The 144,179-nt window shown below is 41.1% G+C and overlaps 4 protein-coding genes across 5 annotated transcripts; 2 read left to right on the top strand and 2 right to left on the bottom strand.

The window, feature by feature from the left end:
- The first annotated feature begins 66,594 nt into the window (after positions 1-66,594).
- LOC134287465 (uncharacterized) lies at positions 66,595-69,217 on the top strand. The gene has a single exon (XM_062849316.1). It carries the CDS (start codon positions 68,076-68,078, stop codon positions 68,904-68,906), a length of 831 nt encoding a protein of 276 aa, XP_062705300.1. The 5' UTR covers positions 66,595-68,075; the 3' UTR covers positions 68,907-69,217.
- A 5,358-nt stretch (positions 69,218-74,575) lies between these two features.
- On the top strand, positions 74,576-77,378 carry LOC109623120 (uncharacterized). Its single transcript, XM_020077600.3, has 2 exons — positions 74,576-74,773; positions 74,890-77,378. The coding sequence occupies exon 2, from the start codon at positions 74,896-74,898 to the stop codon at positions 76,954-76,956; it is 2,061 nt and encodes a 686-aa protein (XP_019933159.3). The 5' UTR covers positions 74,576-74,773; positions 74,890-74,895; the 3' UTR covers positions 76,957-77,378.
- A 1,920-nt stretch (positions 77,379-79,298) lies between these two features.
- On the bottom strand, positions 79,299-81,871 carry LOC134286959 (uncharacterized). The gene is made up of 2 exons (XM_062848670.1): positions 79,972-81,871; positions 79,299-79,642 (listed from the first exon to the last, which is right to left on the bottom strand). Exons 1-2 carry the CDS (start codon positions 81,869-81,871, stop codon positions 79,299-79,301), a joined length of 2,244 nt encoding a protein of 747 aa, XP_062704654.1.
- Positions 81,872-87,325: 5,454 nt separating this feature from the next.
- LOC115261050 (purine nucleoside phosphorylase) lies at positions 87,326-142,709 on the bottom strand. Of its 2 annotated transcripts, none has more exons than XM_062854152.1 (3): positions 142,497-142,709; positions 88,313-88,586; positions 87,326-88,164 (listed from the first exon to the last, which is right to left on the bottom strand). In XM_062854152.1, the coding sequence occupies exons 1-3, from the start codon at positions 142,535-142,537 to the stop codon at positions 87,583-87,585; spliced, it is 897 nt and encodes a 298-aa protein (XP_062710136.1). In that variant the 5' UTR covers positions 142,538-142,709; the 3' UTR covers positions 87,326-87,582. The 2 variants fall into 2 exon arrangements, with proteins under 2 accessions (XP_062710136.1, XP_062710135.1); XM_062854151.1 differs by lacking the exon at positions 142,497-142,709 and adding an exon at positions 106,001-106,745.
- Between the last annotated feature and the right edge of the window lie 1,470 nt (positions 142,710-144,179).

Here is a 144,179-nt window from a genome sequence, read left to right as displayed (position 1 = left end):
GCTGTTGCCTGCTGCAGTTTTCTTGTACGACACACACGACGTGAAGAGCGAAAGACGACAAACGCAGACAAGCTGGCTGTCCGATCGGTGATGTTTTGCGACTGAACAGGATTTATAGCAACTTTGACAGCAGACGTCGGTTTTGCAGAATTTGAGATCCTCGGGCGGTGAAGACTGGCGGATTTTTTTATGGAAACGGAAAAATCTATTTCAGGCCAAACATGTCTAAAGGTCCTATCTGCAGAAGAGAGGCTCTCTTTGGTTTCCCTCTCTTTCGTTAATATCTCAGCTGTTTATTTGTATAGGATACTGCAAGATGACGTCACGAAGCCGTGCACTGACAGTTCAGCGAGCTTGTTTACATGGACTTAGTCTCTGGCGGAGATCCGGTAAAACTGTTTTTCGATACAATTTCAGTGAAACGGTAATTAGAGGATTGATTTTGTACTAGTAGAGTTGAATATAATAGATATTTCCGTATCATAATGGTTTCGGGACGGAAAACGAAAATTTAATTTTCGCCGCTCGTTAAAAATTCTAACACCTTGTAAATAAGCTCGCTGAACTGTTAGACAAAGTGAGGTTAGATCAGGTGCTTGCAGTACCCTATTATGATTGTCTCCTTGCATTGAACGATGGTCAAAACAATCGTCTTTTGATTTGTACAGTGCCGATTCGTTCGTTGGCGGCTCGCTAGATGGGTTGTCTCGATGGTTGAATGTTCACTGGTTGGGGCAAAACCCAACTAAAAAGCACTGTCAATGTCAAAATCGATGTCAAAACGAGTTTGACGTCTGACCGCCGTCGCATCGCAGCTCCCATATACAGAACGTTTGTGCAATAATGTGAGTGTTTCGTGACGTATTTCCTGTCACTTGCGTGTGTCTTGAGCATTCTGATCAGTTGTCAGTTGACCCAACGAACGAACACGGTTCGCTAATCGGGGCGCAATCGTGACCCAACCAGCGAATCCAGGCTGTACTGCCAAAATAGTTGAAAAGTTTACTATTACAGTAGACGTTCGCTCGGCGCTAACGGTTTAACTGCAATGCTTTTTAACTGCAAGTCCGCTAAGTGCAACAATTTTGCAGTTATCGCACCGCTATCTGTCAAAAACGAAACGTCAACAGAGTTGCGATGTTTTTCGGATGCACTACAGCTTCATTGCGATGTTTTTGAGTGCATTCTGGCTGCGTCCAACAGCATTTGACAACTGTTTGACGGCTGTCAGTCGTTGCAGTTAGCGAATTTCATTCGGTAACTGAAACGTAAACATGTTGCACTTATCGAACGTCTACTGTACATTGCAATAATGGAAAGAGAAAGTGAACCAGGCTTGACAAAAACTCCCTCGCGAGAAAATGAGGAAGTGATTTTGGCGATTTTCTGAGGAGTGAAAATAAAACTCAGAAATCACAACGCAAATCCTCAACAGCACCGAGCGCGAGCTTGCCGCGCAGCGAGGAGTTCGTCCAACACTCATAATTGCTTGTTGTGTTTCTCACGTCCACTCACACTCAAAAAGCTCTCGCGAGTTCCACTCCCATACAAAGAAAGACTCTCGAGGCGAAAATTGCACTCAAAAACCCGAAATAATCATCGGCTCTTTTTTCGTTCCCCTCTTCCTCGCTCCGTTTTTATTGCCTCTCTGTTTGGGGTTCGTTCGCTCCCTCGCGACGAGGCAAAAGCAAAACACCGCTCTAGACCTGGCTCTAGAGCATGTTGCAAAACTCTTTTGATTTCGAGGAGGATTATCAAGCCTGAAGTGAACAAAGAGAGCCTCTCAAATGCAGATAGGACCTATTGAAATGTTTGGCCTGATTTGTAATGAGCCATTTTACGAGACGTTTCGGATCAGCTGATCGCTCATTTCATGAATGAAAATTTGACAGGAGGTTGCGCCCAAGCCCGTGAGTGTTAATATCAATATCAACACTGTTGTCGTTTTGTAAAATAGACTATTGATTGATATATATATCATACCGCATTTAGTTCTGTTGGGAGTGCGACATCTGTCTCCCCATCTATGGGCGGCAATAAGAGAGACACTTGACAATAAGGCAATCCATGAGACAGATGCGATCAGCTGATTTTCTTTGTTTACCATGTATTTTTGACAATCGTCGATCGGGGTGACAGTTGAACACAAAGGAGTTTGTTAAGCACCGAGAACACTCGACGAAAATTTGGTAAGCTGCACGTACACTTTGTTTACAATTTGAGATGTCACTCCCATCGCGATATGTCGTCATGGATTGCTGGATTGCCTTATAGGTTTGCATAATACAGTTCACTGTAAAAGTCCGTGCAATAAACATCGCTGTATCGTACATTCGTTGTTTCCCACTGTATACGCGAATACCGAAAGTTCCCCGGATCGGTTCCCTTGTTCCGTCGTCGGTATAGATTCCGCTGCACGACCAGTCCGTCGTGGTCCACCTCGCTCTACAGGTTTTGTGCCCAGAAAAGTGGTTGAAACGCGAAAAGTGATTTTGTGATCGCAATTATCGTTCCCCATTGTCGTCGTCCGTGTGTCCCCGGAAGAATTCTTGGGAGAATCCCTGGAGGAATTCTTGGGGGAATCCCCGGAGGAATTCCTGGAGGGATCCTCGGAGGAATTCCTTGAGTAATCATCGGAGGAATTCCTGGAGGAATCCCCGGAAGAATTTCGTGAGGAATTCCTGGTAGAGTCCCCGAAGAAATTCCTGAATGAATCCCCGGAGGAACTCTTGGAGGAATCCCCAGAGAAATTCAAGGAGGAATCCCAAAAAGAGTAAGAAATCCCAGTAGAAATTTTAGGTAAAATCCCGGAAGAGATTCCTGGGGAAATCCTAGTACAGTAGACATTCGCTCGGTGCAAACGCTTTAACTGCAATGCTTTATAAGTGCAAGTCCGCTAAGTGCAACAATTTTGCAATTATCGCACCGCTATCCGTCAAAATGGAATGTAAACGCGATGGGATGTTTTTCGCATGTACTTTTGCTGCAATGCGATGTTTTACGTATGCACATTGACTGCATTCTGCAGCAACTGACAGTTCTTTGACGTCTGTCCGTTGTTGCAGTTATCGAATTCCATTCGGTAAGTGAAACGTAAACATGTTGCAGTTATCGAACGTCTACTGTACGTATTGCTCGAGGATACTCAGTAAAAATTCATGCTAGAATCTCAGAGAGAATGCCTGAGGAATCCCAGAAGAAATTTTTCCAAAATATTTTGTTTATACCGCAACAGTATTTGGCAACGACCGGTACGCAATCCGGTAACTAAATATAGTAGCGACCGGTGTGGAAATGAGTAACTAAACTAAAATGACAACTCTGTGGGCAATCATTTTACTCACCCAGATAGTAGCCCCCGGTAAAGTTGCTCTAAGAGCTTAAAATAAGATCAGGTGCGCTGGTTTTGTTTACGAAGAGTTTTGTGCGCTCGAAATCGTGAGTAGGTGCCAATGCCGGCCATTGTGGTGGCCATTTTGGGATTCTAACAAGTCTGTCGTTAAAGAAGCCAATAGAGGCTTGTAGCAAAAACCTAACCTCATCGAATTGGGTTTTTAAATTTAGAAAAATTCAATGTTTTTATATTTTTAAACGAAAGAGCACCTTTTTCTAAGCCTTCATGATTTTTTTCAGATTTTTAGAACTTTGTTTTGATACCTAAAATCAATTTCAAAAAGATTTATTCAAATCACTTTTTGACAGCTGGGCAACTGCTTGACAGCTCCGCCCAATACAAAATCCGACGAGGGGTGATTCGACAAATCGCTCCCATACAAACTTCAAATTGATTTTTAAATAGGTTCCCGGGCTCCAAAATTCATGAAAATTTGGATTTCGGCTCAGTTTGGCGTACAGATTCAGAATATGGAATTATCTCAACATCGCTTAAAAAGCCAATTCTCATACGATTTGTAAACATTGCCCTCAATTTTTTTAGGGCAAGGACGGCTTTATTGACCTACGCCGAAGGAAAGAATGAGAAGGAGACAATGCTGACGTCACTGTGCAAGCGCTCATTGGCAGTCAACCGTGCAGTCAACTTATGCACTCAGCCTTTATAAGTTTGAAAACGTAAATAAAAGTGCTTGATTTCATCAAATCAAGTTGATGTCTTCGGCGCTCTATATCTTAGATGTAAGCTGAACATGTATGTAACTCTGAAGACATTGCCTATTGCACGGTGACGTCACCAAGAAATCGCTCTCTTTCTCTCCTACGGGAAATTAGAAAACAACAGGACCAACACCTGTCAAATTTGACAGGTACTGGTCCTGTTGTTTTTAAACTCTCTGAAGGAGCAAAAGAGATAGAATTTCGCCGTGAAGTGGTCTATTGAGTTGATTTGATGCAATCACGTATTGTTGTCGCGGTTGAAACCCGAAGTTTTCCCACTCCCGACAATCGAATTTTCTCAAAATCCATATACGTGAAACCTAACGTCGGACATAGTGCGCCGGACAGTGGACCTGGCGTTCTATCCAGCGCACTGTGCCCGACGTACGTCCGACACACGGTTTAGGAGAAAAATCGATTTACGCGTGTCAAAAATTCCGATTTTTAACTGCACGAGCAATATTGTCGCGCTTATCTTTTATTAGAGTCCTGCGGCGGTCGTACGGCAAGAGTGGCTCAGAGGAATGAGTGTTCTTGCTGTCAAACCCCATATAATGGAATTATATACTTTTAAATCTGGTGACGCTGTTATGATTAGTGACTGTCGCGCTAATATCAGAAGCCAGAGGCAGATAATCGCCATATTCTGATTTTTCTTGAGAGGCATAATACTTTTATTTATTTGAGTTTTCGCACTCGTGAAAATTTGTGCGATAGTCGAGGGGCGGATCACTAGCGCATTTTCGATTCAGCTTTACGGATTGACATTACGCATTGGTGCATTTTGTTGCGCATTGGAGCATTAGGGCTTAAAAATACGTGAGTATTTCGTGCATTTTTCAACGCATTGAATTTATTGGCGCTTTTTTAATGCATTTTTCAACGCATCAGGACAGAACAAGAATTTTCTAACGCATTTTCGATTCAGTTGTTTTGGTAGTGATCCGCCTCTCGGCGATAGTCCAGTGGTGAACAAAATGCGCACATTTCTCCAAAACTTGTTGTGCACTCTGAAATAATAGTAATCCTGAACTGTTTAAAATTTAATCCTTTTTGTCATTCGCGGCGTTTAAACACATATCAGTTTAAAAAGTATACTGACGACATTTAATAATTTAAACTAAGCCAGATTTAGATGAGACTATTTTTTGAAGCGTTTTAATTAGCCCGAGATTAGCCATGTTGGGAAATTCACTCCAGTCAAGACTCCAGCTGCTGCAACTTGCTCATCAATATACATTTTCCGTTAAAAAACTTTTTCTAAGGATGATCCACGGGTTCAGAGGTAAGTGTTGAAATCAATAATATTGTTACCGGACGACAACAGGTTGAAATTCAATGTTTTCTAGGACACATTGTTCAGCAGGGCAACACCAGACGGATTCCTCCACTGAATGCACAACGATGGGAATGTGTTGCTGCTTCCGAGGCTGCTTCCCCATCATCGACCGCCGGAAACTTCAAAAAAAGGAACTAGTTCTAGCATCAGTTTGTATGTGCAGCTTCGGGTACAAACGGGAGCGGCAAGGTAACGGCATCAGTGGACACGAAGGAAACTACGATGGATGATTCTCTCCGTGATGGTGGATTCCGCAACGGTGGCGGCAGTGCTGGTGGACCCCCACGTAGGGCAGCGAGAAGCAATTGAGCCACGTCCAAAACGGAAACGGTCCATTTCGACGCCAAGTAAGTGAAGCTCGGACGCGGCGGAAACAAATTCCGCGAATCTTAGGACCACTGACTGCCGGCTGTTGGTGTTAATGGATAAGCAGCGCAACGGGGACGGTCAGAACAATAAGAGATCACTGGACATCAACCGGGCGCGAGAAACCGGCGAAAGATTACCAAGATTGCCGAAAATATTAAATAGGGAATCGCGCTACTTGGGCGGTGGCTTCTATATTCGTCTGTTTTCCACTATAACTCAGTCAATCTTGAACCAATTGACACAATTCTTGGAATGCGGTGAGATAGGTATAGTATCTACCCGTGTACAAAATTTCAAGTCAATCGGTTCAAAATTGACCGAGTTACAGTGGAAAACAGACGAAAATAACAGACGAAGAAAACCACCGCCCAAGTAGCGCGATACCCTATTTGTTCCTAAATCTATTTGAATAAAATTTTGCCAATTTAACTTATTCTTATTTTTTTTTCTTCATTTTTTCTAATGAAAACAAAAAACAGCAATCTAAGCAAATTCTCAATAAATCCAGGTTAAACTAGCATAAATTTTTACAACTTATACTTAAATATGTTTTTATCAAAGTTATACTAGGCCAGTATAGCCTGCAGATAAACTAAGCTTGGGGTCAACCAGGCGAAATTAATTTAGAGTGGGATTTATACTATTTAGTTTAGGTTTTTTTCTGAGTGTGTTCCCGTCTCTCGTTTCACCTTAATGAAAAAATTACGAGACAGGCCCTTTTGAAATGTTTCGCAAAATTTTATAGCATTTGTCGATAAAAGTCAAATTTGACTTTTACTGTGCGCGCTGTTTTCAAACTTTCTGTGGGAGTGAGCAGGACAGACTTCTGTGAATCTAACAACCAGTTTTCATCAACCAGTTTTATTTTTCCGTGTTTTTACTGGTTGGTGGGAATCTAACAACCAGTTTTTGTACCGTACTTGAACAAAGGGGTGACTTTGTACCGATAAAAGATTAATCCTGTAAAACATGTGTCCGATCCATCGCAACAACTGAAAATGTTGCGCAACGTGAAAAAGTTGCATTGCTATGAAAAATGTTGCATGGTATGGTTACATAGCAAAAAAAATGTTGCATGCTGCAAAACGTTACCTCCATAAGAATACCTATGTAGGCGTCATGCGATGTGGTGTCATGCGATATTAAAAATGTTGCACGATATAAAACACGTTGCATGACATTGAGAATGTTGCATCTCATGAAAAATGTTGCATGCCTCCAAAATGTCACCTTCATGAGAGTACTAGTATTGGTTGTATGTCACTTATAACAATAATGTTGCATGATACAAAAGGTGTATGCCATTAAAGTTGTTGCATGACATGAAAAATGTAGCATCACAAGAAAAATGTAGCATGTCCGCAAAAGATCACCTCTGATAGAATACTAATGTGGGTAGGATGTCAAACAATAGAAAGAATGTAGCTGACATGTTGCAGATATGAAAATTGTTGCATCGCATGGAAAACGTTGCATGCCTGTAAAATGTCACCTTCATGAGAATACTAGTATTGGTTGTATGTCACTTATAACAATAATGTTTCATGATACAAAAAGTACATGCCATGAAAGTTGTTGCATGACTTGAAAAATGTAGCATCACAAGAAAAATGTAGCATGTCCGCAAAAGATCACCTCTGATAGAATACTAATGTGGGTAGGATGTCAAACAATAGAAAGAATGTAGCTGACATGTTGCAGATATGAAAATTGTTGCATCGCATGGAAAATGCTGCATGCCTGTAAAATGTCACCTTCATGAGAATACTAGTATTGGTTGTATGTCACTTATAACAATAATGTTGCATGATACAAAAAGTGCATGCCATGAAAGTTGTTGCATGACTTGAAAAATGTAGCATCACAAGAAAAATGTAGCATGTCCGCAAAAGATCACCTCTGATAGAATACTAATGTGGGTAGGATGTCAAACAATAGAAAGAATGTAGCTGACATGTTGCAGATATGAAAATTGTAGCATCGCATGGAAAATGTTGCATGCCTGTAAAATCCCAAGTAACCACGGTGCTGAAGCCTTATTGCATGCAGATATACGGTGTATTTAGTGCAATCATTACTTTACATGCAAACTTAAGGTTGATTTAAAGTGGGAGTGGGCAATTATAGAATCAAATTAAGATTGAACTGGTATAATCTTGGAGCAGTCGCATAATTGCCCATTTCCACTTTAAATCAACTTTAAGTTTGCATGTAAAGTAATGTTTGCTCTAAATGCACCGTATATCAGCATACAATAAGGCTTCCAGCATCGTGGTTACTTGGGATGTCACCTTCATGAGAGTACTAGTATTGGTTGTATGTCACTTATAACAATAATGTTGCATGATACAAAAAGTGCATGCCATGAAAGTTGTTGCATGACATGAAAAATGTAGCATCACATGAAAAATGTAGCATATCCGCAAAAGATCACCTCTGATAGAATACTAATGTGATTTGGGGCCAGTTCACTGATTTCATGTAGGGAAAATGTTTGACTTTTAACAACCACTTTCCTTGTATATGGGTAACCCACCCTAAATCGTCATTTGGCAAAAACTGCCCGATAGAAAGTGAACGTCTCCCTCCTAAACCTTAAGTTAAGACCCCAAGTCATCTACTAAGGGCAAAGACTTGAGGCCAGTTCACTGAATTTGTGTGGTACAACTGTTTGACTTTTAACAACCACTTTTCCTTGTATATGGGTAACCCACCCTAAATCGTCATTTGGCAAAAACTGCCCGATAGAAAGTGAACGTCTCCCTCCTAAACCTTAAGTTTAGACTACAAGTCATCTTCTAAGGGCAAAGACTTGAGGCCAGTTCACTGATTTCATGTAGGAAAAATGTTTGACTTTTAACAACCACTTTCCTTGTATATGGGTAACCCACCCTATATCGTCATTTGGCAAAAACTGCCCGATAGAAAGTGAATGTCTCCCTCCTAAACCTTAAGTTTAGACCCCAAGGCATCTACTAAGGGCAAAGACTTGAGGCCAGTTCACTGAATTTGTGTGGTTGAACTGTTTGACTTTTAACAACCACTTTTCCTTGTATATAGGTAACCCACCCTAAATCGTCATTTGGCAAAAACTGCCCGATAGAAAGTGAACGTCTCCCACCTAAACCTTAAGTTTAGACCCCAAGTCATCTTCTAAGGGCAAAGACTTGAGGCCAGTTCACTGATTCTGTGTGGTAGAACCAGAGGCGCCTCCTCCACATGTTCGACCTGTTCTTGGAACGGGTACGCGCTGAGAATAAAATTCATAAAACAATGTACAAATTAAATTAAATATAAAATCCCACATCGCGCAAACCCTATTTCCCAACTGCCGCACTAGGCACTAACGTCGTTCTCTGGTTATGGAGAACGGTACAGCTCAAGCTTCTCGGTCGGTCAGGTTCGTCATGCCATGCTACCGCAGTTAGAAAATAAACAACACGAGCATGAGGGAGCCGATTTGTGTGCTCTCTTTTGATTTCCCGAAGCCCCATGCTACCGGTTCCACGATTCATGCGAACGTCGAAAGCAGTTGCCAGACTAACAGTTTCTTCACCTTTTTGCCTCTGATTGGCAGCGTTCATTCGAATTCATTTCACTTTACTCTGTCTCCCATACGTTCTCCACTCGGTTAGAACCTACAGCAGCCTTGCGACGTTTTCGTTGCATCTCCCACTTCTCAGTGGGGAGAAGTTCTCACATTCATACACGTACACGTCAAGCTCAATTGACTGAAACTTCAAATAGGGTAATTCGCTAATTGTTGAACACTACCCAAATGTTGAACAGTTTCTGAATATTTGGTTATAAATCTTACTTAAGTAATTTTCATCCGACGTAAACGTATGATGTAGATGCATATACATGTGTGTCACGATATTGCTCTAATTAAGTTACAAAATTATACATATTTTACGTCAAAAAAATTGATAGAAAATTTTGTACCGCTGATGACACAAAAACTGCACATTTCTTAAGATTAATTTTAAGAAATTGCTGTTACGAAATAAGCTTTGCGGGCAAATCGACCACAAATATCAAAGGAACACCATAGTTACAAGAACTGGAAGGATGTCATTAACAGTTTAACATTGTTTAAAATCGCATTTTCATTGTAATTCAATTTGAAAAAAATATTTTTCTTATCACACTATCATTATGCATCCATGATCCAATTGTTAAACATTGGCATAACCTGCGATGTTAGCATGACTGCTAGATTTTTATTTCACTTTACCTAACCGTGCATTTCATGGGGTTTCAAGGGCGATCCAGGTATGTTCTAGGGGTGTTCCAGTAGGCTTAAGAAAGATTCCAGTGGTTTTAAATGGGTTTCAAGGGCGTTCCAGAGGTGTTCAAGAGGAATTCAGAGTGTTAAGGAGGTCCCAGGAGCATTTCAAGGCGTTCCAGGAGGCTCAGAAGCAACCCACGGGTTTTCAAGGGATTTAAGGTTCGTTCCATGAGTGTCCTTGGGGGTTGAGTGGATCCCATGGGTTTCCAGGAGAGTTTCAGGGGCTTTTAAAGGCGTACTTTTCTTCTGTCGTTTCCGCATCTTATCAAATCTTTTCATCCATTTTTGCATCTGGTCATGTTTAAAACGATTCCAGTCCACTAGAGCTCTCTTCAAATGTGCGATTCCTTGTCATTCAAATGAATTGTCACTAGCTCGGACTAGCTGGGCACAAAACACGAAAAATCGGGAACAAATCCGCCAGAGGGAAAAAATATCGGATGTCGGGTCAAAGTCGGGTCAAATTTTGTCAAATGTTGGACCACTGTTGGACCCACATCGGGTAACTGTCGCGTCTATGTTGGGTTTGGTGGCCAAAATAAAAACAGGTGAATGATAGGTTGATGTCGGGTTATACGTCATCAATTACGAGCAAAGCTTCAACCGTTCAACAATTGGCGAGAACCGTCCAACATTAGGATGAGCTAGCTTAAGGAAGCGTTCAACATTTGGGTTACAGACTTCCCATACAAATGTTCTATTTTCTCTTAGAAAATGAAACTTAAGGGAATACAAATTCAATGGGCAGTATAAGGGATAAGTAGATCTAGACGTTCACTGGATATTTTTCAACTAAAGTGGAATAATGCACGGAAAAACAAACGAAAACCAAAATGCCGGTACTAACCGTTCAACAATTGGCGAATTACCCTAATTCTGTTAAAAAGAAAAGTGTGTCGAACAATTTATACTTTTCCTGATGGGAAATAAAGGATTATTATATAATTTCTGCTACAGAAACATTCAATTTCAAACTTTGATTTTACACCATTCAAATCAATTACAACTTAATTAATTAGCTAATACAAACTTAGCTTGGCTTCAAATTTGTGTGAACGGTTATTAGCATGTCGTTTACAGCAGATGGAAATGAGCGCCAAAACCACACATGTAAACAAGAAGATTTTCTTCGCGTTCTACAATGATCAGTTAACATGTGTGTGTAGCTGAAGCAAAAAAAAAAAAAAAGAATGAATGGTTGCAGTGCGGTTTGGGAAGATTAAAAAATGACGTCCATCGTTTTTCGGGATTTCTAGACCCCCCCTCCCCCCTCTGTCACGCAGTTTCCCTATACCCAATACACGTACTGTCACACTTTCTAGACCCCCCCCCCTCCCCCAAATCTTGGACGTAATTTTTGAACGTTCCCTTTCTCGGTTTGTGATTCGTTCTACGCAAGTGGGGAACAAGTAACACGTTGTCAACTGGTTTCGTTTTTACAATTTTGAAACGGTTATATTCTCGGATTTGAGGCGTTTTCAGACAACTGAAAGGGTAAATATGATCTATTAAATTATTACCCTGTCATTATATAATCAATATTTTAGATGGAGACACCAAACTGTGAAAGCTGTATCATTGAAGACTTGCTGGAGAAGCCGTTTTCTTGTCGGCCGATGGAGCAAAAACGCAGCTTGGCTGCACGCGCCGTTCCGAGGCCCAAGATGGAAAATCTGAAGTCTTACTATTCAAAAGGAACTAAGAAAATCACGCGAAACTTTTGTGTTGATTCATATGAGTCGCACAAATGGCTGTGTGGGTCGGAAAAGTTAAATAAACTATTTTGCTGGCCGTGTTTGCTTTTCCGCGGCCCTAAGGATAAAGGTGTATGGTCGAAAGCAGGGTTCGTCGATCTGAATCACCTGTCGGTGGCAGTGAAAGCCCATGCGTCTTCCCGGGACCATATAGATAATTCTATGGCACTTAAAACTTTCGGTCGCCTTAGGATCGATGAAGCTTTGGATCACGGTCGAGAAGTTGCGCGGCGAAACCATAATCTCTTGGTGGACAAAAACCGCAAAAATATGCGCACATTGGTCGACGTAGTTTGTTTTTTTGGGATCGCATGGTCTAAGCTTCCGAGGACACGATGAACGCGAAGGATCATTCAACCGAGGAAATTATAAAGACTTCTGTTCCTTTATTGCATCAACCGATCCTTGTTTTGAAGAATTTCTCGCAAGCAACGTGTTTTCTGGAACATCGGGTACTATCCAAAACGAGCTGATCGACTGCGTTGGAGAAATGGTTTTGCGCGAAATTCGCCAAGAGGTACAGACAGCAGATTTCGTCTCTGTTCTTTTGGACGAAACAACCGACTCGGCGAGAATCTCCCAACTATCATGTGCGCTGCGTTATGTGAAGAAGAATGGTAAATTCGTGGACAAAATAATTCCGTAGCATAACATACATCACAAATTAATGTCTTGATTACAGGTCAACCGGTTGAGCGCATGGTTCGGCTGGTGGATGTAAGCGGCGATAAAACTGCGGTAGCCCTTGCGAAACAAGTGGATATCTTGGCCGAAAAGTTTAATCTAACGGCTGAGAAAATCGTCGCTCAAACGTACGATGGCGCTGCAGTTATGTCGGGATCAGCGGGAGGAACACAAGCCCTTGTGAAACAGAAATTTCCGCGAGCTGATTTCATTCACTGCAGAGCACACGTGCTTAATCTTGTTCTCTTGCGGGCTTGCGTGAATGATAGAACAACTGGAAGCTTTTTCAAAACGATGTCATCGATTGCTTCTTTTTTCTCGCAGTCGTCAAAACGAGCCACGAGCTCAAAAAAATCATGGAGGCTAAAATTCCGAATGTTTGCCGAACAAAATGGGCATACACGTCTCGCATGGCTAATATTGTGCAAGAAAATTACACAGAAATCTTGACCTGTTTAGGTGAAATTTTCTTGGGGGATTCAGACTGGGACAGCGACACCTGCGCATTGGCTAGAGGCTTGCATTCTGCAATGCTGGAGTTTAACTTCGTGTTCCAATTGGAAATTTTCGGTGCCATTTTCGCGCACACAGATGTTCTCTATGGGGTGTTGCAAAAAAAGGAATTGGACATGATTGAGTGCAACAAGAACGTACAGTCGTGTCATGAAAATATTCAAAAATTGAAGAACGAGTGTCGCAAAAAGGAGATATTGAACAAAACAATGACCATCACTGGAGGTAGCAAAACTAAAAATTGCGATGAGTTGTATGAGAAAATCATTACCAACATCCTTACTGAACTCGACCGCCGCTTCCAGTCCCTCGATGCTTTCCGGTACGTGGGACTGTTGAATGCTTCTAAATTTGAATTGTATGAGAAAAATTTCCCAGCGGATTTGGCCCAGTCCTTAAAAGCTAATTTCGGAGAAAATTTTGATATGGCCAAGTTGATGAACGAATTGAAAGTTTTGTACACCAAAAAGGAATTTGAGTCAAAAAAAGTTTATGAAATCCTCAATATTATTTTGGAGGAAGATCTGGAAGAAGTTTTTTCGGAAACTTGCAAGCTGGCAAGGCTGGTGTTAACTTTGCCGAGCACTACAGCTTCGGTAGAACGATCTTTTTCGGTACTGAGGCGGCTAAAAACGTATTTGCGGTCAACGATGGGTGAAGAGAGGTTGTTTAATTTGATGTTAATGGCAGTTGAAAGCGAATTGTTGCATACCGTGAAGCAAAAACCTACGTTTTATGATGACGTCATTGATCTATTCGCGAATCGAGTTCAAAGGCGCATAGCATTATTATATAAGTAACTAATGTAAGTTTGCAACGGAAATAAAGAAATTAAAAAAAACTCATTTTGTTTATATATTTATTGAAACTGTAGTCTGTAGAACAGGTTGGTCAACTGACCACGAGACGCCTCTGGGTAGAACTGTTTGACATTTAACAACCACTTTTCCTAGTATATGGGTAACCCACCCTAAATCGTCATTTGGCAAAAACTGCCCGATAGAAAGTGAACGTGTCCCTCCTAAACCTTAAGTTTAGACCCCAAGTCATCTACTAAGGGCAAAGACTTGAGGCCAGTTCACTGATTTCATGTAGGAAAAATGTTTGACTTTTAACAACCACTTTCCTTGTATATGGGTAACCCACCCTAAATCGTCATTTGGCAAAAACTGCCCGATAGAAAGTGAACGTCTCCCTCCTAAACCTTAAGTTTAGACTCCAAGGCATCTACTAAGGGCAAAGACTTGAGGCCAGTTCACTGATTCTGTGTGGTAGAACTGTTTGACATTTAACAACCACTTTTCCTAGTATATGGGTAACCCACCCTAAATCGTCATTTGGCAAAAACTGCCCGATAGAAAGTGAACGTCTCCCTCCTAAACCTTAAGTTTAGACCCCAAGTCATCTACTAAGGGCAAAGACTTGAGGCCAGTTCACTGAATTTGTGTGGTACAACTGTTTGACTTTTAACAACCACTTTTCCTTGTATATGGGTAACCCACCCTAAATCGTCATTTGGCAAAAACTGCCCGATAGAAAGTGAACGTCTCCCTCCTAAACCTTAAGTTTAGACCCCAAGGCATCTACTGAGGGCAAAGACTTGAGGCCAGTTCACTGATTCTGTGTGGTAGAACTGTTTGACATTTAACAACCACTTTTCCTAGTATATGGGTAACCCAGTTTTTGCCAAATGACGATTTAGGGTGGGTTACCCATATACAAGGAAAAGTGGTTGTTAAATGTCAAACAGTTCTACCACACAGAATCAGTGAACTGGCCTCAAGTCTTTGCCCTTAGTAGATGCCTTGGGGTCTAAACTTAAGGTTTAGGAGGGAGACGTTCACTTTCTATCGGGCAGTTTTTGCCAATGGTTGTTAAATGTCAAACAGTTCTACCACACAGAATCAGTGAACTGGCCTCAAGTCTTTGCCCTTAGTAGATGCCTTGGGGTCTAAACTTAAGGTTTAGGAGGGAGACGTTCACTTTCTATCGTGCAGTTTTTGCCAAATGACGATTTAGGGTGGGTTACCCATATACTAGGAAAAGTGGTTGTTAAATGTCAAACAGTTCTACCAAGGCTTTGCCCTTAGCTTAGAAGATGACTTGGGGTCTAAACTTAAGGTTTAGGAGGGAGACGTTCACTTTCTATCGGGCAGTTTTTGCCAAATGACGATTTAGGATGGGTTACCCATATACAAGGAAATGTGGTTGTTAAAAGTCAAACAGTTGTACCACACAAATTCAGTGAACTGGCCTCAAGTCTTTGCCCTTAGTAGATGACTTGGGGTCTAAACTTAAGGTTTAGGAGGGACACGTTCACTTTCTATCGGGCAGTTTTTGCCAAATGACGATTTAGGGTGGGTTACCCATATACAAGGAAAATGACAACCACTTTCCTTGTATATGGGTAACCCACCCTAAATCGTCATTTGGCAAAAACTGCCCGATAGAAAGTGAACATCTCCCTCCTAAACCTTAAGTTAAGACCCCAAGTCATCTACTAAGGGCAAAGACCTGAGGCCAGTTCACTGCATTTGTGTGGTACAACTGTTGACTTTTAACAACCACTTTTCCTTGTATATGGGTAACCCACCCTGAATCGTCATTTGGCAAAAACTGTCCGATAGAAAGTGAACGTGTCCCTCCTAAACCTTAAGTTTAGACCCCAAGTCATCTACTAAGGGCAAAGACTTGAGGCCAGTTCACTGATTTCATGTAGGAAAAATGTTTGACTTTTAACAACCACTTTCCTTGTATATGGGTAACCCACCCTAAATCGTCATTTGGCAAAAACTGCCCGATAGAAAGTGAACGTCTCCCTCCTAAACCTTAAGTTTAGACCCCAAGGCATCTACTAAGGGCAAAGACTTGAGGCCAGTTCACTGATTCTGTGTGGTAGAACTGTTTGACATTTAACAACCACTTTTCCTAGTTTATGGGTAACCCACCCTAAATCGTCATTTGGCAAAAACTGCCCGATAGAAAGTGAACGTCTCCCTCCTAAACCTTAAGTTTAGACCCCAAGTCATCTACTAAGGGCAAAGACTTGAGGCCAGTTCACTGAATCTGTGTGGTACAACTGTTTGACTTTTAACAACCACTTTTCCTTGTATATGGGTAACCCACCCTAAATCGTCATTTGGCAAAAACTGCCCGATAGAAAGTGAACGTCTCCCTCCTAAACCTTAAGTTTAGACCCCGAGTCATCTTCTAAGGGCAAAGACTTGAGGCCAGTTCACTGATTTCATGTAGGAAAAATGTTTGACTTTTAACAACCACTTTCCTTGTATATGGGTAACCCACCCTAAATCGTCATTTGGCAAAAACTGCCCGATAGAAAGTGAACGTCTCCCTACTAAACCTTAAGTTTAGACCTCAAGGCATATTCTAAGGGCAAAGACTCTAGGCCAGTTCACTGATTCTGTGTGGTAGAACTGTTTGACATTTAACAAACACTTTTCCTAGTATATGGGTAACCCACCCTAAATCGTCATTTGGCAAAAACTGCCCGATAGAAAGTGAACGTCTCCCTCCTAAACCTTAAGTTCAGACCCCAAGGCATCTACTAAGGGCAAAGACTTGAGGCCAGTTCACTGAATTTGTGTGGTACAACTGTTTGACTTTTAACAACCACTTTCCTTGTATATGGGTAACCCACTCTAAATCGTCATTTGGCAAAAACTGCTCGATAGAAAGTGAACGTCTCCCTCCTAAACCTTAAGTTTAGACCCCAAGGCATCTACTAAGGGCAAAGACTTGAGGCCAGTTCACTGATTCTGTGTGGTAGAACTGTTTGGCATTTAACAACCACTTTTCCTAGTATATGGGTAACCCACCCTAAATCGTCATTTGGCAAAAACTGCCCGATAGAAAGTGAACGTCTCCCTCCTAAACCTTAAGTTTAGACCCCAAGTCATCTACTAAGGGCAAAGACTTGAGGCCAGTTCACTGAATTTGTGTGGTACAACTGTTTGACTTTTAACAACCACTTTCCTTGTATATGGGTAACCCACCCTAAATCGTCATTTGGCAAAAACTGCCCGATAGAAAGTGAACGTCTCTCTCCTAAACCTTAAGTTAAGACCCCAAGTCAACTACTAAGGGCAAAGACTTGAGGCCAGTTCACTGCATTTGTGTGGTACAACTGTATGACTTTTAACAACCACTTTTCCTTGTATATGGGTAACCCACCCTAAATCGTCATTTGGCAAAAACTGCCCGATAGAAAGTGAATGTCTCCCTCCTAAACCTTAAGTTTAGACCCCAAGTCATCTACTAAGGGCAAAGACTTGAGGCCAGTTCACTGAATTTGTGTGGTAGAACTGTTTGACTTTTAACAACCACTTTTCCTTGTATATGGGTAACCCACCCTAAATCGTCATTTGGCAAAAACTGCCCGATAGAAAGTGAATTTCTCCCTCCTAAACCTTAAGTTTAGACCCCAAGGCATCTACTAAGGGCAAAGACTTGAGGCCAGTTCACTGATTCTGTGTGGTAGAACTGTTTGACATTTAACAACCACTTTTCCTAGTATATGGGTAACCCACCCTAAATCGTCATTTGGCAAAGACTGCCCGATAGAAAGTGAACGTCTCCCTCCTAAACCTTAAGTTTAGACCCCAAGTCATCTACTAAGGGCAAAGACTTGAGGCCAGTTCACTGATTTCATGTAGGAAAAATGTTTGACTTTTAACAACCACTTTCCTTGTATATGGGCAACCCACCCTAAATCGTCATTTGGCAAAAACTGCCCGATAGAAAGTGAACGTCTCCCTCCTAAACCTTAAGTTTAGACCCCAAGGCATCTACTAAGGGCAAATACTTGAGACCAGTTCACTGAATTTGTGTGGTAGAACTGTTTGACATTTAACAACCACTTTTCCTAGTATATGGGTAACCCATCCTAAATCGTCATTTGGCAAAAACTGCCCGATAGAAAGTGAATGTCTCCCTCCTAAACCTTAAGTTTAGACCCCAAGTCATCTACTAAGGGCAAAGACTTTAGGCCAGTTCACTGAATTTGTGTGGTACAACTGTTTGACTTTTAACAACCACTTTTCCTTGTATATGGGTAACCCACCCTAAATCGTCATTTGGCAAAAACTGCCCGATAGAAAGTGAACGTCTTCCTCCTAAACCTTAAGTTTAGACCCCAAGTCATCTTCCAAGGGCAAAGACTTGAGGCCAGTTCACTGATTTCATGTAGGAAAAATGTTTGACTTTTAACAACCACTTTCCTTGTATATGGGCAACCCACCCTAAATCGTCATTTGGCAAAAACTGCCCGATAGAAAGTGAACGTCTTCCTCCTAAACCTTAAGTTTAGACCCCAAGGCATCTACTAAGAGCAAAGACTTGAGGCCATTTCGCTGATTTCATGTAGGAAAAATGTTTGACTTTTAGCAACCACTTTCCTTGTATATGGGTAACCCACCCTAAATCGTCATTTGGCAAAAACTGCCCGATAGAAAGTGAACGTCTCCCTCCTAAACCTTAAGTTTAGACCCCAAGGCATCTACTAAGGGCAAAGACTTGAGGCCAGTTCACTGATTCTGTGTGGTGGAACTGTTTGACATTTAACAACCACTTTTCCTAGTATATGGGTAACCCATCCTAAATCGTCATTTGGCAAAAACTGCCCGATAGAAAGTGAATGTCTCCCTCCTAAACCTTAAGTTTAGACCCCAAGGCATCTACTAAGGGCAAAGACTTGAGGCCAGTTCACTGATTCTGTGTGGTGGAACTGTTTGACATTTAACAACCACTTTTCCTAGTATACAGGAAACTCACCCTAAATCGTCATTTGGCAAAAACTGCCCGATAGAAAGTGAATGTCTCCCTCCTAAACCTTAAGTTTAGACCCCATGGCATCTTCTAAGGGCAAAGACTTGAGGCCAGTTCATTGATTTCATGTAGGAAAAATGTTTGACTTTTAACAACCACTTTCCTTGTATATGGGTAACCCACCCTGAATCGTCATTTGGCAATAACTGCCCGATAGAAAGTGAACGTCTCCCTCCTAAACCTTAAGTTTAGACCCCAAGTCATCTACTAAGGTCAAAGACTTGAGGCCAATTCACTGATTTCATGTAGGAAAAATGTTTGACTTTTAACAACCTTTTTCCTTGTATATGGGTAACCCACCCTAAATCGTCATTTGGCAAAAACTGCCCGATAGAAAGTGAACGTCTCCCTCCTAAACCTTAAGTTTAGACCCCAAGGCATCTACTAAGGGCAAAGACTTGAGGCCAGTTCACTGATTCTGTGTGGTGGAACTGTTTGACATTTAACAACCACTTTTCCTAGTATACAGGAAACTCACCCTAAATCGTCATTTGGCAAAAACTGCCCGATAGAAAGTGAATGTCTCCCTCCTAAACCTTAAGTTTAGACCCCATGGCATCTTCTAAGGGCAAAGACTTGAGGCCAGTTCACTGATTTCATGTAGGAAAAATGTTTGACTTTTAACAACCACTTTCCTTGTATATGGGTAACCCACCCTGAATCGTCATTTGGCAATAACTGCCCGATAGAAAGTGAACGTCTCCCTCTTAAACCTTAAGTTTAGACCCCAAGTCATCTACTAAGGTCAAAGACTTGAGGCCAATTCACTGATTTCATGTAGGAAAAATGTTTGACTTTTAACAACCTTTTTCCTTGTATATGGGTAACCCACCCTAAATCGTCATTTGGCAAAAACTGCCCGATAGAAAGTGAACGTCTCCCTCCTAAACCTTAAGTTTAGACCCCAAGTCATCTTCTAAGGGCAAAGACTTGAGGCCAGTTCACTGATTTCATGTAGGAAAAATGTTTGACTTTTAACAACCTTTTTCCTTGTATATGGGTAACCCACCCTAAATCGTCATTTGGCAAAAACTGCCCGATAGAAAGTGAACGTCTCCTTCCTAAACCTTAAGTTTAGACCCCAAGTCATCTTCTAAGGTCAAAGACTTGAGGCCAATTCACTGATTTCATGTAGGAAAAATGTTTGACTTTTAACAACCTTTTTCCTTGTATATGGGTAACCCACCCTAAATCGTCATTTGGCAAAAACTGCCCGATAGAAAGTGAACGTCTCCTTCCTAAACCTTAAGTTTAGACCCCAAGTCATCTTCTAAGGGCAAAGACTTGAGGCCAGTTCACTGATTTCATGTAGGAAAAATGTTTGACTTTTAACAACCTTTTTCCTTGTATATGGGTAACCCACCCTAAATCGTCATTTGGCAAAAACTGCCCGATAGAAAGTAAACGTCTCCCTCCTAAACCTTAAGTTTAGACCCCAAGGCATCTACTAAGGGCAAAGACTTGAGGCCAGTTCACTGATTTCATGTAGGAAAAATGTTTGACTTTTAACAACCACTTTCCTTGTATATGGGTAACCCACCCTAAATCGTCATTTGGCAAAAACTGCCCGATAGAAAGTGAACGTGTCCCTCCTAAACCTTAAGTTTAGACCCCAAGGCATCTACTAAGGGCAAAGACTTGAGGCCAGTTCGCTGATTTCATGTAGGAAAAATGTTTGACTTTTAACAACCACTTTCCTTGTATATGGGTAACCCACCCTAAATCGTCATTTGGCAAAAACTGCCCGATAGAAAGTGAACGTCTCCCTCCTAAACCTTAAGTTTAGACCCCAAGGCATCTACTAAGGGCAAAGACTTGAGGCCAGTTCACTGATTTCATGTAGGAAAAATGTTTGACTTTTAACAACCACTTTCCTTGTATATGGGTAACCCACCCTAAATCGTCATTTGGCAAAAACTGCCCGATAGAAAGTGAACGTGTCCCTCCTAAACCTTAAGTTTAGACCCCAAGGCATCTACTAAGGGCAAAGACTTGAGGCCAGTTCACTGAATTTGTGTGGTACAACTGTTTGACTTTTAACAACCACTTTTCACCAAAGACTTGAGGCCAGTTCACTGAATTTGTGTGGTACAACTGTTTGACTTTTAACAACCACTTTCCTTGTATATGGGTAACCCACCCTAAATCGTCATTTGGCAAAAACTGCCCGATAGAAAGTGAACGTCTCCCTCTTAAACCTTAAGTTTAGACTACAAGTCATCTTCTAAGGGCAAAGACTTGAGGCCAGTTCACTGATTTCATGTAGGAAAAATGTTTGACTTTTAACAACCACTTTCCTTGTATATGGGTAACCCACCCTAAATCGTCATTTGGCAAAAACTGCCCGATAGAAAGTGAACGTGTCCCTCCTAAACCTTAAGTTTAGACCCCAAGGCATCTACTAAGGGCAAAGACTTGAGGCCAGTTCGCTGATTTCATGTAGGAAAAATGTTTGACTTTTAACAACCACTTTCCTTGTATATGGGTAACCCACCCTAAATCGTCATTTGGCAAAAACTGCCCGATAGAAAGTGAACGTCTCCCTCCTAAACCTTAAGTTTAGACCCCAAGTCATCTCCCAAGGGTAAAGACTTGAGGCCAGTTCACTGATTTCATGTAGGAAAAATGTTTGACTTTTAACAACCACTTTCCTTGTATATGGGTAACCCACCCTAAATCGTCATTTGGTAAAAACTTCCCGATAGAAAGTGAACGTCTCCCTCCTAAACCTTAAGTTTAACCCCAAGCCATCTACTAAGGGCAAAGACTTGAGGCCAGTTCACTGATTTCATGTAGGAAAAATGTTTGACTTTTAACAACCACTTTCCTTGTATATGGGTAACCCACCCTAAATCGTCATTTGGCAAAAACTGCCCGATAGAAAGTGAACGTCTCCCTCCTAAACCTTAAGTTTAGACCCCAAGGCATCTACTAAGGGCAAAGACTTGAGGCCAGTTCACTGATTCTGTGTGGTAGAACTGTTTGACATTTAACAACCACTTTTCCTAGTATATGGGTAACCCACCCTAAATCGTCATTTGGCAAAAACTGCCCGATAGAAAGTGAACGTCTCCCTCCTAAACCTTAAGTTTAGACCCCAAGGCATCTACTAAGGGCAAAGACTTGAGGCCAGTTCACTGAATTTGTGTGGTAGAACTGTTTGACTTTTAACAACCACTTTTCCTTGTATATGGGTAACCCACCCTAAATCGTCATTCGGCAAAAACTGCCCGATAGAAAGTGAACGTCTCCCTCCTAAACCTTAAGTTTAGACCCCAAGGCATCTACTAAGGGCAAAGACTTGAGGCCAGTTCGCTGATTTCATGTAGGAAAAATGTTTGACTTTTAACAACCACTTTTCCTTGTATATGGGTAACCCACCCTAAATCGTCATTTGGCATAAACTGCCCGATAGAAAGTGAACGTCTCCCTCCTAAACCTTAAGTTTAGACCCCAAGCCATCTACTAAGGGCAAAGACTTGAGGCCAGTTTACTGAATTTGTGTGGTAGAACTGTTTGACTTTTAACAACCACTTTTTTGGGTAACCCACCCTAAATCGTCATTTGGCAAAAACTGCCCGATAGAAAGTGAACGTCTCCCTCCTAAACCTTAAGTTTAGACCCCAAGTCATCTACTAAGGGCAAAGACTTGAGGCCAGTTCACTGAATTTGTGTGATAGAACTGTTTGACTTTTAACAACCACTTTTCCTTGTGGGTAACCCACCCTAAATCGTCATTTGGCAAAAACTGCCCGATAGAAAGTGAACGTCTCCCTCCTAAACCTTAATATTAGACCCCAAGTCATCTTCTAAGGGCAAAGACTTGAGGCCAGTTCACTGATTTCATGTAGGAAAAATGTTTGACTTTTAACAACCACTTTTCCTTGTATATGGGTAACCCACCCTAAATCGTCATTTGGCAAAAACTGCCCGATAGAAAGTGAACGTCTCCCTCCTAAACCTTAAGTTTAGACCCCAAGTCATCTTCTAAGGGCAAAGACTTGAGGCCAGTTCACTGATTTCATGTAGGAAAAATGTTTAACTTTTAACAACCACTTTTCCTTGTATATGGGTAACCCACCCTAAATCGTCATTTGGCAAAAACTGCCCGATAGAAAGTGAACGTCTCCCTCCTAAACCTTAAGTTAAGACCCCAAGGCATCTACTAAGGGCAAAGACTTGAGGCCAGTTCACTGATTCTGTGTGGTAGAACTGTTTGACATTTAACAACCACTTTTCCTAGTATACAGGAAACTCACCCTAAATCGTCATTTGGCAAAAACTGCCCGATAGAAAGTGAATGTCTCCCTCCTAAACCTTAAGTTTAGACCCCAAGGCATCTTCTAAGGGCAAAGACTTGAGGCCAGTTCACTGAATTTGTGTGGTACAACTGTTTGACTTTTAACAACCACTTTCCTTGTATATGGGTAACCCACCCTAAATCGTCATTTGGCAAAAACTGCCCGATAGAAAGTGAACGTCTCCCTCCTAAACCTTAAGTTTAGACCCCAAGTCATCTTCTAAGGGCAAAGACTTGAGGCCAGTTCACTGAATTTGTGTGGTACAACTGTTTGACTTTTAACAACCACTTTCCTTGTATATGGGTAACCCACCCTAAATCGTCATTTGGCAAAAACTGCCCGATAGAAAGTGAACGTCTCCCTCCTAAACCTTAAGTTTAGACCCCAAGTCATCTTCTAAGGGCAAAGACTTGAGGCCAGCTCACTGATTTCATGTAGGAAAAATGTTTGACTTTTAACAACCACTTTTCCTTGTATATGGGTAACCCACCCTAAATCGTCATTTGGCAAAAACTGCCCGATAGAAAGTGAACGTCTACCTCCTAAACCTTAAGTTTAGACCCCAAGGCATCTACTAAGGGCAAAGGCTTGAGGCCAGTTCACTGATTCTGTGTGGTAGAACTGTTTGACATTTAACAACCACTTTTCCTTGTATATGGGTAACCCACCCTAAATCGTCATTTGGCAAAAACTGCCCGATAGAAAGTGAATGTCTCCCTCCTAAACCTTAAGTTTAGACCCCAAGGCATCTTCTAAGGGCAAAGACTTGAGGCCAGTTCACTGAATTTGTGTGGTAGAACTGTTTAACTTTTAACAACCACTTTTCCTTGTATATGGGTAACCCACCCTAAATCGTCATTTGGCAAAAACTGCCCGATAGAAAGTGAACGTCTCCCTCCTAAACCTTAAGTTAAGACCCCAAGTCATCTACTAAGGGCAAAGACTTGAGGCCAGTTCACTGAATTTGTGTGGTACAACTGTTTGACTTTTAACAACCACTTTTCCTTGTATATGGGTAACCCACCCTAAATCGTCATTTGGCAAAAACTGCCCGATAGAAAGTGAACGTCTCCCTCCTAAACCTTAAGTTTAGACTACAAGTCATCTTCTAAGGGCAAAGACTTGAGGCCAGTTCACTGATTTCATGTAGGAAAAATGTTTGACTTTTAACAACCACTTTCCTTGTATATGGGTGTGGTGACCGACGCACGCTAGATTGTACCAAAGAATGAGGCTTGGTGTTCATTCACTGTATCGCTCAACCGCAATCAATGAACCATTAACCAATACTAATATAAACACATAGGGTTACCATACTTACGCTCCACGATAGGTATCACATCCCCTTTTCTATAAATAAAATAGATTATTGTTCAAATACTTTTGTTATGGAACTAGATGTATTTTACTTAGAGCTTGATAATTATTTTCATTTCTGGTATATTAACACTAAAGACCAGTATTACGAAACTAGTGACTTACGATTACGCTGAGAACGACGTAGAACTGCAGGTTCTATGCGTTCTTCTTCTGAAGAATGATTATCTTCCTGTCCAGTTACCGTACCTGAAATCTTTTTCAAGTGGGAAACATTCCTGTCGTACTCTTTGCCTGTAAAAATAATAATTAACGTCTTCGTTTTGGATTCAACATGAATTAAACGATTTACCTGTATCCATTGATCGTACTCTTACATTTGATCCGTTCCGTTCTACCACCGTAAACTTCTCCTTTAAGAAGTTGGTCGAGAGCTTGTTGGTTGGGTGTAGGTTGCGCATGAGTATCACATCGTCAGTGCCAATCGCACTGGGCTTTGACCTGCGCTTAGCATCTTCTCTCTCCTTTCCCAAAGACTTCTGTACAGTGTCCTTATCTCTGTGTTCTGATGAAAGTATCGCCGTTGATAAATCTTCAACCTCTGGAAACTTGAAACGAAGCCGTCGATTTTGGAGTAGCTCATTTGGAGATCTTCCGGTTGTGGAATGAGGTGTATTATTGTACATTTCTAAATAATGTGACATCTCGGATCTCCAGTCGCCATACAAAGCATTTGCTATCTTTAGCCGCTTGAGCAAAGATCGGTTCTGACGCTCTACCTCGCCGTTGGCCTGGGCCAGTACGGGGTAGTATGATTCAGATGAATTCCCTTTACTTTGCAGAAATCGTCAAATTCTGTAGCGACAAACTGCTTCCCATTATCCAGGGTGATTGTACGTGGTACGCCCCAAAGTCCGAAAATTCTTGCCATTCGCTTAATAGTTTCTTTGGCTGTTATTGAAGTCATGATTTCCAAATCCACGTGTCTGCTAAAATAATCCACCACTACCAAAATGTATTCCCCTGTCGGCAATGGTCCAAGGAAATCAATTGCAATGTCAACCCATGGCTTGTCGGGCAATGGTCTACGCTCCATCGGTTCCGGAGGATCGGGTATTTGTACAAGGCGGCATCCTTCACATTTCTCGCAGACTTTGACTACCTCTTGGTCCATGTTTGGCCACCAGCAACGGTCGCGGAGACGTCGCTTCATACATGACTGGCCGGGATGACCTTCGTGAGCTAGCAAAAGCATTCTCTCCCGAAGAATAGAAGGTACGACTAGTTTCGATCCACGCATGACCAAACCGTTAGCGAAAGAAAGTTCACAACGAAACGCAGAATATTGCTTGACGATAGGAGAAGTCCAATCTTCTTTCATGATAGAAGACAGTACCGCTTGAAGCTCTGCGTCATTCTTTGATGCCTCGATTACTTCTGAAATATCTATCGCTGCAGTTTCTTGAACAGTCCGAATTGCAATTTCAGTTTCGTTGTCATAATCCGCACTCGATTGTCCTTGTTGTAAAATTGCCAATGCGTTTGCAGCAATTCTCCGGATGTACACCTCCGATTCTTCTTGCCAAGAGGGATCTTTAACGTGAGAGCCAAGACGCGAGAGAGTATCAGCAATGTTCGACGATCCTTTTTTGTAGACAACCTTGAACCTAAAGGCTTGCAATCTAAGCATCCATCGTTCGATTCGCGCTGTCGGACGCGAATTTACCGTAAACAGTACTTCCAATGGACGATGATCCGTTTCCAGTACAAACGATATACCCAGCAAGTACACCTTGAATCGTTCAACCCCCCACACAATCGCAAGGGCTTCCTTTTCGATTGGTGGGTACCGTTGTTCTGTCTCTGATAAGCTGCGTGATGCGTAACTGATTATGCGAGTTCTGCCTTGATGGATTCGTACTAGAACTGCACCGAGACCAACTCCAGAAGCGTCGGTTACTAGGATGGTGTGATCGGTTGGATCGAAATAGCCTAGGCAGTCAATATTTCCAATCAGATGTTTAAGGGAATCGAATGATTTCTGATGTTCCGAAAGCCAACAAAACTGATTTGAATTTTTCAGAAGTGCCCTCAACGGATGGCTCAAAGTTGCGAGATTCGGAAGAAACCTGGAGACGTAGGTCACAAGGCCGAGAAAGCTACGCAGTTCTTCTTTCGTACGTGGGGCTCGACACAGTAGCAGGGATTTCACCTTAGAATCGGCAGGTAGTACTCCATCTTCAGACAGTTTATGACCGAGGAATTCAGTTTCCCTCCTCTTGAATTTGCACTTCTGGAGGTTGAGCGTTAAACCATGAGAGGCTAACACAGACAGCGTTTTCTTTACTGCTTCATCATGCTCCGCTTCAGTAGCACCCCACATAAAAATATCATCGATGAACACCACCGTATTCTTGCATTCAGCAAGGATGCTTTCCATAAGGTTTTGAAAAAATTCTGGTGCGTAATTGACTCCAAACAATAGACGTGTGTATCGAAACAAACCCCAATTCGTTATGAATGTGGTTATGCCTCTGCTTTCTTCGGCTAGTTCCACATGATGAAAAGCTTGCTGAATGTCCAACGTGGTGAAATATTTCGCTCCTGTAAACTTGGCCAGGAGGTCCTCAAATACCGGCAAAGGGTGGTTCAACCTCTGGATTGCCTGGTTAGCCCGCCGCATGTCCACACACAATCTTAGTTCGCCGTTGTCTTTCATAATAGGCACTAGAGGGGATACCCATGACGAGGGTTTAGTAACCCGTTCAATGATGCCCTTTTCCAAAAGTTCATCTAACTTTATCTTGACTTGATCGAGAATCGGAATTGGACATCGTCGAAGCGGCTGGATGACAGGTGGAATGGTTCGATCAATAGGAAGCACCAACTTGAAGCCTTTTACTTTTGGGTAGACTTTAGTTTCTTCGACGCGACCAACGATTTCTTTAAAGGTACTGGGTAGTCCAACTCGAAGCACTCCTAACTTCCGGGCCGTGACTTTTCCTAAAAGTGATTGTTGGCCTCCCTTAATCACATAAAAAGTCGTGTTAGTCGAGATAACGTCAGGTCCATCTCTAATTTCGATCTCCGCATCGAATACTGTGAGTAGCTTCAATGGTACTCGCCCATATGCAAGAAACCGTTTAGAGGTATCATATCTTTGAGAGTGACACTCAACTTCTTTGAGTTTTAGTAGTTCCCACGTGGTATCGTCGATTAGATTGTAGGTTGAGCCCGAATCTATCAGCATGTCAATATCAACCCCTCCTACACGACAAGAAATAAATTCATCATCTTCATCAGTGATTTTGTACACTGAAAGATCTTCCGATTTTACGCCGTCTTCTTCGCGTGATTCGTACAGATTTGTATCGTTTTGCCTGACCTCCTCGCATCGGCGAGTATCTCCTTTTTCTCGCACTAGCAGGCTAATAGAAAATCATAGATTAAAATCAAAAAAAGTTTAATTCGTCTCATATTCAACTTACATCTTTTTCCACTTTTGCCTTGCACATCGTTTGAAAATGGCCAAGTCTCCTGCATCTATGGCAAGTTCGATCCAGCGCAGGACATTTCTCGAACTCCTGGTGTTGTAATCTTCCACACCGTGAACATCTCGCTTTGTATGCAGGTACGCCAGAGTCTTTGTAAAATGGAATTCCAGGTTTCTTTATAACCAAACGATTAACATCGACAGGGTTTGATCGAGTAGACATTTGAGACGCTTGATGTTTGATTGATTGATGGGCATTGATCATTTTCGATACGTCGTCAAGCCTAAGTTGTTCTTTTTCGAGTAACTTTCGACGTAGATCTTCCGGAGCATTTTGAATGACCTTGTCAATCACGGCGATTTGACGGGATTCCTGTTCATTTCGACCAAACGCACATTTCTCTGCCTTCTGCTGAACTCTCAGTAAGAATTTTTCAATTGGTTCGTCTTTGTCCATAGACATTGACCAAAATTGGAACCTCTCGAAGCTTTCATGTTGTTTGGGGGAGAAATGTTCTGTGAGTCTTTCCTTTGCCACGACATATGGATCTTCACCGTCTTGACCATCAACGTCCGCTCCAGGTATTCCATAAAATACCCCCTGTAGTTCAAAGCCACCCATTGCCAACAGCTGTGCTTTTCGACATTTGCCGTCTGTTATGTTTGTCGCAGCCATGACATTTTCAAACCATCGAATCCATCCGATCCACGCGTTCCTGACTTCAGATGACGTCAGGAACGCGTGGAAAACTTGAACTGCGGTAAATTGTACGACGCAGGACTGAAAAACGAAACCGGCTGGACGATTTCCTGTTCAACGTCTACCATTTTGCCTGTGAACATTTTTTTTTCGTAATATTTCTTGTATTTTGGAAAATTCTAAACCAATCAGCATTTTTTTTCCGAAGATCCATTACAGCATTATTAACATTTCACATTTGCTACATTTACATTACAATCCTTTCTCATTACCAGTGAATTTAATCACATTTCGCATTCGCAATCTCTTCCATAAACAGTGAATTTTATCACATTCCCTGCCGTGTGCACCCCAACAGTGAATTTGATCACAACACATTCAAATTACATACTTTCTCTATTACCAGTGAATTTAATCACATATCGCACTCGTGCTCTCATTCATAAACAGTGAATTCAATCACATCGTACAAGCACATATCAACAGTGAATTTAATCACATCACATATTCAAATTACAAGCTGTTCTCCTCATTAGTGAATTTAATCACATTTCGCACTCGCAATCTCTATCAAAAACAGTGAATTCAATCACAATACACAAGCGCGTTTCAACAGTGAATTTAATCACATCACATTTTCACATTGCAATCCTTTCCTATTTCCAGTGAATTTAATCACATTACGCAATTTCAGCAATACTGGGCGCACTGATCGAACGAACTTGTGTGTCGGTGAATTTGGTCACATCCATTCATGCCAAAACTTGCCGTTCATTGAGTTGAATCACACTTCTACCTAACGCATTCATTTTCCTCGGTTCCACCACTAAAACATACTAAAAACAGCTATCAAATTCGACAACACGCGTACGCAAATGTTTTAGTGGTTTCTAGCGAAAATCCCAATAACTGATCACTCATACACGCTCACGCAATGCTCTGCAGAGCGATATTGAACCGTCGGCTGCTGCATGTGGTGATTTTTTTGCTGCTTACTTCAGTTCAGCTGGTAAACGGAATGACAAAAAAAAACGATACTAACAATTTCGAAATTGTGCGTTAAAATCATGTTTTATGCGCTCTTTTGCTTCCCTCTCGAGCACCCGTTTTATCTCTGGCAGCGCAAGAAAAAAAATAAAACAATCGAGCATGTGACGAGGCGAAGCAATTGAACATTCAATGGGCACGGGGCCTATTGCAAATGCTGGAAGTTTAGAGGTTAGCTTTCTGCTGTCCCATTTCCTCCATTCTACGGAGCTGCACATCTGTGTGCAAACACCATTCAATTTCGCTGCGATTCATTCATACTAATACACGAATCTCATCATACTAGGATTCATTCATGTGTTTGTTATAAATGTGAGTAATATATTTTCATATTAGAATGCATGAACCTTAGAAGGTATATGCTGATCAGCTCATGTTCAACCACACTAGAGCACAAAACTTTTGCTATTTTCAATTGACGAAATACATCGTAATTTTCTGAACGAATTAGGAATTTACCTGTTCAGCAGCAACATTTTTGTGAAATGGAAATTTTACGTACATACCTTAGTAACGGGGACGACAAAAGCATGCATGCATGCGCAGCGCATTTCATGTCAGGCGTCCGGCAGACGATCATTCACACTGCTAGGCTGCTAGAGTCGATCTTCGCGCCCATACTTACACATCACCCATTATTGCACGCATTTTTTCCCCGCCATTCATACACGTGTCTTCGTTAAATACAAATTTTCTAAATCACCAGATCGATTCATTACGGTTGCACACTCACACTTGCTCATCGACCGACGCGTTCCCACTACCACAAATCCCACTCATTTTCAACCGCGTCTCTTTCTTCCTTCTTTTTCAACCCACGCTATCTGAATCAGAAAATCACTTTCATCCATTTTCATTCACTTTATTTTCACTGGTGCATTTTCCTTTTGCTTCTTAATATTCACAGTAATGGAGAATTGATTTTTTTCCGCAATAAACTTTTTTCACTGTCGGTTTCGGCTTTTTTCTTTTTTCATTTTTATTCTACTGCAAACCCACGCTCCATTCACTATCGACAAGAAAAAAAATGCCAATCGGTTGAGAATGCATATTTTTTCCTCAGGATACACAAATATTTACCCCAATTGTTTCTGAAAATTTTAATTTCACAAATTTCCGACGAAGTCGCACTTATTTTTCCGGCTTTACCGCGATTTTCTTAAAACTTTTCACCTTGACGCCAATATGTGGTGACCGACGCACGCTAGATTGTACCAAAGAATGAGGCTTGGTGTTCATTCACTGTATCGCTCAACCGCAATCAATGAACCATTAACCAATACTAATATAAACACATAGGGTTACCATACTTACGCTCCACGATAGGTATCACAATGGGTAACCCACCCTAAATCGTCATTTGGCAAAAACTGCCCGATAGAAAGTGAACGTGTCCCTCCTAAACCTTAAGTTTAGACCCCAAGGCATCTACTAAGGGCAAAGACTTGAGGCCAGTTCGCTGATTTCATGTAGGAAAAATGTTTGACTTTTAACAACCACTTTCCTTGTATATCGGTAACCCACCCTAAATCGTCATTTGGCAAAAACTGCCCGATAGAAAGTGAACGTCTCCCTCCTAAACCTTAAGTTTAGACCCCAAGTCATCTCCCAAGGGTAAAGACTTGAGGCCAGTTCACTGATTTCATGTAGGAAAAATGTTTGACATTTAACAACCACTTTCCTTGTATATGGGTAACCCACCCTAAATCGTCATTTGGTAAAAACTTCCCGATAGAAAGTGAACGTCTCCCTCCTAAACCTTAAGTTTAACCCCAAGGCATCTACTAAGGGCAAAGACTTGAGGCCAGTTCACTGATTTCATGTAGGAAAAATGTTTGACTTTTAACAACCACTTTCCTTGTATATGGGTAACCCACCCTAAATCGTCATTTGGCAAAAACTGCCCGATAGAAAGTGAACGTCTCCCTCCTAAACCTTAAGTTTAGACCCCAAGGCATCTACTAAGGGCAAAGACTTGAGGCCAGTTCACTGATTCTGTGTGGTAGAACTGTTTGACATTTAACAACCACTTTTCCTAGTATATGGGTAACCCACCCTAAATCGTCATTTGGCAAAAACTGCCCGATAGAAAGTGAACGTCTCCCTCCTAAACCTTAAGTTTAGACCCCAAGGCATCTACTAAGGGCAAAGACTTGAGGCCAGTTCACTGATTTCATGTAGGAAAAATGTTTGACTTTTAACAACCACTTTCCTTGTATATGGGTAACCCACCCTAAATCGTCATTTGGCAAAAACTGCCCGATAGAAAGTGAACGTCTCCCTCCTAAACCTTAAGTTTAGACCCCAAGTCATCTACTAAGGGCAAAGACTTGAGGCCAGTTCACTGAATTTGTGTGGTAGAACTGTTTGACTTTTAACAACCACTTTTCCTTGTATATGGGTAACCCACCCTAAATCGTCATTTGGCAAAAACTGCCCGATAGAAAGTGAACGTCTCCCTCCTAAACCTTAAGTTTAGACCCCAAGTCATCTACTAAGGGCAAAGACTTGAGGCCAGTTCACTGAATTTGTGTGGTAGAACTGTTTGACTTTTAACAACCACTTTTCCTTGTATATGGGTAACCCACCCTAAATCGTCATTTGGCAAAAACTGCCCGATAGAAAGTGAACGTCTCCCTCCTAAACCTTAAGTTTAGACCCCAAGTCATCTACTAAGGGCAAAGACTTGAGGCCAGTTCACTGAATTTGTGTGGTAGAACTGTTTGACTTTTAACAACCACTTTTCCTTGTATATGAGTAACCCACCCTAAATCGTCATTTGGCAAAAACTGCCCGATAGAAAGTGAACGTCTCCCTCCTAAACCTTAAGTTTAGACCCCAAGTCATCTCCCAAGGGCAAAGACTTGAGGCCAGTTCACTGAATTTGTGTGGTACAACTGTTTGACTTTTAACAACCACTTTTCCTTGTATATGGGTAACCCACCCTAAATCGTCATTTGGCAAAAACTGCCCGATAGAAAGTGAACGTTTCCCTCCTAAACCTTAAGTTTAGACCCCAAATCATCTTCAAAGGGCAAAGACTTGAGGCCAGTTCACTGAATTTGTGTGGTAGAACTGTTGACTTTTAACAACCACTTTTCCTTGTATATGGGTAACCCACCCTAAATCGTCATTTGGCAAAAACTGCCCGATAGAAAGTGAACGTCTCCTCTCTAAACCTTAAGTTTAGACCCCAAGTCATCTTCTAAGGGCAAAGACTTGAGGCCAGTTCACTGAATTTGTGTGGTAGAACTGTTTGACTTTTAACAACCACTTTTCCTTGTATATGGGTAACCCATCCTAAATCGTCATTTGGCAAAAACTGCCCGATAGAAAGTGAACGTTTCCCTCCTAAACCTTAAGTTTAGACCCCAAATCATCTTCAAAGGGCAAAGACTTGAGGCCAGTTCACTGAATTTGTGTGGTAGAACTGTTGACTTTTAACAACCACTTTTCCTTGTATATGGGTAACCCACCCTAAATCGTCATTTGGCAAAAACTGCCCGATAGAAAGTGAACGTCTTCCTCCTAAACCTTAAGTTTAGACCCCAAGTCATCTTCCAAGGGCAAAGACTTGAGGCCAGTTCACTGATTTCATGTAGGAAAAATGTTTGACTTTTAACAACCACTTTGCTTGTATATGGGTAACCCACCCTAAATCGTCATTTGGCAAAAACTGCCCGATAGAAAGTGAACGTCTTCCTCCTAAACCTTAAGTTTAGACCCCAAGGCATCTACTAAGAGCAAAGACTTGAGGCCATTTCGCTGATTTCATGTAGGAAAAATGTTTGACTTTTAGCAACCACTTTCCTTGTATATGGGTAACCCACCCTAAATCGTCATTTGGCAAAAACTGCCCGATAGAAAGTGAACGTCTCCCTCCTAAACCTTAAGTTTAGACCCCAAGGCATCTACTAAGGGCAAAGACTTGAGGCCAGTTCACTGATTCTGTGTGGTGGAACTGTTTGACATTTAACAACCACTTTTCCTAATATACAGGAAACTCACCCTAAATCGTCATTTGGCAAAAACTGCCCGATAGAAAGTGAATGTCTCCCTCCTAAACCTTAAGTTTAGACCCCATGGCATCTTCTAAGGGCAAAGACTTGAGGCCAGTTCACTGATTTCATGTAGGAAAATGTTTGACTTTTAACAACCACTTTCCTTGTATATGGGTAACCCACCCTGAATCGTCATTTGGCAATAACTGCCCGATAGAAAGTGAACGTCTCCCTCCTAAACCTTAAGTTTAGACCCCAAGTCATCTACTAAGGTCAAAGACTTGAGGCCAATTCACTGATTTCATGTAGGAAAAATGTTTGACTTTTAACAACCTTTTTCCTTGTATATGGGTAACCCACCCTAAATCGTCATTTGGCAAAAACTGCCCGATAGAAAGTGAACGTCTCCCTCCTAAACCTTAAGTTTAGACCCCAAGTCATCTTCTAAGGGCAAAGACTTGAGGCCAGTTCACTGATTTCATGTAGGAAAAATGTTTGACTTTTAACAACCTTTTTCCTTGTATATGGGTAACCCACCCTAAATCGTCATTTGGCAAAAACTGCCCGATAGAAAGTGAACGTCTCCTTCCTAAACCTTAAGTTTAGACCCCAAGTCATCTTCTAAGGTCAAAGACTTGAGGCCAATTCACTGATTTCATGTAGGAAAAATGTTTGACTTTTAACAACCTTTTTCCTTGTATATGGGTAACCCACCCTAAATCGTCATTTGGCAAAAACTGCCCGATAGAAAGTGAACGTCTCCTTCCTAAACCTTAAGTTTAGACCCCAAGTCATCTTCTAAGGTCAAAGACTTGAGGCCAATTCACTGATTTCATGTAGGAAAAATGTTTGACTTTTAACAACCTTTTTCCTTGTATATGGGTAACCCACCCTAAATCGTCATTTGGCAAAAACTGCCCGATAGAAAGTGAACGTCTCCCTCCTAAACCTTAAGTTTAGACCCCAAGTCATCTTCTAAGGGCAAAGACTTGAGGCCAGTTCACTGATTTCATGTAGGAAAAATGTTTGACTTTTAACAACCTTTTTCCTTGTATATGGGTAACCCACCCTAAATCGTCATTTGGCAAAAACTGCCCGATAGAAAGTGAACGTCTCCCTCCTAAACCTTAAGTTTAGACCCCAAGGCATCTACTAAGGGCAAAGACTTGAGGCCAGTTCACTGATTTCATGGAGGAAAAATGTTTGACTTTTAACAACCACTTTCCTTGTATATGGGTAACCCACCCTAAATCGTCATTTGGCAAAAACTGCCCGATAGAAAGTGAACGTGTCCCTCCTAAACCTTAAGTTTAGACCCCAAGGCATCTACTAAGGGCAAAGACTTGAGGCCAGTTCGCTGATTTCATGTAGGAAAAATGTTTGACTTTTAACAACCACTTTCCTTGTATATGGGTAACCCACCCTAAATCGTCATTTGGCAAAAACTGCCCGATAGAAAGTGAACGTCTCCCTCCTAAACCTTAAGTTTAGACCCCAAGGCATCTACTAAGGGCAAAGACTTGAGGCCAGTTCGCTGATTTCATGTAGGAAAAATGTTTGACTTTTAACAACCACTTTCCTTGTATATGGGTAACCCACCCTAAATCGTCATTTGGCAAAAACTGCCCGATAGAAAGTGAACGTCTCCCTCCTAAACCTTAAGTTTAGACCCCAAGTCATCTTCTAAGGGCAAAGACTTGAGGCCAGTTCACTGATTTCATGTAGGAAAAATGTTTGACTTTTAACAACCACTTTCCTTGTATATGGGTAACCCACCCTAAATCGTCATTTGGTAAAAACTGCCCGATAGAAAGTGAACGTCTCCCTCCTAAACCTTAAGTTTAGACCCCAAGGCATCTACTAAGGGCAAAGACTTGAGGCCAGTTCGCTGATTTCATGTAGGAAAAATGTTTGACTTTTAACAACCACTTTCCTTGTATATGGGTAACCCACCCTAAATCGTCATTTGGCAAAAACTGCCCGATAGAAAGTGAACGTCTCCCTCCTAAACCTTAAGTTTAGACCCCAAGTCATCTTCTAAGGGCAAAGACTTGAGGCCAGTTCACTGAATTTGTGTGGTACAACTGTTTGACTTTTAACAACCACTTTTCCTTGTATATGGGTAACCCACCCTAAATCGTCATTTGGCAAAAACTGCCCGATAGAAAGTGAACGTCTCCCTCCTAAACCTTAAGTTTAGACCCCAAGTCATCTACTAAGGGCAAAGACTTGAGGCCAGTTCACTGATTTCATGTAGGAAAAATGTTTGACTTTTAACAACCACTTTTCCTTGTATATGGGTAACCCACCCTAAATCGTCATTTGGCAAAAACTGCCCGATAGAAAGTGAACGTCTCCCTCCTAAACCTTAAGTTTAGACCCCAAGTCATCTTCTAAGGGCAAAGACTTGAGGCCAGTTCACTGATTTCATGTAGGAAAAATGTTTGACTTTTAACAACCTTTTTCCTTGTATATGGGTAACCCACCCTAAATCGTCATTTGGTAAAAACTGCCCGATAGAAAGTGAACGTCTCCCTCCTAAACCTTAAGTTTAGACCCCAAGGCATCTACTAAGGGCAAAGACTTGAGGCCAGTTCACTGAATTTGTGTGGTAGAACTGTTTAACTTTTAACAACCACTTTTCCTTGTATATGGGTAACCCACCCGAAATCGTCATTTGGCAAAAACTGCCCGATAGAAAGTGAACGTCTCCCTCCTAAACCTTAAGTTAAGACCCCAAGGCATCTACTAAGGGCAAAGACTTGAGGCCAGTTCACTGAATTTGTGTGGTAGAACTGTTTCCCAAGCAACACACTTGGACATTAATAAGTTCCTGTAATTTGTATGCAACTATATTGAAAGTTATGCCATTTGAACCGATCGTCTTATTAACAACCAAATTGCAACTAAAAAAGCGCAAGAGGTGGAGCCAATATAAAACATCCATGCGTGATATAAACGGTTTTAATACGCAATCAAATTATAACCAAGATACAACTTATAGTCGACTTACAAATTGTGACCGATTCGACAACTAGTCAGCTAGTCACCACATTCGTCACTGCCAGTGACTATGCACCCACAGTTTCGTTTATGTGATCAATAATTGTGTGCTCAAATATGCCGCAAATAAGGCTGACCGAGAACGTCAATTTATGTGCCGCTCCAGATTTATCGGTAAGTCACTCATTTTGGCTCCGTATTCCCAACGCGCCTCAGCCTACCCATCATTTTGCGAATGAAAATTTAAGCATTTATGGTAAAAATTATCTCGCCATATTGCTTTGACGGAGTACACTTCAGCAGCTTATTTAATGCACCCGTAAAATGCTGAAAATTTATTTTAGAATTAAGAAAGATATTATTTGCTAAATCATGTCTATGGGAATCAGTATCGACAAAGTACAACAATGCTGCACGCGGTACACGGAACCGCTAAACTACCCAAATCGATTTTTTTACGCAATCCCATAGTTCGGTCCAATAAGTCAACATTTGAGTGAATCGATTAAACTCACGCTGGGTAAATTGCCTTAACTCCAGCTAAAAATATACTCAAGAGTAGGTGAATTCAACCCAAGACCCCCTTCATTCAACCCAAATTTAGGTAAATCTACATTAACCCAAAATTGGCTTATTGGCCTCAAGGACCCCCGTTGGATAGACGCATCTTTGTTTATTTACGACAATATCGATGGGGGAAGAGGAAAAACAACCTAATTTTGGGTAACTAATCAATTTGATATACTCATTTTAGGATAAAATCGACCCAGAATAAGGTAGTTTGAATTTTTGTGTAGGACATAAATAACCAAAAAAGCAGACACTTGGACGTGTACTTCCCATTAACGTCGACAAGAGGCTGTCCATTTATTGCGTAAGGAAAATTTCACGTTTTTGTAAAAAATGTAAACCCATTGTAAATTTTTTCGTGGGAAACTCCTATTTTTGTACGTTACGTTAGATTTTTCAAACCCCCATATATTCCCAGTGGTAGGTACCAGTACTGCGAAAATGAGGCAGAATTTTTTTTATTGGGTCAATATTTTACTTCCAATCAGTTTTTTTTTCCTATTTTACCACTTTAATTTTATAAAATTTGGAATTTGCCAATAAATTTATGAAGAAAAGGTTACATTGTATTTGTGCATGATTTCGTTATTTTTGAAACATTTTGGTTTTTTATAGTGCATTTTATATTTTTCATGATCACAAAAACATTTTGCCGCACATTTTGCAACTTCTACCTCTCCTGTCAAAATTGATCGTTATGTTCTAAATAAGTTCCAGGTGCAACATGTTTATAACAATCAGAATCAATGTTTTGGTTGATTTAGTTTGTAAACGGTTGTAACTAAGATTCGTTGAAACAATCAGATTATACTTCAGTTACAAATTGGTTTTGCAAGTTTCAACTAATGATGACGTTTGTTTTCATTTTGCTAGTTGTTATAAAAATGTTGTACCTCAGTTTAGCATTAACAACAGGATTTTAATAGGTTTTAATTTTGTTTGTTTCATGAAAACTCAGTTGCAACATGATTGCAACGATGTTCATTTCCATTTTAGTTGCAGGTGCTACTTGGGTTAACTTTTAACAACCACTTTTCCTTGTATATGGGTAACCCACCCTAAATCGTCATTTGGCAAAAACTGCCCGATAGAAAGTGAACGTCTCCCTCCTAAACCTTAAGTTAAGACCCCAAGTCATTTACTAAGGGCAAAGACTTGAGGCCAGTTCACTGAATTTGTGTGGTACAACTGTTTGACTTTTAACAACCACTTTTCCTTGTATATGGGTAACCCACCCTAAATCGTCATTTGGCAAAAACTGCCCGATAGAAAGTGAACGTCTCCCTCTTAAACCTTAAGTTTAGACTACAAGTCATCTTCTAAGGGCAAAGACTTGAGGCCAGTTCACTGATTTCATGTAGGAAAAATGTTTGACTTTTAACAACCACTTTCCTTGTATATGGGTAACCCACCCTAAATCGTCATTTGGCAAAAACTGCCCGATAGAAAGTGAACGTGTCCCTCCTAAACCTTAAGTTTAGACCCCAAGGCATCTACTAAGGGCAAAGACTTGAGGCCAGTTCGCTGATTTCATGTAGGAAAAATGTTTGACTTTTAACAACCACTTTCCTTGTATATGGGTAACCCACCCTAAATCGTCATTTGGCAAAAACTGCCCGATAGAAAGTGAACGTCTCCCTCCTAAACCTTAAGTTTAGACCCCAAGTCATCTCCCAAGGGTAAAGACTTGAGGCCAGTTCACTGATTTCATGTAGGAAAAATGTTTGACTTTTAACAACCACTTTCCTTGTATATGGGTAACCCACCCTAAATCGTCATTTGGTAAAAACTTCCCGATAGAAAGTGAACGTCTCCCTCCTAAACCTTAAGTTTAACCCCAAGGCATCTACTAAGGGCAAAGACTTGAGGCCAGTTCACTGATTTCATGTAGGAAAAATGTTTGACTTTTAACAACCACTTTCCTTGTATATGGGTAACCCACCCTAAATCGTCATTTGGCAAAAACTGCCCGATAGAAAGTGAACGTCTCCTTCCTAAACCTTAAGTTTAGACCCCAAGTCATCTTCTAAGGTCAAAGACTTGAGGCCAATTCACTGATTTCATGTAGGAAAAATGTTTGACTTTTAACAACCTTTTTCCTTGTATATGGGTAACCCACCCTAAATCGTCATTTGGCAAAAACTGCCCGATAGAAAGTGAACGTCTCCCTCCTAAACCTTAAGTTTAGACCCCAAGGCATCTACTAAGGGCAAAGACTTGAGGCCAGTTCACTGATTTCATGTAGGAAAAATGTTTGACTTTTAACAACCTTTTTCCTTGTATATGGGTAACCCACCCTAAATCGTCATTTGGCAAAAACTGCCCGATAGAAAGTGAACGTCTCCCTCCTAAACCTTAAGTTTAGACCCCAAGGCATCTACTAAGGGCAAAGACTTGAGGCCAGTTCACTGATTTCATGTAGGAAAAATGTTTGACTTTTAACAACCACTTTCCTTGTATATGGGTAACCCACCCTAAATCGTCATTTGGCAAAAACTGCCCGATAGAAAGTGAACGTGTCCCTCCTAAACCTTAAGTTTAGACCCCAAGGCATCTACTAAGGGCAAAGACTTGAGGCCAGTTCGCTGATTTCATGTAGGAAAAATGTTTGACTTTTAACAACCACTTTCCTTGTATATGGGTAACCCACCCTAAATCGTCATTTGGCAAAAACTGCCCGATAGAAAGTGAACGTCTCCCTCCTAAACCTTAAGTTTAGACCCCAAGGCATCTACTAAGGGCAAAGACTTGAGGCCAGTTCGCTGATTTCATGTAGGAAAAATGTTTGACTTTTAACAACCACTTTCCTTGTATATGGGTAACCCACCCTAAATCGTCATTTGGCAAAAACTGCCCGATAGAAAATGAACGTCTCCCTCCTAAACCTTAAGTTTAGACCCCAAGTCATCTTCTAAGGGCAAAGACTTGAGGCCAGTTCACTGATTTCATGTAGGAAAAATGTTTGACTTTTAACAACCACTTTCCTTGTATATGGGTAACCCACCCTAAATCGTCATTTGGCAAAAACTGCCCGATAGAAAGTGAACGTCTCCCTCCTAAACCTTAAGTTTAGACCCCAAGGCATCTACTAAGGGCAAAGACTTGAGGCCAGTTCGCTGATTTCATGTAGGAAAAATGTTTGACTTTTAACAACCACTTTCCTTGTATATGGGTAACCCACCCTAAAACGTCATTTGGCAAAAACTGCCCGATAGAAAGTGAACGTCTCCCTCCTAAACCTTAAGTTTAGACCCCAAGTCATCTTCTAAGGGCAAAGACTTGAGGCCAGTTCACTGAATTTGTGTGGTACAACTGTTTGACTTTTAACAACCACTTTTCCTTGTATATGGGTAACCCACCCTAAATCGTCATTTGGCAAAAACTGCCCGATAGAAAGTGAACGTCTCCCTCCTAAACCTTAAGTTTAGACCCCAAGTCATCTTCTAAGGGCAAAGACTTGAGGCCAGTTCACTGATTTCATGTAGGAAAAATGTTTGACTTTTAACAACCACTTTTCCTTGTATATGGGTAACCCACCCTAAATCGTCATTTGGCAAAAACTGCCCGATAGAAAGTGAACGTCTCCCTCCTAAACCTTAAGTTTAGAACCCAAGTCATCTTCTAAGGGCAAAGACTTGAGGCCAGTTCACTGATTTCATGTAGGAAAAATGTTTGACTTTTAACAACCACTTTTCCTTGTATATGGGTAACCCACCCTAAATCGTCATTTGGCAAAAACTGCCCGATAGAAAGTGAACGTCTCCCTCCTAAACCTTAAGTTTAGACCCCAAGGCATCTACTAAGGGCAAAGACTTGAGGCCAGTTCACTGAATTTGTGTGGTAGAACTGTTTAACTTTTAACAACCACTTTTCCTTGTATATGGGTAACCCACCCTAAATCGTCATTTGGCAAAAACTGCCCGATAGAAAGTGAACGTCTCCCTCCTAAACCTTAAGTTAAGACCCCAAGGCATCTACTAAGGGCAAAGACTTGAGGCCAGTTCACTGAATTTGTGTGGTAGAACTGTTTAACTTTTAACAACCACTTTTCCTTGTATATGGGTAACCCACCCTAAATCGTCATTTGGCAAAAACTGCCCGATAGAAAGTGAACGTCTCCCTCCTAAACCTTAAGTTAAGACCCCAAGTCATCTACTAAGGGCAAAGACTTGAGGCCAGTTCACTGAATTTGTGTGGTACAACTGTTTGACTTTTAACAACCACTTTTCCTTGTATATGGGTAACCCACCCTAAATCGTCATTTGGCAAAAACTGCCCGATAGAAAGTGAACGTCTCCCTCTTAAACCTTAAGTTTAGACTACAAGTCATCTTCTAAGGGCAAAGACTTGAGGCCAGTTCACTGATTTCATGTAGGAAAAATGTTTGACTTTTAACAACCACTTTCCTTGTATATGGGTAACCCACCCTAAATCGTCATTTGGCAAAAACTGCCCGATAGAAAGTGAACGTGTCCCTCCTAAACCTTAAGTTTAGACCCCAAGGCATCTACTAAGGGCAAAGACTTGAGGCCAGTTCGCTGATTTCATGTAGGAAAAATGTTTGACTTTTAACAACCACTTTCCTTGTATATGGGTAACCCACCCTAAATCGTCATTTGGCAAAAACTGCCCGATAGAAAGTGAACGTCTCCCTCCTAAACCTTAAGTTTAGACCCCAAGTCATCTCCCAAGGGTAAAGACTTGAGGCCAGTTCACTGATTTCATGTAGGAAAAATGTTTGACTTTTAACAACCACTTTCCTTGTATATGGGTAACCCACCCTAAATCGTCATTTGGTAAAAACTTCCCGATAGAAAGTGAACGTCTCCCTCCTAAACCTTAAGTTTAACCCCAAGGCATCTACTAAGGGCAAAGACTTGAGGCCAGTTCACTGATTTCATGTAGGAAAAATGTTTGAATTTTAACAACCACTTTCCTTGTATATGGGTAACCCACCCTAAATCGTCATTTGGCAAAAACTGCCCGATAGAAAGTGAACGTCTCCCTCCTAAACCTTAAGTTTAGACCCCAAGGCATCTACTAAGGGCAAAGACTTGAGGCCAGTTCACTGATTCTGTGTGGTAGAACTGTTTGACATTTAACAACCACTTTTCCTAGTATATGGGTAACCCACCCTAAATCGTCATTTGGCAAAAACTGCCCGATAGAAAGTGAACGTCTCCCTCCTAAACCTTAAGTTTAGACCCCAAGGCATCTACTAAGGGCAAAGACTTGAGGCCAGTTCACTGAATTTGTGTGGTAGAACTGTTTGACTTTTAACAACCACTTTTCCTTGTATATGGGTAACCCACCCTAAATCGTCATTCGGCAAAAACTGCCCGATAGAAAGTGAACGTCTCCCTCCTAAACCTTAAGTTTAGACCCCAAGGCATCTACTAAGGGCAAAGACTTGAGGCCAGTTCGCTGATTTCATGTAGGAAAAATGTTTGACTTTTAACAACCACTTTTCCTTGTATATGGGTAACCCACCCTAAATCGTCATTTGGCATAAACTGCCCGATAGAAAGTGAACGTCTCCCTCCTAAACCTTAAGTTTAGACCCCAAGCCATCTACTAAGGGCAAAGACTTGAGGCCAGTTTACTGAATTTGTGTGGTAGAACTGTTTGACTTTTTACAACCACTTTTTTGGGTAACCCACCCTAAATCGTCATTTGGCAAAAACTGCCCGATAGAAAGTGAACGTCTCCCTCCTAAACCTTAAGTTTAGACCCCAAGTCATCTACTAAGGGCAAAGACTTGAGGCCAGTTCACTGAATTTGTGTGGTACAACTGTTTGACTTTTAACAACCACTTTCCTTGTATATGGGTAACCCACCCTAAATCGTCATTTGGCAAAAACTGCCCGATAGAAAGTGAACGTCTCCCTCCTAAACCTTAAGTTTAGACCCCAAGTCATCTTCTAAGGGCAAAGACTTGAGGCCAGTTCACTGAATTTGTGTGGTACAACTGTTTGACTTTTAACAACCACTTTCCTTGTATATGGGTAACCCACCCTAAATCGTCATTTGGCAAAAACTGCCCGATAGAAAGTGAACGTCTCCCTCCTAAACCTTAAGTTTAGACCCCAAGTCATCTACTAAGGGCAAATACTTGAGGCCAGTTCACTGAATTTGTGTGATAGAACTGTTTGACTTTTAACAACCACTTTCCTTGTATATGGGTAACCCACCCTAAATCGTCATTTGGTAAAAACTGCCCGATAGAAAGTGAACGTCTCCCTCCTAAACCTTAAGTTTAGACCCCAAGGCATCTTCTAAGGGCAAAGACTTGAGGCCAGTTCACTGAATTTGTGTGGTACAACTGTTTGACTTTTAACAACCACTTTCCTTGTATATGGGTGACCCACCCTAAATCGTCATTTGGCAAAAACTGCCCGATAGAAAGTGAATGTCTCCCTCCTAAACCTTAAGTTTAGACCCCAAGTCATCTACTAAGGGCAAAGACTTGAGGCCAGTTCACTGAATTTGTGTGATAGAACTGTTTGACTTTTAACAACCACTTTGCCTTGTATATGGGTAACCCACCCTAAATCGTCATTTGGCAAAAACTGCCCGATAGAAAGTGAACGTCTCCCTCCTAAACCTTAAGTTTAGACCCCAAGTCATCTTCTAAGGGCAAAGACTTGAGGCCAGTTCACTGATTTCATGTAGGAAAAATGTTTGACTTTTAACAACCACTTTTCCTTGTATATGGGTAACCCACCCTAAATCGTCATTTGGCGAAAACTGCCCGATAGAAAGTGAACGTCTCCCTCCTAAACCTTAAGTTTAGACCCCAAGGCATCTACTAAGGGCAAAGACTTGAGGCCAGTTCACTGATTCTGTGTGGTACAACTGTTTGACTTTTAACAACCACTTTTCCTTGTATATGGGTAACCCACCCTAAATCGTCATTTGGCAAAAACTGCCCGATAGAAAGTGAACGTCTCCCTCCTAAACCTTAAGTTTAGACCCCAAGGCATCTACTAAGGGCAAAGACTTGAGGCCAGTTCACTGAATTTGTGTGGTAGAACTGTTTGACTTTTAACAACCACTTTTCCTTGTATATGGGTAACCCACCCTAAATCGTCATTCGGCAAAAACTGCCCGATAGAAAGTGAACGTCTCCCTCCTAAACCTTAAGTTTAGACCCCAAGGCATCTACTAAGGGCAAAGACTTGAGGCCAGTTCACTGATTCTGTGCGGTAGAACTGTTTGACTTTTAACAACCACTTTTCCTTGTATATGGGTAACCCACCCTAAATCGTCATTTGGCAAAAACTGCCCGATAGAAAGTGAACGTCTCCCTCCTAAACCTTTAGTTTAGACCCCAAGTCATCTACTAAGGGCAAAGACTTGAGGCCAGTTCACTGATTTCATGTAGGAAAAATGTTTGACTTTTAACAACCACTTTTCCTTGTATATGGGTAACCCACCCTAAATCGTCATTTGGCAAAAACTGCCCGATAGAAAGTGAACGTCTCCCTCCTAAACCTTAAGTTTAGACCCCAAGTCATCTACTAAGGGCAAAGACTTGAGGCCAGTTCACTGATTTCATGTAGGAAAAATGTTTGACTTTTAACAACCACTTTTCCTTGTATATGGGTAACCCACCCTAAATCGTCATTTGGCAAAAACTGCCCGATAGAAAGTGAACGTCTCCCTCCTAAACCTTAAGTTTAGACCCCAAGTCATCTTCTAAGGGCAAAGACTTGAGGCCAGTTCACTGATTTCATGTAGGAAAAAATGTTTGACTTTTAACAACCACTTTTCCTTGTATATGGGTAACCCTCCGTAAATCGTCATTTGGCAAAAACTGCCCGATAGAAAGTGAACGTCTCCCTCCTAAACCTTAAGTTTAGACCCCAAGTCATCTACTAAGGGCAAAGACTTGAGGCCAGTTCACTGATTTCATGTAGGAAAAATGTTTGACTTTTAACAACCACTTTTCCTTGTATATGGGTAACCCACCCTAAATCGTCATTTGGCAAAAACTGCCCGATAGAAAGTGAACGTCTCCCTCCTAAACCTTAAGTTTAGACCCCAAGTCATCTTCTAAGGGCAAAGACTTGAGGCCAGTTCACTGGTTGTTAAAAGTCAAACATTTTTCCTACATGAAATCAGCGAACTGGCCTCAAGTCTTTGCCCTTAGTAGATGCCTTGGGGTCTAAACTTAAGGTTTAGGAGGGAGACGTTCACTTTCTATCGGGCAGTTTTTGCCAAATGACGATTTAGGGTGGGTTACCCATATACAAGGAAAAAGGTTGTTAAAAGTCAAACATTTTTCCTACATGAAATCAGTGAATTGGCCTCAAGTCTTTGACCTTAGAAGATGACTTGGGGTCTAAACTTAAGGTTTAAGAGGGAGACGTTCACTTTCTATCGGGCAGTTTTTGCCAAATGACGATTTAGGGTGGGTTACCCATATACAAGGAAAGTGGTTGTTAAAAGTCAAACATTTTTCCTACATGAAATCAGCGAACTGGCCTCAAGTCTTTGCCTTTAGTAGATGCCTTGGGGTCTAAACTTAAGGTTTAGGAGGGAGACGTTCACTTTCTATCGGGCAGTTTTTGCCAAATGACGATTTAGGGTGGGTTACCCATATACAAGGAAAAGTGGTTGTTAAAAGTCAAACATTTTTCCTACATGAAATCAGTGAACTGGCCTCAAGTCTTTGCCCTTAGTAGATGACTTGGGGTCTAAACTTAAGGTTTAGGAGGGAGACGTTCACTTTCTATCGGGCAGTTTTTGCCGAATGACGATTTAGGGTGGGTTACCCATATACAAGGAAAAGTGGTTGTTAAAAGTCAAACAGTTCTACCACACAAATTCAGTGAACTGGCCTCAAGTCTTTGCCCTTAGTAGATGCCTTGGGGTCTAAACTTAAGGTTTAGGAGGGAGACGTTCACTTTCTATCGGGCAGTTTTTGCCAAATGACGATTTAGGGTGGGTTACCCATATACAAGGAAAAGTGGTTGTTAAAAGTCAAACAGTTGTACCACACAGAATCAGTGAACTGGCCTCAAGTCTTTGCCCTTAGTAGATGCCTTGGGGTCTAAACTTAAGATTTAGGAGGGAGACGTTCACTTTCTATCGGGCAGTTTTTGCCAAATGACGATTTAGGGTGGGTTACCCATATACAAGGCAAAGTGGTTGTTAAAAGTCAAACAGTTCTATCACACAAATTCAGTGAACTGGCCTCAAGTCTTTGCCCTTAGAAGATGACTTGGGGTCTAAACTTAAGGTTTAGGAGGGAGACGTTCACTTTCTATCGGGCAGTTTTTGCCAAATGACGATTTAGGGTGGGTTACCCATATACAAGGCAAAGTGGTTGTTAAAAGTCAAACAGTTCTATCACACAAATTCAGTGAACTGGCCTCAAGTCTTTGCCCTTAGCAGATGACTTGGGGTCTAAACTTAAGGTTTAGGAGCGAGACGTTCACTTTCTATCGGGCAGTTTTTGCCAAATGACGATTTAGGGTGGGTTACCCATATACAAGGAAAGTGGTTGTTAAAAGTCAAACAGTTGTACCACACAAATTCAGTGAACTGGCCTCAAGTCTTTGCCCTTAGAAGATGACTTGGGGTCTAAACTTAAGGTTTAGGAGGGAGACGTTCACTTTCTATCGGGCAGTTTTTGCCAAATGACGATTTAGGGTGGGTTACCCATATACAAGGCAAAGTGGTTGTTAAAAGTCAAACAGTTCTATCACACAAATTCAGTGAACTGGCCTCAAGTCTTTGCCCTTAGTAGATGACTTGGGGTCTAAACTTAAGGTTTAGGAGGGAGACGTTCACTTTCTATCGGGCAGTTTTTGCCAAATGACGATTTAGGGTGGGTTACCCATATACAAGGAAAGTGGTTGTTAAAAGTCAAACAGTTGTACCACACAAATTCAGTGAACTGGCCTCAAGTCTTTGCCCTTAGAAGATGCCTTGGGGTCTAAACTTAAGGTTTAGGAGGGAGACATTCACTTTCTATCGGGCAGTTTTTGCCAAATGACGATTTAGGGTGAGTTTCCTGTATACTAGGAAAAGTGCTTGTTAAATGTCAAACAGTTCTACCACACAGAATCAGTGAACTGGCCTCAAGTCTTTGCCCTTAGTAGATGCCTTGGGGTCTAAACTTAAGGTTTAGGAGGGAGACGTTCACTTTCTATCGGGCAGTTTTTGCCAAATGACGATTTAGGGTGGGTTACCCATATACAAGGAAAGTGGTTGTTAAAAGTCAAACATTTTTCCTACATGAAATCAGTGAACTGGCCTCAAGTCTTTGCCCTTAGTAGATGCCTTGGGGTTAAACTTAAGGTTTAGGAGGGAGACGTTCACTTTCTATCGGGCAGTTTTTGCCAAATGACGATTTAGGGTGGGTTACCCATATACAAGGAAAGTGGTTGTTAAAAGTCAAACATTTTTCCTACATGAAATCAGTGAACTGGCCTCAAGTCTTTGCCCTTAGAAGATGCCTTGGGGTCTAAACTTAAGGTTTAGGAGGGAGACGTTCACTTTCTATCGGGCAGTTTTTGCCAAATGACGATTTAGGGTGGGTTACCCATATACTAGGAAAAGTGGTTGTTAAATGTCAAACAGCTCTACCACACAGAATCAGTGAACTGGCCTCAAGTCTTTGCCCTTAGTAGATGCCTTGGGGTCTAAACTTAAGGTTTAGGAGGGAGACGTTCACTTTCTATCGGGCAGTTTTTGCCAAATGACGATTTAGGGTGGGTTACCCATATACAAGGAAAGTGGTTGTTAAAAGTCAAACATTTTTCCTACATGAAATCAGTGAACTGGCCTCAAGTCTTTGCCCTTAGTAGATGCCTTGGGGTTAAACTTAAGGTTTAGGAGGGAGACGTTCACTTTCTATCGGGAAGTTTTTACCAAATGACGATTTAGGGTGGGTTACCCATATACAAGGAAAAGTGGTTGTTAAAAGTCAAACATTTTTCCTACATGAAATCAGTGAACTGGCCTCAAGTCTTTGCCCTTAGTAGATGCCTTGGGGTTAAACTTAAGGTTTAGGAGGGAGACGTTCACTTTCTATCGGGAAGTTTTTACCAAATGACGATTTAGGGTGGGTTACCCATATACAAGGAAAGTGGTTGTTAAAAGTCAAACATTTTTCCTACATGAAATCAGTGAACTGGCCTCAAGTCTTTGCCCTTAGAAGATGACTTGTAGTCTAAACTTAAGGTTTAGGAGGGAGACGTTCACTTTCTATCGGGCAGTTTTTGCCAAATGACGATTTAGGGTGGGTTACCCATATACAAGGAAAGTGGTTGTTAAAAGTCAAACATTTTTCCTACATGAAATCAGTGAACTGGCCTCAAGTCTTTGCCCTTAGTAGATGCCTTGGGGTTAAACTTAAGGTTTAGGAGGGAGACGTTCACTTTCTATCGGGAAGTTTTTACCAAATGACGATTTAGGGTGGGTTACCCATATACAAGGAAAAGTGGTTGTTAAAAGTCAAACATTTTTCCTACATGAAATCAGTGAACTGGCCTCAAGTCTTTGCCCTTAGTAGATGACTTGGGGTCTAAACTTAAGGTTTAGGAGGGAGACATTCACTTTCTATCGGGCAGTTTTTGCCAAATGACGATTTAGGGTGGGTTACCCATATACAAGGAAAAGTGGTTGTTAAAAGTCAAACAGTTCTACCGCACAGAATCAGTGAACTGGCCTCAAGTCTTTGCCCTTAGTAGATGCCTTGGGGTCTAAACTTAAGGTTTAGGAGGGAGACGTTCACTTTCTATCGGGCAGTTTTTGCCGAATGACGATTTAGGGTGGGTTACCCATATACAAGGAAAAGTGGTTGTTAAAAGTCAAACATTTTTCCTACATGAAATCAGTGAACTGGCCTCAAGTCTTCGCCCTTAGTAGATGACTTGGGGTCTAAACTTAAGGTTTAGGAGGGAGACGTTCACTTTCTATCGGGCAGTTTTTGCCAAATGACGATTTAGGGTGGGTTACCCATATACAAGGAAAGTGGTTGTTAAAAGTCAAACATTTTTCCTACATGAAATCAGTGAACTGGCCTCAAGTCTTCGCCCTTAGTAGATGACTTGGGGTCTAAACTTAAGGTTTAGGAGGGAGACGTTCACTTTCTATCGGGCAGTTTTTGCCAAATGACGATTTAGGGTGGGTTACCCATATACAAGGAAAGTGGTTGTTAAAAGTCAAACAGTTGTACCACACAAATTCAGTGAATTGGCCTCAAGTCTTTGCCCTTAGAAGATGACTTGGGGTCTAAACTTAAGGTTTAGGAGGGAGACGTTCACTTTCTATCGGGCAGTTTTTGCCAAATGACGATTTAGGGTGGGTTACCCATATACAAGGAAAGTGGTTGTTAAAAGTCAAACATTTTTCCTACATGAAATCAGTGAACTGGCCTCAAGTCTTTGCCCTTAGAAGATGACTTGGGGTCTAATATTAAGGTTTAGGAGGGAGACGTTCACTTTCTATCGGGCAGTTTTTGCCAAATGACGATTTAGGGTGGGTTACCCATATACAAGGAAAGTGGTTGTTAAAAGTCAAACAGTTGTACCACACAAATTCAGTGAACTGGCCTCAAGTCTTTGCCCTTAGAAGATGACTTGGGGTCTAAACTTAAGGTTTAGGAGGGAGACGTTCACTTTCTATCGGGCAGTTTTTGCCAAATGACGATTTAGGGTGGGTTACCCATATACAAGGAAAGTGGTTGTTAAAAGTCAAACATTTTTCCTACATGAAATCAGTGAACTGGCCTCAAGTCTTTGCCCTTAGAAGATGACTTGGGGTCTAATATTAAGGTTTAGGAGGGAGACGTTCACTTTCTATCGGGCAGTTTTTGCCAAATGACGATTTAGGGTGGGTTACCCATATACAAGGAAAGTGGTTGTTAAAAGTCAAACAGTTGTACCACACAAATTCAGTGAACTGGCCTCAAGTCTTTGCCCTTAGAAGATGACTTGGGGTCTAAACTTAAGGTTTAGGAGGGAGACGTTCACTTTCTATCGGGCAGTTTTTGCCAAATGACGATTTAGGGTGGGTTACCCATATACAAGGAAAGTGGTTGTTAAAAGTCAAACATTTTTCCTACATGAAATCAGTGAACTGGCCTCAAGTCTTTGCCCTTAGTAGATGCCTTGGGGTCTAAACTTAAGGTTTAGGAGGGAGACGTTCACTTTCTATCGGGCAGTTTTTGCCAAATGACGATTTAGGGTGGGTTACCCATATACAAGGAAAGTGGTTGTTAAAAGTCAAACATTTTTCCTACATGAAATCAGTGAACTGGCCTCAAGTCTTTGCCCTTAGAAGATGACTTGGGGTCTAATATTAAGGTTTAGGAGGGAGACGTTCACTTTCTATCGGGCAGTTTTTGCCAAATGACAATTTAGGGTGGGTTACCCATATACAAGAAAAAGTGGTTGTTAAAAGTCAAACATTTTTCCTACATGAAATCAGTGAACTGGCCTCAAGTCTTTACCCTTGGGAGATGACTTGGGGTCTAAACTTAAGGTTTAGGAGGGAGACGTTCACTTTCTATCGGGCAGTTTTTGCCAAATGACGATTTAGGGTGGGTTACCCATATACAAGGAAAGTGGTTGTTAAAAGTCAAACATTTTTCCTACATGAAATCAGCGAACTGGCCTCAAGTCTTTGCCCTTAGTAGATGCCTTGGGGTCTAAACTTAAGGTTTAGGAGGGACACGTTCACTTTCTATCGGGCAGTTTTTGCCAAATGACGATTTAGGGTGGGTTACCCATATACAAGGAAAGTGGTTGTTAAAAGTCAAACATTTTTCCTACATGAAATCAGTGAACTGGCCTCAAGTCTTTGCCCTTAGAAGATGACTTGTAGTCTAAACTTCAGGTTTAGGAGGGAGACGTTCACTTTCTATCGGGCAGTTTTTGCCAAATGACGATTTAGGGTGGGTTACCCATATACAAGGAAAAGTGGTTGTTAAAAGTCAAACATTTTTCCTACATGAAATCAGTGAACTGGCCTCAAGTCTTTGCCCTTAGTAGATGACTTGGGGTCTAAACTTAAGGTTTAGGAGGGAGACATTCACTTTCTATCGGGCAGTTTTTGCCAAATGACGATTTAGGGTGGGTTACCCATATACAAGGAAAAGTGGTTGTTAAAAGTCAAACAGTTCTACCGCACAGAATCAGTGAACTGGCCTCAAGTCTTTGCCCTTAGTAGATGCCTTGGGGTCTAAACTTAAGGTTTAGGAGGGAGACGTTCACTTTCTATCGGGCAGTTTTTGCCGAATGACGATTTAGGGTGGGTTACCCATATACAAGGCAAAGTGGTTGTTTAAAGTCAAACATTTTTCCTACATGAAATCAGTGAACTGGCCTCAAGTCTTTGCCCTTAATAGATGACTTGGGGTCTAAACTTAAGGTTTAGGAGGGAGACGTTCACTTTCTATCGGGCAGTTTTTGCCAAATGACGATTTAGGGTGGGTTACCCATATACAAGGCAAAGTGGTTGTTAAAAGTCAAACAGTTCTATCACACAAATTCAGTGAACTGGCCTCAAGTCTTTGCCCTTAGTAGATGACTTGGGGTCTAAACTTAAGGTTTAGGAGGGAGACGTTCACTTTCTATCAGGCAGTTTTTGCCAAATGACGATTTAGGGTGGGTTACCCATATACAAGGAAAGTGGTTGTTAAAAGTCAAACAGTTGTACCACACAAATTCAGTGAACTGGCCTCAAGTCTTTGCCCTTAGAAGATGACTTGGGGTCTAAACTTAAGGTTTAGGAGGGAGACGTTCACTTTCTATCGGGCAGTTTTTGCCAAATGACGATTTAGGGTGGGTTACCCATATACAAGGAAAGTGGTTGTTAAAAGTCAAACAGTTGTACCACACAAATTCAGTGAACTGGCCTCAAGTCTTTGCCCTTAGAAGATGACTTGGGGTCTAAACTTAAGGTTTAGGAGGGAGACGTTCACTTTCTATCGGGCAGTTTTTGCCAAATGACGATTTAGGGTGGGTTACCCATATACAAGGCAAAGTGGTTGTTAAAAGTCAAACAGTTCTATCACACAAATTCAGTGAACTGGCCTCAAGTCTTTGCCCTTAGTAGATGACTTGGGGTCTAAACTTAAGGTTTAGGAGGGAGACGTTCACTTTCTATCGGGCAGTTTTTGCCAAATGACGATTTAGGGTGGGTTACCCATATACAAGGAAAAGTGGTTGTTAAAAGTCAAACAGTTGTACCACACAGAATCAGTGAACTGGCCTCAAGTCTTTGCCCTTAGTAGATGCCTTGGGGTCTAAACTTAAGGTTTAGGAGGGAGACGTTCACTTTCTATCGGGCAGTTTTTGCCAAATGACGATTTAGGGTGGGTTACCCATATACAAGGAAAAGTGGTTGTTAAAAGTCAAACATTTTTCCTACATGAAATCAGTGAACTGGCCTCAAGTCTTTGCCCTTAGTAGATGACTTGGGGTCTAAACTTAAGGTTTAGGAGGGAGACGTTCACTTTCTATCGGGCAGTTTTTGCCAAATGACGATTTAGGGTGGGTTACCCATATACAAGGAAAAGTGGTTGTTAAAAGTCAAACAGTTCTACCACACAAATTCAGTGAACTGGCCTCAAGTCTTTGCCCTTAGTAGATGACTTGGGGTCTAAACTTAAGGTTTAGGAGGGAGACGTTCACTTTCTATCGGGCAGTTTTTGCCAAATGACGATTTAGGGTGGGTTACCCATATACAAGGAAAAGTGGTTGTTAAAAGTCAAACAGTTCTACCACACAAATTCAGTGAACTGGCCTCAAGTCTTTGCCCTTAGTAGATGACTTGGGGTCTAAACTTAAGGTTTAGGAGGGAGACGTTCACTTTCTATCGGGCAGTTTTTGCCAAATGACGATTTAGGGTGGGTTACCCATATACAAGGAAAAGTGGTTGTTAAAAGTCAAACATTTTTCCTACATGAAATCAGTGAACTGGCCTCAAGTCTTTGCCCTTGGGAGATGACTTGGGGTCTAAACTTAAGGTTTAGGAGGGAGACGTTCACTTTCTATCGGGCAGTTTTTGCCAAATGACGATTTAGGGTGGGTTACCCATATACAAGGAAAGTGGTTGTTAAAAGTCAAACATTTTTCCTACATGAAATCAGTGAACTGGCCTCAAGTCTTTGCCCTTAGTAGATGACTTGGGGTCTAAACTTAAGGTTTAGGAGGGAGACGTTCACTTTCTATCGGGCAGTTTTTGCCAAATGACGATTTAGGGTGGGTTACCCATATACAAGGAAAAAGGTTGTTAAAAGTCAAACATTTTTCCTACATGAAATCAGTGAATTGGCCTCAAGTCTTTGACCTTAGAAGATGACTTGGGGTCTAAACTTAAGGTTTAAGAGGGAGACGTTCACTTTCTATCGGGCAGTTTTTGCCAAATGACGATTTAGGGTGGGTTACCCATATACAAGGAAAGTGGTTGTTAAAAGTCAAACATTTTTCCTACATGAAATCAGCGAACTGGCCTCAAGTCTTTGCCTTTAGTAGATGCCTTGGGGTCTAAACTTAAGGTTTAGGAGGGAGACGTTCACTTTCTATCGGGCAGTTTTTGCCAAATGACGATTTAGGGTGGGTTACCCATATACAAGGAAAAGTGGTTGTTAAAAGTCAAACATTTTTCCTACATGAAATCAGTGAACTGGCCTCAAGTCTTTGCCCTTAGTAGATGACTTGGGGTCTAAACTTAAGGTTTAGGAGGGAGACGTTCACTTTCTATCGGGCAGTTTTTGCCGAATGACGATTTAGGGTGGGTTACCCATATACAAGGAAAAGTGGTTGTTAAAAGTCAAACAGTTCTACCACACAAATTCAGTGAACTGGCCTCAAGTCTTTGCCCTTAGTAGATGCCTTGGGGTCTAAACTTAAGGTTTAGGAGGGAGACGTTCACTTTCTATCGGGCAGTTTTTGCCAAATGACGATTTAGGGTGGGTTACCCATATACAAGGAAAAGTGGTTGTTAAAAGTCAAACAGTTGTACCACACAGAATCAGTGAACTGGCCTCAAGTCTTTGCCCTTAGTAGATGCCTTGGGGTCTAAACTTAAGATTTAGGAGGGAGACGTTCACTTTCTATCGGGCAGTTTTTGCCAAATGACGATTTAGGGTGGGTTACCCATATACAAGGCAAAGTGGTTGTTAAAAGTCAAACAGTTCTATCACACAAATTCAGTGAACTGGCCTCAAGTCTTTGCCCTTAGAAGATGACTTGGGGTCTAAACTTAAGGTTTAGGAGGGAGACGTTCACTTTCTATCGGGCAGTTTTTGCCAAATGACGATTTAGGGTGGGTTACCCATATACAAGGCAAAGTGGTTGTTAAAAGTCAAACAGTTCTATCACACAAATTCAGTGAACTGGCCTCAAGTCTTTGCCCTTAGCAGATGACTTGGGGTCTAAACTTAAGGTTTAGGAGCGAGACGTTCACTTTCTATCGGGCAGTTTTTGCCAAATGACGATTTAGGGTGGGTTACCCATATACAAGGAAAGTGGTTGTTAAAAGTCAAACAGTTGTACCACACAAATTCAGTGAACTGGCCTCAAGTCTTTGCCCTTAGAAGATGACTTGGGGTCTAAACTTAAGGTTTAGGAGGGAGACGTTCACTTTCTATCGGGCAGTTTTTGCCAAATGACGATTTAGGGTGGGTTACCCATATACAAGGAAAGTGGTTGTTAAAAGTCAAACAGTTGTACCACACAAATTCAGTGAACTGGCCTCAAGTCTTTGCCCTTAGAAGATGACTTGGGGTCTAAACTTAAGGTTTAGGAGGGAGACGTTCACTTTCTATCGGGCAGTTTTTGCCAAATGACGATTTAGGGTGGGTTACCCATATACAAGGCAAAGTGGTTGTTAAAAGTCAAACAGTTCTATCACACAAATTCAGTGAACTGGCCTCAAGTCTTTGCCCTTAGTAGATGACTTGGGGTCTAAACTTAAGGTTTAGGAGGGAGACGTTCACTTTCTATCGGGCAGTTTTTGCCAAATGACGATTTAGGGTGGGTTACCCATATACAAGGAAAGTGGTTGTTAAAAGTCAAACAGTTGTACCACACAAATTCAGTGAACTGGCCTCAAGTCTTTGCCCTTAGAAGATGCCTTGGGGTCTAAACTTAAGGTTTAGGAGGGAGACATTCACTTTCTATCGGGCAGTTTTTGCCAAATGACGATTTAGGGTGAGTTTCCTGTATACTAGGAAAAGTGCTTGTTAAATGTCAAACAGTTCTACCACACAGAATCAGTGAACTGGCCTCAAGTCTTTGCCCTTAGTAGATGGCTTGGGGTCTAAACTTAAGGTTTAGGAGGGAGACGTTCACTTTCTATCGGGCAGTTTTTGCCAAATGACGATTTAGGGTGGGTTACCCATATACAAGGAAAAGTGGTTGTTAAAAGTCAAACAGTTCTACCACACAAATTCAGTGAACTGGCCTCAAGTCTTTGCCCTTAGTAGATGACTTGGGGTCTAAACTTAAGGTTTAGGAGGGAGACGTTCACTTTCTATCGGGCAGTTTTTGCCAAATGACGATTTAGGGTGGGTTACCCATATACAAGGAAAGTGGTTGTTAAAAGTCAAACATTTTTCCTACATGAAATCAGTGAACTGGCCTCAAGTCTTTGCCCTTAGAAGATGCCTTGGGGTCTAAACTTAAGGTTTAGGAGGGAGACGTTCACTTTCTATCGGGCAGTTTTTGCCAAATGACGATTTAGGGTGGGTTACCCATATACTAGGAAAAGTGGTTGTTAAATGTCAAACAGTTCTACCACACAGAATCAGTGAACTGGCCTCAAGTCTTTGCCCTTAGTAGATGCCTTGGGGTCTAAACTTAAGGTTTAGGAGGGAGACGTTCACTTTCTATCGGGCAGTTTTTGCCAAATGACGATTTAGGGTGGGTTACCCATATACAAGGAAAGTGGTTGTTAAAAGTCAAACATTTTTCCTACATGAAATCAGTGAACTGGCCTCAAGTCTTTGCCCTTAGTAGATGCCTTGGGGTTAAACTTAAGGTTTAGGAGGGAGACGTTCACTTTCTATCGGGCAGTTTTTGCCAAATGACGATTTAGGGTGGGTTACCCATATACAAGGAAAGTGGTTGTTAAAAGTCAAACATTTTTCCTACATGAAATCAGTGAACTGGCCTCAAGTCTTTGCCCTTAGAAGATGCCTTGGGGTCTAAACTTAAGGTTTAGGAGGGAGACGTTCACTTTCTATCGGGCAGTTTTTGCCAAATGACGATTTAGGGTGGGTTACCCATATACTAGGAAAAGTGGTTGTTAAATGTCAAACAGCTCTACCACACAGAATCAGTGAACTGGCCTCAAGTCTTTGCCCTTAGTAGATGCCTTGGGGTCTAAACTTAAGGTTTAGGAGGGAGACGTTCACTTTCTATCGGGCAGTTTTTGCCAAATGACGATTTAGGGTGGGTTACCCATATACAAGGAAAGTGGTTGTTAAAAGTCAAACATTTTTCCTACATGAAATCAGTGAACTGGCCTCAAGTCTTTGCCCTTAGTAGATGCCTTGGGGTTAAACTTAAGGTTTAGGAGGGAGACGTTCACTTTCTATCGGGAAGTTTTTACCAAATGACGATTTAGGGTGGGTTACCCATATACAAGGAAAAGTGGTTGTTAAAAGTCAAACATTTTTCCTACATGAAATCAGTGAACTGGCCTCAAGTCTTTGCCCTTAGTAGATGCCTTGGGGTTAAACTTAAGGTTTAGGAGGGAGACGTTCACTTTCTATCGGGAAGTTTTTACCAAATGACGATTTAGGGTGGGTTACCCATATACAAGGAAAGTGGTTGTTAAAAGTCAAACATTTTTCCTACATGAAATCAGTGAACTGGCCTCAAGTCTTTGCCCTTAGAAGATGACTTGTAGTCTAAACTTAAGGTATAGGAGGGAGACGTTCACTTTCTATCGGGCAGTTTTTGCCAAATGACGATTTAGGGTGGGTTACCCATATACAAGGAAAGTGGTTGTTAAAAGTCAAACATTTTTCCTACATGAAATCAGTGAACTGGCCTCAAGTCTTTGCCCTTAGTAGATGCCTTGGGGTTAAACTTAAGGTTTAGGAGGGAGACGTTCACTTTCTATCGGGAAGTTTTTACCAAATGACGATTTAGGGTGGGTTACCCATATACAAGGAAAAGTGGTTGTTAAAAGTCAAACATTTTTCCTACATGAAATCAGTGAACTGGCCTCAAGTCTTTGCCCTTAGTAGATGACTTGGGGTCTAAACTTAAGGTTTAGGAGGGAGACATTCACTTTCTATCGGGCAGTTTTTGCCAAATGACGATTTAGGGTGGGTTACCCATATACAAGGAAAAGTGGTTGTTAAAAGTCAAACAGTTCTACCGCACAGAATCAGTGAACTGGCCTCAAGTCTTTGCCCTTAGTAGATGCCTTGGGGTCTAAACTTAAGGTTTAGGAGGGAGACGTTCACTTTCTATCGGGCAGTTTTTGCCGAATGACGATTTAGGGTGGGTTACCCATATACAAGGAAAAGTGGTTGTTAAAAGTCAAACATTTTTCCTACATGAAATCAGTGAACTGGCCTCAAGTCTTCGCCCTTAGTAGATGACTTGGGGTCTAAACTTAAGGTTTAGGAGGGAGACGTTCACTTTCTATCGGGCAGTTTTTGCCAAATGACGATTTAGGGTGGGTTACCCATATACAAGGAAAGTGGTTGTTAAAAGTCAAACATTTTTCCTACATGAAATCAGTGAACTGGCCTCAAGTCTTCGCCCTTAGTAGATGACTTGGGGTCTAAACTTAAGGTTTAGGAGGGAGACGTTCACTTTCTATCGGGCAGTTTTTGCCAAATGACGATTTAGGGTGGGTTACCCATATACAAGGAAAGTGGTTGTTAAAAGTCAAACAGTTGTACCACACAAATTCAGTGAACTGGCCTCAAGTCTTTGCCCTTAGAAGATGACTTGGGGTCTAAACTTAAGGTTTAGGAGGGAGACGTTCACTTTCTATCGGGCAGTTTTTGCCAAATGACGATTTAGGGTGGGTTACCCATATACAAGGAAAGTGGTTGTTAAAAGTCAAACATTTTTCCTACATGAAATCAGTGAACTGGCCTCAAGTCTTTGCCCTTAGAAGATGACTTGGGGTCTAATATTAAGGTTTAGGAGGGAGACGTTCACTTTCTATCGGGCAGTTTTTGCCAAATGACGATTTAGGGTGGGTTACCCATATACAAGGAAAGTGGTTGTTAAAAGTCAAACAGTTGTACCACACAAATTCAGTGAACTGGCCTCAAGTCTTTGCCCTTAGAAGATGACTTGGGGTCTAAACTTAAGGTTTAGGAGGGAGACGTTCACTTTCTATCGGGCAGTTTTTGCCAAATGACGATTTAGGGTGGGTTACCCATATACAAGGAAAAGTGGTTGTTAAAAGTCAAACATTTTTCCTACATGAAATCAGTGAACTGGCCTCAAGTCTTTGCCCTTAGAAGATGACTTGGGGTCTAATATTAAGGTTTAGGAGGGAGACGTTCACTTTCTATCGGGCAGTTTTTGCCAAATGACGATTTAGGGTGGGTTACCCATATACAAGGAAAGTGGTTGTTAAAAGTCAAACAGTTGTACCACACAAATTCAGTGAACTGGCCTCAAGTCTTTGCCCTTAGAAGATGACTTGGGGTCTAAACTTAAGGTTTAGGAGGGAGACGTTCACTTTCTATCGGGCAGTTTTTGCCAAATGACGATTTAGGGTGGGTTACCCATATACAAGGAAAGTGGTTGTTAAAAGTCAAACATTTTTCCTACATGAAATCAGTGAACTGGCCTCAAGTCTTTGCCCTTAGTAGATGCCTTGGGGTCTAAACTTAAGGTTTAGGAGGGAGACGTTCACTTTCTATCGGGCAGTTTTTGCCAAATGACGATTTAGGGTGGGTTACCCATATACAAGGAAAGTGGTTGTTAAAAGTCAAACATTTTTCCTACATGAAATCAGTGAACTGGCCTCAAGTCTTTGCCCTTAGAAGATGCCTTGGGGTCTAAACTTAAGGTTTAGGAGGGAGACGTTCACTTTCTATCGGGCAGTTTTTGCCAAATGACGATTTAGGGTGGGTTACCCATATACTAGGAAAAGTGGTTGTTAAATGTCAAACAGTTCTACCACACAGAATCAGTGAACTGGCCTCAAGTCTTTGCCCTTAGTAGATGCCTTGGGGTCTAAACTTAAGGTTTAGGAGGGAGACGTTCACTTTCTATCGGGCAGTTTTTGCCAAATGACGATTTAGGGTGGGTTACCCATATACAAGGAAAGTGGTTGTTAAAAGTCAAACATTTTTCCTACATGAAATCAGTAAACTGGCCTCAAGTCTTTGCCCTTAGAAGATGACTTGGGGTCTAATATTAAGGTTTAGGAGGGAGACGTTCACTTTCTATCGGGCAGTTTTTGCCAAATGACAATTTAGGGTGGGTTACCCATATACAAGAAAAAGTGGTTGTTAAAAGTCAAACATTTTTCCTACATGAAATCAGTGAACTGGCCTCAAGTCTTTACCCTTGGGAGATGACTTGGGGTCTAAACTTAAGGTTTAGGAGGGAGACGTTCACTTTCTATCGGGCAGTTTTTGCCAAATGACGATTTAGGGTGGGTTACCCATATACAAGGAAAGTGGTTGTTAAAAGTCAAACATTTTTCCTACATGAAATCAGCGAACTGGCCTCAAGTCTTTGCCCTTAGTAGATGCCTTGGGGTCTAAACTTAAGGTTTAGGAGGGACACGTTCACTTTCTATCGGGCAGTTTTTGCCAAATGACGATTTAGGGTGGGTTACCCATATACAAGGAAAGTGGTTGTTAAAAGTCAAACATTTTTCCTACATGAAATCAGTGAACTGGCCTCAAGTCTTTGCCCTTAGAAGATGACTTGTAGTCTAAACTTCAGGTTTAGGAGGGAGACGTTCACTTTCTATCGGGCAGTTTTTGCCAAATGACGATTTAGGGTGGGTTACCCATATACAAGGAAAAGTGGTTGTTAAAAGTCAAACATTTTTCCTACATGAAATCAGTGAACTGGCCTCAAGTCTTTGCCCTTAGTAGATGACTTGGGGTCTAAACTTAAGGTTTAGGAGGGAGACATTCACTTTCTATCGGGCAGTTTTTGCCAAATGACGATTTAGGGTGGGTTACCCATATACAAGGAAAAGTGGTTGTTAAAAGTCAAACAGTTCTACCGCACAGAATCAGTGAACTGGCCTCAAGTCTTTGCCCTTAGTAGATGCCTTGGGGTCTAAACTTAAGGTTTAGGAGGGAGACGTTCACTTTCTATCGGGCAGTTTTTGCCGAATGACGATTTAGGGTGGGTTACCCATATACAAGGCAAAGTGGTTGTTTAAAGTCAAACATTTTTCCTACATGAAATCAGTGAACTGGCCTCAAGTCTTTGCCCTTAATAGATGACTTGGGGTCTAAACTTAAGGTTTAGGAGGGAGACGTTCACTTTCTATCGGGCAGTTTTTGCCAAATGACGATTTAGGGTGGGTTACCCATATACAAGGCAAAGTGGTTGTTAAAAGTCAAACAGTTCTATCACACAAATTCAGTGAACTGGCCTCAAGTCTTTGCCCTTAGTAGATGACTTGGGGTCTAAACTTAAGGTTTAGGAGGGAGACGTTCACTTTCTATCAGGCAGTTTTTGCCAAATGACGATTTAGGGTGGGTTACCCATATACAAGGAAAGTGGTTGTTAAAAGTCAAACAGTTGTACCACACAAATTCAGTGAACTGGCCTCAAGTCTTTGCCCTTAGAAGATGACTTGGGGTCTAAACTTAAGGTTTAGGAGGGAGACGTTCACTTTCTATCGGGCAGTTTTTGCCAAATGACGATTTAGGGTGGGTTACCCATATACAAGGAAAGTGGTTGTTAAAAGTCAAACAGTTGTACCACACAAATTCAGTGAACTGGCCTCAAGTCTTTGCCCTTAGAAGATGACTTGGGGTCTAAACTTAAGGTTTAGGAGGGAGACGTTCACTTTCTATCGGGCAGTTTTTGCCAAATGACGATTTAGGGTGGGTTACCCATATACAAGGCAAAGTGGTTGTTAAAAGTCAAACAGTTCTATCACACAAATTCAGTGAACTGGCCTCAAGTCTTTGCCCTTAGTAGATGACTTGGGGTCTAAACTTAAGGTTTAGGAGGGAGACGTTCACTTTCTATCGGGCAGTTTTTGCCAAATGACGATTTAGGGTGGGTTACCCATATACAAGGAAAAGTGGTTGTTAAAAGTCAAACAGTTGTACCACACAGAATCAGTGAACTGGCCTCAAGTCTTTGCCCTTAGTAGATGCCTTGGGGTCTAAACTTAAGGTTTAGGAGGGAGACGTTCACTTTCTATCGGGCAGTTTTTGCCAAATGACGATTTAGGGTGGGTTACCCATATACAAGGAAAAGTGGTTGTTAAAAGTCAAACATTTTTCCTACATGAAATCAGTGAACTGGCCTCAAGTCTTTGCCCTTAGTAGATGACTTGGGGTCTAAACTTAAGGTTTAGGAGGGAGACGTTCACTTTCTATCGGGCAGTTTTTGCCAAATGACGATTTAGGGTGGGTTACCCATATACAAGGCAAAGTGGTTGTTAAAAGTCAAACAGTTCTATCACACAAATTCAGTGAACTGGCCTCAAGTCTTTGCCCTTAGTAGATGACTTGGGGTCTAAACTTAAGGTTTAGGAGGGAGACGTTCACTTTCTATCGGGCAGTTTTTGCCAAATGACGATTTAGGGTGGGTTACCCATATACAAGGAAAGTGGTTGTTAAAAGTCAAACAGTTGTACCACACAAATTCAGTGAACTGGCCTCAAGTCTTTGCCCTTAGAAGATGCCTTGGGGTCTAAACTTAAGGTTTAGGAGGGAGACATTCACTTTCTATCGGGCAGTTTTTGCCAAATGACGATTTAGGGTGAGTTTCCTGTATACTAGGAAAAGTGGTTGTTAAATGTCAAACAGTTCTACCACACAGAATCAGTGAACTGGCCTCAAGTCTTTGCCCTTAGTAGATGCCTTGGGGTCTAAACTTAAGGTTTAGGAGGGAGACGTTCACTTTCTATCGGGCAGTTTTTGCCAAATGACGATTTAGGGTGGGTTACCCATATACAAGGAAAAGTGGTTGTTAAAAGTCAAACATTTTTCCTACATGAAATCAGTGAACTGGCCTCAAGTTTTTGCCCTTAGAAGATGACTTGGGGTCTAAACTTAAGGTTTAGGAGGGAGACGTTCACTTTCTATCGGGCAGTTTTTGCCAAATGACGATTTAGGGTGGGTTACCCATATACAAGGAAAAGTGGTTGTTAAAAGTCAAACATTTTTCCTACATGAAATCAGTGAACTGGCCTCAAGTCTTTGCCCTTAGAAGATGACTTGGGGTCTAATATTAAGGTTTAGGAGGGAGACGTTCACTTTCTATCGGGCAGTTTATGCCAAATGACGATTTAGGGTGGGTTACCCATATACAAGGAAAAGTGGTTGTTAAAAGTCAAACAGTTCTATCACACAAATTCAGTGAACTGGCCTCAAGTCTTTGCCCTTAGTAGATGACTTGGGGTCTAAACTTAAGGTTTAGGAGGGAGACGTTCACTTTCTATCGGGCAGTTTTTGCCAAATGACGATTTAGGGTGGGTTACCCAAAAAAGTGGTTGTTAAAAGTCAAACAGTTCTACCACACAAATTCAGTAAACTGGCCTCAAGTCTTTGCCCTTAGTAGATGGCTTGGGGTCTAAACTTAAGGTTTAGGAGGGAGACGTTCACTTTCTATCGGGCAGTTTATGCCAAATGACGATTTAGGGTGGGTTACCCATATACAAGGAAAAGTGGTTGTTAAAAGTCAAACAGTTCTACCACACAAATTCAGTGAACTGGCCTCAAGTCTTTGCCCTTAGAAGATGACTTGGGGTCTAAACTTAAGGTTTAGGAGGGAGACGTTCACTTTCTATCGGGCAGTTTTTGCCAAATGACGATTTAGGGTGGGTTACCCATATACAAGGAAAGTGGTTGTTAAAAGTCAAACATTTTTCCTACATGAAATCAGCGAACTGGCCTCAAGTCTTTGCCCTTAGTAGATGCCTTGGGGTCTAAACTTAAGGTTTAGGAGGGAGACGTTCACTTTCTATCGGGCAGTTTTTGCCAAATGACGATTTAGGGTGGGTTACCCATATACAAGGAAAGTGGTTGTTAAAAGTCAAACATTTTTCCTACATGAAATCAGTGAACTGGCCTCAAGTCTTTGCCCTTAGAAGATGACTTGGGGTCAAAACTTAAGGTTTAGGAGGGAGACGTTCACTTTCTATCGGGCAGTTTTTGCCAAATGACGATTTAGGGTGGGTTACCCATATACAAGGAAAGTGGTTGTTAAAAGTCAAACATTTTTCCTACATGAAATCAGTGAACTGGCCTCAAGTCTTTGCCCTTAGTAGATGCCTTGGGGTCTAAACTTAAGGTTTAGGAGGGAGACGTTCACTTTCTATCGGGCAGTTTTTGCCAAATGACGATTTAGGGTGGGTTACCCATATACTAGGAAAAGTGGTTGTTAAATGTCAAACAGTTCTACCACACAGAATCAGTGAACTGGCCTCAAGTCTTTGCCCTTAGTAGATGCCTTGGGGTCTAAACTTAAGGTTTAGGAGGGAGACGTTCACTTTCTATCGGGCAGTTTTTGCCAAATGACGATTTAGGGTGGGTTACCCATATACAAGGAAAGTGGTTGTTAAAAGTCAAACATTTTTCCTACATGAAATCAGTGAACTGGCCTCAAGTCTTTGCCCTTAGTAGATGCCTTGGGGTTAAACTTAAGGTTTAGGAGGGAGACGTTCACTTTCTATCGGGAAGTTTTTACCAAATGACGATTTAGGGTGGGTTACCCATATACAAGGAAAGTGGTTGTTAAAAGTCAAACATTTTTCCTACATGAAATCAGTGAACTGGCCTCAAGTCTTTACCCTTGGGAGATGACTTGGGGTCTAAACTTAAGGTTTAGGAGGGAGACGTTCACTTTCTATCGGGCAGTTTTTGCCAAATGACGATTTAGGGTGGGTTACCCATATACAAGGAAAGTGGTTGTTAAAAGTCAAACATTTTTCCTACATGAAATCAGCGAACTGGCCTCAAGTCTTTGCCCTTAGTAGATGCCTTGGGGTCTAAACTTAAGGTTTAGGAGGGACACGTTCACTTTCTATCGGGCAGTTTTTGCCAAATGACGATTTAGGGTGGGTTACCCATATACAAGGAAAGTGGTTGTTAAAAGTCAAACATTTTTCCTACATGAAATCAGTGAACTGGCCTCAAGTCTTTGCCCTTAGAAGATGACTTGTAGTCTAAACTTAAGGTTTAGGAGGGAGACGTTCACTTTCTATCGGGCAGTTTTTGCCAAATGACGATTTAGGGTGGGTTACCCAAAAAAGTGGTTGTTAAAAGTCAAACAGTTCTACCACACAAATTCAGTAAACTGGCCTCAAGTCTTTGCCCTTAGTAGATGGCTTGGGGTCTAAACTTAAGGTTTAGGAGGGAGACGTTCACTTTCTATCGGGCAGTTTATGCCAAATGACGATTTAGGGTGGGTTACCCATATACAAGGAAAAGTGGTTGTTAAAAGTCAAACAGTTCTACCACTCAAATTCAGTGAACTGGCCTCAAGTCTTTTCCCTTAGTAGATGACTTGGGGTCTAAACTTAAGGTTTAGGAGGGAGACGTTCACTTTCTATCGGGCAGTTTTTGCCAAATGACGATTTAGGGTGGGTTGCCCATATACAAGGAAAAGTGGTTGTTAAAAGTCAAACATTTTTCCTACATGAAATCAGTGAACTGGCCTCAAGTCTTTGCCCTTAGAAGATGACTTGGGGTCTAAACTTAAGGTTTAGAAGGGAGACGTTCACTTTCTATCGGGCAGTTTTTGCCAAATGACGATTTAGGGTGGGTTACCCATATACAAGGAAAAAGGTTGTTAAAAGTCAAACATTTTTCCTACATGAAATCAGTGAACTGGCCTCAAGTCTTTGCCCTTAGTAGATGCCTTGGGGTCTAAACTTAAGGTTTAGGAGGGAGACGTTCACTTTCTATCGGGCAGCTTTTGCCAAATGACGATTTAGGGTGGGTTACCCATATACAAGGAAAAGTGGTTGTTAAAAGTCAAACAGTTCTACAACACAAATTCAGTGAACTGGCCTCAAGTCTTTGCCCTTAGTAGATGACTTGGGGTCTAAACTTAAGGTTTAGGAGGGAGACATTCACTTTCTATCGGGCAGTTTTTGCCAAATGACGATTTAGGATGGGTTACCCATATACAAGGAAAAGTGGTTGTTAAAAGTCAAACAGTTCTACCACACAAATTCAGTGAACTGGTCTCAAGTCTTTGCCCTTAGAAGATGACTTGGGGTCTGAACTTAAGGTTTAGAGAGGAGACGTTCACTTTCTATCGGGCAGTTTTTGCCAAATGACGATTTAGGGTGGGTTACCCATATACAAGGAAAGTGGTTGTTAAAAGTCAAACATTTTTCCTACATGAAATCAGTGAACTGGCCTCAAGTCTTTGCCCTTAGAAGATGACTTGGGGTCTAAACTTAAGGTTTAGGAGGGAGACGTTCACTTTCTATCGGGCAGTTTTTGCCAAATGACGATTTAGGGTGGGTTACCCATATACAAGGAAAAGTGGTTGTTAAAAGTCAAACAGTTCTACCACACAAATTCAGTGAACTGGCCTCAAGTCTTTGCCCATAGAAGATGACTTGGGGTCTAAACTTAAGGTTTAGGAGGGAGACGTTCACTTTCTATCGGGCAGTTTTTGCCAGATGACGATTTAGGGTGGGTTACCCATATACAAGGAAAGTGGTTGTTAAAAGTCAAACATTTTTCCTACATGAAATCAGTGAACTGGCCTCAAGTCTTTGCCCTTAGAAGATGACTTGGGGTCTAAACTTAAGGTTTAGGAGGGAGACGTTCACTTTCTATCGGGCAGTTTTTGCCAAATGACGATTTAGGGTGGGTTACCCATATACAAGGAAAAGTGGTTGTTAAAAGTCAAACAGTTCTACCACACAAATTCAGTGAAATGGCCTCAAGTCTTTGCCCTTAGTAGATGACTTGGGGTCTAAACTTAAGGTTTAGGAGGGACACGTTCACTTTCTATCGGGCAGTTTTTGCCAAATGACGATTTAGGGTGGGTTACCCATATACTAGGAAAAGTGGTTGTTAAATGTCAAACAGTTCTACCACACAGAATCAGTGAACTGGCCTCAAGTCTTTGCCCTGTAACCGTTTGGTTACAAATTGTTGATTTTTGTTTTTAATATGTTGTATGTGTCGGACCCTTCACGTTTCTTGTGTAAAAACAGCAGATATACCACAGTAGTGAAAGGATCCAGTACCGCTGCAAACGCATTCGTATGCTACCAATAGTAAGACATGGCTGTACGAATGACTTTAGTAAGAATGGGTAGAATGGCGGAATGTGGGAAAATTGGAATTTGAACGGCCATTGCCCAAAACAGGCAGCTATTGCTAACAGGCGTCCGTGTGCTGTGGATGTGTAATTAGTGCAGTGGTGAACCATTAACCCCCCCCCCCCTTTCCTAGCAGGAGCTAGGCTGTGCTTTGGGGAAGATACTGCTCAGGTAATTTAAATACCATGCACTATATTTGAAGATTGTTTATTAAAAGGTACCGTCCATTAGGACCTCTTTTGTATGGACCTTTAGAGTCTACCGTCCAGCACACGGTTCGGCCCGCGGAACCGGGAACGGTTCCCGCGCCTAACTTGTAAAGGAGCCACACCGTCCTTCCGGACGGATACTCGGGTACAGGCCCTAATCGTAAAGGAGCTTTCCCCTCTCGGCCGTCCAAGGTGGTTAGCCCACGGCCGGCCGATTGCGCCCACGAGGGAAGACGCCTGCATCCCCCCCCCCCCCAGCAACGCCCGTTGGTCCGTCGGCCAAGTACCGGCCCCGCTCGCCTCGTCACCCGGCGAGATTTCCGGCCGCACAGCTGGACTGGAGTCGCTGTGTCGGCCATCGAACCCACCAAACAACGAAAGCAGCGGTATGTACCGGTACGACCATTTAGCATAGGACACACATAACAAATTTACACTAAGTTATTACACAGAACAACACGCACACGCCACAAACTAGGGATTTTAATAAATATGTAAGAAAAGTGAAAGATCTGTGTAGTTTTTGTATCGCGAAAAGCCCTTGATTACCCAGTAGCTAGCCGACCCTGGGATTTCCGGAGTCTCTTGTGTCCTGAGTCGGCCTGGCACTGATAGTATTGACCGATTAGTTTCACTTGGCACCCAGCCAAAAGTCCGCGAAAGGTAATCAAGGGACCGAAGTAGCATACAAAAATCTAACGATTTTTGCCGACGGGAGGTGGCAGGGATACGTGCTTGCACGTATGTCTCGCCCCTTACGCACTATCTTAGCTCAAGTGATAAAACTGTGATATTACGAAGCTTTTGCTTCAAAAGAGGTCCTGAGCACATCACGGACACATTTGCTCTCGATTCTCGTTTTTACCGCATAAAAATTCGTTGATGTTGGCAAATTTTGTGTTTCGTGATCCGTTTATGCATTGTCCATACATAAATCATAATTGAACTTTACTGTTTTTATGCACAATCACAATGACAACACACGCGCACTATTTATTTTAACCCGTTTGTTTTGTTACGTCACTATGTTTATCGAATTCATTTTACCCTACTGACCCACAACACTCACACCTGATTCTCATGCAATGACTCGCAAGCGACGAGCAAAGGCTGAAACCAATTATAAACCAATCAATTGGCAGCCGTCGACGTACGATGCGGACGAGTCGGACTTGGAGGACTCTTTTGAGATGCCTCGTCCGTTGCTCTCGACGCATCCTAACTACCCGTTGGAGGAGTTAGAGCTGGACCTCGAAGAGACTTTGCATACCATTCGGGAGCAAAGAACTTCGGGGGTGATGATGCCAGCAGACGTCGTTAAAATTAAACGAATAATTTATCTCTTCATGCGTGACATGAACATCGTCACATGCGATGTTAATTCTCGCTATTTGCCCCCCAGCGCGACATGCGAATATAGGGCGCCGGAATCAGAACCAGAGGAAGAGATCGAGTTGATCATACCTAGTTCTGATTCCGAAGACTTCGAAATGTCCTTCAGCGAGCCCGATTCTGATTCGGAAGACCTGCTTCAGGTAGAAATGGGAACGAAAAGGAGCCCAATGTCACGTTATTCTTCTGGTTATTTCTCTCCCGATTTTGACACCAGTAAGTCGGTGCTTCATTCATCAAAAATTCCTCGAGACTTACCTGGTGAAGCTTTCCAATCTTCAAAGCAACAAACTTCGAACCCCGAATCCCTAAGAAAGCAGACCCGGTCGTTCAAGATCCGGAAAAAGGCCAACCTAAAACTTCAAGCGGAACCTACGGCCAAAGAACTGTGCAGCGAAACCCTACTTCGATTATTGGAACCGAACCCTTCAACGAAAATTCCCCGTTCCGGACGCACACCTGGAACCCCCCAAAAAAGATTTTCATCCAATAAAAAGAAGAACAAACTCATCTTAATTTGTTAAAAATTTATTTAACATTTCTTTCCGGCTCTCTTCAACACTTTTCGGCAATTTGCCATTTCTGCGGTGAGATGAGGGAGTTTTGGAATGTCCCCATTCGCCGGCGGCACACATCGCTGGATGAAGTTGATCTGGAAAGAGAGGAATGAATCACTTTTTAGCAATAAAAAAAAACACCGAAGGACTATGGAATTGTTAGTCGATTGTGTTAGTTGTTATGAGAATCGTTAGCTGTTAGTCCTGTTTAAGTCGGACCGACGGATGAAAGACTCCGATCGGTCGTAAAAAAAGGCTAGCATGCAAGTAATAATAGATCCAACGTACCTTGATTTATCATCGGGGATCCATACCGGGGTTGGCAGGACCGGCGGAAAATGCGAGGTATTGCGCATTTCACCTCGTTTTCCCCACCTGCAGAACTGCCCATTGCACGGTGACGTCATCAATAAATCGCTCTCTTTCTCTCCTTCGGGAAATTAGAAAACAACAGGACCAACACCTGTCAAATTTGACAGGTACTGGTCCTGTTGTTTTCAAACTCTCTGAAGGAGCAAAAGAGATAGAATTTCGCCGTGAGGTGGTCAACTGCCGGGAGGGGATCGCCCACTTTGCTTTGATTGGCCAATCTAAAATAAACACCAATCACCTTAGAGAGGTTGATTATTTTAATGTGTACACTGAACTTACCTGATCTCATCTTGCTCCGCCAAGATGGTCATCAAGGTGTCCCGGGACCATTATGGGTGTTGCTATCGACTAATCTGCCGGTGGACGCATAAATGTCCCATGTGCAAAAACAGACAATCGAGAAAATCGCGTCCAAAGTTCGAAAAAAGTAAATTGTCTCAACTATGAAGTATAAGTGCTGAATCGTGTTCTAACATCAACCAATTTTTAATTTGAGCACTATTTTTTATTTTAGAGCGATTTTATAGTTCCATAGGATTTCCTATGAAACGTGACGCTTATGCGTCCACTTTTAAGAATGTTACAAATCGGCCATGCATTTTTTCAACAATTTTCGGAACAAACTACCTATTTTTATTTCCCCATATGATAGTACCCTACGATACATGGTCATGGGCTGCAAAATCTCAATATTGCCAAAAATGCACATGGGACAATTATGCTTCCACCGGCAGTAATCTTCCTCGGGAAGATTGGCACCGAATAGCCCAACAACCCCGAATGAATGAATTTCATTCACCTGAAAAGACGAAAATACATACGAAGGTCAGTCTTCGGTATGTTTCATACATATACGTACGTATTGTCGCGCTTATCTTTTATTAGAGTCCTGCGGCGGTCGTACGCTCGCAAGGCATACCGCCGCATGACAGTCGCAAGGCAAAACAAAAGAAAAAGTGTTCCCGCCAAAAACAAAAGCACGTGGATTTCGCGAAGTGACAGATGTTTTTGAATGTATTTGTGACGAACGGCAAGAGTGGCTCAGTGGAATGAGTGTTCTTGCTGTCAAACCCCATATAATGGAATTATATACTTTTAAATCTGGTGACGCTGTTATGATTAGTGACTGTCGCGCTAATATCAGAAGCCAGAGGCAGATAATCGCCATATTTTGATTTTTCTTGAGAGGCATAATATTACTTACCACGAATACATCAGAAAATGCCACTTTATTCACTTTTCACTTCGAAGTTGATTTAAAACCGAACAGCATAACGTAAACATAAACATAAATGAACAATAGAGATGCTGTGTCAGTTCATTTTGACAGATTCATGACGTTTCGCAAACTGTCACTGTCACTATTGTGTCAAACAGTTTGCCCGCCGGCGAATCAATCCCGCCAGGGGATTCGGCCGTGCTGATCGAATGTGATCTATGTGTTGTAAATAGTTTATAAATAGGGTTGCAAAATTGTTTTTCGTTGCGCAACGTGTAAATAGAGTTGTCTACCCATAATTCGGGATATTTTATAAGATTTTTAAAATGTTGTGTACATATTTATTTTGCATGTTATAATTTATTTCATTTTTCGATTTTAATTTGTTTATTTGTGCACGTACGTAGAAAATATTTTAGCATGTTTTATTATTTATATTTTTAATTTGTTGTTAAGTTCAATTATGATACCGCGCGGTAGTATTTAGCAGTTTTTAATTTGTTGTTGTTTGTAGTTTTGTAAATATTTTAAAATGTTTGTTGTACATCCACGAACCGATGGCGGCCGAAGATGACTTGAGAGAGTGAATTGAAAAAAAAAAATGCAAAATCTCTTCGTGCTTTCGCATTTTTTTCATCGGGGTGGTGGATAGTGTAACCGTTTGGTTACAAATTGTTGATTTTTGTTTTTAATATGTTGTATGTGTCGGACCCTTCACGTTTCTTGTGTAAAAACAGCAGATATACCACAGTAGTGAAAGGATCCAGTACCGCTGCAAACGCATTCGTATGCTACCAATAGTAAGACATGGCTGTACGAATGACTTTAGTAAGAATGGGTAGAATGGCGGAATGTGGGAAAATTGGAATTTGAACGGCCATTGCCCAAAACAGGCAGCTATTGCTAACAGGCGTCCGTGTGCTGTGGATGTGTAATTAGTGCAGTGGTGAACCATTAACCCCCGCCCCCCCTTCCTAGCAGGAGCTAGGCTGTGCTTTGGGGAAGATACTGCTCAGGTAATTTAAATACCATGCACTATATTTGAAGATTGTTTATTAAAAGGTACCGTCCATTAGGGCCTCTTTTGTATGGACCTTTAGAGTCTACCGTCCAGCACACGGTTCGGCCCGCGGAACCGGGAACGGTTCCCGCGCCTAACTTGTAAAGGAGCCACACCGTCCTTCCGGACGGATACTCGGGCACAGGCCCTAATCGTAAAGGAGCTTTCCCCTCTCGGCCGTCCAAGGTGGTTAGCCCACGGCCGGCCGATTGCGCCCACGAGGGAAGACGCCTGCATCCCCCCCCCCCCCCCCCCCCAGCAACGCCCGTTGGTCCGTCGGCCAAGTACCGGCCCCGCTCGCCTCGTCACCCGGCGAGATTTCCGGCCGCACAGCTGGACTGGAGTCGCTGTGTCGGCCATCGAACCCACCAAACAACGAAAGCAGCGGTATGTACCGGTACGACCATTTAGCATAGGACACACATAACAAATTTACACTAAGTTATTACACAGAACAACACGCACACGCCACAAACTAGGGATTTTAATAAATATGTAAGAAAAGTGAAAGATCTGTGTAGTTTTTGTATCGCGAAAAGCCCTTGATTACCCAGTAGCTAGCCGACCCTGGGATTTCCGGAGTCTCTTGTGTCCTGAGTCGGCCCGGCACTGATAAGTTATCGATTAGTTTCAGCCCTTAGTAGATGACTTGGGGTCTAAACTTAAGGTTTAGGAGGGAGACGTTCACTTTCTATCGGGCAGTTTTTGCCAAATGACGATTTAGGGTGGGTTACCCATATACAAGGAAAAGTGGTTGTTAAAAGTCAAACAGTTCTACCACACAAATTCAGTGAAATGGCCTCAAGTCTTTGCCCTTAGTAGATGACTTGGGGTATAAACTTAAGGTTTAGGAGGGACACGTTCACTTTCTATCGGGCAGTTTTAGCCAAATGACGATTTAGGGTGGGTTACCCATATACAAGGAAAGTGGTTGTTAAAAGTCAATCATTTTCCCTACATGAAATCAGTGAACTGGCCCCAAATCACATTAGTATTCTATCAGAGGTGATCTTTTGCGGATATGCTACATTTTTCATGTGATGCTACATTTTTCATGTAATGCAACAACTTTCATGGCATGCACTTTTTGTATCATGCAACATTATTGTTATAAGTGACATACAACCAAGGGGGAGTCGCTGAGCACATCTTTACTTGCGCCAATTATTTTCAGTGTGCCACCGGGTATTCAATTGTGCCTCAGTGTGCCCCGAAGTGCCACTGCTTGGTGATTCAGATTTTACTTGGCAACTACCAAGACAACCAACTGTTTGTTTTCATTTTGCAGGTCAAATGCACATGGTTGCCTAGTTTTTTCACCCAAACTCAAGTGTCAAAATTGTGCCTCAGAGTGCCTCGGTGTGCCACACAGCGTATAAGACGGTGTGCTTGGCACCTCTTGGCACAATGTTCCAAGCGACTAGCCCCTTGCATACAACCAATACTAGTACTCTCATGAAGGTGACATCCCAAGTAACCACGATGCTGGAAGCCTTATTGTATGCTGATATACGGTGCATTTAGAGCAAACATTACTTTACATGCAAACTTAAAGTTGATTTAAAGTGGAAATGGGCAATTATGCGACTGCTCCAAGATTATACCAGTTCAATCTTAATTTGATTCTATAATTGCCCACTCCCACTTTAAATCAACCTTAAGTTTGCATGTAAAGTAATGATTGCACTAAATACACCGTATATCTGCATGCAATAAGACTTCAGCACCGTGGTTACTTGGGATTTTACAGGCATGCAACATTTTCCATGCGATGCTACAATTTTCATATCTGCAACATGTCAGCTACATTCTTTCTATTGTTTGACATCCTACCCACATTAGTATTCTATCAGAGGTGATCTTTTGCGGACATGCTACATTTTTCTTGTGATGCTACATTTTTCAAGTCATGCAACAACTTTCATGGCATGCACTTTTTGTATCATGCAACATTATTGTTATAAGTGACATACAACCAATACTAGTATTCTCATGAAGGTGACATTTTACAGGCATGCAGCATTTTCCATGCGATGCAACAATTTTCATATCTGCAACATGTCAGCTACATTCTTTCTATTGTTTGACATCCTACCCACATTAGTATTCTATCAGAGGTGATCTTTTGCGGACATGCTACATTTTTTCTTGTGATGCTACATTTTTCAAGTCATGCAACAACTTTCATGGCATGTACTTTTTGTATCATGAAACATTATTGTTATAAGTGACATACAACCAATACTAGTATTCTCATGAAGGTGACATTTTACAGGCATGCAACGTTTTCCATGCGATGCAACAATTTTCATATCTGCAACATGTCAGCTACATTCTTTCTATTGTTTGACATCCTACCCACATTAGTATTCTATCAGAGGTGATCTTTTGCGGACATGCTACATTTTTCTTGTGATGCTACATTTTTCATGTCATGCAACAACTTTAATGGCATACACCTTTTGTATCATGCAACATTATTGTTATAAGTGACATACAACCAATACTAGTACTCTCATGAAGGTGACATTTTGGAGGCATGCAACATTTTTCATGAGATGCAACATTCTCAATGTCATGCAACGTGTTTTATATCGTGCAACATTTTCAATATCGCATGACACTACATCGCATGACGCCTACATAGGTATTCTTATGGAGGTAACGTTCTGCAGCATGCAACATTTTTTTTGCTATGTAACCATACCATGCAACATTTTTTATAGCAATGCAACTTTTTCACGTTGCGCAACATTTTCAGTTGTTGCGATGGATCGGACACATGTTTTACAGGATTAATCTTTTATCGGTACAAAGTCACCCCTTTGTTCAAGTACGGTACAAAAACTGGTTGTTAGATTCCCACCAACCAGTAAAAACACGGAAAAATAAAACTGGTTGATGAAAGCTGGTTGTTAGATTCACAGAAGTGCAGGACAGGGCAAATTCGTGCAGAGGCTCATTTGTTTTGACAGCTCAACTTTTCACAGTGCTTGTGTTTGCATATTTTTTCCGTGATTAGCAGTGCAAGTGCGTCGCAAATTTTAATGTAATTTTATGATTACTAACCAAAATGTAGTGACAATTTTTACTTTAAAACTGAGAATAAGCTACTACCACCGTTCCTACTGTGTTTGTGCGTTTTATTTCAACTCTTACCAATGCTAATAACCGACGTGAAAGGTTCGTAAAAATTTGTCCAAAATTTGGATTTAATTGTGAATGTTGTGAATGTTTATCGATTTGTCCGATGATTGACCTCGTTTTCCCCTTCCCTGGTTCTTTTATCGTGCTTGCAGCATATTATGCCTAATAGTGACTCGTCCGGTGGAATCTACTCCCCTATTCCGCAAACGACGATAACCGACGAAGACGATTCCGAAAGCGAGGAGGATCTGCTGCAGAGACATCACTACCGGTACGCCGTTCCCCAACACCATCATACGTGTCGATTGGCCGCCGCGGTACATCACCAGAGCGGCGGAAGGTTTGGACGTGGCGGAGGGTTTACCACCACCACGGCGATTGCAATGAACGGGACGACGACTGTGAAGGGGGGAAGTAGGAATCATGTCCTAGGGGGTGATGGGATGGCGATTGGGAATAGTTTGTACAATGGATTGGCCAGTCCAAGCGATGTGGAGGACGCAAATGGGGTGTTCCATGCGGACAATGTGGCTATTCTGCACGAGACCGGATCACTTTCCGGAAGGAAAATGTCTTTTCCGCGAAAGTGTTGCTTTGTGGCGTCGTTGGCCGTTTGCTTCCTTTCGTTGGTGGTGTTTTTGTGGGTAATTCCATGCTCGGATGATTTGGCCTGTCCGGCCAGAGGGGAAAGAATGAAGACCCAGAATTGGATCAGGAACTACGAGAAAATAGAGTTGAAGGGAGTGGTAAACGTTGTTGAAGGGGTGAGAGGGAAGAGTAAGAACTTGATCTTTATGTACAGAGGCGATAAATTGTTCCCGGAGTTTGCGGATTCGTTCAAGATGAGGAATGGGATAATTTCTTTGGTTGGAAGCTCCGGGAAGGTAGCATGGTACGATCAGATGGTCAATGAACCCAAGAGTATCGATTGCACTTTGATTGATGCAGATTTGAATGGATCGCCGGATTGTCTTGTGATGGACGAGTACGGGCAGTTGGAGTGCATTAATCCGTTATCCGGACAGTGGATCTGGCATTCCCCGATCTACGACCGAAAGAGTATTCTTAAGCAAAATGATCTGCTGGATTTCCCGCTTGTGATCCCGGATGTGGACGGGGATGGTGTGAAGGATCTATTCTTCATCACGAGCTATGGTGAATCGAAACACAACAAGTTTGTGATGATCTCGGGTCGAAAAGGCGAACTCATAGGAGATTCTCACGTTGTTAAGGAGTGCATCTATGTACACAAGCTGATGATCGATGCGGAGTACAATGTTATGTTCAACTGCGTCAAAGAGAAATCCGAGCAGCAAAGGTCCAAACCATTGGCAGAGCTATACATGCTTATAAAACACAAGGCTTTAGACATGAGGAAGATCAAGAAGCAGGTCGATCTTCCGCAGCATAAATTCTTTGGTCAACGAAAGAACACCGAGAAGCAGAGAACCATCGACGCCGTGGGTGGAAAGCAGTTGGTTATCGAAAATCGCGGTAAATGTCCTGAAAACTGTTCCACCACCGTATTACTTACGGAAGAATCCAACGGAAAAGTTCTTTGGAATGCTTCCGGGAAACAGTTATACGGGATGCAACCTGTTCGGTTGTCATTCAGCAACATCGGCAAAGACAACCCATCCGCCATCTACGGCTTTGTGCTCAAATTCTGGGAGTGGAGCCAAGAAGAACCGGACAACCGCAGCACTCGGGACAAACGTTCCTCCTCCGATGAGGAACGCAACATGTTTTCTCACCTTATGGTAAAGCAACAAACCTGGGTACTTCCGGACCGCGAATCCGACCCACACACATCCTCAAAAGTACGCAGAAGCGTAAATCAAACCTTACGCCCTGGAACCTACAAAACTCGAATGCGATACCTCAAAGAAATCGTCAAACTGATCGTCTTCAACTCCACCGATACCAAAATCGAAAACACCAGTCAATCCAACGTGATCCAATTCTGTCGGGAAAACGTCAAAGACAAAACGGACGTACTCTGCCAACCAGATCTCAACTACCAGGAAAACTCGCTCCTCATAGCGGATCTCGATGACGACGGCTCTCAGGAGCTCGTCTCCTACTATTCCACCTTTGTCAAGTCCGACTCGGACACCGGCGAACGCTCCGGCATGAAACTCAAAACGTTCGTCCAGTTGCTCCGACTGCAGTCGGAACTTCCCAAACTTTACAACAGCAGCGAAAGTATCAAACGCTGAAACTGAACCAAACAGAAGCATTCGATGTGTGATCTCATACCTAGTCAGACTCACTGTTAGCCCGATAAGCCTAAAGTTTAGAAAACGGGAAGCTCACCCGTTCCGGTTGTTACGGAGATACAAGTGATATAGAAAAGGAACCATTATTGTAATTGTGTATTTATATAGCAGCACCATCCCCATTGAACGCTACCACCATAGATGGTGATTGGCGGAGATTTGTTGTGCACCGTTTTACCTTTTCTACCACATACCACGACAAAAAAAAAATGAAACTATCGAAACCAAAGCACACACACGTAACTCATGCTAGTCACCACAGTTAAATCAAGTAGATGTGCATCTATAGCAGCACCCAACAACAGTATTATTCCCTATTGAGCGATGGAAATTTTAAATAAATTCTCCCGTGTAGATTAGAATGGTAGTGATGGTCAAAGCATTATTTCGAAAGAAATCGCCTTCAAGGGGCTTAGTCTACTCTCTGATAAATTAATCAGACGTTTCTTTTGGACTCACGGGTCAGGTCCTCATGAGTACAACGGTATGAATTAACTTTCAAATGACTGTGCCAGGGCAGCTAGGAACCGTTGTTGGGACGCCTGGAGTCAATAATAAATAGTCACGGCAGGTCAGCGTGATGCGCCTAGTAAAACACCTTCCGGCCGGTGGTCATCAATAATAACTTCCCGATCTGCTAGTTCAACTGGCTAAGCATAGCACTACGGACCGCCTGTTCCAGTGGTAGAAGTCCACTATTCAGGTGACCCCAGGTTTCGCATTATGCTATTTACATAGTGTATTCTGTGTATCCTCGCCTTTTACGTTCTCCAAACGATACCGATATGATTTAATTGCTGCTGTTCTTTTTTTTCCTGTGATTGTAAAGAATTTAATCTTTCATATTTTGGTGGCTACGGTTAGAATAGCTCAGACCAATCTTCAGCATAAAAGAACAGCAACGATCAATCTTTGCAGACTTATGGTAAAGCCCAAGTGACCCTAGTCCAAGAACGTTACATTCCTAAGGGGAATTTCTATCTAGGAAACCTCGTGAATCCGGTGTTTGCTATTTTCAGCTAAATTGAAATGGCAAACGCTAGTTCTCTAAAGAAAAAGTTAGACATATCGAAACGCCTGAAGAAGATGAAAATATATTTTTTTTTATACATAGAACATGATACTGCCCAACCTGAACTTTCCAGATTTCCAGATAATCTAGTCAACATAAAACCTAACAATTTCTCCCGTAATGCCTTGAAGAATTCGTCAGAAAATAAATGAAAAGGCCTGAAAATATTTTGGGAATTTCATCGTAGCCTCTTTAAAAATTAGATGTTTTGAAGAAATTTGGAATTCCGTTGGTTTTGCAGATTTTTTAGATAGGAATTCCATTCTTATTACTTACTCTCATTGTTTTCCATAAATCCTTTTTTTTTATTTTGAAAGAATTCTTGCAAAAATATCCAAGAACATACAAGAATATACAGGGGTGGCCAAAATGTTTGGGATAGGCAACATTTTTTCTCTCACAAAAAAGTTCAGCATGCTGTAACTTTTCATAAAGTGCATCAAATTTGGGTTGTTAAGTGAATAAAATATTGCTATTTTCTATAGCCTGATCGATAGCGCTCATTTTTCTGAGTATATCGTGATTTTATTGGATTCCAATAGCTTTGTTTTGATAGTTAAAATAACAAAACAGTTTTGATTTTCGTGGATAGAATGACAGTTCAATCGATAAAATGACAGTTCGACCCGAACAAAAAAAAATACCATACAAACTTCAAATGCATTTAAAAAATAGTTCCCGCACTCCAAAAATTATGAAATTTTTTGGTGGAGAATCAGATTATAAAAAAATCCGGATACCCCTAAAGAACCTGTCGTGTATCTCCGAGCTGGTTTAAGTTGTTTCGGAAGGGCAGCCTAACAACAAAGCGGCCGTTTTCTCGACGATGAGTTTTCTCGAAATGTTCGATGCACTGCTCGTTTTCGGTTGTCAGCTTCGTCGTTTCCGGAACTTCCTCTTGCTCCCAGAAACGTGTTGAATGGTAGGTACATCCTTGGAGGTGCATCACACAGCTCAGTGGAGAGCTAGGTATCAACTGGTAGGTAAATAGAAATAAATTGTAAATATGTTATACCTAGATTGAATAAAGGAGAGGCACTGAGCTGGTAGCGATATCAGTCAGTGCCTGGGTTTGGAGAACAAAGCCTCGCCTGTGTTTTTATTTCCTACAGGTTATGGGCCCAGGGACGCCCTGGTGGTGGTTCGGGAAGCGAGGAGACCGAGATGCGGTATCCAAGATACGATGAGGAGGCCAATACCCGATGAGGTGTCAAGATGCGATGAGGCCTGGTGCCAATATCCGTTGAGACACCAAGATGCGGTGAGGGGACCAATACTCGATGAGGATTGATAGCCGTGTGGGACCTGCGCTGGATCCAAGAGGCAGAGGGTGCTGGCTGATCGATGGAGCTGGATGGCAGAAGGTACTTGAGGCGGAAGACGCTTCGAGCCAGGAGGAGCTTGGTAGCCTCTTAGTAGCAGACGTAGCTTGGAGCCAGGGCCTGGTAGCAGAGTCTGCTTGGAGCCAGGAGGAGTCTGGTAGCTCGGTTGCTAAGGAGGAGCTCGGTAGGCTGGAGGAGTACGTGGCCAGGTGAAGCTCGGGACGCGTCGGATCTGAGAGTGTGTGATGAGGAGGAGTGTTGAATGGTAGGTACATCCTTGGAGGTGCATCACACAGCTCAGTGGAGAGCTAGGTATCAACTGGTAGGTAAATAGAAATAAATTGTAAATATGTTATACCTAGATTGAATAAAGGAGAGGCACTGAGCTGGTAGCGATATTAGTCAGTGCCTGGGTTTGGAGAACAAAGCCTCGCCTGTTTTTTTTATTTCCAACAAAACGCTGCACAGTATCCTCCAAATTTGTTTCCATCGGTTGGCAATGGGCGGTAGTTACCACCACTGGCCTCTGATTGCTCCTGTAGGAACCGCAAACAATCCAACCGAGCTCCGATCGCCATAGCATAGGTTGACCGATGTCGAGCTTTAGGCGTTCAGTTATCAGTAGTTCAAAAAAGATTTCGGCCCCGATCAACATGTCTACTCGAGCTGGAATGTTGAAACGGGGATCTGCTAGGTTCAGGTCGGGCGGTATATTCCATGGACGCACATCAATTTTCTGCAACGGAAGAACGCCAGTAACCTGTGGCACTATCAGGAACTCCAGACTCCACGACGATTCGTTGCAGGATGATTTAACTTCGGCTGCAGTTCTCTGTGTTGCCGTTAGCTTTTCACCATTGATCCCAACAATGGGAACTCGCACGTTATCCAACTTCAGTCGAAGCATTTTGACGAAATTTTCGGACATGAAGTTGGATTGGGATCGTGAATCCAGCAACACTCGACAAGAACGGTAGCATCCACGAGTATCCTTCACTTGCACTACGGCCGTCGACAGAATCACTTCGTTTTTGTTCGGTTGAACAGATTTTCCGGTGAAACTGGTGCAGGTGACAGCTGACGTTGTTTGTTCGGGTTGGGTGGGCGGTTCCTTCTTCGTCTCCGGAACACTTCCTTCAGCAGCCTTCTCCGCCGGCACTGGAACCTCACTATGCAGCTGCGTATGGTGTTTTCTTCCGCAACCAGCTACCGTACAGACCCTGGACTTGCACTGGCCCACTCTGTGGCCTCGCTTCAGGCAGTTGAAACAAAGTTGCTTCTCTTTGACCATCGCAATTCTCTCGGGTACCGTCATTTGCTTCAACGCGCTGCATTTGTTGATGTTGTGCGACTCATCACAAATTACGCATACACCCTCGTTGATTTGTAAAGCTGTGTGCACCCTGACGTGTTGCTTCGGAGCAGTTAGTTGCGGTTTCTGCTTTACGCCCTCATTCGTTCGGTGTGACGTACCTGCCTCGCAGCGTTCAAGCACAAAGCAACGGTTGCGCAGAAATTGCATGGTTTCCGTGTAGTCTGGCAGTTCTTTTGGTGTGATGGTGCTTTCCCAGAGGCTCAACGTGGCCTTGTCAAGCTTGGACGTCAACAGTGAAACCACCAGCTGCTCGGACATACCCTCCATATGTTGATCGTGGAATTCCAAGGCCTCAACGTGACGACTGCACTCCTCTACAAGCTGCCTCAAGTCTGATGAACACTCCTTATTCATCTTCTTTAGGTTGAGAAGACCACCAACGTGAATATCGATGATCGTCCTTTTATTCTCGAACCTCTCTTCTAACAAGTTCCAGGCTGCTTGTAAATTGTTTTCATTCAGTATCTGCTCACTGATCACGTTCTCCGCCTTTCCCTTCAGTGACTGCGTCAAGTAATGCAATTTGGTTGCGTCAGACAATCCGGGATGTTTTTGCATCAAATCCTGGAAGAGCTGTTTGAATCTGAACCACCTTTCGTATGTCCCATCGAAGGTTGGTAGAGGGACAGCTGGTAGTCCGCCCGGTTGATTAACAATCACTGGTTGTTGTTCGCCGGCAACCGCGGCATCGGCCAACCGGGGTCGAACAGCAGCAACTTGTTGCATTCGATATGCCTCCACAGCAGAGCAAATCGCCACTCGAATACCTTCATAGAGCTGCTCGAATTCTATGAATTGTTTCTCCTGCTGAACTCGTTGATCAGGAAACGTAGCATAAATCTCGTTCTGTAGGATGTTGAACTCATCATAGCAGGCATCCACTCGTCGCAGATAGGTGTCCAAGTGATGAACTGTGATTTCCTCTGGCTTGGCAAGTACCAGCTGTATTCGCTGCAGCTTCGACGTGACAGCTTGTCGGCGGAACTCAAACTCGTTCATCTTCTGATCCATGATGTTGTGTTGCTTTTTCTTCTTCTGATCAGAAACCGACGGCGTATGCATCACATTACCCACTGTGCCTTCCATCTCACTATAGCCTTTTTAGCTAGTTTTTCTTTCTCACTGAATGTTCACTGTCAGCACTATTGTCTCACTGATTTCGGGTGCGAATACCGAAGAATGTCCGTATCGCAGCACCCTCTGTTCGGCTGGTAAACACTTCCGATCGGCTTCGACGGAAGTCGACGCTTTCTTCTTCTACAGCTCCAAGGTCGGACTTCCGCGGAAGTCGATGCTCCTTCACTTATCCGGTAGCTCCAACAGGGAACGACGCGGGATTGAGGTTATGCACTACGAACAATTTGCATCCGGACGCATGCCAAACGATGGTCGGGCACAAAGTTGTTTTTTCTCGCGGAAAGAAGTGGTTTCCTCGGAAACTCCACTTAGTCACTCGCGACCGATCACTCCGCGAAATCCGGCTCGATAATTGGATCAAAAATGTTTCGGATACGCGCGAAAATGGTAGGAAAAACTTCCGTAATAAAAACTGCGTCCAATTTCACACGTTGCTATTTATTATTCTGGTTTCAATACAGTGTTGGAAGAAAGTACAAAAGAAAAAATGACAATGTTGCTTCGGGTAATACTTCGGCCGAGGGGCGCTCTAATTTTCATAACAGAACCCATTGACTGTCAACATATTATATGTGCACCATTCGTACAAATTTGGGCTCGATTGGTTAATCTTTCGCGAAACTAGAACCATTCTCGTGAAATACTATTTCTTTAGACAACTAATTTTTGAACTGTCATATCTCGGAAACCAGTAAATCGAATTGAATGAAATTTTTAACGTTTGTCATCAATATATTGATGCTTAATACGACGTTATAATAGTTATTTATGTAACGAGTTGCAAAAAGTTCACAGTTCATCACAGCAACCTGCGTGTTGCCCGAGCCTAACTAGGTCTCTTTTGTGGTGAACACTAGTCAAGTAAAGACGCGAATAAAATTAACTCGTGATTGAATTAGTAAAACCACGTTTTTCACTGTTTCGGCTGATTCCAAAATTCAACGATTTGGCGACGAGGTAAAAAGAAGAAGATATTTCCGGACGCAACGAGTTCCAAGACGGCACAGTAGCGAAAATGGCGACAAATTCGTTTTTCGCACACGGAGAGGAAATGCAGCAAGCGATTCAGCAAATGGCTCAACTGCTCCAACGATTGACCGCCGGCGCCGATCAGCCAGGAGAAAGTGCTAGAAAGTCCCTCTCCACGAACATAAACGAGTTTGTGTACGACCCCGAAAACGGCATCACATTCGAAAAGTGGGTTGCACGTTATTCGGATTTTTTCGACAACGACGCCCCGAATCTCGACGACGCGGCCAAGGTACATCTTCTCCTGCAGAAGCTGGATCATGCTTCACACAGCCGCTATGTGAACTACATCCTGTTCAGGCTTCCGAAAGACATCGAGTTTGACGAAACGGTTTCCACGCTGAAGAAAATTTTCGGCACACCGACATCCGTTTTCAACCAGCGCTTCCAGTGCCTGCAGCTGGTGAAAAACGAGGCCGACGACATATGCTATGTCCAAAGGGAAGTATTATGAAAATCGAATGTACCTCAAATTTTATTCCATAGGATCGTAGGTTTGGACCTCTAGTTTCAGAATCTGTGCGGTTTAAAATATTTCATCTTGGGTTTTTCGAATTTTTTGATTTTTTTCCTATTTTCCCATACTAATGGCGAAAAAGTCATTTTAAGGTTAATTTCATCCCATATAAAAATGTATGGGAAAAAACCCAAGATGGATTATTTTTTTTTTGTTTTGAGAGACTTTACCCAGAGGGGGCATTCGTCTCTATTGAACGTTTATTATCGAAAAATTTTATTTACATAACAGCTTATTACTAAACGACTTATACGCTACTGAACATTTCAATATTTTTTAGGAACCTTATAACTTTATAGATGGATTATTTTAAATCGCACATATTCTGAATCTAGAGGTCCAAAAATACGGTTCTAGCGAATAAACTTTGAGGTACATTCACTTTTCATAATACTTCCCTTTGGACATAGCGTGCGACTTCATCAACTACGGTGGGAAAGTGAAGGCCTCGTGCTTGCGAGGAGTTCGAGTTCGAGAAAGTGAACATCGATTCTTATGTGGTCTCAAGGCACCACGCTACGCCGATATCCGGGCACGCCTTCTTTCCCGCATGGAGGGCGAGACGGCTGACGCACCAGTGACTCTCCAGACACTCATCGACGAGTTCCAATGACTGGTCAATCTCAAGGCGGACACGACGCTCATCGAAAAACCATCAGGTTCGAAGCAAGCCGTCCACGCGGTCTCGGAGAAAAAGGAGCACCAGTCACCACGTCGCTGTAACTGGACTCCGCAAGCTCTGTCACGTCGTACCCTAATCTCAAAGTTTTCGGCTTCGACGACCAAGCCAGCTTTCGACAATGAAGTCCAGAAACTCGGGAGTGACCATCCGGACGTGTTCGACGACTCGCTGGGGCACTGCACCAAGACAAAGGTAAAGCTTTTTCTTAAACCTAACGCAAAACCAGTTTTTTTTTTGTCCAAAGCGCCCGGTTCCATTCAACACCACTCCATTGGTGGACGCCGAACTCAACCGTCTCGAATCGATGGAAATCATCTCTTCTGTCGATTTGGGCCGTCGGAGTGGGCCGCTCCGATCGTCGCCGTCCGTAGGCCCAATGGACGTGTTCGCATCTGTGCGGACTATTCGACTGGACTGAACGATGCGTTGGAAGCGAACAACTATCCTCTGCCGACGCCGGAGATTTTCGCCCAGTTGGCCGGAGTCGCGTGTTCAGCATTATCGACTTGTCTGACGCCTACCTACAAATCGAGGTGGACGAGGACGACGATTCGAAAAAGCTCCTAACCATCAACACGCACAAGCGGCTGTTCTAATTCTAATTCAACCGCCTCGCTTCAGGGGTGAAATCCGCGCCAGGGGCATTCCAGCGGTTCGTCGACGGCATGATTGGCGACATACTAGGCGTGCGCTCTTTCATCGACGACGCCATAGTTTTTGGTGCTACCTGGGAGGAACACGCAGAGTCACTCACCAAGCTGTTGACACGGCTGGCGCAGTACGGGTTCCACGTCAAGGCGGAAAAGTGCAAGTTTTTCCAGGCTGAGCTCGGTTATCTGGGTCACATCGTGGATCGTCATGGCATTCGCCCAGATCCAGAGAAGCTGCGAGCCATCGCCAACATCCCAGCACCACCCAACGTGACTGAACTACGCTCGTTTCTCGGGGCCGTCAACTACTACGGTAGGTTTGTACGCAACATCCATGAGATACGTCACCCGCTGGACCAGCTGCTGAAGAAAGATGTCAAGTGGCAGTGGAACGACCGATGGCAGCAGTCGTTTGAAAAGTTCAAAACGGTTTTTCAGTCCGAGCTGCTGCTAACACACTACGACTTGATGCTGCCTATCATCGTTGCAGCAGACGCCTGCAACACCGGCATAGGTGCGGTGATACTGCACAAATTTCCGCACGGCAGATTGAAGGCAGTTCAGCACGCTTCTCGCCAGACGCGCCAACTTGGTCAAATTATTGGGGGGGCTAAGCCTGGTTTTCCTGATATTTTGTATGGGAATGTTAAAAAATCGTCAAATATTGGGGGGGCAAACCTATGCTTGCCCCCCCTAAGTTGGCGCCTATGCTTCTCGCTCGCTAACACCAGCCGAGCAAGGTTATGGTCAACCGGTGAAGGAAGCATTGGCTCTCGTGTACGTGGTGACCAAGTTCCACAAATATCTGCTGGGACGTCAATTCACCCTGCAGACAGACCGCAAGCCGCTACTCGCAATTTTCGACTCGAAGAAGGGTATACCGTTGCACACCGCCAACCGACTGCAACGGTGGGCGCTTATTATGCTTAACTTAACTACGACTTCGACATCCAGCACATTTCCACCAACGATTTCGGTTGCGCCGACATCTGTCCCGGCGCATCGACCTGACCGCCAGTCCGGAAGAGGAATACGTCATGGCAGCAATCAACCTGGAAGAAGACATGGTGAGTATCGTTGACGACTCGCTAGACAATCTTCTAGTCTCATTCACAGCGTTACAGCGTTCGTGTGATTTTGTAATTCTCGTTGTCAAAAATAGGTGCATGCAATAAGAGCGTGCGCCTCGTCCTTGAATCTCTCAAGAAGTATCACAGATCGATAGAAATGAAAACAAAGCCTTTTTGCCTTTCTAAAGATATTAGTCTTCATCGAACTACTAGTCCCTAGTCGTTCGAGACCGGGACGTTAGGCAAGAAGATTGTCGTTATGATTGTGTTGTTCTATGATGGCCCTCTATTAGGTAATTTCAACTTCTATATAGTGTCTCTCATCGCTCACTAGGGATTATATCCACCGTTTCTTTCATTACTTTCGTTACTCCCGTTACTACTGAGTAGTATTAGATTCACCGAAAAGGCCAGTAAAAGTAAATGCTAGGCATTTTATGAGTTATGGCCAATTTTGTGAAAAATGACTATATAATATATGCGTACATGGCCATTTTTCACAAAATTGACCATTATTCAGAAAAAAAAGAAGCATTCCAAAAATTTCAGTGATTAAAGCTTATGAAATTACCTCCTCAAAAATATTTTTTTGAAAATTTTCCGCGAGTTCGGACATAGTTTTTCCGGCTTTTTTTTTATGAATTTTCTCAACGGTGGAAAATTTTGTGGAAACTTTTCCACTTCATATTTTTTTTTGGATTACTGAGAAAATTTAATTTCATTTGCAATAAAAAACTTTGTTTCTACGGTGCTTCGTTCTTTAGTTATGATTTTTCAAAGTAAGTAGTGTCAGGGGAAAACAAAAAAAAAATTACCTGAGTTTTCCGGGAAAATAGGCGACCCTGAATTTTTCTCAAATTTTTTTTTTTGTTCATATATCCATGAGCCCTGCCTGTGGAAAAAGTTTCATAAAAATCTGAGACCCTGCGGCTCACTTTGTACGATAATAAAAATCCCCTGCTGCTACAGATATCTGTCTGGACCTAATGAAGCTTCGGAAAATCTGGGCTTCTCAACCCAAATAGGGGTCTCCAGTTAGCCTAGTGGTTGAGGCTATGGATCGCCAATCCGGAGACGGCGGGTTCGATTCCCGTTCCGGTCGGGACAATTTTCTCGACTCCCTGGGCATAGTGTATCATTGTACTTGCCTCACAATATACAAATTCATGCAATGGCAGGCAAAGAAAGCCCTTCAATTAATAACTGTGGAAGTGCTCAAAGAACACTAAGTTGAAGCGAGGCAGGCCAAGTCCCAGTGGGGACGTAGAGCCATAAAGAAGAAGAAGGTACTAAAGCTTCATAAGAAATACAGAACATGAACATGAACTCATGTTGATGGATTCAAGACAATACATACTAGGACTCTTATCTCTTAAAGTTCTATACTCGACTTCCCCTAGCAATATTCAGCAATCCAAAAAAATACTAAATACTAAGAAAAGTTCACATAAAAACAAGTTAAAAGAGGAAAGTTTATTGTAAAGATTTTCAATCTTATATTAACATCACTAAAATCTTCCTAGATGAACCAATATCAAATGCCTTACGTACTAGTTAATCTCAGATGTGGAGAATATTAAAAAAAACTAATGATAGGGCGATGTGAAAATGTCTTAAAGAATTAAGCATAATTGTCCTAATATGAACAGAAGAGACTGTCGACTGTGTCACTTGTGCATGTGAGTTTGAGAACGGAATGTGTCGCGCGCGCATCACTTTTTCAGCTCCATGTGAATGTGTTTGACCATCCGCGCCACCATCTCGGTCAGCGTCGTTTCCCGGCTTTTGCCGATTCCTACGATATCGTCGTGGCAGGGCGTTTCCTCGGTGTCGTACTCCGGCACGCACAGGTTCGTGATCAAGCTGAACGCGAAGCAGGTCATTCCGCAGTGGACGGCAGTGGTGATTTCGTGCACCGTGGACATTCCCACGGCATCCACACCCCAGATCCGGAGCATTTTCAGCTCGGCAACGGTTTCGAAGTTGGGTCCACCAAGGCAGATGTACACGCCCTCGTGCAGGTCGTTGTCGATGCCTATGTCCTTGCCGATTTCCTTGGCTTTTTTCAGCAGCTTCCAGTCGTAGGCGTTGACCATGTTGGGGAACCGCGGACCGAACCGGGAGTCGTTGGCGCCCTGCAGGGGATTGTTTCCGGCGAAACCCATGATGTTGATGTGATCCTTCATGAGCATGATGTCTCCGACCTTGTACTTGGGGTTGAGTCCTCCGGCGGCGTTGGTGGCGATCAGGTGGCTACAGCCGACCAGTTTCATCACCCGGACCGGCATCGAACACTGAAAGTGGATAGATTTGTGTAATTAGTTTGTGACTTAGGGACTGTTCATAAACAACGTAGACTTTTGTCCCACAAAAAAAATATGTATGGAGCATAGACTTTGGCCAGAGAAAGCCCCAGCCCCGTAAAGCCCCCGCAACACTTACCTTAGCCAGCGGGTATCCCTCGTAGTAGTGGAATCGGCCCTGCATGCACATCACCGGAACGCCCTTCAGGTAGCCGAAGATCAGCCGTCCGACGTGCCCGTCCACGGTCGAAACCGGGAAGTGCGGGATGGTCTGGTAGTCGATGTAGTCCGCATCGGTCAGCTGGTTGGCCAACGATCCGAGACCCGTGCCCAGAATGATACCGATCTTTGGCCGGAGCTGCGTTCGCGACAGCAGGTGGTTGGCAATTTCCTGCAGCGTGTCGTAGGTGTACCTGTGAGATGGAGAGCGGAAAAATAGATGATCAATTATTTTTGCTAGAATTACTTCAAGATCAGTACGTGAGGGGAATGCGGCTTTTTGCCTCGCTTCATTGGAATTTCTATTAGGGGGTCACTGGTTGGTTGATTGAATTTGTAATTTACGCTTCGGCACGAGTCGGGCGCGAATGGAATGACTAATTGAGCGTGTCAGCAGGTTTATAAGAACGTCTGGGCTCAGCTGAGAATGTGATCTAGTTTGGCGAAGAATAAGTTAATCAGTGCAGTGTATAACAAATATGACGTAATTGAGGCAAGATAGCTGGTAGCCTTCCTTATTCTCTAAACATTTATGAATACATGTAATACTATATTAGCAATTCACTATGATGAAGATATCGCAGCACTATCACGTATCACGTGTTTAACAGCACTTCATGAGTTACAAGGACTTTTGCTTACGTGGAACATCTAACCTACCTTAATCACTATAACATTATTGCATCGGGAGATAATTATATCCAATGAAAATTCGTGGCAAAATTATCGTGGATCAAAAGTAAAAAATGCGAAAACTCGACACATTATTTAATATACATTAGTGACCCGATTTTGTCAGCCCCTATTTATTACACACTCTTTGCTCTCCTCAACAACCTGAACAGTTTTTCTAACTTTTTATCCCTCTATGCTCTGCATTTAAGCTGTAGTTTGACGATAAACATAGATAAATTGGTTAAAGTTTGACCGCAAGATAATGAGAGCAAAAAGTTTGTCGCAAAATGGGGCTGACAAAATCGAGTCCTTACTGTATTGTTTAAAATTTTCCATTCCTTTAGCTATAAGTAATGTAGGGTGGGGCGGGGCAAGATGGGTCACCTAAGGACGGGCCATCATAACTTTGTAAATACAAATCGTATTGGTTTGTATTCGTCATCTACTCTTTAATACACTAGTTAGCTATGCTTAAAGTTAATAAAAAGTTCATTAAATACAAAATATGATGTTAAACAAGCAGTTTTAAAAAGTGACCGATTTTTCGAAGTGAAAAAAGTGCGGGGCAAGATGGGTCACTTTTTAAGTAATTTACATTTTCTCAACGAAAAACGGCAATACATATATAAGATTTGTTCAGTATTCATATATACTCCATATCCATACTGAGTAAACAAAAGCTACTAGTAAACATTTTATAAGTTTATTTAGAAAATAAAAACTTTACGATTTGAGTGGTCCTAAGACGACTTGAAAATCGATGTTTTCACTAAAAAAATATCATAATTTTATGTTATAATTTAAGGCGTTCATTCCGCTTGATTGAAGTGAGTTATGAGATAGTCTTGTAATAAAAAAATAAATTACTTTTAAATGATGATAAATCCCTAGATTTTTTTTTGACCCATCTTGCCCCGCTGTGGTTTATATGGAGAATATATGGAATGTATCGCATAAGAAAAATGGCTAAAAACCATTTTATTTTTAATTTTCCATGAGAGTGAATAATTTTTCAATCAATGCTCTAAACTTTTGTATATTCATGCTTCATGCACCTAACAAAATTATTAACATAATCAAAACATGAGTAATGCGCTCGTAAATGGCACTGACCCATCTTGCCCCGCCCCACCCTTTTATATTGTTATTGGAAAAGATGAAGAGATTTTGTGATTTCGAGAAAGATTTTAAAAAAATCACTCAAAAGGGCTTTTGGTTCTTACTGCAAGCTTGTGGTTTCATGAAGAAGTTGAAGATTCCTTCAGACGATTATTCAAAAAGCAAGACACTACAAGAGAAGGCCTCAAATATCAAGCAGATATTTTTGGAAGGCCGAAGATTCCGATAAGTGTATGTTCATAAACCACGTGGACTTTTCGGGGGGAGGGGGGTCTGGTCATAGTCTACGATCCATACCAATTTTCATATTTTTGTATGAACAAAAGTCTACGAGGGGGGGAGGGATCTGAGATGATCAAAATTTGGTCTACATGGTTTATGAACGTACCCTAAGATGCTGCAAATTCCATGTGGAAGTGGATGAATCTGGAAATTTAAATTTATCTAGAATTTCCTCCATAATTATTTTTGCCAGAAATTCTGTCAGGGCTTTTTTAACTTTTATAGAAATATCTCTTGGAATGCACAGAAAACTCAAATTTCAAACACACAGTGTGTGTTTATTGACAAATTGAGAAATAAGTTTGTGAGCAAATTTCTATCGGAGTTCCTTTAGGATACCTACTGGCATTTTTCCAAGATTTGAGTTCTTTTCGGGTTTCCTCCTTGAGGAAACTTCCAGGACTCTTAAGTAATTCCGACTTATTTCTTCTTGAGTTTTTCACGGGGATCCCATAGAATTTGTTCCAGCATTTTTTCCGGTATGGCTCCCAGAGGCCTTCGCGGAATTGTAGTTGTGTTCCACCATGTCCGTGGAATTTCTACCAGAATCTTCAAAGGAGTTTCTGTCAGGACATTTGTCAAATGTTGTCGGGGAAAATCTCCGAGATCCCTTTCGGTGTTCCTCTTGGATTTTTTCCCAGGAGATCTTCGCGGAATTTCTATAAGAGTTTCTACAGGAGCTATGCCTATAATTTCAACTAGACTTCCTCAAAAGCATTTCTCCATGAGTTCTTACAAATTGTCTGCTGTGGGTTTCTCCCTAGATTTTTTTTCCAAATATTCTCCTGGAAATTTCCGTGAGCTTTCTTTAAGATTTTATCGGGATTTCCACAGAAGTTTCTCTTGGATTTTTTTAAGTTCTTAAAGTTTCTTAAAACCTGAGATTTTTCCTGGGACTTCTCCTAGAAGATTCCTTCTGGTGATGCTTCTGGGAAGTCTCTCAGAGTTTTTCTGAATTTATCCTGGACTTTTCTCCAATATTTTTCTGGAAATTCTTCCGAAATTCCTTTTGGAATTTCTCAAATAGATCTTCCCGCAATTTCTGTCAGAAATGTTTCCATGCAGTTGTTGGAAGGATTTCTTGAAGTGATCCTCTTGAGATTATTGTTTAGAGAATTTATCGGGATTACTTCCGATCGAAGATCTTGGGGGGAGCTGCTTACCAAATCTTCCGGCCTATCACATCTTGTAATTTTTATACTCCTGTATATCAATGATCCAGATGTGACACCTGGTGCTGAAAGGGCACTGATTATCTGACGATCCAATTTGCCCGGATCGTGTGTCTCAGAAGATTATTCCAATAATATTCCGTCAAAGTATCACAAAAGAGTATTGTGAACAGTTTGCTGTATTGACGGAATTAAGTTGATCTCTGAGCTGTAGATACAAGGCCAAGCCCCCCTGTCAAGGTGCCAAACTGGTAAGCACTGGGTCATTGCTTATTGTTTGATGTCTGGAGTCTGTGATAGGATTGACGTTGGCATATGATTCATCATAGTAAAATTATTTAGTAGGATATTAATTGAAACAAAATTCGTTAAAAATTAGTTCTTGGATTAATGATCGGACTCAAATGATGCCTAATAAATCAACTCGATTTCTGATGCCTCCAACATGATTTTAGCCACTGTCACTTGATCGAACAGTTAGTTGACTACACGTAACTCAGGTTGATTCAATAGCCGCTACCTCTTCCGTAGTTTCCTGTAGTTACACTATCCATTTAAAGATGTTATAGTAAATAGTAGTAGTTCATATAACCAATATCTACATAACTTCCTCAATCCTCTTTGTAAGATTTGGTAGATAGTATGACAGCATTGATTGAAACACGAGAGCTCTTAAATCATGTTATTATTGGCATGGTTAGTTATTTTATGAACAATAATTTAATTGACGAATCCGATTTAAAATAATTGAATAGTAATTTTTGTTAAGCCATATTAAAATAATCACTATCATTATCAATGAATGCTATCCGCTCAAGATCTTCGCTACATTGAATTTTGAATTACTGGAGGCTTCACTTATCAACAAATTTACAACAAACACGCTATAACAGTATCTAGAGAATCGTGGAGGGTGAGAAACCTGAACTAGTAGCAGTATTCATATAGATTATTAATTATACCCTATTATTTTCAATCATTGCAACATTATACTAATATGTGCGGGCCGCCCATCTGCGGAGTTGTGCGGCCAATTATCCTCTTTCCATTCCAGAAACGACCGTTTTGAAGCAAGAAGTGTCTCAATGGCCAACACAAACGGGACTTGTCCGAAACACACAAGATAAGTACAACAATTTTACAATCAGGCACCCAACTCTTTCTACTACTTTGCTAATAGATAATGCAATATGCATACTTCCATATCAATTGTTTGTTTACGCGTTTATTTATGACACTATTGAACCATTCTTGTCGCCGCGGAATAGTTTACAATTTATCTTATTTACATTTTTCAATTCACTTTAAAGTATCTAACACTGCTTTTACAATTGTATATGTAAACTTGTATCTTAATTATGTTCATTATTAATAGTAGCCTGATAATCCAAGTCTAGTGATTTTTTTTCCTAAGGAATAGAAAGAGTTGGTAGCATAATCAATACAATACTTGAAACTGGAAACTCCTTATTTCCCCCTATGGGTTATAGAGAGGGGCGGGACATTCGAGCCTACTCATCAGTGGAAAGGACTTGCTATGCTAATCGGTTTAGCATAGGGCAGATACAAGTCTACTGGTAGACGTATCGCCCAGTGAAACAACGCAGATTGGCCACGGCCCGGGGGTGCGTTGATTATAACAGAATGACAGAATTACTTCCGATCGAAGATCTTTCCGGAATCCCTATCGGGAATCGTCCCGAGATTTTGGGTGTTCCTAATAGGATTTCTTAATAGCTGCTCCCGGAGTTCTTGCAGGCATTTCTCCACGAGTTTTCTCAAAAATATGCAAAATACTTGTAAGAAAGTTCCGGAGAAATATCAGCAGCGATCAACTACGGGCGAAATCCCGCCAAAAAAACCCGATAAACTCTCTGGAAGAAATCCTTGAAAGAACTTCTGCATAAATCTCGCAAAAAGAAACCTCTTGAAATACCAACCCGGAAAATCATTTAGATAAATCCACAAAAAATCTTTGAATAAATTTTGAAAGGATTCCCGGAGAGATTCCAGCAAGAAACTCTAGAAACTCTATCGGGAAAACTTTCAGAAGAAATTTGGGAGGTATTGCTTCAGAGACCCCGTGAAAAGCTCCTACAAAAATCCTAGGAGGAACTCTGTTAGAAATGTCAGAATCAACTCTCATGGGTTCTTGAGATAACACGTTTTTTCCTGAGTTTACTTGTATCTATTGGAATAGCCAGGATGATCAATTGGTACATACCACCCGTTAATTTTCGAATTTGTTTACATGCTATTGTGATTTTCAGTTTTTCATAAGATTTACATCGAAATCCCAGCACATGTCCCAGCATTAGTGCATCATAAACAGCAACCTTTGGGCCAGCTACTCAAAACTTTTAGCAAATGCTACCTTTTTTTCCTTTTAAACTTTCCCCTATGCTCAACAGACAGCTGAACGGGAAGGTCCAGATAGTGTGGGGTTAAGGCCGTCTTCTACAAAAGCCAGGACTACTCTCTCCTCGACCCACTTGACACATTCCCATGGTCGCCAAACCCTACGCCTCTCCGGAACTTCAGGGAGGGGCTAAAACACATTGCACCCTCAAGGTTAGCTGCGCAGCCTGCAACAATGAACATCGATAACTCGCTTTGTGGAGTCCGCCAAGATAGCTTTCAGACGTTCAGCCAGTTTCCCGAGTGGTTCTCACCACTCCCTTTGCCCTCGGAAGGCGGGCGGGATCAACCACCACGCCCGCGCAACTGTTTGGCAAGCACCAAGAACTGATACTTACGTGTAACGCGATTTGGCCTGCTGAAGTCAAGGTTACTACTACCCTTCAGGCCCTATCAGTTGCACCAGAAGGGGTTGCTGACAGTGGGGCTTCCAGCTGCCCCGGCATTACCGGGGGACCCGTTTCCAACCGCGGGCTCGGATCCAACACAAGAGACTGACGCTACGACAGCAACGTTACAAGGATGTACTCTCCTTAATAATGGCTGTGTGGGTCAACTCCACTTCTTCGATCGATTCACCGTAGATTTCCAGCGTGATGTCGTCAACGAAGCCGACGATCTCCACACTCACCGAGAACTCTAACCGTAAAACCTCGTGGTATATGACATTCCATAACATCCGGACCCAGGATGGAGCCTTGCGGAACTCTTGAGCTTAAACTACTTCTCGATTATGGAAGTAACTTCCGAGAATTGTGTACAGGTACCCAGTTACCCGGGTATCCCTAGACGCAGGAGCGCATCGGTAATAGCCGCCCAACTCGCGCTATTGAACGCTTTCCTTACATCCAGAGTCACTATTGAACAGTAGCGAACCCCTCTTCTTTTACGCTGGAGCGCTATCTCGGCGGTTTTTGTAATCGACAGGATACCGTCAACGATCGACTACACCTTCTGGAAGCCGAAGTGGTTGCTCGAGAGACCATTTACACCCTCAGTGCGCCTCTGCATCACCGTGGGTGCTCAGGACTGACAGTAAGTAAGTAGTGTGCCTCAACATTCTACTGAAGATGATCTTTTTAAGCACCTTCCCCGCCGTGTCGATCAAGCATATTGGTCTATATGCTGACGGGTCTTCGGGTGGTTTCCCCGCCTTTGGCAATAGAACCAGGCTCTGCCTCTCCCAAACTTCTGGGGAAACTCCCTTGCCCTGGCATTTCTGCATAGCAGACCAGAACATATCGGAAGCCTCTGCAATTGCTACCTTTAAGGTCAGGTTCGGAACTCCGTCCGGACCTGGGGCCTTACCTACGCTAAGGGACTTCGCTATCCCCGCAAGTACCACATCGATGACCCTCTCCTCGTCGCCAGCCCCAGTCCCCGACTGTCCTACGAAAGGAGGCCAAGGACTAGGATCATGCCGCGGAAAAAGCCCCTCGATGATCCGCTCTAACAACTTTGGAGATTGCTCCTCATCATCATTACCCGAGAAAAAACCAAGGAATGGGAAAATGGAATTTTTATGAACAATCCGCATTACTAAACGCATCCTGTGGCCACTATCATTTCACTAATAACACAAAAACTCCCATAATACCTTGAAGGAATGTAGAGAACTCCGCATCTCTTTTATGTAGATATCCAGCCAAATTATAGCCAAGTAACCATGCTGTTGAAGCATAAAACCAATAACTATAACCATAAACTGATAATTATCATAAAACCAAAATACCAAAAGATAAAAGGTATCAAAATTCTCTTCAAAATCTCTTCAAAACTAATTGGTCATCAAACTGTTACTTAAGATATAACGCACATATATTGGCTTGCATTACTCTACAAAAACCATTACAGTTGAATTATGGTTACATGGGTCCTTCTTTATCCCGAGATGTAGCGTAAGCAGAACACCGGTGGTGAATCACGTTAATCTTGTCTTACAGTCAAAGATTAGTTTCTAATCTTTGTCCCAAGAATCAACGGATCGAAATGAGGTATAACGAAAGAGGGCAATTTGCTTAATGGTATGTAATATAGACAAGATGCTAGTAACGTAAAACGTACTAAACAATGGATCAAGCTACACTCAAACAAAAAGGCAAGAAGATTGGAAAATCTTGTTTCTTACAATCAACCCATTCGAGAAACTATGTATTATGTATGCTTTTTCCATACTTTTTAACCATTTGGATGAATGGGGAACTAATGACTTGAAAATAAAATAAATAATATCACAGTCATCTCGCTGGAAAGTTATTACTTACATTGTACCACACGTCAAAAACTGTGTACAAACCAAGCACCACTTGGAAATCAATTAAATCGAATGACTGTGTACAACCACTAGGGATGCCTTCTGCTGCGAGAATGGATGGCAATGTGCGCACCTGTCCATCTAAATCACGCGCTTCTGATAGCGGTCTTCGAGCAGTATCATCTTTATTAGCTGCCGATTAGCACATGGATAGGGTACGGTGGAGTAAAATGTGCGTCCTCAGAAGAAGATACTCGATTTTCTATTTATCTATCCACTCAAACAGATTGAAAGATTTAATGTTTGATCACACAAGTTCGATCGTCTAATGTGAGTTAATTTTAGCGATTTTAGGTGTACACACTTTTTTGATATTTGACTAATTAGTCTTGTTTAAAAGCTCTTTTTAAAGTAATACATACCCTCAAGACTTTTATGTACTATGAGTTTCTGATTTCAGCAATAAAATTTGTAAAAATTCCAATTTACTGCTAAAAATATTGACGTGTATTGTTACATGTGAAACCCTCCATTCATTAGAAACGAAGATCAAGCCCAAGAGTCCGTCAGCCCATAAAAGCGTTTCTATGAATAAACTCAAGCATCGCGCCATGTACGGGAGGCTTGGCAACGCTAATCACAAGCCTGAATCCCAGATTGCGGTATTGGTACATATTCTTTCTCCCCACATGATGATGGGGGCAATATAATAATTATTACCTCCTCGGCACAAACAATGTCCGACGCCGTCCGACTCTCTCTCTATGTGGAAGATAACGAGCCTCCAAAGCCCATTAATCATCGCAAATTCCTTGATGACCTGTTGGTTGGCAGGGCACTGATGTGGCTGGGTGAGAAAGCTTTGTGTTGATTGGCCATACCTTCGGCACCGCAGCAAATGCATTTCCGTCCAATAAACACAATCAATAGGTACCACTTGTCGCTGACGGCTCTGACCTAAATACCCTGATCATTAAGGTGATAAAACTTTGATACAGACTATTGCTTACTAAGCATATTTCATTATCATAATCCGAAGTGATTCCTTCTGCATTTGCTTCCAGCGTCGATCCCTAGAAGCACAATTCGAGAATTTTCGGTTACTACAACTTAAATATGACTACATATTGCATTAGGTCGTATATACAGTGTATCAAACAATTGGCTTCTTTAACGGTGTTGAGATAATGTGATATTCTGAATCTGCATGTCAAACTGAGCTGAAATCCAAATTTTCATGAATTTTGGTGCCCGGGAACCTATTTAAAAATCAATTTGAAGTTTGTATGGGAGCGATTTGTCGAATCACCCCTCGTCGCAGTTTGTACTGGGCGCAGCTGTCAAACAGTTACCCAGCTGTCAAAAGGTGATTTTAAAAAATCTCTTTGAAATTGTTTTTAGGTACCAAAATAAAAATCTGAAAAAAAATCTTAGTGGCTCAGAAAAAGGTGCTCTTTTACATAAAATCAAAAAATCAATACATTTTTTTAAATTTAAAAACTTAATTGTCCGTACAGCTTTTTTTTTGGTCAAAATAATTTTTCATTCAAATGATCATAACTTTTTTATTCATCAATCAAATACGCTGAACTTTTGATCAATCATAAACCATATATTAAAGCTCTATTAGTAAAATTTTAAGCGAGATCGAATAGGTTTTCTGAAAGTTATAGAACTTTTAGTAAAACATAAGATTTTTGAACACATTTTTAAAACATTATATCTCAATATGTACTCGATGGAACCTTTTCCATTTTTTTTGTGATACAGCTTATACGTGAGGCTTTCATATGCAGCTTCGTTTAAGGTTTTATATTCACTACAAAAAAATATGAAAAATCTGTATATGCTCAGAGTGTAATTTGGAAATTTATCATATTTTGATCAATAAAAGTGCCAAATGTTTTCAACGTTTTTAAACTCTCTTAATGTAATATTTTTAAAACTACATATGAAGAGAAGGTCCTATGTATTTTTCGTTCAGTTAATGCACTTTTATTGGTGGAAAACGTTTGGCAGATTATATGTGCAAAATGAGGTAAATTTTCAAACATCGTCAACTACATAAGCACATTTTTCATATTTTTTGTAGTGAATATAAAACTTCAAAAGTAGCTGCATATGAAAACCTTAGGTATCAGCTGTAACACACAAAAAATTGAAAAAGTCACATCGAGTACATACTGAAATATAATGTTTTAAAAATGTGTTCAAAAATCTTATAAGTTTTTCTAAAAGTACTATAACTTTCAGAAAACTTATTCGATATCGCTCAAAATTTTACCAATGAAGCTTTAATATACAATTCATGATTGGTCAAAATTTCAGCGTTTTTGATTGACGTATAAAAAAGCTATGCACATTTGAATGAAAAATTAATTTTGACCAAAAAATTGCTGTACGGACAATTGTTTGATACACTGTATGTAGGTTATATGTATATTACTCGCCGAGGAGGCGATCCCAAGCAACATATGCCCTTGGCGATTACCTCAAAAGGCACGGTTTTGATTCCCCATTTGTAAAATCAATTTGGCGTGAAAGGCTCATGACATCTGTTGTTGATTCAACTGTCTCGATCTTACTGACCCTATCAACTGTAATGTCAAATGGAAGGCAGCTTCCTCATAAGCTTGAACCCATGATCATTGATTATTCTATCTGGTTCAGGCGCAGTCCCGGGAACAACGTTTGAGGAACAACACATATCAATTGTGCAGATTACAGAGAAAGAAAAAAAAACAAAAACATTTGAACATACATAGGTAGGTATATTATGCCTCTCAAGAAAAATCAAAATATGGCGATTATCTGCCTCTGGCTTCTGATATTAGCGCGACAGTCACTAATCATAACAGCGTCACCAGATTTAAAAGTATATAATTCCATTATATGGGGTTTGACAGCAAGAACACTCATTCCACTGAGCCACTCTTGCCGTTCGTCACAAATACATTCAAAAACATCTGTCACTTCGCGAAATCCACGTGCTTTTGTTTTTGGCGGGAACACTTTTTCTTTTGTTTTGCCTTGCGACTGTCATGCGGCGGTATGCCTTGCGAGCGTACGACCGCCGCAGGACTCTAATAAAAGATAAGCGCGACAATATTAACAATCATGGCACAGAGGATGATGATTGGGGGGTCACACCATGATCGTCTTAAATTGGATGGAGCATGGATGGGATTTGCCGCCTTTGTTCGGCGACGATAAGAAGGTATCAGCGCGACTCAATTTACGCGCAATTGAATAATGGGCGACGGAATTGCATTGAATCACGAATCACTTGGAGGTTAGGTTTTTGCGCGAAGATCGTTGCACCAGGAAACGTGGAACAAGGTACTGGTGTAAGAGACACAGACACGTTTAATGCTTCCAGTGAGCTTTTCAGCGCTCTTTAAACAAGCCGTAACAAGCATTTGAACAAGCCGTATTTCAGCATTATATGTACATGGTTCCGGGTCATTTGGCCGAACGCCATTTAACCGAATTCCGTTTGGCCGTAAAATGAATGATGAACTTAAGTGACGATGCCACTGTTCTCCGCATCAGTATAACTCGAAAAACTGCAACTGCAAAATTGTCCTAAATTAGCAACTGAACTGCTACTGAAAATATGCCAACTTAAAATGCACGATCGTTTGGGCCTTCAAGTTAAACATATTTTTCAGCACATTGAAAATTTAGAAAATTAGGTAGGGTTTGGAACTATTTTGGGCACTTGCTACTATAACTGCTACTGAATATGTAATGTTTGCTAAAGCGCATTTACACGAAACTCCACGCGGCAAATCCTCTTGGAAAGGAATAGCCGCACTTGAGGAAACGCCGCAATGTAATTAATATAAGATACATATCTATCCTCTGCATGTGTACGAAAACCGATTTTGAAAATATTGATCGTTATTTTTAAAACAATCAAAAACTGAAAAAATGAGGAAATGTTTCCAGTTTCGCCTTAAGGCTCAATTAAGAATTGCATATTCCCAACTAACAATCGCCAGCCGCAAACAAGCATGCATGCTGAATTGTTGCGTTATAATAGTAATTATAGCTGAACTAAAATTATGCTGTACACATTACTGTACAAATGCTATTTCAATTGAAAAAGTAGTCAATATTCAACTTTTCGTTTTGGTATTATCAATGATAGCTTAAAACACTTTACAAGCGTTTAATAAGATTTTTATTCGACTTGCTGTAATTCCTTTATAACATAGTTTTGCAAAACTTTTTTCTGCTTCTTGTTCAGTTCATGTAAAAATTAGGACATGTATCTGTATAATGTGTTTTTCACAAGTCAAATAAGCGCTTTCGTTGCATCATACTTCGACTCAGAGTACATGATGAAAAACACGTGTTTTTTAATCTGTTGTTCAGTCGTTAAACATAATGTTGTGCTAATTCACATCTGCTGAATAGGAATCGAAGTCTGATCATTATTAAACCACAGGAAGTTCATGTTTTGATTTGAGCGCTGCAATTCATCATCTCTAGGATAGCGCAGATAGGAAGGCATACGGCTGGCAATCCACGAGTCTCGAGTTCGAATCTGGATTTAGGTAAATTTATGTGTAGTTATTATTTCACAATATTTGTTCTCAGCAAAGTTCCAATCATAAACTCTCATAGAAATTGAAAATTTTGATTTTTTTTAATTTTTAATCATTTTTGCTAAAGCTGAATAACAGTTTTACTATATAGTTGTAAAACGATTTAACAACAAACAGTTCAGTTGGTACACAAGACTATGCTTTATAGTTTCTCCAAATGTGTGTGAACAAAACCCGAACAAAGGTTATGCCTGAAAATTATCCTAATGTTATTCAGCATCATGCTGAATCAATTCGTCGTAAAGGTGCTTGTAAAATGAGTGATTGTTAGTTGGGTTATCCAAAATTTAAAAAGCACTTTTCTCCAGAATGACGGAAAAGCGAACAAAAACAGTGTGTCCGATGGTCATAATTGACTATATAAACAATCGGACATTCTTCCTCTCCTCTTCTCTTCTTGGCGTAACGTCCTCACTGGGACAAAGCCTGCTTCTCAGCTTAGTGTTCTATGAGCACTTCCACAGTTATTAACTGAGAGCTTCTTCTGTCAATGACCATTTCGCATGTGTATATCGTGTGGCAGGCACGAAGATATTCTATGCCCAAGGAAGTCAAGGAAATTTCCTTTACGAAAAGATCCTGGACCGACCGGGAATCGAACCCGTCACCCTCAGCATGGTCATGCTGAATACCCGTGCGTTTACCGCCTCGGCTATATGGGCCCTTATCGGACATTCTTATTTTCTTCGATTTGTGGAAAATTTGGAAAAAGTGCTTTTTTAGTTCTGGAACATTTGTCATTCTCCCTTGAGCCTTAACATCATCTCAGGGGACCATTCTTGTTAGTGCCGGGCTGTTAATAGCGATGGCTGCGAGTGTGCCAGCTCACGGTATCCACAGTAGTCACGGACACATGAATATGGAACGGGAGTGAGAAGTGCTGGTCGTTTAATACACAGCGCAACATTTTTTTGTCTCAAGAGCAAACTTATGTGCCTCTGACAGATTTTGGGCCGCTGAATCCGAATCTGGGCTCAGATTTGCTCTAGCACGTCACAATTTTTAGCTATACCTCAATTTAAAGGGCAAAATATGCGATTTTGGGCTTTTTTGACTGCAAGCCATTAAGCACAGGCAAACAGACGTAACTCTTAGAGGAAATTCATCAACAACTTTTGCCCGGTGTCATTTTCATGAGTACACTGCCACCTGTTGGTATAACCGCGCGCGATATTATCGGCCATGATGGATTTCGATTTGACGTTTTGCTAACACGCACACTACTATACAAATTGCCTGTAATTTCCGTTTGCATCATTCAGCAACGTGTACACTGGCAAACGTCAAAGCTATCGAACATTTGCGCCTCTGGTGGAACGATCGCGCAAATCAAATGAAATTTCAATTGATCGTAAAATGCATGTGCCAAGCTGTTTTGAAGAGTGTTACGTTTGTTTGTCTGTGCATTAAGCATACGTCTGTTTGTCTGTGCATTAAGCATGGAAATATACCTATTTTTAAGTAATCAAAGGATAAATCAGTGTGGTTGAAAGAGGAATGAGCTTTTGTGCGCGTGTGGGGAAAATGATTAAATTTCAAACTTTTTGGTGGATTTCTGAGGAAAATTCAGATCGTGAGACTTAAATGGAGCTCTGGGACATTCCATTGAAAATACTGATCACGTATCGAGAAACATTCCGCTGGGGTTCTGGTGAAACTTCTATTGCGGTTGCAGTGGTGATGCTATTTGTAAATTCTGGCAAAGATTGTGATTCAAACTACGGTGGGAGGAATGTGGAATTCTGAAGGAAGAATTATCCCATGGAACAATTCTCTATGGTAGGTTTTTTTTTGCCTTTTTTGGTATTCCGTAAAAAGGTTCTTGGAGCTTTGCATCTTACTTCATTCTTACAGGAGCTCTCCCGGAAAATTGATCAGGAATTTCACTGGGGATTCAATAATAATTTATTTGGATTTTTTTAGAAGTTCTACCAGGAATCCCTCCTCGAATTTTCTCTGAATCTCTTGGAACTTCCCCAGAGCTATATTCGCGTGTTTTCGTGGAATCCTTGGAATCCTCCAAGAAGAATATTGGATTCCTCTCGTACATATGTACCTGTTGAAATATCTTTTACAATTCGATAAAAAGAATTTGTTTAGATAGTTAGAAGATTTTTCTATAATTTCCTTCTACATTTTCCAAAAGTTCCATTTAAATCAAGATGTTGTTTCTCTGAAATTTCTTAGAGGTTTTACATATTTAGAAGTTTCGACGGGAATTCTCACTGAACTTTTTTTTTTCAAATTCCTCCAGAAATTCTTTTTGAGATTCTTCCTGGAGCTCCTGGGGTTTCTTCGAAATTGAATATAGGGTTTCATCAGAAGTTTCTACTGGATTTTTATCAAAGAGTTGCTTCTTCCAGCATTCTTTTAAGAAGTTCTTCTGTAATCCATGCAGAAATTTCTCCAGTAATTTCTGTAGGAGTTTTTTCTGATATTTCAGCAGGAGTTCGTTTTGGAACTTCTATAGAGGCTCCTTCTGGAATTAATCAATGACTTCGTTCTAGGATACCTACCTACATTTACAAGAATTTACAAATGTATTTCTTCCTTTTAGAATCCTTCGAGATTCCTTCTGGAAATCCTCGATAACTTACTTCTGGGAATAACATCGGAGTTCATTCTTGAATTCTCCCAAGACTTTTTTTCTTGAAATCCTCCAAAATTTTTTTTTCTGAAAATTCTCCAGGAGTTTCTTGTGGGAATCCAACAGTTCCTTTTGGGAATCTACCAGAAATATTTGGTATCGAATATTCGTAATCGAGCTCAAATCGTCGTCCATAATTTTGCCATTCATCTCATTCGTCCATAACTTTGCCATTCATCTCAAAACTAGAAAATTTCAACAAATGCTTCAAGATCTGAGCCTGTCTGTCCGTCTGTCTGTCTGTCGGTCTGACCATTCTCTCTCCTCGATGATTGCAAGAGCATTACTGATGCATTATAAAGCATTTACAATTCCGAAATAGGACGAGTGGATCACGTGAAGGATCTGGGAGTGATATTAGATACAAGCTTATAACATTCAAACACTGTGTCTCATATGTTGTAAGCAAGGCTTCACGAATTCTCGGATTCATCTTTAGTACAGCTAAAAATGTCACTGACGTATACTATCTCAAATCATTATACTGTTCCCTGTCGCGTTCTATTTTGGAATACTGCTCCGAAGTTTGGAGTCCATCCTACAATAACGGTGTCGAGAGGATTGAGTCCGTGCAAAGGCGATTTTTTACGTTTTGCGCTCCGAAGGTTATCGTGGAGAAATCCCTTCCGTCTCCCTAGCTATGAAAATCGCTGCCAACTTATTGACCTAGAACCCTTACAAGTAAGACGCAACACAGCAAGAGCCCTATTCATAGCGGACGCTCTGCAAGGTCGTATTGACTGACCAACTATTTTGGAACAAATTAATTTGTACGCTGCTCCTAGAGCATTACGCAACAACCTCCTGCTTCACTTGCCACTTAGACGGTCAAACTATGGCAGGTATGGAGCCGTAGTAGGCATCCACCAAAGGGTCGTCAACCGGGTAGCCTCCTATTTTGACTTTAATACCCCTCGCCGCATTCGCCGCCGAAGTTTTTCCAGATATTTTAGCAGTTCCCGTTAGTTGTGTTTAATTGCTGTGTATTTTTTTTTTGTATTGGATTTTATGTACTCGTGACTTGTGTAATTCTACTGGAAACTGGATCCATTTCCTCACTTTTTGGTTTTTGATTTTTTATAAAATAACGAAGTAATATTTTCAAAATCGATTTTCGTACACATGTAGAGTATAGATCAAGGTATCTCCTGAATTTTTCCCTGGTGGAAAATGTTTTTCGTGTTTGCAGAAACCATTTTTGAACAAAATTTCACTAAAAAATGGTTTCTGCGAAAACTGAAAACATTTTCCACCAGGGAAAAATTCAGGAGATGCCTTGATCCATACTCTACATGTGTACGAAAACCGATTTTGAAAATATTGCTTCGTTATTTTATAAAAAATCAAAAACCAAAAAAAAAATAGGAAATGCTTCCAGTTTCGCCTTAATTATGACAAAGTTATTGTTAAAAATAGACATTATAAATAAGTCTAGGATTAAGTTAAACATCATTGGAGCTGTTGATGTGTCCAGAATAAATAAATAGACAATAACTCGGAGCTCTCGATATGTGCTCATAAGAAATGGTTCGTACAGAATAGAGTATAATGAAAACTCCGTTTTTAATTAGGATTTTCGAGAGCTAGTTGTTGGTGTTTGTCTTAATCTAGTTTTATTGCCGTTTTATTATCGTTTTTACTCGCATATTGTGCTATTTACAGTATGGAATAATGCAGGCTTTACAATAGGATTATCGAGTCAAGTACAAGACACTGAAGACGACACACGACGACAGTTGAGGTCGAAATACGTATCTGTCAAAGGATGCAAATTCTTAGTGGAATTCAAAGGAACAGTACTTAACGCGATTTTCTTCTTACTTACAGATATTCCCCTAACAAGCCCAGGTTAATCATCATCAGTAGGATTATGTTATTAAACAGTTCACATTTAGTTTAACTTTGAAACACTGACTTTATCTATGGTTTATGTTCCAGGTTTTATCATTAAATTTCCCAGTCACGATCATCCGTCAAACCTCAAACCTTATTCAGTTTTATTATAATTATAAGTTACTGAAATTCTTTAACAAAGACCATTCCGTATTCACTCAAGTTTTGATTGATCATTACCACAAGTGTCCGTTCCAAAACTATGCATTTTGAAATTCCAAAATCTACGTCGCAATAATCCCTATCGCAAACACACAACGCGCAAAACTCCCAACATCTCCTCTTGTCTATCGGACAATTAAAATTTTGTTTTAAAACACTTCCTTGATAACCTTCGGCCACGGCACGAGACACCATGATTCGCATTTGTCGATGATCTGACGTAATACAGAAATCACTTATTTCTTATCGCAATGGATCGGAACAAAGCCACATGCCGAATAACGGAAGACTTTTGCAAGGATCGCACAATTCACCCGAACCAATTTACATCACTTTAAACTTTGATTCCCATCCAATTGAACCTGATCCTCACCATGCTTCTTCCCGTGCATTGTAGAATACGCCTGCAATTTTCTCGTCGTCGTTCACTGGGGTCGTTCCGTTGGTCAGCGCACTGCTACCATTTCCGTTGCACTCGCTGCCGTTGATCGTTATGCCATTGACATAAACCTTGTCACTCATCGTCACAACTTTTTTTTTCTCTGACTTTGTCCTTGTTGAATTTGAAATTTGCAAACTCTATCGGATAATTGGATCACCGATGGTCCTACGCAAACTACCCACAAACTATGTATAGCCACCGACCGCCGGTGTTCAAAATTCCCACGCGATCGCGCGTAGACTACTTTTGCAACGTATACGGAGTGCGCGCGCGCTCAAATGCAGATCAAATGGAACACGTTACGATCGGGCTCGCCTTTCGAATCGCTGAAAACTTGTCCCGCTGATGCGTGAAATTCGCCAACTACTGCTACTGGTTGGGGACAGGGCGTGTACTTCACTGCGATTCGTCAAATTAATTCCCTATGGATCGCCTGATCGATCGTAGGTATTTCCAAACCAGAATTGAACTGATCGCGCGCCAACTTCGGTGCTCGTATTTAGGGTGGATTTGGACGACAACGGCTGCTGCGTTAAGGCTGTGTGCTGGAACACAATCGACCGCTCTCCGTAAATGCTAGATTAGGACTGATTGGAACCGGCTGGTTTGAAGCGGCTCGTAAGCTACTCTCGCTGGACGGTGGCGATGACGACGACAACGACGACGACGTGTTGACGAGGATTCGGCAAAAAAAGAGTATAAATCAGGTTCGGGACGCGCAGGGAGTGACCATCAACCTGCGTGCGCCGTGGTCGAAGAGGCCGGGCCGGGTCGTCGATTGTTTTGTATAACATAACAACGTGCGCGACGCTGACCGTTCCTCATACATAGGAAATCGTGTTTTGTTGATTGAGCTTAAGGCGAAACTGGAAGCATTTTCTCATTTTTTTGGTTTTTGATTTTTTATTAAATAACGAAGCAATATTTTTAAAATCGGTTTTCGTGCACATGTAGAGTATGAATCAGGGTATCTTCTGATATTTTTACGCGGTAGAAAATGTTTTTCGTTTTTGCAGAAACCATTTTTTAGTGAAGTTTTGTTCAAAAATGGTTTCTGCAAAAGCGAAAAACATTTTATACCGCGTAAAAAATTCAGAAGATACCCTGATCCATACTCTACATGTGCACGAAAACCGATTTTGAAAATATTGCTTCGTTATTTAATGAAAAATCAAAAACCAAAAAGTGAGGAAATGCTTCCAGTTTTGCCTTAATCATGGAAAGCTTGTCGCTCTTCTCTCTTCTCGAGTCCAGCTTTGCGCAGGAGCTGTTAGGTATTTTATGTTCCCGAGTGGATGACCGGCTGGCTCAAATTGCTACTTGCTGTAGGGGAAAGAGGAACATAGAGCCCCATTTGATCAAATCCATTTGATAATTTTTTCTCCTTCTTCTTGGTGTATCGTCCCCACTGGAACAAAGCCTGCTTCTCAGCTTAGGCTTACCCAAGAATACCCACGCCCGTACATTATGCTAATTTTAAGAATACCGTTTTGCCCTAGATAATATAAATACGGGAAATTTTAGTAATCTTTGATGAAGGATGGAGACGCGTGGTAGTCTATCGGAAAATGTAACGTAGCCAGTCTTTTTTTATCAATCGCTTAAACGATATTCTGGTAAGGATGTTCTCGATCGCCTGGCAACCATTTGACTCATTTATCCACAGCTCAGTTCAGAAGCATTATATTGAAATGAGGTGTTCGGCAAACTTGTAGATAAGTGTTTTTCCTACAATTATCACCAAGGACGCCATATCCTAACTCTCATATATACGGCGTGAGATCGCTAGTACCACCTACTCATACTAAACGATCGAAAAATCCGATCGTTTGGTATGAGTAGATGGTACTAACACTTTTACGCCGTAAATATAAGAGTTAGAATATGGCGTCCTTGGTGATAATTGTAGGAAAAACACTTATCTACAAGTTTGCCGAACACCTCATTTCAATATAATGCTTCTGAACTGAGCTGTGGATAAATGAGTCAAATGATTGCCAGGTGATCGAGAACATCCTTGAATTTTGGATTTAGTTTGCTCAAACATATATTTACAGCCATTCCATCTCTCTCTTCTTGGCGTAACGTCCTCACTGGGACAAAGCCTGCTTCTCAGCTTAGTGTTCTATGAGCACTTCCACAGTTTTTAACTGAGAGCTTCCTCTGCCAATGACCATTTTGCATGTGTATATCGTGTGGCAGGAACGAAGATACTCTATGCCCAAGGAAGTCAAGGAAATTTCCTTTACGAAAAGATCCTGGACCGACCGGGAATCGAACCCGTCACCCTCAGCATGGTCATGCTGAATACCCGTGCGTTTACCGCCTCGGCTATATGGGAAAATTTTACCTTTTATTTTCAAAAAATCATATCTCAAAAACAAAACAACATACATTTCTGATTTTTTGATATATTACGCCAAATTTCCTGAATTTTTTGATAAAAATATAAAACCAGGGTACTTCTTTGGTCCCGAGACCATGAAAACGTGAAAAAAATAATATATTTGCATATTTTATAGTACTCTTTACATTTCAGCCCCTTTAACGTATTTTTTCTGGAAACTAAAATTCAATAGCTTTCAAACAAAAAAAAAAGAAGTTTAAAATCGGTAAATGGTTCAAAAGTTACGATTTTTTGAAAATTTTTAGTTTTGAAAAACCTTAATTTTTTGGACCACCCTATATGAAAATTGGTCACCCTAATGACGAAATAAAAAAAATACGGGTCTAATAATTTCCGAAGAACTACAAGCCCACCAAGTTTCATGACAATCGGAGATGCACTATATCGTTTTTCTATGGAATGGCTGTATATCAATATCTGGATGGATTCATGGGTGAACGCTCTACAACAGACCAGATGTTCGCCATCCGCCAGGTGTTGCAGAAATGCCGCGAATTCAACGTGCCCACATATCACTTGTTCATCTATTTTAAATCGATTAATGATACAATCGATCGAGAACAGCTATGGCAGATTATGCACGAATACGGATTCCCGGATAAACTGATACGATTGATCAAGGCGACGATGGATTGAGTGATGTGCGTAGTTCGAGTATCAGGGACACTCTCGAGTTACTTTGAATCTCGCAGAGGGTTACGGCAAGGTGATGGTATTTCGTGCTTGCTGTTCAACGTTGCGTTAGAGGGTGTAATAAGGAGAGCGGGGATAAACACGAGTGGACGATTTTCACGATTTTCACGCTGCTTGGTTTCGCTGATGATATTGATATTATACCCAAGTAACCACAAGCATTATATCATTGCACGAATTAGACTGAATATCAACATTTGCAATGCGAAATGCAGTAATTCCACACTTGTCATGCAATAATCCTTTAGATTGGCATTATCAATGTAATGATGCATTGCATTTTTCTTTACATAAGGGTTCATTAAAAGGTGATATAATGCAATGTACAAACTAGCTCTAACAATACAATTATAAAAGCTTGACTCTAATGGTAAACAAATCAAATCAAGAAGATTGAACAGCTTTACGGTCAGTTCCATCGGTATTCAACATTTCTGGTTCGACTCCCGACCAACTTAATCCCCATTTGAGCCGTCGATCGACGACAGCAAAACCTTTTTAGAGATGACCTTTTCTCTTTTCTGTAGGCTGCTATCATATGCTAATAATGATGGAAATCACAATTAGCATATGAGCAGTGTGCGAAGGGTGTTTTAATCGTCGTTTTAGTTATTTTATATTGATTAAATATCTTCTAAAATGCATTATTTATTTATCAGAATGTAATGAATTACTGTATTCTATTACATATGACATAGTCGTTTTGCCTTCTACTGCAATGATTGAGACAGAAGATCAGTTTCCTTTTAGTTAATGAAAAATCTGTTGTTATCACTGCAGCAGAAACGGTCCAAGGCACCAGCGCGATGGAACTCATCTAGCGGTCTTCAACACTTCTGGTTCGACTCCCGACCCGGCGACAAAAATATAATGGTTAAAACAGTCATGTGTGGGGGGCATCAGTACCGTCGATAACAAAACGGTGCTAAAAATGCTAGATTTTTGTTTTGGTTTTTCGTGTTGCACGTATTACGCATGTGCAAATGCAAATATACAGCACATGCATTTATGTTACTTTAGCAATGGCTGTCAGCGTGCTGCAATATGTGGCACTTATTTGATTTTAGTGGGGCCCTTTTCGACTTTAATATTGCTTCAATGAGGGGTTTAAAGCAATGCAGCATTATATTCACAATTTTAAATATAAATATAGGGCTAAATTGATGCACTTATATACGGCTTCGTGGTTACTTGGGTAGCTGGTAAATTTGAGACGATTGCGGAAACGTACATTCGACTAAAGAGTGAAGCCAGGCGAATCGGATTAGGTAGTCCTTGATGTGTCGAAGACAAAGTACATGATGGCAAAGGGCTCCAAGGAGGAATCACTGCGCCCGCCACCCCGAATTTCTATCGATGGTGACGAAATCCAGGCGGTTGCAGAATTCGTGTACGTGTGCTCACTGGTGACCGCCGACAACGACAACAGGAGAGAAATTCAGAGACGCATTGTGCAGGAAATCGAGCTTACTTTGGACTCCACAGAACTATACGATTGGCCGTCACACGAAGTTAACTATCTACAAAACGCTGATTACCGTCCTCTATGGACACGAAGCATGGGCCTTACGTGCCCTTGGAGTATTCGAACGGAAGGTGCTGCGTACCATCTAAGGTGGAATGCAGATGGAAGACTGCTGCTGAGAGAACCAACCATCGTCCACACCGCGAAAATCGGGAGACTACGGTGGGCGGGTCACGTCATCAGGATGCCGGATAGCAACCCGACTAAAATGGTTCTCGAGAGTCATCCGACCGGTACAGGAAGACGTGGTGCACAGCGATCTAGATGGGTTGATCAAGTGGAGGTCGATCTGCGGCTCCTTCGCAGAGTGCGGAATTGGAGACACACAGCCATGGACCGAGTAAAGTGGAGCAGCTGTACTATGTACAGCAGAGGCCACTCAGGTCTTCGTCTAACCGGTAAGGTAAGTATGAGATTACTTATGGTACTCATACACTTGCTTATACCCTAGCTGTCGTCCAGCCAATATCATCAACGTGATGAAATCTTTAAAATATCTTCCTGTGGGCCGTTTTTATACAAGCTCCCCTACTTCAGCGTTATAATATGGTCTGTCAAGTCCCTGTGTACCTTTAGGCAAATGTTTGATAAGCAGTTTGAGGAAGTTGCTAATGATAGTGTGACTTGTGATTCAGAATTTCACCGGTGCTCCGGTCGGATCGGAGGAGCTCGTCTTTTACATTTCAGTAAGTGGCGAATTGTTCGTATGTGATTAATGATACTTATACTCTTGTAGATGTCTTTTAAACGGTAAAGCTCGCGTCGCGGTTTCCGCACATTACACTGATATAGTACTTTAGGAAGATAGGATGTTCTTCGCGAATGCGTCATCGCCAACGAGTTGTCGTACGTGCGTTCTGTAACTTTGAAGTAGGGCAAAATCTGGTAGCATCTGGTACACGGTTAGAGCTGTGGTACATATGTAGTTATTCGGTTTTTATAATCTTTTCGGGTGGATCTTTCTGAATGGAAAATTTTGACGACTTTTCGAATTCGCGGAAGGTCGATGACTTGCTACCATTTCAGACACCAGATCCATGATGTGGAAGTTCTTTGATCGATTCCAGTTTTTTTAGTATGTTAGCTATGTACAGTTCACATTTTTAGGAACTTAACAGTAGTTGCAATTAGATGTTTTATTTTAGTAAAAAATAATGAATTTGTATTTATGAAACAATATAAAGTAAAATGTTTGATTGGTTCATTATTATAGATGTCGACGTATTTATCATTTGCATTTCTGTCATTATTGGAATACAGATTATGTATAACGATTGCGATTGCATCACTTACCAAAATGAATCCAGATTATGACCTTTTCCAACCATTGTAACTTATAAAAACTCTTTTCTGTAACTCTTGCGGAGATACAGAGATACAAACGATTTCTACTACCAACGAATGTCGCACTAACATTCCTTCCCTTCCTCGATGACTATAGAAGACAATTTACAAATTTGTGTTTTAATTCACCATTGAGTAACCCTCCCTTAGACCAGCCCACTATTTACACCTTGTCTTTAAAAATGTTTACATACATACAGTGTATCAAACAATTGTCCGTACAGAAATTTTTTTGTCAAAATATGTTTTCATTCAAATGTTAATAACTTTTTTGTACGTTAATCAAAAACGCTGAAATTTGGACCAATCATGAATCATATATCAATGCTCTCCATTGGTGAAATTTTGAGCGAGATCGATTAAGTTTTTTGAATGTTATATAGAACTTTTAGTAAAACATATAAGATTTTTAAACACATTTTGAAAACATTATATCTCAATATGTACTCAATGAAACTTTTTCAATTTTTTTTTGTGTTACAGCTTAATCTTAAGGCCTTCATATGCAGCAACTTTTGAGGTTCTATATTCACTACAAAAAATATGAAAAAATTGTTATGTAGTTGACGATATTAAAAAAAAAATACCATATTTTTTACATATAATCTGCCAAACGTTTTCCACCAATAAAAGTGCATTACCTGAACGAAAAATGCATAGGACCTACTCTTCATATGTAGTTTAGTAGGTCCTGTATAAAAATATTGCATTAAGAGAGTTTAAAAAAGTTGAAAACACTTGGCACTTTTATTGATCAAAATATGATAAATTTCCAAATAATTCTCTGAACGTATACAGATTTTTCATATTTTTTGTAGTGAATATTGAACCTCAAACGAAGCTGCATATGAAAGCCTTAGGTATGAGCTATAACACAAAAAAGATTGAAAAAGTTTCATCAAGTACATATTGAGATATAATATTTTAAAAATGTGTTCAAAAATCTTATAAGTTTTACTAAAAGTTCTATAACTTTCAGAAAACTTAATCGATCTCGCTCAAAATTCTACCAATGGAGCTTCAATATATGGCTTATGATTGGTCAAAATTTCAGCATTTTTGATTGACGTACGAAAACATTTGAATAATTTTTTGACCAAAAAATTGCTGTACGGACAATTGTTTGATACACTGTACATTTATTTGTTCAACATCAGTAAGACAAGACATAGGTACATAATCAACAATAGTACGCCACAATACTCGGTTTGTGGTTGCCGCTCTCCATCCTCGGTCGCGCCCAATACTCGCCAGGTCACGCTCCACCTGGTCCGCCCATCATGCTCTCTGCGCTCCACGCCTTCCTGTGCCAACCGTATCAGTTGCAAACACCAGCTTTGCACGGTTGTTGTCCGGCATTCTTGCAACATGCCCTGCCCACCGGATCCTTCCGGCTTTGGCCACCTTCTGGATGCTGGGTTCGCCGTAAAGTGCAGCGAGTTCGTGGCTCATCCTTCTCCGCCACATACCGTTCTCCTGCACACCGCCGAAGATCGTCCTTAGCACGCGTCGCTCGAAAACTCCGAGTGCTTGCAGGTCCTCTTTGAGCATGGTCCATGTCTCGGGCCCGGTCTTATTAGCGTCATGGTGCATTTAGTGCGTGGGTGAATCTTTTCCGACCGCAGTTTCTTCTGGAGCCCGTAGTAGGCCCGACTTCCGCTGATGATGCGCCTCCGAATTTCACGGCTCACGTTGTTGCCAGTCGTCAGTAAGGATCCGAGGTAGACGAATTCCTCCACCACCTCGAAAGTATCCCCGTCTATCGTAACATTACTACCCAGACGGATCCGGTCGTGTTCGGTTCCGCCTACCAGCATGTACTTTTTTTTTGAGGCATTCATCACCAGTCCGACCTTTGCTGCTTCGCTTTTCAGGCGGGTGTACAGCTCTGCCACCGTTCCAAATGTTCTGGCAATAATGTCCATGTTGTCCACAAAGCACACAAATTGACCGGATTTTGTGAAAATCGTTCCCCGGTTGTTGAGCCCGGCTCGTCGCATCACACTTTCCAGAGCGATGTTGAAGAGCAGGCATGAGAGCCCATCCCCTTGTCGTAGTCCCCGGCGAGATTCAAATGAACTGGATAGTTCACCCGAAGCCCTTACGCAGTTTTGCACACCGTCCATCGTTGCTTTAATCAGTCTAGTCAGCTTCCCAGGAAAGCCGTTTTCGTTCATGATTCTCCATAGCTCAGCGCGGTCGGTACTGTCGTATGCCGCCTTGAACTCTTTGAACAGGTGATGCGTTGGGACCTGGTATTCACGGCATTTCTGAAGGATTTGCCATACGGTAAAGATGTGGTCCGTTGTCGACCGGCCGTCGATGAAGCCGGCTTGATAACTTCCCACGAACTCATTCGTTTTAGGTGACAGACGAAGGAAGATGACCTGGGATAGCACTTTGTAGGCAGCATTCAAAATGGTGATCGCTCTTGAGTTCTCACATTCCAAATGGTCGCCTTTCTTATGAATGGGCAGATTACCCCTTCCTTCCCCTTCACCGGTAGCTGTTCGGTTTCCCAGATCCTGACTATCAGCCTGTGCAGGCAGGTGGTCAACTTTTCTGGGCCATTCTTGATGAGTTCAGCTGTGATACTATCCTTACCAGCTGCTTTGTTGGTTTTGAGCTGATGAATGGAATCCTTAACTTCTCTCAGCGTGGGAGTTGATTCATTTCCGTCCTCCGCCTCTCTGGCGTAGTTGTTTCCTCCGTGGCCGTGGCCTCCCGTGCCTACGTTTTCCACGCCATTCAGGTGCTCACCGAAGAGCTGCTTCCACCTTTCGATCACCTCACGTCCGTCCGTCAAGAGGCACTTGTTTTTATCTCTACACATTTCGACTCGTGGCACTAAGCCGTTGCGGTATACGTTGAGCATCTAGTAGAACTTCTGAGTTTCATGGGAACGGCACAGCAGTTCCATTTCTTCGCACTCAGCTTCTTCCAGGCGGCACTTTCTCTCCCGAAAGAGGCGGGTCTGCTCTGCCGTAATTCTGCAAAGTGACGTAAGCGACATTGATAGTTTTGGCCCATTTTTTGGTTATTATGCATAAAACTCTTGGTTATCCTCTAAGTTTCTTTTCATAGATGATAGAATACGACTTGATCTTGCATTCTTATACAGCAGGCATTGAACAGTGTTATTTTCACACTAGATATTATATAAAATATACCAAGAAATTTCAAAATTTTGAATGTCGCTAACGTCATTTTGCAGAATTACGGCAGTGCTGCTACCGCTTCTGTTTATAACGTTCCGCATTCTGTCGGCGCCCGCGCTGCGTTCTTCTCCTCCAAAACCGTTTAGCACTTTTCGTCCTCTGCTGCACAGGCGTCGTCGTTTCCTCCGTTGCCGTGGTCTCCCGTGGCTACGTCCTCCATGCCATTCAGGTGCTCGTCCAAGTGCTGCTTCCACCTTTCGATCACCTCACGTCCGTCCGTCAAAAGGCCTCCGTTCTTATCCCTGTATATCTTGGCTCGCGGCACGAAGCCGTTTCGGGTTGCGTTGAGCTTCTCGTAGAACTTTCGTGTTTCACGGGAACGTTCCATTTCTTCGCACTCCGCTTCATCCAGGAAAAGGCGGGTCTGCTATTTCCGCTTCTGTTTATAACGTTCCACGTTCTGCCTGGTTCCTTGCTGCAGCATTACCACCCGTGCTGCGTTCTTCTCCTCCAAAATCGCTCTGCACTCCTCGTCGAACCATTTGTTTTGTCGATTTCTTTCAACGTACCCGTTGGTGCCCCGGTGCTGTTCATAAACCACGTAGACTTTTTTTTAAATTTTTGCTTGGACAAAAGTGTACGAGGGGGGAGGGGGGCTCTGAGATGATGGTCTACATGGTTTATGAACATCGGCTGCACCGTTGATGGTTGCTTCAGCCGCTCAAGGTTGTACCGTGGTGGTCGCCGGTACCGTACATTATTGATGACGGATGGCCGCAGCTTGACCATCACCAGATAATGGTCGGAGGCGATGTTAGTGCCACGATAGGTCCTGACATCGATAATGTTGGAGAAGTGCCGTCAATCAGAACGTGGTAGATTTGCGATTCCGTCTCCTGGTGGTGATCTGTAGGTGTAACGGTAAGGAAGGCTGTGTTGGAAAAAAAGTGATACGTTTGGCCGTGTTTTTGGAGGTGACGAAAACAATGAGTAGGCCGTTTACGTTCGTCATCTGGTGGACGCTGAAATTGCCAATCGTAGGTATGAACTCCTGCTCCTGGCATACCTGAGCGTTTAGGTCTTCTATGATAATCTTGACGTCGTGGCTTGGGCAGCGGTCGTACTCGCGTTCGAGCTGCTCGTAAAATGTGTCCTTGTCAGTTGTGAAGTTGAAGAATCGACCCTTGATCCACAACCTGCACATTTTATCGTCGATCGGCCACCAACCGACACGCGCCTCTGCATGTCGCCCATCACGATAAAATCTGTTCCCAGCTCACGTGTGTTGCCGCATTTCTGGTAGATGGTACCGGACGTTGATCAGCGCCCTTAATATATGAGGATCAGACGCTGTTTGAGCCGCTCTTCCTGGAGAACTGACGCTCAGGTTTGCAGAAACAAGGAGCTGGATTATGCCAACCATAACCAGAGGATCACCCAAGGGATCACCTCTTGATCATTACCTGAGGATCGCCTCCAGGTTTGTCGTTTGAAACTGAGGATCGCCTCCAGTTTTGTTTGTAACCTGAGGATTGCCTCCAGGTTTTTCTGCACCCGAGGATCGCCTACCGGTGGTTCGTCATACCTGAGGATAGCCACCAGGTCTCACTAGCACTCGAGGATCGTCTTCGAGTGATCCAACATACCTGAGGATCGCCTCCAAGTTTCATTAACAATCGAGGATCGCCTCCGAGTGACCCAGGGAGTGGCCACTGGCCAGACATACTACATCTCCAGTTTGGATTCTGCTATAATATCAGGAATGGTCCTAAATGTTTACACTTTTCTTGCATCCTGATGATCGCCAAACGGGTGCCGACATTAACTGAAAACACTCATTTCGAGGAATCATTTTTTTAAAAGAATTTTCTTAGACTACCTCAATTTCACAATTCGGTCTTTTTTTATTTATTTTTTTTATTAGAGCTTGCAATTGAACTCTTGCTTAAACTCTTTGTAGAAATGCGACCACACTAATTGTTAGTTGATTGCTACGATCTTACAGAGCTTAGGGCTGTTTCCTTCACCTTTCCTTCGGCTTACCGGTTAAGCCGAACTGAAGAAATAGACCCTTAATAAGGGAATAGATAGACCCTTAATAAGGGAACATGAGATATTATTATGAAATTTCTCTTTTAGATAATCCATTCATGTACCAATGCTAAAAAGTGACAAGAGTACACATTACCTCCTTAAAGGGTCCACTATTTGCACCGAAAGTAAATTTTTGCAATTTCTCATCGTAATAGGCTGTTTTTCCTCACGCAAATCTGCCAGGAAAAGGCCTACTTTCGCACACCAAATTAGCAGTGCTGTAATGGTTCATCACAGCACTGATTTGCGTGGCGTAATGAAACATTACAGCACTGTTTTCAGTTTTGGTCAATTTCTTTATGCTTTCTGGACGCAGGTTTAAAAATTTGTGACAACTGCACAGCATAACCTGCTTTGATCAGACTTTCTTTAATATTATTACTATTTATTAACGACACTTTACCATTATTGTGGCATTCGTGTCAAAGATTTCAAAAGATTTTCTTAAATATGGCTATGAACATCAGTGTGCAGTTTGATGAAAAATTTTCGTTTAAAACTATCCTCAAGTAGTAATTTATGCCATTGCATAAAACGTTGTACGCAACTCGGTGCAGAACTCGATTTTTGCAGCACTCATCGTAATGATCCAACTCGGCAAGCCTCGTTGGATAAATGTACGACTCGTGCTGTAAAAATCTTTATTCTGCACCTTGTTGCGTAAACTACTATTTCCAAATCAAAACTTCGAATTTGTAGCTGATTTTAAAATAAGGAAGGTAATATAGCTTCTTAAGCAAAACTTTTTAATCGCCTTAAGTTAATATAAAAAGCTCTAAATCGATCAATTGAAGAGCTACACAGCACTAACAAACATACAAAAACAGAAACAACATAAGCTAGTTGTTACATATAAACTATGACTTGTGCTCTCACAATGCCGCAAACTGCAAAGTCATAATTTTAACTTATTTCCATCCAGAACATTGCTTATCAATCTTTACAGAGCTTCTTCAGTAGCTCTTAGGCATCCCTTTCTCTCACCACGATGAGAGACCGATCGATCGCCTGATGCGTCTTCTCTCGTGCATATTGTCATGTCGTCACTGTTGATTGGGCGTACCTACCTACTTCATTATAAAGCGTTCTTACGATCTCCGTTGTCGTCAAGCCAAAATATTATTTAGTGGAAAAGTTCACATCTGGAATAATCCGGTTTGGTCGATCGCGTCGTGTATGTACTCGAACGTGATCTGGCGCGCTCAACTTGATCGGGTCCACCACGTGGACGCGCGCCGGTGCTGTTTATTCCCAATAAACAGAATTTGAATAATTTTAAGTGAATAGGGGAGACTGAGGAGACTTGATCCCTGGGGAGACTTGTTCCCCCCATATTTGCTCGGAATCAAAAACATTTTTCTTCTAGCATATTTTTTCCAAAACTACTCCTGGACAAACGACTATGTTTTGGCAACAAGTGATTTCGATTGTACATTGCATTATTTTTTAACGGCTGATGGTTTGTTTTCAGTGCTTCAGAAATCTTTTAGGCGATTCCGAAAAATCTCAATAACTTTGTGAAAATTGGACCAAATTGTGTCAAAATTTCACAGCACATAGTTTAAATAAAATACTTTCAAACTTATTTATCCAAATAAGGCTGTTGTTAACATATTTTAATTAATAATTCAGCTTAGTATACACAACAGTGACATGGGGAGACTTGATCCCTCGAGGATTACACACACATTATACATGTGAAAAATAAAATTCTATTCGGAAGCTTCTATTTACTTGGAATTCTAGTCTATTCAACGATAAAATGTGTCAGATAATTATAACTTTAGTACAAGCCAAGAAAAGGGGGATCAAGTCTCCCCATTTCGAAAATACGGCATATCCTTAAAAATTTAAGGACATCTTACAATTTCAAACACTCCATATTCATCGAAAATACAAGAAAACTCGAAAAGAAAATGAATAGGAAGACTCTGGAATTATTTTCCCTTTAAATAAACCATGTGCTCAAAGGGGGATCAAGTGTCACCCATTTTTCAAAAATACATCATAAGACATGCCTCCATAAAAACACAGTTTTGAAAACTTTAACAATAATTTAAAGGCCTTCTGTTGTGTATTAAATTGCAATAGATGTTTACCTGCCATTCTGTACGGAAATTAGATCTAGTTTTGTGTTTTTTCTTAAAGTTTCAGGTAAATTAAGAAAAAGGGATCAAGTCTCCCCAGTCTCCCCTACCTAATGGGATGAATCGTGGATGATGCGGACGCCGGCTAAGCTGTTTGATCCCACTATAGACGAAGACTTCGGGCATTTGTATCAAGAGTACTGTTGTTGTAGATGTAGTAGTTTTCGACAAACTCACAAATTTGAAAGCCGGTTCAGGGAAAGATTTGACAAAAACTAGTTTTGCCCTAGAGCTGTGATTATACCAATTCAAGTTTCGGACCGCCAAATCCAGAGAAGTTGTTTCTGCCTTTTTTTTTTGCAAATATCTTGTCAGCAGTTAACCTACGGGGTTATGCCTCGAAATTAGGTAACAAACTGTGATAATGGTACAGGAGTTGAAGGAGAGTCAGGTTGAATGGGTTGGGCGTAACAGTACTTGATGGGACAGCAAATGTTGGGCCCGTGATGCCGAGGGGCTCGTGCCAGGAAATGACACCAAATCATAATAATTATATGCTTGTAGCGCTAACTGTTTGCCGGACGGACGGATGGTGATAATTGTCATGGCTCTGAAACCCGACTCACGAGCCGACCATTATCATTATGCCTTGTCAACACTTATGTTTTGAGTTGTACAGAGGAATTATTTACTACGCATCGGTTGTCCTGCTTGCGTCATTTATGATCTGAATTCGCAGCGAGTAAGCTGAAATTACGATTGAAACTTTGTTTACTCTTCTGTGGAAGTATAAAATTTAATGAGATAGAAAACAACAGAACTTATCAGCAACTTTACGGGAAGTTTCATTCTCAGAGATAATATTTTAATAACTTCATGGTTCTTAAGTTTGCAATCTGACATTATCGCGCTATAACAAATTGGGAAAAAGATTTATTTCTATGTTTTAATGAAGTGCCACCAGTCTTGTTCAATGTCAAAAATGTCTAAAAAAATCAAATTACTGATTGTTTTCTAATAAAAGAAATGTGTTGCGCTTGAAGCTCAACAATAGCGCCTGCCACGTCAGGTTGCAGGTCAATTTAGGGAAGGGGAAGGAAGTGATGATTGCAATCGTTTAGCGTTTATCGTTGTGCAGACCGAATATACCTCTGCGTCTGCACAAATTCATGTTGATGTCGGAGTGTTGATGGGATATGGTTGGGTTCACACATTAGTGCGTGGATGCCAGGCGTAAGGTGAAAGATTAGTGTGTTTATTACTCTGAAGATGCGCGGCACAGTTTGCTTGATAGCATAACTCGTAGGCGTTATCTGGTAGATTGACACTGTGCTGGGAAAGTTGAAGGGAAGGGAAACGATTTTTTCAACCTGTTACTGTTCTTGCGATGGCTATGAACATGTGAATATGCATGCGTTATTAGCGTGGTTCAAATAATCGTTTTTGCTCCACACCGCTTATTCAATTCGTAACTAGATTTTCAGCCTTCTCATAAAAAATGAGCTGATTTGGTTGAAAATTGAGAGTGCACAAGCCCTTCAAAGTTTGTATGGGAATTACTATGGGAAAAGGGTGTTTTTCATTCAATTGACCGTAGATTTTCCCCAAGTGCCCTAGAGTGTTTGTTGACCCTTGGATACTCCTAGCCTACTCTATCAGCTTTGCCGAAGACCACATTCAAATCGGACGTATCATTAATTAGTTATCGATTTTTTTCCAACTGCAGAAACTTTAACAGTGGATCATTCAGCTTCCCAGCAGGCAACATTGTTGCACATGGCGCCAAAGATAGCACACATAAATCATGGCTACACGGTAAAAAATCTGCACTCTGATATGAACAGATTGGCACTTGAATTCGCACTACTGCTCAATCAGTTTGTTATCATCTAAAAATCATTTGAAAAAGAACATTCAATGCCGCTTCAATTTTAATAGAAGTCCACTTCAATTCGTTGTTGACAATGTTTTGATTTCAAAATAAAAAATAAAAAAAGTGTATTTCCGCAGCACCCAGATTCGATACCAGGACCTTAAGAGTCACGGTCTTCTGCTTTACCACTACACTTCTTCACATCTGATAGTGAGGTGCGAATCGAAGCGAAACACTTTCTACCACCTGTCATCTATATTTACTTTCATGCCCAAAACAGTCATTACCAAATCAACAGCTTTTCACTTTGGATTGTATTGCTTTGTACATTAGTGCAAATCGAAGCGATTTTCAGTTGATTTCTCCAGTGGATTTGTTTTGGTTCTCAAATCAACACTGACAGCATTGCGATATCAAAGGAAAAGTATTTCAGATCATGTTGATTGGGATGTTGAATAGTTAAGGGATTTTTCCCTTTCATCGAGCGTGCAGAATTTTTACCGTGTACTATGTTTCAATGCAAATTGCAGTGATGCCCATCGAATAGTGTAATCATCATGATCAAAGATTTTAACTCTGAATAATAATCGATAACAAATTAATGAGGCGTCCGATATCAATGTGGTCTTCGGCAAAGTTGTAGCTGATAGAGTAGGCTAGGAGTACCAAGGGTCAACTAACATTCTAGGGCACTTGGGGAAATGCTACCGTAAATTGAATGAAAAACGTCCTTTTCCCATAGTAATTCCCATACAAACTTTGAAGGGCTTGTGTACTCTCAATTTTCAACCAAATCAGCTCATTTTTTGTGAGAAGGCTTAGAATCTGGTTACGAATCGAAAAAGCGGTGTGGAGCGAAATCGATTTTTTGAACCACGCTAATGCGTTATACATGTAGAGAGGAGGGAGAAAGTATATAGAAAGATACAAAGTAGAAGGAAAGGGACAGGCCAAGGATTGAACCCAGGACCTTCTGCATACGAATCAAAAGTGGTAGTCCTTAGACCACAAAGCCCGTTTTGTTTTCTTATAAAAGAAATGAGTTATTTATTCAATTAGCTTTTAGGCGTTAAACCAACCTACAGCAATTCAAAAAGGGATACAATATAAAACACATAATAAATAAATAATCCAACAAAATCATCTCTTCCGTTCACAAAATCGTAAAACTTTCATAAAAATGAAGTACGGCTTTTTAGCTTAGTTTACTAGTGTCCTTGGGGAACCAATTATTATTATTATCATTATATTATAAAGAAAAAAATCAATAGTACATGATATTGAAACATATAGTGAATAAAATCTTACTTTTCTCTAAAACGTACAGTAGTAGATAAAATAATAGTGTATCTAAATATATTAAAAACAGTATGTTTTCCGTGAATATATGAAATAAAATTAAATGAAGTCGTATTTTTCTAGCTAACTAAACGTTTTAAAGAAATTCTGAAATAAAATTTTAAATCAGCGTCTCAAAATATTTCAAATAAGCATGTTAAATTTGATGAACAGATGGGAATTTTTTTTATTACCGTACGGGATTGGGCCGAAAGGTCCTAGATTTTCATGAAACTTTTCCACAGGCAGGGCTCATGGATATATGAACGAAAAAAAAATTGAGAAAAAATCAGGGTCGCCTATTTTCCCGGAAAACTCAGGTGGCAATTCTTTGTTTTCCCCTGATACTACTTACTTTGAAAAATCATAACTCAACTCAAGAACGAAGCATCATAGAAACAAAGTTTTTTTTAGAAAATGAAAGCAATTTTTTTTCAGAAATAAAAAAAAATATGAAAAGGAAAAAGTTTTCCACTAAATTTTCCACCGTTGAGGAAACTTATAAAGAAAAGCCGGAAAAACTATGCCCGAACTCACGGGAATTTTTCAAAAAAAATATTTTTGAGAAGGTAGTTTCATAAGCTTTGATGGCTGAAATTTTTGGAATGCAATTGTTTTTCGTTCTTGAGTTATGGCCAATTTTGTGGAAAAATATCCAAATGTATCATATAACTTTTTCTTTGAAAAAATATAACTCAAGAACAAAGAATCGTAGAAAAAAAATATCAAACTTCATTATTTTGCAATACAAGACTATTGATAAATGTCTCAAAAGGTTTCGAGTACACTGGTCACTTTTCTGGATGCTCTGGAAACCTGGTGCTCCCAAGGAACCGATTCTCTACAGGTACAAGGTTTTCCGAATCATCCGGAGAAGAGGCCAGTAGTGCTCTCAAAATTTCTTGAAACATGTACACTCCCGTTCAAAAGTTTGGGGTCACCCCCTCAAAAACATGTCATTTTTTAAGGCCCATATCTTCACCAATTTGCGTCCGATTTCAAAACCCTAGGTTTCATTCAAAAGATAATAAGTCAAAGAAACTTTGAACATGATTTAAAAGAAACTTTTTCAAAAAATTTTGTATGTAAACTTAACCCAAAGTTGCCAAATTTTCTAAAAAATGAATATAAACTTACGGCAGTGTCGCTGGAAGTTGGGTCGACCAAATTTTAAGATGAGAGCGGTAATATGACCCATTTTCTATTAGCTTTCAACTGCTTTTTACAGAACTTAGCTAAAAAATCTAGAAAAAAAGTTTTAAGTAAATTAATCCTTGATGTCATCGACCAAAAGTTTGGGGTCACCCCTCAATATGATGTATCGGCTAAAAGTTTGGGGTCACTATCGTAAAACATGGAAAAGTGATTTGTTGATATCTTTGTCATCTTTCATTCAATTTTAATTCTTCTTGGCTTATTTGAAACAAAATGAATGATACTTACTGCATAGACATTGAACCACACATATTTGTTGAAATTTACATACTAAAACTTAACGTAAAGTTGCCTCATTTTTTGAAACGTGGTAAAATGTGCTAACTTTACATAACATTTTTATATACAAAAATCGTTAAATACGTTAAGTTGAAGACATCAAACGTAAATTTAGTTAATTATATTTGAAATGAGCCAAAAATAATTAAAATTGAACTATAGATGACGAAGATATCACCAAATCACTTTTTCATGTTTTACGAAAGTGACCCCAAACTTTTGGCCGATACATCATATTGAGGGGTGACCCCAAACTTTTGGTCGATGACATCAAGGATTAATTTACTTAATAACTTTTTTTTCTACATTTTTTAGCTAAGTTCTGTAAAAAGCAGATGAAAGCTAATTTAAAATAGGTCATATTACCGCTCTCATCTTCAAATTTGGTCGACCTAACTTCCAGCGACACTGCCGTAAGTTTATATTCATTTTTTAGAAAATTTGGCAACTTTGGGTTAAGTTTACATACAAAATGTTATGAAAAAGTTTCTTTTAAATCATGTTCAAAGTTTCTTTGACATATTATCTTTTGAATGAAACCTAGGGTTTTGAAATTGGACGCAAATTGGCGGAGATGTGGGCCTAAAAAAATGACATGTTTTTGAGGGGGTGACCCCAAACTTTCGAACGGGAGTGTACATATCAAAAGTATTGTTCTGCAAAACCACTAAGTTTGATATGTCGCAAGCTTGGTTTCAGAACAGATAAAAACGTGGAGACTTCCCTGAGGGCACCAGGTTTTTTTGGATCATCCGAGGAAGGATTTTGTAATCAACTTTCACGAATTTTCGATGAGAAACGGCTGAGAACCACAATTTTATAGTATTGAAATTGGGTGCAAAATGAGGTCCAGGCACATAGATGTTAATACTAAATTTAAAAAAAATGAACGTATTAAAGAAATTCTGGGTTGAAATTTTGAATAAGCGGATCGAAATCTAATATTGATGAGCAGATGTACAAACCACTGCACTGTCAACGCATCGCAAACGAATGCATTGTGCAGGCCATTTCAAAAACACGTAAATCCACGACATTTAACAGCACTGTCTGAAACATCCCGAATGCGTCAGAACCTGACGTGGACTCAAATCCCATTGAGATGAGTTCTGTAATTCTTAATTATACGATCCACAATACAAACTGGGCTTTAAAACGATATTTTTAATAGTTGCCCTTAAACAGCCTCATTTCCATATGCAATTGCCTCTACATGAGTAATAGAAATACACTAGAACTCCAATGGCGCTGTAGTCAGTTTTCTTATTTAATTATTTTAATAACTTTAATTGCAATAATTAACTATTTTAAAGTGTCCATCTTGTAGAGGACCTTTTGTTATGGTAAACAAAATTAACTTGACACTTCTAGTACCGCTACTAGATGTTAGTCACACGAACAGTCGCGACATTGGACTTCTGTGGCTAGTTATTCTACTACATGAGTTGAACTGCATTCCTACTGCGAAACAGCGATCAAAACAGCAAGCCAAGCGAAATTCAAGTGGACAACGACGGCGGGGCGGGTTGCTACGATTACAAATCAGGAAACATGTGCGTTCCTGGCTGACGGTGGCGGGCTAATAGAAGAAGTCAGCACAAAATATGAGAGCAAAAAACTGCTCATCAGCAACGCGTTGCGCCAGTGTTTCGGAGCTTACGAGGAATAAATTATAGTTGGACTAACTATAGGTATACGCCTTAATCAGGTGTGTCTTTCTCGCCAAGTGTGATTGCTTGGTTGCTGACGGGTTTTAAATGGAAAGAACGACCTAACTTGTCGAAACTTGTGTTGACTTGAACACGGTTGACTATAGAGCGCGACGCGGCGTTCTGCATCACTTGTGCGTTTTTGCAAACGTTGTTTTTGATGTTTTCTTTCTTTTTGTTGATGGAACTTCTTCGATGAAGCTTAATTATAAGATCCGTACGAAGGGGAGAGGGGAGTGGGGTCGCAAATTCGTGACGTACTTAATGGATGCTCCCTAAGTAAAATTGATCTTACATTTATTCATCGTCTCGTGCGTCGCTAATGAGACTACATTGTTTGGAAGTTTGAATAACACTAGTTTACCACATTTTTTCAACTCGGTAAGCTGATGATTATTTAATATTGTGTGTGCAGTGTGGGCTTTCCATGGAGGTTCATGGGCATTTCATAAGGTTTTACGGGCATTCCATTGCATTTCAATGGGTTTTAAAGGCATCCCAAATGTGTTCCAGGGGATTTCGTGGTCGTTCCATTTGGTCTAACGAGATTTTAGAGGCGTTCTGGAGGTATTTCAAGGGGCTTCAGGGATGTTCCAGGGGGTTCTTGATAGTTCCAGGGGGCTTCAGGGGGTTTCAGGAGTATTTCACGGGTTTCGAATGCGTTACAGGGAGTTTCAGGTATGTTCTAGGGGACTTCAGGGGATCTCAGGAGCGTTCCGTGGGGTTTCATGTACGTACCGGGGTTTCAGGGGCGTTCTAGGAGCATTTGATAAGGTTTCAGAAGACTTCAAGGACGTTCCATGGGGACATTGACGTCTTCCTTTCCAGTCACTCTAATTACTTGTTGTTTCCTTCCTGTATGTGGACTTTACTTTCATTACTCTATTGATTCACCATAGTTACCGAAGAACTTGTAATTAGAAGCCATATAATGTTGTTGATTAACAAATTGAGAAATGGATTATGTAGATAAAATCACGTCCTGTGGAGTTCGACCGTCGCTTTAACCAACTAAGCCACAGAACATGTAATGATTTTGCGGAATAGAAAGCCAAACTGAATCTGACCTAGTTCCTGGGACCTCTTTTTCACAAATTCAACTCTCTTTTAATTCTAACTCCCACAAACTCATTCACTGTTGGTGAGAGACTTCGGAAGATGATCTGGAATATCACTTTATAGGCGACATTCAGAATTGTGATCGCTCGAAAGTTCTCGTACTGCAACTTGCCCCCTTTCTTGTGGATGGGGTAAACGACCCCTTCCTTTCTCTCCTCCGGTAGCTGTTTAGTCTCCCAGATCCAGAATATTGTTCGGTGCAGGTAGGTGATCAACTTTTCCGCGACCATTTTGATGTGTTCAGCTTTGATACCATGCTTATCAGCTGACCTATTGGTTTTGAGCTGCTTAGCATCCTCAACTTCCTTCAACGGGCGAGTTGGCTCGTTGGTGCGCCCTGCTGTACTGACATAGTAATTTCTTCCGCTGCGTTGGTTCTTCATGTCTGCGCTCTCCACAGCATTCAAATACTCATCGAAGTATTGCTTCCACCTTTCGATCGCCTTACGTACGTCCGTCCGAAGACTCCCGTTCTTACCCCTGAATATTTCGGCTCGCGGCACGAAGCCGTTGCGGGATGTGTAGAGCTTCTGATAGAATTTCGTGTTTCTTGAGAACGGCACAGCAGTTCCATTTCCTCGCGCTCCGCTTCTTCCAGGCGATGCTTTTTCTTCCGAAAGAGACGGGTCTGCTGTTTCCGCTTCTGTTTGTACCGTTCCACATTCTGCCGGGTTTCATGCTGCAGCATTACCACACACGTTGCATTATTCTCCTCTAAAATCGGTCTGCATTCTTCGTCGAAGCATTCGTTCCATCGATCTCGTTCCACGGACCCGATGCTGCTCTCGGATGCGTCGTTGATGGCGTTGCTTTAATTGTAGTCAGGCAGTGCACAGTGATCCACGAACCAGATTTACGAGGAAAGATGCATTCAGCGCCTTCAAATGTGTTTTTAGACAAATATGGTCTTCTACAAAGTTGTCCCTAATAATAAGGCCCTCTTTCCAATGAATGCGAGCAAAAGATTTTTTTTATGTTTGCCCCAACCCGTCATATCACCTTTTCAAAAAACTTTGATTTAAAAAAAGGAAGCACCTGTTACTATTGAACCAAAAAAGATAACGACCTTCTAGCGCACGAAACGATGCTTCAAATGCTCTACAAGTGTTTCTTGGGCGACTTTGATGAAAAATCGAAACTGAAAAAGTTAATGCCAGAAAACCGGCTTTTCTTGAACCACCCTAATGCTAATTCAGAAAAATATCTCTAGATCTGTCAATTTTGAAGCTACATAAAAACTATCTTCAGCAAACTTGCTTAAAATTGATAGATCTACAACTTTTCCGAAGAATGTATATGATTATCTTAGCAAATAAGAAAGTTTGGTTATGATGATTAACCTGGGCTTGTTAGGGGAATAGCTGTAAGTAAAAAGAAAAACGTATTAAGTACTGTTCCTTTGAATGCCACTAGGAATTTGCATCCTTTGACAGATACGTATTTCGACCTCAACCGTAAGGTCGTCTTCAGTGTCTTGTACTTAACACGATTTACTTTTTACTTAAAGTTTGGTTTCCAATTTCTTTGAAAATATGGACCATCCTAATTTTCATGCACATTGGAAAGAGGGCCTTATTATTAGGGACAACTTTGTAGAAGACCATATTTGTCTAAAAACACATTTGAAGGCGCTGAATGCATCTTTCCTCGTAAATGTGGTTTGTGGACCATTGTGCATTGCTCTAGCTAGAACATCGAGCTCACCCTCTTCCATAGAAGAGAATTATCAGACAAAAGAGGTACAAAAAAGCAACCCAGAAGGCGCGGCGATTACTCTTTATCCCAACTGGTAAAGGAAGGTAACAGATAATGACATGATTCTCGAAAATTTTGGTTGGAGACAAAACGGAAGCTGATTGAATTTGTTGCGTACTTTTCAACTGGATTGTCGCAACAAATGTAGGTTGTGACAATGACATTATTGTTGCGCGATGGTTGAACTTTGATTCAGTGCCCGCGTCTGGTAACGCCACAGAGAACAGACATCCAAGTCCGGTTCCGAAACTGTGTAAGGAATTTAACGGTCATTTGAAATCGACAACACAAGTGGCAATAGCGTGGCGCTGCAATCGGTTAATTTCCCATACTAATTTAATTCACCACATGAAATGTTTCAATTCACCACTGACTGTGGCAATATGGTGTTTGGTGGCGTTAGTGTTGCCATCGTGTATTGGTTTGCAACCTTACTCAAGTAAAGATTCTAATCCTTACACAACTTTCCGAATAAAATTTGTTCTAGTCTGGATGTCTGTTCTCTGTGGTAACGCTGCCTGGAGATTCTGCGCGTATGCTGAGGCCGAGGCGACATCCGATTGCTTCAGTCGCTCAAGGTTGCACCGCACAGTGCTGCGCCCCATAGACAAAAGTGAAAAAATCGACTTCAAAATTTTGTTCAATCTAGTATGCCATGCTGTTCATACATGCTTGAAGTATGTTGCTCGACCATTATAAGCTTGAAAATAGTGTTTATTATACCAAAAATAACCTAGATTATCAAACAGTGTTTTGCGTTGTCCATAGAAAAATAATATTTTATAAAACAGATTCATATTTGGCCTAGCTCATCATTATTAAACGTTTAAGTTTTCAGTGAAAATCAAAATGGAAGGTCTACAACACAGCAGTAGAATCTTTTTTTTTTGTTTGGCACGGCAACATGTTTCGATATTTGTGAAAATAAAATGTCATAATGTAAGTACTATATGGCGTAGAGAAAAAACGACCTCAAAATTCAAATTGATGAAACAAAAAATGACCTCAGAAGACCTCTCTGAATTTTTAATTATGTTTTTCTTTATAGTATCCGCTAAATACTGAATTCGACTCCAGCTGCTTTTATTTGCTAATTTGTTAGTAATCGAGTTTTTTCCGAGTGATGTATTTATAGTCAAAATCGAAGATATTTTTGATCAAGTGTTGTTTTCTGATCCATTCAAACGAAAAATGTATCAGTTTATATTGTTCCCTCATTTCCTTATGAGTCTGATGATTTCTACGAAGAATTTGAGGGTAAACTTCAAAGATTTCTCCAGTTTCAAAGTATGCAACTGGGCAAGAAATGGCCAAACGCACGACCTTCAAGAAACAAGATGTTCGATGAGAATAAAGTTTGGTGAATAAATCATTCTTCCAATTACCTTTTTATTATGATCTATATGTTCATACAGTTGCCTAAATTGCATTCTAGAAAAAAACAGCAAGATTAAAATAAATTGGCGTTTAAGACACTTAAGCGATTATGAATTATACATAGGACATTTATGCAAATTGTAACTTTTATCAAATTTGTCAACTTCACCGAAGACACTATTGAGAAAAAATGTATGGTACGTTAGTTATGATTTTTGTCCTGCAGTTCTATACATTCGCAGCACTGTGCACCGTAGTGGTCGCCGGTATCGTACATTGTTGATGACGGAAACTTTTAGACGCAGTTTGACCATCGTAAATGCTTAACAAAGTTCATGCATGGTTTGTAAAGTTGTTATATTTTTTTTATAAAATCCAATTTACAACTTGAGTTTTTGAAGTAGAAATCAGGCGATTCAAGCTTTGAGTTACCTTGAATTTGCTGTTGAAAACGTGAGCAAGAGATCGGCCTATGAAGTTTTAGTTTAGTTGAGTTTTAGCTGAAACAAAACCTTTCATATAAGCCGATTTTATTAAAACTATTACTAATCACGACGCTACAAAAGCCTAGACAAAAGCTTATCTATAGCAAAATAGTCAAGAAGAAAACCTTCTTGATCAGCGCGTCTGTTTATTTTTCAACCGTTCAGCATCCGACGACAATAACAAAAACACACCCCATCGAAACCTTTGACATTGATATGGCTACCATTGGAAGAATGCATGAACTCGTAGTAGGTATATGTAAATATACACTACCGGTCATAAATATGCACTTACGAACTCATCGCAATAACAAATAATCTCTCATCAAAACCTTCTGCTGAACATAATGCACAGCAAAGATCCCTTCTTCCAAGTTCTGAGATGTTCAAAGTATCAAACGTTCTGAGTAATTAAACCAGTACTGCAATATTGTTTTCGTAAGTTCAATACTTATGACGGGTAGTGTATACTGTATATACATATTAACATTCTCTATTATTGAATGGAATCATCTGGAAAACATTCAAGCGTTGTTGCCTTGTGCAATAGGTAACGGACGCCACGGATGATGCTTACAAAAACCCCATCCCATCTTATACCTACAATCCATACCTACTAGCAATAACAAGTTCACGCGATCGAAAGGCGTTCGTTACCAGGACATTCATTGCAGCTTTGCGTGGGGTCTTATCAATATAGCAGTTGGCAGTACCTAGGCAGGGTCTTCTCCTATTTGCTGATAATGTTTAGTGGAAAGGGGGTATAACGCCCCGCATAGAGAAATACAGATTGCCTTAGACTCCAAACAGTAAAACTCTTCTAACTGGTGGGGTTACATTTTCACAAATTGTTGCATTTTGGTTGAACAACAAGAAACCAAGCTCTTTGTAATATAAAAAACCAACATAAGCAACCTAAAGTAAATTGTAACCATATATTGTAGTGTTCAAATAATGTTGAATAATGTGAGAATGAAAAATTTCAATGAACAGTTGAAATGTACCTTCACGTTATGCCAAACGGTTTGTTTGGATATTTGGATTTCACACTTACATACGCATATTTTACTATAGATTATTATTACCCAACAGTTTGACATACAGCAACACGCATTAGTGTTCGTTTTCTCAACCGTTTCAAGAAAAAGGTGTCAACTGGGTCACAGATTTGCTTTGCATTTTTGTAAGCCTGCAGGTGCTTCAGGATGTGTTACTGGCGACCCAGGGTATAAACGTGGAGCAATGCCTGGTGGGACAACTCGCATTCGACAAGCTCAAGCACTGGATAAAGAAGCTTACAAGTGAAAATGATAATTGATTGATCCCTGAGTGCCTTTCTGTAATAAATCAGAATAATTGTTTAATTTTTAACACCTAGGCTCAGTGTACCAGTTATGGCTATAGTACCTCAAATTCGCCATAGTTGATTTTCAACCTTTAAAGATACAAATCAACAAGAAAAAAAAATCGTGAACAACAGATCACGATCACAAAAGATGATTGCAATCATTCAAACTTCACAATTTGCTCAAATTATGGTAGAAATAAATCATTTTCCTTAACATTTCGGCCTCCTTGCACCCTATTTCGCCATAGTGTACCAGTTATGACAACTCCCATAAGTAATGCATGTAAATAGTGCGAAGTGGAACCCAAATTAACAAATGTGTCCATAACTGGTACAGGGTTCCTATCATTGGCACACGTCGTAATAAATACTAAAAGTAGTTTTAGCTCCGTTTCTATATTTTTCCTGTAAAGTATTAAAACAAATCAATCATTTGACTTATTGTTTACATTCGTCGGTCTTCTTCTTATTTTTGTAGGTGGTGCGATAACTGGTACAGGCACCCTATTTGCTAGTTTATATTTTATTTTAAAGTGCGTTGGCTACTGAACTGCGCAGTCAGTCATCTTGAGTGTGAAAATGTAAAGTAAAATGTGAGATTGAATAAAATCAAGTCAGCGTATTCCGAGCCCTTTTTCTTCGATTTATGAAGAATAAATGCTTCGAAGACACCGGATTGACTTGATTCAATCGTGCAGTTCTTTTTACGTTTCCACACTTCCAGGAATTTCTGCGATAGTTCAGTAGTAAATTTATTCCCTGGGGAGGTTTTAACAATAGTACAAACATAACAAAACCGTGCTACGTACTGTTAATGCAACTGTATGATACTATATAGCCATAATTTCACATACAGTGCTTATTTTTATTCAAATTTTATAGGTCTACAGTTCTTGAATTGTTTGGTATACAGTGAACTGAGCAAAAAAATGGATGATATATTGACCTTCTGACAAACTGTAATCGAAAATTTTGTTCGAGAAAATCAACGTTTTTTTATTGTATCATAACTTAACCGCCTATCCCACATATTGTAATTTGCTCGATAACCATTCACCACACTGTTGAATCCATTCATGGTACTGTTGGTTTATTGTTACTTTTCATGGTATAGCATACTGTTGAGATACTGTTGTAGATAGTTGCCAACAGTATGGTGAACTGTACTGTTAGTGTTCACGATTATGCGGGGCCCCGCCTAAGTAAATGTGGTCATGCATTCAATTCATAAAAGTGTTCTAATCATGTGTTGGAAAGTTGTGCGAGACAAAGCACCCGCTGATATTTTCCCCTTTAGGCTTGAATAAAATACCTGGGCGCTCCATTGAACTGTATACTTCAGCATGAGCATTGGTGACTGCACGCTTCGTAATTGCTACTCCTAGATTGACATTTTTTTCAACAATTTTTTTCCATACAAAATCTCATACAAATTTCAATCGCAATGCGGAATACGGAAGCGCAACCAACAACACACTTGGACGTTAATAAATTCCTATAATTTAAATGCAACTACATTAAATATTGTGCCCTTTGTATCAATCGTCTTATTAACCACTAAATTGAAACGAAAAAAGCGCAAGAGGTGGAGCCAATATAAAACATCCATTCGTGTTATAAACGGTTTTAATTCGCAATCGATTTACAACCGAGATACAACTCATGGTCGACTTACAAGTTGTGACCGATTCGATAACTAGTCAGCTAGTCATCACATTCGTCACTGCCAGTGACTATGCGTCAACAGTTTCATCAATGTGATTAATAATTGTGTGAGTAAGAAGGTAGGAGTCAATATTTGAGTGATTCTCGCAATTTTTCATTGATTGTAAACTGATTTTCACTATTTTTTACATGAGCAATGATCATGATTGGTTCGAAAACGGCATTTGACAGAGGTTAATCAAAATATTTAGCGCTCGTATTTGTACGTCAATTGACAAACCATCACTTGACACACCTGGCGATATGGACCAGTAGGTCTGTGGCAAAAAGGGAGAAAAAAAATTGTGTGGGTAAAATTTACCGCAAAAAAGGCTGGACGAGAACGTCAATTTTTGTGCCGCTCCTGATTTATTGGTAAATCATGCATTGTGGCTCAGTATTTCCAACGCGCCTCAGTCTACTTATCATTTTGCGAGTGAAAATTTAGACTTTTGTAGTAAAAATGTACGCGCCATATTGCTTTGACAGAGTTCATTTCAGCAGCTTATTTAATGCACCCGTAAAATGCTGAAAATTAGTTTAGAATTTTTGCTTGCTAAATCATGTCTAGGACAACATTGCTTCACACGGTAGGACATAAACAACCAAAAAATGTTAACACTTACACGTTTACTTCTCGTCAACAATCCAGGGGATATCCATTTATAAAGCCTGTATCCGCAATAATCGGGACACAGAAGTACGACTGTAGCTCTGTAATGAATCGGTAAAATTAGCCAAATAATTGACTGAGAACTCATTTGGTGTATGTTCATTATTTGTGCCAAATTTCATAAAAATCGATGAATTACTTTTGACTGTGGATGAAAAACAAACAGACGTTGTTTTAAGCATTTTGTACAATCATGACCAATTTTCATTCGCATAACAGATGGTTATTTTACGCTACAGTTCAAAGTTTTGTGATGATAATTATGATATTCCGTTAGCAGTTATGATACTTATAGAGACATTTTTTTGCAAAATTTCATCAACTTTGATCAATTGGTTTGATAGCTACTGGTGTAGATATGGGTGAGTGTTAGTGAAAATTTTTCGTGTTTTTCATGTGCGATGTTTGCCTATTCATAACTTTTGAATTTCTCTGCCAATTTTCATGAAGTTTTCACAGAAGGTAGTTGATTATGTGGATATTATGCCTGCAAAATTTTATGATTATTGGTATAATACTTTATATAGTACAATCGAAACAATAAAGGGTGCTGACTATTTGCTGTCTGAGGGGCTAAAATCACGTTCAGTCCCAATACATGTTTCGACTATAAAATTGTTGATAGTGCATCGATTTTTTTTTTGAAATTTTGCCTATGTAACAAATGTAGATTAAGAGGTTTGTGTTCAAAATTTCAGCCATTTCCTTTGCCAAATTCAAAAGTAACAGCACTGACAAGCAAAACTAGGGGCTGTACAAAATTCAATGGCGCACATTCTACTCTTTCATGGCTACAACAAAAAGTACTGCACCGATTCACATGAAATTTCGTAGGTGAAATGAACACACCTTAAGTTGTTATTAGGCCAAATTTGAACAATATTGATGTATCTATTGCAGAGTTACAGCTGTATTTCTGTGTCCCAATTATTGCGGATACAGGCTTTAACCGAAGACGGCTAATAACAAGACAGACATCTACCCTCTTGCTCCATATACATTGGGAGCTACAAGCACACTAGCGCCGCGAACGACTTCAGGGAACAACATCATGAATGAGTGTGCGTGCGATGCTACAATTTCCGTGTACGTATTAGCATGCGCACGCACACAATCATGTTTTAATGTTCCTGTGAATCGTTGAGGGCGTTTCAACCATGTCGCCTGCGACAGGGTGAGAGCTGTCTGTCTTGTTATTAGCCGTCTTCGCTTTAACGTAAAGGAATTTGATCATTTTTTGAACCTCCCCTCCTCTATTTTATTTTTTGCCTTTCTCGTACACTAAGTGTACTGGAAAGGCTATATGTTCACTCCAAAAACGACTTTTTGATAGAAGGCCCGTAGGGTCAAGTCACATATACCAATCAACTCAGCTCGACGAATTGAGGTGATGTCTGTGTGTGTATGTATGTGTGTATGTGTGTGTGTATGTGTGTATGTGTGTATGTATGTGGACAAAAAAACTCACGTCACTTTTTGGCAGTAAACCTCAACCGATTTTAATGACCGACAGTTCATTCGACGCGGAATCTGGTCCCATTGTTTCCTATTGAAAATGGTTCAGATCGGTCCAGCCGTTCCGGAGTTATGGCCATTTACGTGTTCCGGACCAGTACCCTTGGAAGGGGCCATACATAAAAATGTAACAAACACATTCATGCGACACATCAAACTGCGGCATTTTGGATAACCTGATGAACAGTAGGCAAAAAAACAGTCTCCGACCATATCTGAACCGGTTGTGTTCCGGAACCGGTTCCGGATGTCCCGCCGGAAGTGGCCAAATATGAATGAGAACCAAATCCATGCATGCGACACATCAAATTGCGGCAATTTCGATAACCTGATGGACAGTTAGCAAGAAAACAGTCTCAGACCATATCCGAACCGGTACTGTATCGGAACCGGTTCAAGATGTCCCGCTGGAAGTGGTCAAATATAAAAGTGATCCAAACCCATGCATGCGACACATCAAACTGCGGCATTTTCGATAACCTGATGAGCAGTTAGCAAGAAAAAAGCTCAGACCATATCTGAAACGGAAGTGTTTCAGAACCGGTTCCGGGTGTTAATACGCCGGAAGTGGCCGTATATAAAAGTTGACAAAACTTTTGCATGCGCCACATCAAATCACGGCTTTTTCGACAACTTGATGACCGGTTATTGAGGAAGTAGGCTAAGACCACATTATGGACTGTCAGTACCAAACCCATGGCTGTTTCGATAACCTAATAAACTTTAGCAAGCAAATAGGCTCAGACTATTCAAGAGATTATCGGTAGTGTTCCGCAACCGGTTCCGGGCCGGAAGTGACACCAAACCCATGCATGCGATACTTCAAATCACGGCTTTTTAGGTAACATGATAAACAGTTGCAAGAAAATAGCCATATCAGTGTGTTACGGAACCTATTACGGGTGTCCCGCCAGAAATGGTGAAATGTGAAAGGCAACCAATACATGCGACATATCAATGACTTATTCAGTAACAAGATAAACGGTTAACCAACGAATAATCTCAGACCATATTTGGGAGAAGCGGTAGTGTTCCAGAACTAGTGACAAGACGAGTAACGCGTCGGAAGTGGTAAAATATAGAAGGGAACTAAACCATAACGGCGTTTTTGATAATCTGATGAACGGTCAACAAGAAAATAGTCTCAGGCCACATCAAGAATTTGTAATAATATTTCGGAATCGGTTGCGGGTGTTCCATCGGAAGTGATTTAATAGAAGTGTACCAAAATCATGCATGCGATACATCAAATCCCGGCTTTTTCAAAAATTTGCCGAACGGTTAGCAAGAAAATAGCCTCAGATCACATTAATTTTCGGCTTTTCAGGTAACCCGATGAACAGTTGACAAAAACATAGTCTCAGACCATATTTGAGACAACCAGAATCGGTTCCAGGTGTCCCGCCGGAAGTGGTCAAACGTAAAATTTAACAAAACCCATGCAAGCTGCACATCAAATAGCGGAATTATAAAAGTGAACAAAATAAGTGTCAAAGCGATAAATCGCATTGTGGCTTTTTTGATATCATGTAAACGTTGGGTAAGATTATAAGTGAAGAAATGGTCTAAGCGATCTCTTTAAATCACCCCATTTCAAATTCCTGCGGTGTTAATGTATAGTAGGATGGATCATCGTTTTATGGAAATAATATAATTTAATCGCATCAACACCTTATACAGTTTTTCAATCTTCACTCTCCTTATGCTTCTAAAATTACTGCTAACAATTTGTGTGCGGCTGGTTGAGCCCTCACTCTTCTCATTGCGATTGAAATTTGAATAGCAAATTTATATTTTCTGCATTTTTATCGTAGGAAGGTCTAATTTTACATGAATCGTGTTACCAATAAAATATAGCCTAAAGTGTGCTGAAATAAACATTGGCGAAGATCGCAAAGTGATCTGTGATTGTGAATAAAGTAAACCTTCTTCATGCATTAGCTGACCCTCACCCCGCTGCCGTAGTGGATGGAATGGGGTCATAATGACCCCAATACACGACTAGGGTTGAGGTGGTCAAGCAGTCAACTGAGAGGTCTGATATTTTTCTGCTCTGTTTTGCTGTTGAACATAACATCGGAATATCACCAATAATTTTTTTTAAATCGATGATGGCTTTGTTAAAATTGTTGCTTTTCTATGTAAAGTGTTTTCAGGATTCAGGAATGTTTTGGCTAACGTCGACGAAACGTTCATGAGTACATATTCGACGAGAAAGGCACTATCACCACTAGGTGGATTAATCTAGGTTTTTTTTTGTAGGAATCCCCAAATATTTTAGTACGGAGCATAAGGTTTCTCAATCCCCTTCTCACCTCATACTATTACGTAATGTATCTTGTCCGACTGTAACATGTATTCAAATCCTTCCAGTGGTACCAGTCGGTCTGTACTACGAAAAAAAGTGCAGAATTTAACAACAAATTAAGCATTTACCAGTGCTTGTATATTCTTCTTGGTTTGAAGAAGGAATGGTATGATGTATGAATTCTTTATTGAGTAATTTACTGAAAAGTGTAGAACTAGCTTTAGTTAAAATACACAAAAAAATGTTTATGATGTTATTTCAATTTAATATGGAGCAACTATGGTATAATAATGAATCAATTGTTTAAATATGAAAATCAACTTGCATTTTTTTAATGTAACAAAAATGTTTTACCTCCAATTAATTTTTTAATCACTTTAATTTAATAAAATTGAAGAATATGTTGGAAAATTTATGAAGAAAACGATACATTTTATTTGTACATAACTTCGTTTTTTTTTGGAAACATTTAAGTTTTTATAGTGCATTCTATCATTTTTATGCTTTCAAAAACCTTTTGTCGCAAATTTTGCAGCTTCCATCCCTTCTGTCAAAATTTTTCGTTATGTTCTAAATGGGCCTTTTCATTTGACGTCTTAAATCAGCTGATTGTTCGGGCGTTTGACAGTTCTTCTATGAAGATGACACGTTCTTGTTAGCAGCTGTTGTTCAAGCTTTGTAAACAAATGCATGCACGGATCTGTCACATGAAAAGGCGTATAGGGTACTGCAGGCACCTGATCTAACCTCACTTTGTCTGACAGCTCAGCGAGCTTGTTTACATGGTGTTGGAATTTTTATCGAGCGGCGAAAATTAAATTTACGTTTGCCGTCCCGAAACTATTATGATACGGAAATATCGATTATATTCAACTTTACTAGTACAAAACCAATCGTCTAATTGCCGTTTTACTGAAATTGTATCGAAAAACAGTTTTGCCGGATATCCGCCAGAGACTAAGTCCATGTAAACAAGCTGGCTGAACTGTCAGTGCACGGCATCGTGACGTCATCTTGGCGTATCCTATTAGTTCCAAGTAAACATGTTTATAACAATCAGTATCAATGTTTTGGTTGTTTTGGTTTGTAAACGGTCGTAACTAAGATTCGTTGAAACAATCAGATTATACCTCAGTTACAAATTGATTTCGCAAATTTCAACTAACGATGACGTTTATTTACATTGCGCTAGTTGTTATAAATATTATCGTCGCACCACCAAATCGTAGTCGTCGCTAGAAGCACATGCGAAGTTGCAGCTGCGAAGTAAATTTGAATCTATTTTTTCTGTTGCGCATCATTAAGCTAATTAAGAGCAACAATATGCACTAATCCAAATTGAGTTGCGACATTTCTAAGTAGGTTAAAAATCAATTTTCGCACGTTCGGTCACTTCGTATTTCGACCAAAAGCATAATATGTTATACCTCAGTTTGGCTTTCGCAACAGGATTTTAACATCCGTTGTTCCATGAAAACTCAGTTGCAACATGTTTGCAACGATGATTATTTCTATTTTAGTTGCAGGTGCTACTTGGGACACTCCCGATTAAAAGTTTTGGGTCACTCCCACAAAAACAAGTCAGGAAGCGCAGTAGGCGTTGCCGCGTGCAGACGTGTTTAGAGCTGCTCGTCACAAATTCTTTCGCGTCCGCTTGTTCGTTTTTTTTCTTCGCGATTATGCTGACGGTTTGGCCGGTGCTACGCCATCCGTATCCGCGTGTGAAAGAGTTTTTTGTGTTATGTGGTGAATTGTACAGTGATTCGTGGTTTTGGGAAGAATTGTGAAGAATTATAAAGAAATATTTTCAAAATTAATTCCATGTTGCTGAAGCTTTTGACCGACAAATCGTGATATGATTGGTAGCGCTACGCCATCCGGAGGCGTTTTATTGTCTTGTGTGCGATTGCATGCCGCTGCAAGCAGGTCGGATAACGCACGCGGTGCCGGAATTCCTATCGGGAGTGTCGAAAAATTAGCCTATTCCGCGTTTTGCCAACCGACAGCTTTTTATGTTTGGAGTGTTTGTTCTGTTTTTTTTTTCGGGGTTTTCTACGGTTTCGGCTAATACACCACGCCATCAGTGTTTAGAGAGTTCTAGAATCAAATAATGTAGCCTCATGTCCATAATTTTGAAAGAGATAAAGTTACGTGTGTTCTAATGATGACTGATTGCGTGCGCGAAGGTGGTGAGACGAGGAGTGACCTGACTGTGCGAGAGGAGGAGTAAGCCTGACTGCGGCGTGAATACGTTACCATGGTGATGGCAGCGCTACCTTGGATGTTTTTCGGTGAGATTGTTCTGATCATTGATTGTACAACAAATTGAATTAAATACGCGCCAGTTTCGAAGATTATCTTTGAATCAGGAAGTGTGTTTGCAGTATCATTATCCATTTGATAACGGTAATGCACACATGCGGGGCTTATTGTAAGTGAAAGTGACTTCTGAATGGACGTGTCTCTCCAGCCATTCTGAAATGGGTCTCTGAATCTGCAATAGAGCTATCACCATCTAACTCCCGGACTAAAGCCTTTTGCAGTAGCATCAATATGGTATTGCAGAAATCTTTTTTCCATAATATCACTGCCGGACAGTGGGATTTAGTTGGATCACACACACACACACACACTCCCACAAAAACAAGTCATTTTTGCGCATCTGCGTACTGCGATTTTACAATAATGGACTCGTTTAAGTTGCGCTTTACTCTATAAATAAACCTTTTGATTTATTTCGAAGTACTGTACTTATGTTATTCATCGATTTCAATTCGGCGTATGATACAATCGATCGAGAATAGCTATGGCAGATTATGCACGAATACGGATTCCCGGATAAACTGATAAATATGTTCCATAACATGTGCCTTATGAATAGTATAACAAATCTTATTCTCTTCATAATTAATTGCTTATGACTGGTATAAGATAACCTTATACTTTTGAAAATAGGCGCCTAATACTTTCGATTAGATTTCCGTATAGTTTATATTAGAAATGCTAAATGGCAAAAATGTATAACATTTTCTTATACATTCAATAAGGAAATTCCTTTTCGTGTTGGTTTCGCTAATGATATTGATATTATAGCTCGTAAATTTGAGACGATGGCGGAAACGTACATCCGATTAAAGAGTGAAGCCAGGCGAATCGGATTAGTCATTAATGTGTCAAACACAACACAAAGTACATGATGGCAAAGGGCTCAAGGGAGGAGTCACCGCGCCCGCCACCCCGAATTTATATCGACGGTGATGAAATCGAGGCGGTTGAAGAATTCGTGTACTTGGGCTCACTGGTGACCGCCGACAACGACACCAGCAGAGAAATTCAGAGGCGCATTGTGGCAGGAAATCGTGCTTACTTTGGACTCCGCAGAACTCTACGATAACTATCTAGAAAACGCTGATTAGACCGGTCGTCCTCTATGGGCACGAAACATGGACCCTACGTGCAGAGGACCAACGCGCCCTTGGAGTTTTCGAACGGAAGGTGTTGCGTACCATCTACGGCGGAGTGCAGATGGAAGACGGGACTTGGAGAAGGCGAATGAACCACGAGCTGCATCAGCTGCTGAGAGAACCAACCATCGTCCATACCGCGAAAATCGGGAGGCTACGGTGGGCGAGTCACGTCATCAGGATGTCGGATAGCAACCCGACTAAAATGGTTCTCGAGAGTCATCCGACCGGTACAAGAAGACGTGGAGCGCAGCAAGCTAGGTGGGTCGACCAAGTGGAGGACGATCTGCGGACCCTACGCAGAGTGCGGAACTGGAGACAAACAGCCATGGACCGAGTGGAATGGAGACGGCTACTATGTACAGCAAAGGCCACCCTGGCCTTAGCCTGATCGGTAAGGTAAGGTAAGTAAGTACTTATGTTATGTGTGAGTGGTATCCGTTTATGATATGATCCATTTTACTGGTGATACCCAAATGCACTAGTACCTCCAGAGGCTATTGAGGTTGCTTGACAATTCCTGAGTTTCATATGTGATTTCAGTAACCTATAAACTTTCATTCAAGATGCATCACGAAGTTATTTATATGCTCAATCCATAGATATGACAATACAGATATGTTTGACAAAACGCTAGTATTATCAAGATGATGAGCGTTTGCTCATCATTACATTTAAGTGCAATTTTCATAGCCCTAACCAATCATTACTTAATCAACTCTGTTATCTATGGTGAAATAGTCAAGCTATTTTGGAACGACTCATTTTGACAAACAAATCCAAGCGCTTGTGCAATGTTGATCATGGGATGAACTTAGAACTCATTAAGCAATGTTGTTGACAGAATACGTTTACGAGTATATGTGGTGACACTAAACAAATGTCGAAGTCACGTGAAATCACTTATCATTAGTTATAGTTGATGGTTTTGACAACAACAAAACAATCAATACTCACATTCTTCCAAAGTTTAGTTTACAGTCATTGAACGAAGTCATGTTTAGTTTTTTTTTATTGACACCACGTGAACTTCCTATATCGCACTTATTATTCTTAAATTAATATCACTAATATTGTTCTTCAGTAAGGTTTCGTTTCACTTTACGTTTCCCGCTTCACTTTTTCAATTTTTCCTTCCCGAGGCTGATCCTTGTCAGTTGGCAATCGAGTGCAAATTAAGGCAAGCCTACCAGTTGAATCCGCTATTTATAATTAATAGCATTATTTTTTTCACTCCAGCATTTTTTCCAACTCATCATACTACATGAGCGTATAGTTTACACACAGTAAACTAGTGTGTAAATTTATTTTCCGCTAGGCATCTCCTCACATGCAAAGCCCTGCGCGATGATTACCCGTGCATAGTTCTAGCACACAGTAGTGCAATCAGTCAGTCAGTGGTGGTATCTGTGATCATCACAGCGAAAGGATCGCGCATTATCAACAACAAGGAGAAGCAAGACGCGAAGAAAGTTTCGCCAGCCCATGTGGGATTGCAATGAGCCGCATGCGCGCGCGTATGCATGGGGGGCAGTTGCTATGATCAACAACCGATGGAAAGTAAGCAGCCTGTTTCTGTGATGTGTGATGATGATCGTCTTCGTCGTTGTCGTCATCATTCACGAGTTGTGTGTTATCAATAAAGTGGGATGGATTCTTACTAGTGGGCTAGTTCGTAATCATCCGGAGCACTAGTTATTGTTGTTTTTCGTTGGGATTTAAATATCAATTAACTACTAGTAACGCATACATGAGCTGCGAAGATCAGACGCTGTCGTGAAGGGGGGACAAACGTAAGCGAGTAAAGCCCAATGATAATGAAACACTTCTAGAACAATAAAAACATCGATTAATCAGTGGCGTATGTAATGCAAAAAACCCGATTTAATCCACCTATGGTGAACAGAACCCTTCTTACACTTATTAAAATTATTGTTGTATTATTTGTATTTAACGTATTTGTTTTGTGTAATTTACCAAAAGTTCTAGAAAATATTGTGGATTTAGCATCTAGTGGATTGGTTTCCAAAATAGCATCATGGACCATGGACTAAACTACCAGAAATGCCAGACACTTCCTAGAGTCTTGTATGAAATGTTTAAAAAATAGCTTACATATTCTGGAATTTTGTATCTTTTATTAACTGCCAAGAGATCTTGAATCGATTAACAAATGGGTAAGAAAATCAGCGAGATACAATATATCTTAATCAGTCAATTAAATTAGCTCCGAAGTACTTGGTATTCATGGTTATGGTGTAAAAACGACAAAAATGATATATCTACTAAGTTAATCAGTTTTGGCATTAGCTAGTTATTTTGGCTGTCTGGTTCTTCAAAGCTTTCATTTAACATATTGTTAGTTTCCATAAAATTCCTGTGTATTTGTAATTTGTTATTTATAATTTTGTTGCAAACAATAACCTGCTAGTATACACTTTGTATGAGGTCAGCATCATTTATTTAAAAATAGACTGGTCAAAAACAAATGCAAGATAACAAGTGAATATAATAAAAAAAAAATTATTGAAATACTCTTCGTAAGATATCTCAGTAATCAAATGCCGAATCGAAATAAAATTGCAGGGCCTTATACAAGCATATTGTAGCTTTCATTTGGGGCTTAGAGAACCCAAAACG

The sequence above is a fragment of the Aedes albopictus genome, chromosome 2 (genome assembly GCF_035046485.1).
Source record: "Aedes albopictus strain Foshan chromosome 2, AalbF5, whole genome shotgun sequence".
Lineage (NCBI taxonomy): Eukaryota > Metazoa > Arthropoda > Insecta > Diptera > Culicidae > Aedes > Aedes albopictus.
The sequence above is the reverse complement of the archived record's forward strand: the minus strand, read 5'-3'. Positions and strand labels throughout refer to the sequence as shown.

Bases quoted from the DNA above. Each gene is read 5' to 3' on its own strand.
- LOC134286959 (XM_062848670.1), bottom strand. From the start codon at position 81,871: ATGGAAGGCACAGTGGGTAATGTGATGCATACGCCGTCGGTTTCTGAT. The intron at 79,643-79,971 runs GTTGGATTGTTT...ACACACTCTCAG, and splicing joins GCTATGGCGATCGGAGCTCG to ATCCGACGCGTCCCGAGCTT.
- LOC109623120 (XM_020077600.3), top strand. From the start codon at position 74,896: ATGCCTAATAGTGACTCGTCCGGTGGAATCTACTCCCCTATTCCGCAA.
- LOC134287465 (XM_062849316.1), top strand. From the start codon at position 68,076: ATGACTCGCAAGCGACGAGCAAAGGCTGAAACCAATTATAAACCAATC.
- LOC115261050 (XM_062854151.1), bottom strand. From the start codon at position 106,149: ATGAGTGACAAGGTTTATGTCAATGGCATAACGATCAACGGCAGCGAG. The intron at 88,587-106,000 runs GTGAGGATCAGG...TCCATCTCACAG, and splicing joins AATGCACGGGAAGAAGCATG to GTACACCTACGACACGCTGC. The intron at 88,165-88,312 runs GTAAGTGTTGCG...ATCCACTTTCAG, and splicing joins AGGGATACCCGCTGGCTAAG to TGTTCGATGCCGGTCCGGGT.